The sequence below is a fragment of the Cibotium barometz genome, chromosome 44 (assembly GCF_041138505.1).
Source record: "Cibotium barometz isolate CiBa-2024 chromosome 44, ASM4113850v1, whole genome shotgun sequence".
Taxonomy (NCBI): Eukaryota; Viridiplantae; Streptophyta; class Polypodiopsida; order Cyatheales; family Cibotiaceae; genus Cibotium; species Cibotium barometz.
Genome location: NC_141089.1, coordinates 29,996,233 through 30,140,411, shown reverse-complemented (window position 1 = coordinate 30,140,411; position 144,179 = coordinate 29,996,233). Strand labels below are relative to the sequence as shown.

General features: G+C 42.2%; 1 protein-coding gene and 1 non-coding gene across 5 annotated transcripts; one reads left to right on the top strand and one right to left on the bottom strand.

Moving 5' to 3' along the window:
- Positions 1 to 35,299: 35,299 nt before the first annotated feature.
- Positions 35,300 to 97,384, bottom strand: LOC147613186 (enhancer of polycomb-like protein 1). Of its 4 annotated transcripts, none has more exons than XM_086782452.1 (13): positions 95,946 to 97,384; positions 95,534 to 95,663; positions 95,267 to 95,369; positions 83,384 to 83,510; positions 83,157 to 83,222; positions 82,951 to 82,989; positions 82,736 to 82,816; positions 82,575 to 82,622; positions 82,311 to 82,361; positions 36,987 to 37,055; positions 36,389 to 36,455; positions 36,222 to 36,307; positions 35,300 to 36,134 (listed from the first exon to the last, which is right to left on the bottom strand). In XM_086782452.1, exons 1-13 carry the CDS (start codon positions 96,093 to 96,095, stop codon positions 35,769 to 35,771), a joined length of 1,383 nt encoding a protein of 460 aa, XP_086638578.1. In that variant the 5' UTR covers positions 96,096 to 97,384; the 3' UTR covers positions 35,300 to 35,768. The 4 variants fall into 4 exon arrangements, with proteins under 4 accessions (XP_086638578.1, XP_086638579.1, XP_086638576.1 ...); XM_086782453.1 differs by having other exon boundaries at positions 83,384 to 83,507; positions 95,946 to 97,365; XM_086782450.1 differs by having other exon boundaries at positions 36,222 to 36,455.
- Positions 97,385 to 120,376: 22,992 nt separating this feature from the next.
- Positions 120,377 to 120,449, top strand: TRNAK-CUU (transfer RNA lysine (anticodon CUU)). The gene has a single exon. It is a non-coding gene; the product is annotated as a tRNA-Lys (tRNA).
- The last annotated feature ends 23,730 nt before the right edge of the window (positions 120,450 to 144,179 follow it).

Sequence of the window (144,179 nt, the reverse complement as noted above, 5' to 3'; positions counted from 1 at the left end):
GAGGTACAATATCACTTTGTTCGTGTGAGAAGATTTTGGCTGGTGACATCTTGCTTATTTATTGTTCATCGATGGGTGGAGGACAATGCGGCAGACCTCTTCACGAAGTCTCTACCTCAAGCGGTGCTTTGCACTCTAGCTCACTGGGGTTGGTTCCACATCCACAAGCTGAGAGGGGGTGTTAGTAGTCATCTCCTATCTGTACCATATTACTCAATGAGGGCCTCTGTTGTGGGTGTGCCTGCCCAGGAGTTCTCTCCATTTTTTGTGTTTTTTCCATGTCTTTTTCCTTGGTTTTTGTTCATGGGGGCTAGCCAACTCCTCCTGTCCTAGCCAACTTGTTTTTTGTCCTGGCCCCGCGACGACTGGCTATTTCTCAGTTGTGGACATGTAATCATGCTGTCGGCTATCTCCTCCTCTTCTATTCGAAGAGCCTCTATTTTAAACTACAGCATGTCGCTCTACTATAACCATTGTGGCTAGTTGATTTGGGAAGCCATAGCTTGTTTCCTATCTAGTCATGCAACACTTGGTATCAGAGTAGGAATCACCTAACGTGAGTAATAGTCCATTCCTAAGTAGCACAACTTGATCCAAGAACAAGTAGGACAGGAAGTTGGTTACAGTAGCAACACGCCCAATTATAGTAGCAACTTGGTCTAAGAATAAGTATGGCAAGAAGCTGAGTACAGTAGCGAGACGCCATTGTTTGAAGAAGAGGCTATTTGGATAAAATAGGAGGAAATCCTCTCAACAGAGGTGAGATGGTCGGTTCATCACATCAAGAATGTCAAGAGAGGCATGAAAAACAACAATTGGACCTTCCAGTGACAAACATGGAGGAAGGACAGGAGCTCTGGGATGAAAACCTTTACAATAGCAAATTGGTTGAAGAACAAGTATGGCAGGAAGTTTTTGGGCTAGCCAACCAGCATTGTAGGGTGAAATAAATACCAACCTTGCCCCCACACTCTTTTTTATAGAAGATCTTTGTGTATAGCAGATCTTTGTGTATATAGCAAAATTTATATAGCTTCTCTCTCTATACTTTTGCATTTTGTTTCTCATAGTAGTTGTCTCATTTTTCGCAAGGCATTCTGACAAAAGGGGCCCTATAAAGCCTTAAATATTTTTCCATATAACAATCTTTCTGTTCTCATTTCTAATGGCATCTTTATAGAGCAATATTTCATGATATACATAATAGAAATCATCAATATGTAATTTGTTGTTGGTTTATTAACGAGTAACATTACCACTTCTCATTAAAAAAAAGTGAGCCCCTTTGGCTCTTGCCTTAGCCATTGATACCTTCTAGGTTCTTTATTAATCTTTGAAGTGGCTTCATTTCACTATAATGATCTTTATAGTAGTCACAAACCTGTTACCCATAGGGGTTGAGGGAATCTCTTCTAGCTCTTTGCTTATGAGTTATACATGATATACTTTTTACATAATCCGAGTGCTCCATAGTCATGGGGGTTCATCCCATAAAAAATGACATTACCTTTCAAAGGGTTTATAGGTGTTGTGTTTAAGTCGATACCTTGCCTTATTGAAATATGTGTTGTTGGGAGCTTTTCCATAGAGCCACAAAATTTAACAAGGTCCTATCATCCATGTCACCCTCACTTAGTTTTCCATCAGAGTGCTCCATAGCCATGGGTGTAGAGGAATAGTTTTTCCACCTTTATGGTGGCCAGAAGAAGGTTCCTACACTATGGATCAATATCACAAGTGCTGGATATAATTTTGCTCATTTGGGAGGGAGATCTTACAAACATTCCTACTCAACAAGAATCTATCTTGCAAGCATGAATCTAATAGAACACATAAGCAAGAGAGAGTAGGAAGAAGAGGGAGAGATCACAAATATTCTATTGCAAGGAGAATGATTATGCAGTATTTCTTGGTCAACCATGACTTAAAAAATAGTTTATGGTCACTATGTCTAGCCTTAAGCAAATATATACAAGAAATCCATGGCCACTGTATCTAGCCTTAAGTAAGTATATACAAGAACTCTATGATTTTAGTGTTAAGTATATACAAGAATTGTATTCTTCTGGTGTTAAGTAAGGTAAGGCCACTTCATAATTTTTAGTGTGTCGTTTTACAAGTGATAAGCTTCCACTTCTTCAGAATGGTAAGATGGCAAAGCTCCTCTGGTATAGGAGGATGGGTAGGTAAAACCATGTTAACCAAAGTGGTTAACATGGTTAACATAGCCCCCTTCCTAATGGTGATGTGTACGTGTCCTTGTGTCACCAATCTCCTATTGGTGTAGTAATAGGCTTAGCAGCCTCTGTATGTACTTTGTTTGCAACATCACAATACCTTCATTATGCTGCATCAATTATATGCCTAAATATTAATGCAATGCCAAATCTATCATCTAACACATGTAATTTAGCCTTGAAGGATGAAATCCTCTCCTTTGTTAGGGCTTGTGAGCAACATGTCATCAACATATAAAATGATGCAAAAACCATTTGCAACCAAGTACATATTTATCTTCTCATACCATGCCCTAAGAACATGCTTAAGTCCATATAAAGATTTTCTTAACCTACATACTTTATATTCTTGCCCCTTCTCAATAAAACCATGAGGATAAGATACATAAACCTCTTTATGAGGCCTAAGATACCATGCTCTAAGAGCCTGCTAAAGGCCATAAAAAGCTTTTCTCAACCTACATACTTTAGATTCTTATCCCTTCTTAATAAAACCATGAGGTTCAGATATATAAACCTCCTCATGAGGCTAAGATACATAAACCTCCTCATGAGGCTTGAGATACCATGCCTTGAGAGCCTGCTTAAGGCCATATAAAGCTTTTCTTAACTTCCATACTTTAGATTCGTGCCCCTTCTCAATAAAAACCATGAGGTTAAGATACATAAATCTCCTCATACAAGTCACCATTTACGAAGGCAGTCCTGATATCCAATTGATGTACATTCCAACCATGATGCGCTACCAATGCAATAATACACCTGATCATAGTCATACAAGACCACCTTATCATCCACAACTTATTGCATTGTTTCTCAGGCAGCATAAGAGCATAAGGGGTAATTATATGCAAGGCTTGGTGGGGTATATGTTTAGCACATGAGTGGTACACATAAGGAAGACAATCAAAAACATGAAAATGAGCCACATAGGACTTCTTGCCATTCCAAGCTTCATAAGGGGTAATTGTCTACAAGGTCTGGTGGGGTATATGTTTAGCACATAAGTGGCACACATAACTAAAATGTGAGGCAAATACTACTCATGTGTAATGTGCCATCTCCATGAGAGATACGTTCTTCCTCTAGTTTTATGCCTCTTTCAGCCATATATACATGAAACTCCTTTGACATATACTCTCCCCCTTGATCTGTATAAAGGGTGCCAACTTTACATGTAGACACATTTTTAACCATGGAAACAAAGTGTCTAAAGAATGTAAAAACCTATGTGACTTTGCCTTTAACAGGATACACCCAAGTGTTCCTAGAGTAGTCATCAAGAAAGTTCATAGAGTGGAGATATCCCCTGATCAATTAGTGTTGTCCAAAAATTACAGGTTATACATAGTGATGTATGTGGTCCCATCCTCATGGGACCACATACATCACTATGTATAACCTGTAATTTTTGGACAACACTAATTGATCTATCTTTTGAGAATGATGCCCGTTACATCTTGCCCAAAATTCACCCCTCACATATATGTTTGATGGGGGACTCAAGTTTTGGTAACTTTGACACCATCTCTTGCCTTTCAAGAGGTGCAACAAACTACCCCAAAATTGAAGTGACCAAAGCGGGCATGCCATGGCCTACTGGTGTCACTCATAGCACATGTGGTAGTAATTGAATAAGAATTATGTTCTAATCTCTCATACCTATCCAACTTGTAAAGCCCATGGCTTAGAGTATTGGATACAACAGTGATGTCTCAATCACTTTGGTCTAAAAAGATTAGGGGAGGAGAGAGAGCTTGAGCTCTCTCTCCTCCCCTAAAAAGATTAGGGGGGAGAAGAGAGAGCTTGAGCTCTTGCAAGCACACACACTCAGACGACAATGGAGAAGACACACACAGAGATGGAAGGCTAAAATCTTCTACTACAAGTTTTTTGCTCTCAAAAGAGGTCTATAAAAGATAGGTGAAAACCATCATAAGTACTAGAGTACTATGTACAAGTGGTCCATAATGCGAAAATGCTAAGTATGTGAGCTGGTAAGATAAGTATGCCATAACTTAGTTAGACTACTTGCTTGTAAGAGCTTGAGCTTTTACAAGCACACACACACTCACACAACAATAGAGAACACACACACATAGATGGAAGACTAAAATCTTCTTCTACTTCTTGCTCTCAAAAGAGGTCTACAAAAGATAGGTAAAAATAAACATAAGTACTAGAGTACTATGTACAAGCAGTTCATAATGTGAACATGCTCAATAGGTGAGCTAGCAAGATAAGTATGCTACCATAAATTGGTTGGACTAAGTAGGTGTAATCTAGCTAAAGAATCACTTGAACATCTGTCGTCTCAGAGCTACCAAACACACTAGTGGTATAAAGGTGGAACGGTCACCCAGGTATGTCAAGAGTGTCAGCTCGTGATAAGCTTAACATCTCAACGCTCCCCCTCAAGCTCAAGTCTATCTCCAAGACTCCAAGCATAGTGCAAAATTCCCAAAGTTTCTCTACTCCCAAGGCCTTAGTAAAAATGTTTGCTACTTGATCCTTTATGCTGACATACACGAGATTAACATCTCTTGCGACCAAGACCCTCTCTGATGAAGTGACAGTGGACCTCTATGTGTTTGGTCCCTGCATAAAAAAATGGGCTCCTAGAGTGTGTGCCTACACTTAAGTGTGACTTTTGAGGAACCTGAATAACTCGCTCTCTAACCCAATTGTGTACTTCATGTTTGGCTTGGGGATTGTCATATAGATTAGCTGCCCACTATTGTTAAGGCTCACCCTAACCCTCCTTGAAACACATCCAAAAAGAGATTACTTGGTGAACTGCAACTATCGTGAGGATCTTTCCAATGGCCGAGCTCGTAACCCTTGAGGTCTCCAAGCTCTACAACTCCTCTTGAGAAGCAATTCCACCACGCCTCCGCGAGTGTTGTCACACTGCTGCGTTGCACTACAGGTCCTCGTCCCTTCTCTCATCTCACTTCACTCACACACACACACACACACACACACACACACACACTAGCATGCATTAGGGAGAGAGATTAGCAAGAACAAGACTCAATTGCACAATGGGAGAGTATGTTGTATTATGAGAGATATTCACTTATATACATGGCCATAAGTGTTCACACTCACTTAAACTATGGTCGACCGGGCACTTTAGGCTCATAAGAGGCCTAATGCTATTACAATGACTACTCTCATAATATATCCATGAAGTACATCACTTAGGACTTCATCCTAACTTGCTACCACATGCTCTTGAAGCAGGAATTCCATAATACTCCGTTACACCATTACGGGCGCATGTCCAAGTTGTAGCTTCTTTAGACACTATTGCTTCATATCTTGAATGTATGACCCTTTGGTGTATCTATCGTGACTTCTTAATGTAAGATAATGGCGGTAGATCTTGTTAACCCTAGAATTGGGTTAACATCCCCCCCTTCCTGATGGAGATCGCGTCCTCGTATCGCATTGAAGACCTTTGTGTGGGGAGAATGAACAAGCTTTGTCGATGGTTTTGATGTTGAGTGATGTTCAGTGGTCTTTGCTCCTCTCTAGAAGGAATAAGAAAAGCTAGTTAATTAATGAAGAGGTTAGTGGTTTATTGGGAATTCCTAACGGGGTGGGGGGTGGGGTTTTTTACGAATGATTGCATTTTTATATTTGTGTGAGCATGTTTTTTTTTGGCTGTTTGCTCACTTTGTTTTTGGCAATCATAAGCAATGTTACATGGGATTTGTGTTAGTGGGGATTCTAAGAGATGTTAATAATGGGAGAGACAAGAGGCAAGGATCTGGAGGAACGTAGACTTAATCATGAGAATGAGATGGTAATTCTCAGTTCCTCATTTGATTCATTGAAGTGACATTCATCATTTGAGAAAATTGGCCTTTGATGATGTACCTTTGTGTGGTAGGGTTCTTGTTAAATGTTGTTGAGTAGGACCTTTTCCTGTCTTCTTCTGCCCATGTGCTTTTTATGTTTTGATGTATATTTGAGTGCTCTTATGAAGCAAATTTACACAAAGAACAAGAATTGATTCATATAGACTCTTATTGAACACTGCTTTGTGTTGAATTAGCCATATGTTGGTGAGGATTGAAAGAATTATGTCAACTTGCGAGGCTAAAATAGATATTTTCACTAAGGATTGAAGATCATTGATTTGTGAAGATGGTTGCGTCATTTGGAGAGGTTTGTAATTTGAAGGAAAATTCTACGCGATCAGTTGTACCATTGATCAGGCTTTTGCCCACCATGGCCCCCCCATCCAAAGATGTACCTGGAAGTTGTCAATGGTCAGGCTTTGGTGCAAATTTTCTCCATTGCATGAGTATGGATATGTACTCATGGAGTAGCTGTTACATTAATTTAGCCAAAAGAATAGTAAGAAATAAGCTTAACAAATATATAATGGCTATTGAAGATCTTTGGGAAAGTGTTAATGCATGAGATGGCTTAATCCGTGATGAGGCTTAAATCATGAAAGTGCAAGTTCTTAAGCTGTGAGACTGTAGTTCGTGAAAAACCTGAACTTGTGAGATTGCATATTTTCTAGTCGTGAAGGGATATTCCATGAGATGGCCCATGAGATTGCAGGTTTTTTGGCCGTGAAGGGATATTCCATGAGATGGCCTAAACCCGTGAACACTAATCCCATGAAATGGTGTTTCCGTGAAAGTGCAGGCTATGAAACAGAATTCCGTGAGATGTAATTCCGTGAAAGTGCAGGCCGTGGACTGGAATTCTATGCGATGTAATTCCGTGAAAGTGCAGGCTGTGAACTGGAATTTCATGAGATGGAATTCTGTGAAATTGCACGTTTTGACCCCGTGAAGTTATAGGTTTTGACCTCAATGGTTTTTTTATTTTGAATGATTTTATGGGTTAGCTAGTTCATGGCTTGCGAGCAACAAGTTCTTGTGCACTTATTTCTCGCATCCCCAGAGGGGTGACAAGAGAATTGTTAGTTTGTCCTTGATGCACTCATAAGTCTCCGTTGTTGCAGAGGTGGGTATTGATTCTTGAATTTGTCGCTCAAATGTTGTCGAGGTAGTAGGGAAGACCGCTGATTGTTTGCTTGAACACACAAGCTCTTGTGTTGGTGCTTGAACACACAAGCTCTTGTGTTGGTGCTGAATGCATGAGAGTGGTTGAGTGATTTGCTTGTTGTTGCTTGGGCCTCCATTCTTGTCGGACCTTAGGTGAAGCTACTGATGTCGGTGGTGGTGAGGCTTTCTTCACATTGTTTGATTTTGGCAACCATATGATGGAATTACCATCATAGTATCCTTGTTGTTAAAGCATGTACATAGGCACCCATCTTTGATGAACATTATAAATTGGTGGCTGATGTGCTTGGTGCTGAGGCTTCCTTCTTTGTGCAAGCTTAATGGGACTTTGTGATGTGCTTGGGTACCCAAGCTTTGGTATTTCTTTGGTAGTACCCTTGTGCCTGTAGTAGTGTTTTTCGTACCCACACTTGTTGACTTGGTGGAGCTCTTTGAGGAGCTTACATAGGCTTTTGTGGATGGTGTTGTGGAGTACTTTTCTTCTTCCTTAGCCACTGAGTGCTGCGTGGAGAAATAGGCTATTACTGTCCAGGCACCCAAATTTGATTGGCACCTTCAGAGTAGCCTTGAGCTACAAGTAGCTGCTTCTCCACCCACATCTTGATACTATTAAGATACCTTGATTGTGGTTTTTGTGGCAAAGTTTTCTTTTGGGTTGAAGGGAAGGTTTGGGGCTCTCCTTGACTTTGGTGGCATTGAGGCTGCAGGTTTGAGTCTCATGGGCATTGTTGACAATGATGAGGCTAGAGTCTTTTTTGGAGTGGCTATCGATGACGAGGCCTTTGAGCATGTGGTTGTCTCCTTTGGTGAGGTTTCGATGAAGATGCATAGGCTCCGGGGCTTTCCCTTTGAGTACCTTGTTAGAGATAGATGGTTGGGCTATGGAAACTTTTTCAGGAATAGCTATTGATTGTTGCGAGGTTTTGGCATCAGACTTCGTAGGTGAGGATGGGGTTGAAGGAGTAGATGCTCTAATGGAGTCGGTTGTTGATGCAGATGTGGTAGGTCATTGTGTAGAGGGGATTTTGTGGAAGAGGCTTGTATCCTTTTGCGTTCAACATCATAGAAATCCAATAAAGTTGGATCCTCTTCCTTGCAGTATGGTATTGTCAACTTTTGTCACCACCATGATGACTCTATCGCTAGTAGCAAAGCACAGTGGTGCTTGGGCAACAATAGTCCATTTATGCCCCAAGACATACTCAACCACAAAAAACTTGAGGGGCACTACAAGACAATCACTGTTCTTCGACGCTTAGTTTCCATGCCTGGTCTCGTCTCGTCAATATATGCGTCGAAATATTTGTGGAAATAAGCGTGGAAATAACCATGGAAAAATATTTTTTAAAAATTTAAATTTATATATAATATTTGCTAGTTCTCACTTTGAGGTCTGTTTTAGCCTTCTCTTTCTACCTCTTTGTTGCAAGCATATGTGTCTGAGAGAGAGAGAGAGAGAGAGAGAGAGAGAGAGAGAGAGGGGGGGGGTGGGGGGGCTAGGGAGAGAGGAGGGTAGAACCTCCATCACGCTCTTTGAAGGAGGACAAATGCTAGCTCCTCCTCCTCATCACTAAGGTGCAATTAAGAAAGTGCTCTGTTTTACAATGAAATTAAAGTCCATCACATCAACTTGCTCGTCCTTAGCGAGATCCATGGCTCCAAATAAATCTATTTCTAGAAAGACTTCTTCATTATTGTCAATTGGTGGAACCGGTTGTCTTGTATTAGTAGAAGGTAATTCATCCATGTCGTCATCCTCTTCTAGCTCTAGCACCACATGAGAGCTATCGATGCATCATGATCATACTCAGCTTGAATCTCTTCTTCTTCTAGATTATCTCTAGTGTCTGTTTCTCATTCAAAATGTATTTGCTCAATGAGTACACCCTCATCCGATCCTAATCCAGTGTGAGCCTCACCTACTTCCTCAACTATTATGTCTTCTTGTTGTTCTTCTTGTTGTTCAATAGGTGCTAGTAGTGTATGCTCAACCATCACATGATCTGGGGGGAGTTCCTCAGCATCTGCTTGGCAATTCGTCAACTGCTATTTTCACCTCCTCAAATATTTGTTTACCACGTGGATCTGTCGGGTCTTCCACAAAGATGACTTACTCACAGTGCTTAGGTAGCACAAATGTGTCCCTTTGTCAATCCATATCTTTGAGCAGTCTACTTGAAGAAATCCACACTTGTCTTTGCATATAGTTACTTGTGCCCCTTGAGTTACCAACTTGAACCATTTCACATCAAAAACGAACATATCAAACTTTTTGAACCAACCTTGATAATATCTTGGATTGTTCCACAATAATCTAGCATGCCTACTTCAGTATTGCCACCCTTGTGGCTCTTTCCCAACTAGTCGATCATCTTCTTCTTGTGTCCATAATCTTGGCATATCGGGATTAGACATACTGAGTTGAACCTCTTGTAAATCATCTTGTTGTGCCTTGCTCTCCTTTTCTCTTGTGATGGTTTTCCAAAGCACCTCGGCTATATTCTTGAAAATGTGCATTGGGTCAAGAAGATGGTTCACTAGAAGGTTATTCTCCAGTATGGAAGTTGATGGAAAATGGATAGACGCTTCATTCCTGAAGGTGTGCAGGTTGGATCCAGCTCCCATAATGTCCTCCAATCACTAATCTTCCATATGCGAGGAGACCTCCCTAGAAATCCCTCACGCAAAGGATGGTTATTTAGGGGGAGATACTTCTTGTGGCCCTTGTATACTATCTTCTTCATAGACTTTTGAGTAGCGAGCCCTTAAGTTGCGGCCCATATAATGGACACTGAAAGCCCTATATAGAACATCAAAAAAGATTGTAGCAGGTAGGTTTGGATGACAATCATGACTTAACATAATATGTTAACAAGCTACAGTATTACCAAAGCACTCTCCATAGCCAGTCCACATAAGTATTCCTCTCAATGTTAGCGCACGTTGTCCAAACCTCTTGGAAATATCATGAACTTCAATGCCCTCCCATAGAACACAAAGCTCCTCAACTAAAGGGGCTAAATACACATCCATGTTCTTCACCTTGTACTTTCTAGGAACTACCAAAGACAATAAAAGATGCCCTTTTTTTATCACTAACCATGGTGAAAGATTATAGTTAACTAGACAAACAGGCCATGAACTCCATGATGAACTTCATAGACCAAATGGATTCACTCCATCCATCGCTAGTCCAAGTCGAATATCGCGAGCCTCCTCTTGAAAGGCTACCCACTTCTCTTCAATGGACTTCCATGTAGGGGAATCTGTGGGCACACGCATAGCACCATCCGTGGACCTAGTGTTACGATGCCAAGTCATTAATCTTGCAATGGATTTGCACTTGAACATTGTCTTAATCTGAGGGATGATGGGAAAGTGTCATAAAACTTTTACTGGTACCCTTTCTCCTTGCACATCTTGTCTATATCTGGATGTACCACAATGTGGACATTGTCTTGCATTGTTATATTCTTGTCGATAAAGAATACAATCATTCAGACAAGCATGGTGTGTGTTGTAGTCCATGCCAATCAAGTGCAACATTGTTTTTTCTCTCGACTATACGGTCCACTGACATCTCATTATCTTCTGGCAGTATTTGATGTTTCAATAAGCTATTACACAAAATAGACAAGCTAAGAAAATGCATAGAAAGGTACATAACTCACTAATTGCATCACTAATTGCATATGATATCATCATTTACGCAAAAAGTTTTGATACACTCATATCAGACCATCCTAAAATCGATTGCAAGTTCAATATGGATAGGCAAGCGCGTAGTAAAACAGACACATGTGCTCCACGATATAGTGGAAGACGAGCAGGCCTACGTAGCTCTTTCTCTTCTTGGGAAGTGTATTCCACACATTGTGTGATTTCTTCTACCCCCCCTCCATGTTCCAAACCACGATCTTCTGTTCCATCATGTAAGGCATTTATCATGTCATCCATGTCATGTTCTAGTATTTGCTTTTCAACTCCGCCTCAAGTTCCTCAGGTTGTTGGATCACCTCGTTTGTGGCTACTCTTGTTGGTCTCCATCGTTCAGGCCGGATATCCACAAGTTTGTCATTGTTGAAGCATGCATTGCCACTAATTAGACGTTCTAATCGCTCCAGTGTGAAAATATTCCCTATTTTTTTGTATGATCATTGCAAATTTATCGACGTCAAGCCACTTGGTATTTGCAGAGAGTACATGGGCAAAGTGTCTTCTCCTCTAAATCAACAAAATTTGAGGGTGTGAATTTGAGGGTGTGGCATCATCCACGGTTTCCATATTGATTTGTAATGGGAACGAATGCTTATTTTTAGAGGGGGATTCTCCCTTTAGTATTTGTGGAATGTGGAAGTTGGTGATTTTAAATTTGAAATATCGGGGCGCGCAAGATCTGGAAAGATTTTGAATTTGAATGAAAAGTAGCGACATCGAAATAAGCATCGAAAATATCACCTGAAATAATCGTCGAAATAAGCGTAGGAAATTGTTATTTTTTGACACTTATTTCCACGTTTTTAGTATGCACTCACTATTATTTTTCGATGCTTATTTCGACACTTATTTTGACGGTTTGGGTTTTTATATTTTAACAGAACCTCACTTTTTACACATTTTTTTGGTTGCATCTCTCTCTCCCTCAAGCAAACAAGGTATGTCTCTCTCCCTCAGCACATTTGCTCTCTTCTTTGCCCTCCCTCCCCTCTCCTCTTGGTTGCATGTACGTGTGTTGTGAGATGTGTGTGTGTGTGATTTGTGCTAATGTTTTTTTTTGCGTGGGATTTGCTATGTCACGATGTGCGTCTTGTCGTGTCAAAGCACAATGCGTTTTGTTGAGGTTGCCCTTGTGGGCTTTGTTATGTGTGTGTAGAGACATGTCCCACACTCCAGATGAGACACCGGCTTACTCTCCATGCCTCTCTCTATACGACATGTTGCCTGACCAATTTATGGGTTTTCTAGCACAAGCCATGCCTGAGCAAAGAGCAATGGCACAACAATTTTTTGGGGGAGGGGTGGTCACTTTGGCTGCACCATCGGGCACCACCACCGCTAGCCTTATAGTTCACCAATAGAAACCCCACAAAAAGGACTCCACGAAGAGCTATAAGAACCCCTCCCTCTCTTAGGTCGCTCGTCCAATGCTCGTAGAGGACAACGCTCCAGTGGTGGAGGTGGAGGCGGTTGTTGTGGTGGTAGTAGTGAAGGCGTGGATGTTTCTACGCCCCCACGTGAGCATCCTTCCATATCTAACACCAGAAGCACTCCATGCTCACGATCATTCTAACATTTTGACACACACCCCACACCCGATGGGAAAAAATATTATACAATTGTCAATGGCAATGGTTTTTTGGATGATGTCAGGCAAGAGATAAGAGCCGCATCTGCCCCGTGAGCTTTGCCACATTGTCTTTGCTAATGACTTTATGACTTTATGACCAAAGTTTGATAAAGCTAAGAAAGAAAGAATCATTAATCAAATCAAGGATGAGTACAAGCCGGCCATCGGTAGTGATGTCATCCCCACCATAAGGTGGATAAAGGACCACATGGTGGACGTCATGAACCATTGTCAAGGAGATGTGACCAGGAGAGTGAAGGCAGGGGGTGAGAAGCCTTGGTACATCAGTATCAAGGATTGGAATGAGGAGAAGCAAAAGTATGCAGCGAATCCCCAACGTTACAAGTAACAAGAGGATGCAGGGCGAACATGCGAATGGAGAGCGTAGGAAGCTCTCACCTTGGAAGCGGTGGTTGGGACACATTCCATGTCTACTTTGTAAGTATCAACGCTTATCTTCTTGTATGTTTCATTTGATGTTATGTTATGTTTATTATTTTTATGTTATGGTACTTTTAGAATCAAGTGGTTGGCCGACCGGCAACAACGGGAGAAGAGGAGGACATTGCTCGCTGCCATAACACGTACTTTCTTTTGGAGAAGCTTGAGCAAGAAGGCATCAACCTCAATTGGGAGAGTGTTGCAGATATGGTAAGTGCGGCAAGCCTTAACGTTATGATTTGTATACTTGCTTTGCCATTGCATGTTAGATCGTTGTTTTGTATACCAAAAAAAAGCATCTTGTATGGTTTTTGTAGGGGCCAATACCTGACCTTGAGTGAGGGCTCCACATAGAGTGGCCTTGCCCATGTCTTTCCTCTTGTACATACATATTTTGGTCAACTCACATATTTGTTTGAGCTTGTATGCAACTACTTTATGCAATTTTGGTCATCATCGAGTATAAAAACCATTTTGGCTTTCTATACCATACTATGGTCTTTTGTCGGCTCATCTCGTCAGAGCTTGTAATATGGTCTTTAATATGTAAATTTCACATCTTGCAATATAATTTGGCCATTGATTGCACTTGTGTATAATGTATATACTTTGTAATGTGTCAAAAACATTATGGCACTCCAACTTTTCCAACAAATTCGCTTCGTTCTCAGAGTAGTACAGTTGACTTTGGTACTCTATAAGTTTGGTATAATGGTGCATCCAGCTACAAGATTGTAGCTGGATGCACCATTATGCCAAAAAAAAATTAATACTTGCACACGTCAATATAAGCATTGAAATAAGCATCTAAATAAGTGTCGAAATAAGCATGGGAAACCAGGCTTGTTCCCATGCTTATTTCGACGCATATTTTGACAGTTCCATTTTGACACTTATTTCCACAACAAGTATATCGATGTTTTGGGATTTTTGAGCCTAGTTCTAAAGCATTGAAAAATGAATCGATAATGGCCCTACCTCTTATAGTGGGGGTTAGTTCCAATATACATTATATATTCAAAGTACCCCAAACATGGCATGTTCAAGTCTTGTGTAAAGGTAATCCCTTCATGATGTGCCATGAGTGTTGGTTGACCTAACAAATCCCATAGCTCGAGAGTCATGAGATTGTGTTCTTGTGTTGGATAAAGCTGTGCTTGAGCTGTGGTGATTTTATTTGAAATTTCCAATCCAACCAAAATCCTAGGCCCCTGATCTTTTCAGTAAGATATGTTGGAAGTTCCATTTCTTGCAAGGTCTCTTCCTCCCGTAATAGCAATTGTACATTGCTTGCAGGAGTGTTCAAGGTGACTGTTTGCATGGATTCATCTATTGAATACAACGATTCACCTATCCAAGTTCCACCAAGGACAACATCATACTCAAGGGAATCTAGGGTAACATGGAATGTAAATTCCATATCGCCTCCTGAGAAGTGTATGTGAAGTAACCTGGAACTTCAATGTTTTGTCCATTGGCTCCTCTTGCAAGACTATTGTCTGTAGGGATGAGTTTAGCTTGTCCCAATGACACCCAAGTGTCTATTGTCACGATGTTATGACTAGCTTGAGGGCTAATCAATGCGGATTTACGCTTAACATCATTGCCTGTAGGGAAATCCAACCATACCATGATAGAATCTTCCAAAGGAACCATGGATGTTTCAGTTTTTGTTTCGGCTTTAGATCCCGTTTCTGTTTCATACTCCCATTCACTTTTATCCTCATTTTGGCTTCAGCTTTTTTAAGAGTACCCATGTGTACACTAGCACACTTGCCCTCTGACAATTCTTAATGAGGTCTGTTTGGAAACTTGCGAATTCTCACACTCCTGTTCTGTGGAGTTCTTTATATCTTGGTATAACTTAGGTTAAGCCCTTAAAGTTGCAAGTGCTGATGTGATGCTAGCTTCATTGAGAGAATAGCATTCCTCCAAATGAGGTTTTGAGAGACTGTTTTAATCTTGTAAGGGAATTATCGAATTTCGCATGTGCTTTCTCAAGTGTATAGTTTGTGCAATCTGTCTCAAATGACTCTTTTGTAGAGAGTATGTCTTCCTCTTGAAAGGGGAAGCGGTACTCCTCTGGGCTTTGTATTTTTTGGGCTATTTTAGGATTGGCATTATAAGGCTCCATCACAACCGGTGACCCTGTAAGACATTCAACCAAGCTACTAGTCGCACCACTTACACACCCAATATGAAATTGCCTTTTTCACAGATTCAGCTGCCTTTAAAACAATCTTTTAATGAAACTATAGTATCACTAATCATAAACCTCCAAAATATCTAGTTGAATCCTAATTTCTAATTTTTCCTTCATCAATGTACTTATGGCATCATTGGCAAAAACCAGAACGCTCACCACCTGTCCACTCAGGGGCCTTTTCAATAGTTCCTAGCTCATAGAACCCGACAATATATTCACTTATAAAAATCAAAATGGAATCTCCGTTCGTCACCATTGTCATCATTCTCGAAGACACGGTTGGGGTGCTTGGAGTGGAAGAAAGCGTGGGCTTCTTCAACCTCTTTGGGGGAGATGTCAAGGGTGAATGCCACATGGAAATCATCAAATTGGATGATCCTAGTGGTGAGGATCATCTATAAGTGGAGGTAGCAATGGTAGAGGACTAGGAGCCCGTAGGGAGAGTAGGGTGGGAGCTCCCAAGCGTAGGGATTTGTAAGCCCAATAAACCGTCTCCCACCCCTGGCACTCAAGGAGATGGAAGGCTTCCACAGTTTCGGAGGAGGATTAAGGGTATGGACAAAGGCCATGGGGAATGACGAGGTTGATGGGGGGGTCATCGGTTGTGGGATGCCCATATCGGATAAGGTTAGCCCAGTTGAGGAGGTTGGTGCGGTAAGAGGGTGGATGGGGAGTGTGAAGAGTGATGCAAGTTTGGAGAAGGAGATTTGGGATTGGAAAAAGATGGTGATTGGAGGTAGATAGAGTTGGAGGGAAGTTTGGTGGACATAATAAAGGGTGTCAGGGGAGATGGGGTTATCACAAGAAGGAAGATGTCATGCTAGAGGAGATTGAGGTGGAGGGCTTGGTGTTGGAGGTCGAGGAGTTGGTTGGGGTTTTGCGGAGGGGTGGTGAGGCAAGGCAGATTTGTGGCAGAGTCCATCAAGTCATCGACCTTGCACACTCGACAGCGAAGGGTACCAGTCCGAAGGGTACCAATCCGAAGGGTGTGTGTTGAGGGTGAGTTGTGCAGGCTCATGGCTTGCAGTTGTGTGCCCTTCTGGCAAAGGGTGTATTCCACCACTTGCCGATACTTGTTGAAGGAGAGGTGCCTTTGCACTTGAAGCTCTCCATTTGCATTCTCGGGCTTCGTTTGTGGGCAAGGGAAAGGGCTTGGGTTGCTTTTGTTGTTCAGCCTCATGGTGGCTTGGAGTCTTTGTTGGAGCTCGCTGACAGTGGCAAGAGTGGTGGCAAAGGTGGCCTCGCAGTACTCCAAGGCCACATGGAACTGTTGGTTTGCGAGGGTAGCTTTGTGGAGGTTTTCTTTGGGTTTGCTGTTGATCAGACTTGGCGAGGAGCATCTATTTGCTGGGCTGCTATTGTGACATGTTCTTGCTATCTTTGCATGTAATCCGTCATGGATGAGACCAGCTCGCAGGCAAGGTTGGAGAACCCTTGGGCGAAATCTGGGACCACACCATGTGTTGAGCGGATGCCTTGGGAGTAGGTGGCCTGGGAATGAAAATGGCCCACATGGGGCCAACGTAGTGTATCCATGGTGTGCCTTTGAGAGGAGGATCAGGATGATGGGCCTTCAGAGTAGGCAGCCTGAGAATGGAAATGGCCCACATGGGCCCAACGTAGCGTATCCATGGTGTGCCTTTGAGAGGAGGATGGGGATGATGGGATTTCTTCAGCACAGGAAAGGTCGTGGTGGGGGGGGTGGAGAGGGGAAATAATGAGTGTGGGGCTGGGGGTTCTTGTCAAAAAATTAGGTGGTGCACTAGATATCCCCCTCTTCTTACACTTTTCTCTGGGCTTCTTCCTCCAGTTCTGCTTTAAGTTGAGCCGCCTCTGCCCCCCCCCACAACAGCAGCTTGGTGGTGACGGGCAGCCTCTTGTTCTTGTGTCTTGACGTGATGGTGTTTGGGGGGCGGGGAGGTTGGAGAGGGTCTAGGTTATGGGAGAGAAGTGGGAATGGGGGTTGTGCTTTGGAGGCAAATGGGCTATGTAGCTCTGGCCAGTCGGTGGCATGGTAGATGACCTTGGTGTGAGAGAAGGGAGGAGGTGGCAAGATTGCCCTGGGGGTTGCCGCAGATGGAATGGAGCTCCTTGGGGATGTATTCGGCCCAATTCACCTAGACCCCTTTGTGGACGCAGGCTAGGACAGGTTGCATCGGTCAAACTTATCTGTCCACCAGCGGTGGTGAGGAGGAAAGAGAGGGCACGGACCGGAATTACAAGCTCTGGGTGAGAGATTTTCTGCAACTCCACATTGTCCTTTGTTGTGGGACCCTGGTAAGTATCCCGTACATGGCACATGACATTTGCGAGCCGGACGTAGGGCTGTTCCATGCAGGGAGGTGCAGTGCCTCCCCAACGAGGTCTAGACTAAGGCGGAGAGTCTGGGGGTGGCCCTCATTTTGTCAATGACCTACCCTGTTGCTTGGTTGGCATCATACGTCTCATGAAGTAGAGGCAATTAAGGAGATCTGGGCCCCAGGGCTGAAGAGTGGGTAAACCGAAGAGCCCTATTTTCTCCAATCGGGCCACAATGGCAGGATCAGGGATGGCCCTATACAAGGTTCAATATAGTAGAGTAGCTTGTGCTCAACCTTGTGGTGGGTGTTCTTCATGAGACTGTAGTGTGGCCACGCTGATTTTCCTCATGAGGGGAGCACCTACGTGGGAGAGCTGAGAAGGGTTCTTCCTATACTCCTTTGAAAATGGTGATTGTTGACAGGTCTCGTTTTCTGTTGGGGAGTATGAGGTAAGACCCATGATGCTAAGGATAAAAAGCCGGCTTGAGAGTGTGAAGTCTCAGGAGAAACAATTACAAAAGTTTGGCTAGGGGGAAGGGAGAAAAGTGGGTGAAATGAGGGTGGTGGGCCCTTTTTATTATAGATTTCCGAGGAAGGTATGACCGTGGCTTTCTGAGTGAACAGTCATAGCTTAATCAGTGAACGGTCATGGCTTAATGAGTGAATGGCCGTGCCTAAGCTGATGAGGAGCGAATGGCCATAGCTTAGCATTTTGAAAGGGAACAACCATGGCTAAGAAAACGACCGTGGCTTAGAATTTTGAAAGAGAATGGTTGTCGCTAAGCAGATGAGGAGTGAACGACCATGGCTTAACGAGTGAATGATCGTGGCTTAGCTGAGTGAATGATCGTGGCTTCCTCGATGATTTCTTTTAAAGAGCACCCTATAAATAGATTTTGTACCCTAAGGGGGCTAGATAGCCAGCACCCCATTATGGGTTTTGTACTAACTTCTTACCTAATTTGCAAGAGTGATAAGGTGGCTCCAATGAGGTTTTGGCGAGGTTGGTAGCTCCATCTCGAGAGCTTGGAGGCTTCCTCGGAGGGAGAAGCTAGGTAAAGGGGGGTTAGAGAAGTGAAAGGTTGAGTGGGGGTGCACTCAGGGAGTCATATGATAAGGACTGATGGAGTATCCGAGGTTGAAGGTACATCACTATTGGAGACAGGTGGACAGGGTTTTATGGTTTCATGACTTCCTCTTGAATCTTTTCTTTCCTTTTGTCCTATGTGATAGTATTGGTGGTTGTGTCTTCCTCGTGAATCTTTGCTTTCCCTTTGTCCTGTGTAGTGCCCTCATAATAGCCTTGGGCTATAAGGATCTTCTTGGCACCCAGGAGTGAGGATTATTGGGTTGGGTACAATGGGGACGAATTTTTACCTACAGTTTGTTAGCTATGTTAGTGGGGTTAGTAGTGGTAGTAGCGTGGGATTGAGTTGCCTATAGAGCTTGGTGTAGATGAGGTTTGGTGAGGGAGTGGGAAAGGCCTCTTCTTGGGTGGCATAGTTTTATGTTGGTTAGGAAGTAGGATTATTGGGTTTAGTGGAAGAGAGTGGTCGACTTGGGGTAGGTGTTTGGATGACAAGGACTCTTCATCTCTCATTAGGACTGTAACTTGCCCTGAGGCTAGTTGTTGCAAGGTTACCATCTTTGTATCCCAATAAATTTGACATTGGTTGTGTCCCATCCATCCATGCCCTAGAAGGATCTCTTCTTGCATTGTTCCTACTCGCATACCATAAAACTTTCCTTCCAAGGGGTTATTGCCAATGTGGAACAGAATTGTAATTGTTCCTAAACATTAGATCGAATGTGAAGGAACAGTAGTGACCGTAGCCAAGGTGAATTAATGTTGGCCTCCTCCCAAGGGAGTGCCATGTGCCATAAGACATTAGATTATGATTAGCTCTTGTGTATCAACAAGCATTATGTTTTGTGTGAAACTCGTCAAGGTGGTCATGCCTAACCATAGTCGTGCACATTTCACTTCCCAGTACTCTTCTTTGAGGTACGATGTGTTTTCCCCTAAGTTTTGCTTACAGTTCTTTAGCTTCACATTGTGTAGATTTTTTTGCTATTTTTTGAGGTGAATGGTTTTAATGTATTGTGAGTGAGGGGCCGTAGTAGCATTTTAGTCTACTACCGTTGGAATAACCTGCCATCTCGACGTCGTCTAGGATTTCTATGTGCAAGCACTACGTCTTGCGGGGTTATTTTAGGGACTAGAAAGGGTCCCAATCTTCTATATTTGAGTTTTTGTGATTCTTTGTGCTGTAGAGGAGGAACATATCTCCCTCACCCATTTCCTTATCTTTAAGTTGGTTTTCAAACCATTGTTTACGCCTTAGCTTTTCTACGATCATGTCGTACACAACTATGAGGTGTGTTTCATCTTTCAAGTTCCAATGGTCATCAACTCAAGAGATTGCCCAATGAGTTTTTCCCGTACCGCTACTCTTAAATTGGGTACTAAGAATTCCATAGGCATGATACCATCACACATAGTGCCATAGGTTAAATTGAAGGGTATTGCATTTGTGGCTACTTTGTACACTGTGCGATACGCCCAGAGTGCTGATGTTGCAACTTTTGTTCCTAATCGTTTTTTATTGGCCTCTACTAACATAGGGTTTTATTCATGCATTCGACTTGGCCATTGGCTTGGGGGTGGTAGGGGGATGATTTCCTGTGAGTGACCAAGAATTATTATAGCAAGAATTGTATCACTTCATTTATAAAGTGTGTGCCATTGTCACTCACCAGCTCAAGAGGGCATCCAAAACAAGTGATTACACACTCGTAAAGGAATTTTGTAGTCAATTGTGCATCAGCTTTGTGGGTGGCTCTAGTTTCGACCCATTTCATGCAATAGTTTGTGGTGGCCCCGCTATGATGCATCATGCCTCAGTGTGTCGAGCCATTGTTGGAATAATGGGTCCTACAAAATCAATGCCCCACTTCTCAAATGGTTGTAAGGACATGGCTGGGTTCAGGGGCATTCTATCTTTACTCCAGGGAATTGCCGCTCGTTGCATTCATCGCATCGTTTGATATATTACCTAGCATCTCCAAATAAAGTGAGCCACCACAGTCTTGCTAGTAGGATCTTTTGAGCAGTGATGTTTGCTGTGAAGTGTCCACCTGCGCTTCCGGAGTGGGCCTGCTCTAGAAGAAAGACATGTCCGTTCTCTCAGACACATCTCATTATTCTATCAAAAATTTGTAATGAAAGGGGCTTGCATTTGTACATAAAGAGAGGCTCATGGGCATGGATATGGCTGGGCAAGTATGAGGCCCAACATTAATGAGTGTGAAAAGGTGGGCAAGTATATAAGTGAATATTGTAACTAGGGGCATTAATCACTTTTTGACTAATCAAATCATATTTTCTTGGAGCTCTATGCTTCTATGGCTATGGTGGTACTCCCTTGAGTGAATGTGGTACTCCATCATGAGTGCACTTTATTTCTTTCTTTCTCCATCATTATAGTGGTATCAGAGCCTTGTCTTTGATCCACACTTTTCTGAAATTTTTTAAAATTTCCGTGTTTTCTTGATTTTCTTAGAGTTTCTTGGAAATTTTCTTGATTTTGATTGATTTCTTAATCAAGAAATGGGGTATCGGGAGTGTGGAATGCTGGAATTATCCTTCATTTTTTAATTAATTGATGTTTTTGGGGCTATGGGTCACTATGGACCAAAAATTGGGGCAATCGTTCTAAAATTTTAGGGATAGGAACAAATTTGGGGGGAATTTAAACTAATCATGATTAAGACCTTAATCCAAAATGTTTATGATCTTCCCTTCATCTCCACATGCTTGATATTTTGAGGGAAAATAGGGTTTCATCTTCTTGCCATTGAGCAACATTGTTTTAGGGATTTGAGGGAGCATTTCATGAGCTTTCAATTGATCTTATCAATTCTGTGATTCACGTTTTCTTCCATGGAGGTTCGCAGTCCTGTTAGCACACAATTCTCAAGTCTTTAGCAGCCGATTTGCACTGTTTATGCTGTCGTGGAGCAAGCCTAAGCTTGCTTAATCTTGGAATAAGGTAGCCAAGCTTAAGCTTGGCAACAAACACATCCAACAAGTGCCGATTTCTTTTGTGCGTGGACGTGTGAAGAGGCCATGAAGGAAGGCGACTTTGAGATGCGATTCATGCCGACTTTGATCATCTACTCTAGTCTTCAACAATTAAAAAAACAATGCATGGAGTAAGACTTCTTCTAATGGGAATGCCATTGACAAGCATCTTTAAGGCTGCATTTTTTTTCTTTAAAAGATCTCTTAGGCTCTTGCATCATCATTACTCGTATCAATCACATGCTATATACAATGATGCTATGCCATGGTAGTTGGAAGCCTTTACTTGGTTAAATTGTTCACTCTTGAATGAATTGGGGACATATGCATAGGGTACAGCTGAGACAACAATTTCTTGGCTTCCTCATGAGCTTTTACTTAGCATTAAGCAAGCTTTTGCTTAAGCAATAAGAAAGCATCACACTTTTGGTGGTCATTGAGCCATTGGAGTTCTACTTGCCATTTGGTTGCTAGCTAGGGCTATGGAGTAAAGGTAAAGGGCTGAAGTTATCTACATGAAAACGATGAGGTGTGGTTCCATATTGTTGCCAAATACTAGCCTAATTCAAGCACATGCATGTGTCTACATGGGCCAATGATTGCATTGATCTTGGGAATTCTAACTTGAAGCTAATCCTTGCAATTCATTTGCCTTGTGATTCACATGATGTTAGATGCTATGTGGATGTTGTTTTTGTGGTGATTTGATGTATCGGAGCTACTTTGGATGATTGGGGAAAGCATGAGTACATGCTCTTTGAAATGGATGAAATGAAAATAGCATGAGTCATGCTAAACACACTGTAAGTACTCCTACCTTATCTTTTTGAAGCTACATCCACATACACCTCACTTGTACTCTCACTTCCATTCCTAGTATCTAGTATGCTTGTGAGGGTACCTCCGGCATTGGAGGAGAAAACAAGGGGGAGCATGGCATGAACTCTCCTTGTCGTGAGTGCTTTTGGTAAAGCCGCAAGGGAGGGGGATTAGGTACTTGGATGTGAAGACTTGGCCCCAACTTGTGCCTAGAATCGGACTAGGTACGAGGGTAGGAAGTCTTGGATGGGAGATCGGCAAGCATAAAGCGCTCCTTCGACACACCCTCGATTATATTGCAAGCATCCCGAGGCTATGGAAGCCAAATATCACTCGATTGGGCATGCCATGGATACTTGATAGTGGTCAAAGCATAAGAGTTGCATGAGCAAGTATATGCTTTTGATAGTGATTACTTGGGGCTTTATATCATGATTGGATATCGGGCAAGTGCTTATGGATTGTGATTGAGATTTGGGCCAAATTGCAGGGAGACTATGGTAAAAATTTTGTGATTTTCCTACACTCTAAAGTGTGTACAGAAGTGCAATTCATTCCCAATCCATTCAAGATCTCTCAAGGGTCTTTGGAAGCCTTAAAAGCGTGTCTTAAGGTAAACCTAACAAGCCATCAAGTGGTTGATTCGGACACCATCTTAGGGTACAAAGGGAATGGTTTTGTTAGACTAAAAATCCTAATTCAGTCAAAAATACTGCAGAATGAATGGAAGGTGTTTACATAGCCTAAGAGCACTACCTAAGAGCTTCCAAATGAGCCAACAAGTTCCCATGGTTACCATTTGAATGGTGAACATCAAATAGTTGACTTTTAGCTAAAAGTCAAAACAGAGAGGTAAAGGGGTGCTCAGAGTGGTGATCCAAGGTGATAGAAGTGTTCTCATCATCAAGGCGAACGCGGGAAACTAAAGAACTCCCAATTTGGCTGTTGTTTGCTATATTAACCACTTGGTAGCATCATGGGAAACTGGGGAAGGCCATCGAGATCTCAAGCACAAGTGCCCACGTGTGGAAGACAACCAAGCTCATGATGATGCCAATAAAGTGGTTCGTGATGACATGGTATATGGGGGTGATGCTCCATTGGGTGAGAATCCACATTTCATTGTTGAACATGGGCAAAGTTCAAGGGCTATGCAACAAGATAGAGTACCTCTTCAAGACATTAGTGGGAAAATAGTGAATGAAGGAATGCCGGTGCATACTAACGGACATGATCAAATCTCATTGGGTAACATTACTAATGGACATACTAACGGAGATGATCAAATCTCATTGGGTAACATTACTTTGGATATGTTAAGGATTGCTCTCACCGATGCAATCAAGGATGCTCAAAGGGATGCCCAAAAAGAGGTTCTCTAGTGAGAATGCCAAGTTGATGCATCAAATGGTGGATAAGTTGGATGAAATGTTTGCAACTCTTGAAGATCGGATTTTAGGTGTACAAAGGGGTGTGGACAGGTTTGATCATGCACCAAATCCACATGGGAATCTTGGTGGTATGCAAGGAAAGTCAAATATGCCTTCAAGAGACCATGAAAGTGGGCATGTTCTGGGTTTAGGTTTTGAAAGCAGCCCATAGTTTTGGATCCCATGGAAGGCTCTTCAAGAGGTGTTTACAATGTTAATGGGAGATGGGATATACCACATAATACCCATGGACATTCTACATTGGAATCACCAGGAGCCAAAGATGTGAAAGACAAGATTACACTTCCCAAGTTCAAAGGGGTGAACACAATCACTAAGGAATTGGAGGAATGGACTAGCAAGATGGAGATGTACTTTTCATTGTATCCCCATGAGGAAGAAGAAAAAGTACAATTTGCTGTGTTGCATTTGGAAGATTATGCCCATTCATGGTGGCGGTTTACTCAACATGAGGGTTTGCATTTTGACACTTGGGAGGCATTCAAAGATGCCATGTTTCAAAACTTCACACCTCCATTGGAACGGGCTCAATTGGTGGGACAATGGTATGACTTGGAGCAAAAGTGAAGTTCCGTCAAGGAATATAGCAACCAATTTAGGAAGCTTTCTATGTTTGTTGGAGAAATGAATGAGTATAACAAAATGGTAAAGTACATACATGGATTGCAATCCTCACTTGAGCTAATGTGAAGGCTCAAAGACCTCAAACTTTGCAAGATGCCATGTATTATGCAGAGGTCTTTGAATTTAAGTATAAGGGGAGTGTTGCAAATAGATGGAATGCGGGATCAACTAAGCCATCTACTTTCAGCCCAAATGTAGTAAAATGGCCAACTTCTACCTCTTCAACACCTTATGTACCTCGTGCAAGCTTTACTCCAACTTCTACTCCTATACAACGATATCTTAGTGTATGGACAGCCAAGGAATGTGAAATGGAGTGGTTCTATGGCCAAACCTCCTCTCAAGAGTGATGCCAAATCTTCTTCCCTTCAAGGTAAAGTGATTAAGAAATTGTCACAAGCGGAGATGGAGGAGAAGAGGAAGAAAGGGGTTTGCTTCCTAATGAGAAATGGAGTCAGGAGTATAAAAAGGTTTGCAAGGCAAAGGAGGTGAGAACTAACATGATCCTTGCTTTTAATTTTAGAATTTGACTTTACAACCACTGTGAGAAAAGGGTCATAGCATGTTGTAGTTAGTTGATCATATGTCATGAATTTCTAATGGTGAACCCGCCAATAAACAATAACCTCCCAAATATATAAGTTGGGTAAAGATGATGTTTGCAAAGGTGCATCAGAGAGGATAAATTTATACACGTGTTGGAGGATGCAAACTCAAGAATAAAAGGAGGACATTGTGCTAGAAAAATGATAGTATGAAAGGTTCTCCAAGCAGGACTATGGTAGCCAACATTGTTTGGCAATGCAATATAATTTATCAAGGGTTGCAATGAGTGTCAAAGATTTGTTATACAACAGCAAAGGGACATGTGCCCCTCACTCTAGTAATAGTTTAGTAACCTTTTAAGAAATGGGGAGTTACCTTTATAGGACTCATTTGTCCTATCGCACATAAAATCCAAGCCTACCAGATCATATTAGCGAGCTATTTTAGTCCAAACACTGCACATAAAACCCAAGCTTGCTACATCATAGTAGCCACGGACTGTTTTATACAAAAGCCAGTGCTACTCAAGAAAGTTGATGCTCGTACCACTACAAAATTCTTATACGAGTAGGTTGTTTTCAGGTTCAAATGTTGGTTGACAAAGTGTGACCAAGGGTCCCACTTTTTCAATTCGGTAATTAATGATAGTACACAAAAAGTTGTACTATCCACTATCCACAAGCCAATGGCCTAGTAAAAATCATAAAGAAAATCTTATGTGGCATCTTAACAAAGTCCGTTCAAGCTGATAAAATGGATTAGGAGCATAAGCTAGCATCTATGCTATGGTCATACCAAACATATTACAAAGTGGCACCTAGGAATACACCGTTTTAGTTGATCCTATAGAGTTGATATTGTAATTCCCATGCAGTATATAGTACCCAATTTGAGAATTACAAACAATGAGAGGTTGTCAAAAAATGCTATGAATGAGTGGCTGATTAACCTTGAAAATTTGGAAAGGACCAAACTTTTAGTCATACATGGGCTAATGGTAGAAAAGCTCCAACACGGAAGAAATGGTTTGACCGAAATGTTAAAGACAAAGAGCTTAAGAAGGGCAACCTACTGCTTCTATTTAGAACATGGAGTTGTTGCCATATATACAAGCAGTGATGTGTGTAAACACACTTAGGACCGCCGGGACACTTTTTCCCTCTTTAGGAGGTTTTTTCCCCCGGCTTGTATATACGCCCATCATTCTAGGGCTAACTTATCGTTGTACATTGACACAATCTAATACACTTTGTGTTGTGTGCATTCTTGCTTCTTCTTCTCCAAGCTTTGTGTGCTTTCCTGCAACCCTAATTCCAACAATTGGTATCAGAGCAGGCATCGGCTCCCAGGGCTACGCCGCCGGCACCCTCCGACTCACGTTCTCCGATTGAGGTGAGCTTTCACGAGCGCTTGCAGGTCCCTATACGCTGCAAATAGGTCCATAGGGCTTTGTGTTCTCTGAAATCGCATCTGAGGTCATTTCGGGCTCCGTTTTTGCATTGCAAGTTCTGCACAGGTGTTTTCATCATTTTCTGCAAAAATTTTGACAGTGCAGTTTTCTGCAAAACAGACATACGTATTCTATTGTGGACCGTGCTGCTACATAGCACGAGTTGTTCTCTGTTCATTCTTTGCTTCATTACAGGTAGCTTTTGCATCAGTTTCAGTCAGTGGCCATGGCTGATAACAGCAATGATGTATTTCGCATGTTGTCTGCTCTGATGACAAATTGGATGGAGACAGCAACTACCCACTTTGGGCATACATGATGCAGCATGTTTTGGTTGCAAAAGGAGTGTGGAACATTGTGCAGGGTATAGATGTACGTCCAGGTTCTGTGGATATAGGATCTGTTGAGGATGTTATAGGTTCTAGTAGCTCTACTGTTGCTACTATTTTACCCACTGCTGAACAAGCTCGTTGGGATGGTAAAGATGCGCAGGCTCATGCCTTGATTGCACTTTCTGTCAAACGTAATATCACCCCACATATTCGTTCAGCTAAAACAGCAAAACAGGCTTGGGATATTCTAGCTGGTTTGTACACAGGTCGTAACGAGACAAAAATCTCTTACCTGCATAAAGAGCTAGAATCGAAGATTATGCAGGAAGATGATGACATGAATGTTTTTCTTGCTGAAATTAAAGATCTCAAGGAACAGTTGATTTCTGCTCAGGTGAGATTATTCTTGATCATTCTCTTGTGCAGACTGTTCTTGATGCTTTACCTGAGTCATATCAGACTTTTGCTTCCACATGGAGACTTGTTATTACTGAGGAGGACAGACCTAATGTTGTCAAGTATGATACTTTAGTCAACAAGCTCTTGCAAGAAGCGCAGTCCAAACAGGGCTAGGTAGCGTGCAGTTGATCAGGCATTTGTTGCTGCCCAAGCAGAGAAGAAGTGGTAAGACAACGTGCAGTTGATCAGGCATTTGTTGCTGCCAACAGAGAAGAAGTGGTAAGGCAGCCCCTTCCACTGTTTCTTCTCCTATTAGTAGGTCTGCAATTTCTTCTCCTTCCACAGGTAGCAACAATAGGTCTGAGAAGGCTCTTGATAAAGGCAAGAAAAAAATGAGGTGTAGCTATTGTAAGGCAAGTGATCATGTCATTAAGAATTGCCCTAAGCTAAAGGCTAAAGATACAAAGAAGAAAGAGTCAAATGCAGCGACAATAGCAGATGCTTCTACAAATGCAGATTCTGCAAATGTTGTGCAGGATACAGAATGGGCGTTTAACGTGTATTGCCAGTATGACCCATCTGTACATGATGCATGTTTGGCAGTTTCTGTTGACTCTGATGTTTGGTATTTTGACAGTGGTGCTACAAAGCACATTACCTCGCATCATGATATGTTCACTTGTCTTTGAGGCTATCCCTAATGGGAATACTGTCACATGTGCCAATAATGCTTCTTACCCAATGAAGGGCATTGGTAAAATTATGCTTACTGTTGCAAATGGCAGCGCTTTCACACTTTCAGATGCTTTGTATGTGCCAGGGATAAAGAAGAATCTATTGTCTGTCTCTGCGCTTGCTAGACTTGGACTTGTAGTCAAATTTGTGGATGACAGATGTACTGTTCATGATTTGACTTCTGGTGATACGATTATTGTATCTAGCACACCTTGTTTCGTGGGCTGTATAGGCTCAATTCTTATGACAAGTGTGTGGAAGATTCAGCAAATGCAGTTTCTGATGAAAAGGCAGTTTTAGACGCAAAACTATGGCATGCTCGTTTTGGTCATCTGAACTTTGCTAGTTTGCTGCGTTTGCAGAAATTTGATATGGTTGCTTCATTGCCCCCTCTTGAGGCACCATTGAAACATGTTTGTGAAGGCTGTATTTTGGGCAAAATGCAGCGTCTGCGTTTCCAAAGGATGTTTCTGTGCGGGCCACTCGCAAATTCCAACTTGTACATAGTGATGTATGTGGGCCTATGCAAACTCCGTCATTTGGTAAACACTTGTACTTCGTGACTTTCATTGATGATTACTCAAGGCATGCATGGGTATATCCCTTGAAGGCAAAGTCCGAAGTGTTTTTGTGCTTCAAACAGTTTTTTCTTATGGTTGAAAATGTATCCAATTGTACTGTGGGCACCCTCCGTTCTGATCGAGGGGGGGAGTACATGTCTAAAGACTTTGATGCATTTCTGGCTAGTCGTGGGATAAAACACCAATGTACAATGCCGTATACCCCTCAGCAAAATGGTGTTGCTGAGAGGAAAAACAGGTCACTTATGGATATGGCACGATGTATGGTCAAGAGCCAAGCTTTGCCACATGCGTTTTGGCTTGAGGCTGTCATGTGTGCTGCATATGTACTCAACAGGTGTCCCACTGAGGCCTTGCAGTCTGTTACTCCATACGAAGCTTGGCATGGCAGGAAGCCTTCTATTGGTCACTAATGTGTCTTTGGTTGCTTGGCCTATGCTTTAGTGCCTGTGCACCAACATAGAAAATTGGATGATAAGGCTATCAAATGCATTTTTATTGGTTACAGTGCTGAGAGCATGGGTTACAGATTGTATCATCCGCAGTCAAAGCGTATCTTGATTAGTCGAGATGTTTTTTTTGTGGAAGATGCTGTGCAGCCTTTGTTATCATGTACCAAAGAGACAGGTGTGAGCTCACGGGATGTATTTGATACGTTGTTGCCTCTATTTACAGGTGGGAATTCAAATGTAAGTCCTAATGAGGCAAATACTCAGCCTATGCAGATTTCAAACGACACCATAGATCAGCCTATTTCTGATACAGATTTACAGGATGTAATTCATGAGGATAGGGCTGAAAATGAGCAGGCTAGAGGTATGCCTAAATGGCTGGTGCAAAGCTTGCGTGATAGTAAAATTGATGCACCTATATCTAGTCGTACATGTTAAGGTTTTCAACATGCCTCTTATGCATCAGATTATTATGCTTTGGCTGTGTCTAGTATGTGTGAAGAGGAAGAACCTCTTTCATTTGCTGAGGCACAAAAATCAAAAAATTGGTTGGCTGCAATGCAAAGTGAATATGATGCTATAATGAAGAACGGTACATTGTCTTTGTGTGATTTGCATATTGGTAAAAAGGCCATTGGATGTAAGTGGGTTTTTAAGTTGAAACGAAAGCCATATGGCAGTGTTGATTGCTATAAAGCGAGACTTGTTGCAAAGGGTTATGCTCAAGAAAAGGGCATTGATTTTGTTGAGACCTTTGCTCCCACTTGTCGTATGACTACCATTCGTAGCATTTGTGCATTGGCAGCTCATAATGGTTGGAATGTACATCAATTGGACATCAAGACTGCGTTCTTGAATGGAGATTTGCATGAGGAGGTGTATGTATCGCAGCCTCATGGTTTTGTTCAAAGAGGGTAGGAAAACAAAGTGTGCAGGTTGAAAAAGGCTTTATATGGTTTAAAGCAAGCTCCACGAGCTTGGTATGAAAAGATACATGTATATTTGATTGCACATGGTTTTCAGAATAGTCCAATAGAAAGCACCTTGTATGTTAAACGTGTGGATGATGTACATCTAATCATTGCTCTCTATGTAAATGGCATGCTGCTCACAGGACCAAATGAGAGTCATATTGCTGATTTTAAGGCTGATTTGAATGCCTCTTTTGAGATGTCACATTTGGGACATTTGTATCATTATTTGGGGATACAATTTAAGCAGTGTGATACAGGTATTGCTTTGTGTCAGACAAAGTATATTGAGACATTGTTGCGGAGATTTGGCCTTGAAGACTGCAAGCCTATTGCTACTCCAATGGAGACAGGTTTGAAGTTGAGTCTTCATGATGCTGGAGATCACTTTAATATCACACTCTATCAGACAGCTGTTGGTTGCCTCATTTATGTATGCATTACGAGGTCGGACATTCAGTTTGCAGTCTCACAGGTGAGCAGGTTTATGCATAGCCTAGGGTCTCAGCATTGGAAGGCAGTTAAACGCATCTTTCGCTACTTGAGTGGCACCATACATCTTCGGTTGTTTTACCCCAAGGGGGATTGTTGCCGCCAGATTTACATGCTTTTTCGGGCTGGTTGCTATGACACAAGAGTGTCCAGAAGTGGTTTTTGTTTCATGCTCGGTAGCTCATGCATATCTTGGTTGAGTAAGAAGCAACCTACTGTGGCCACTTCTAGTTGTGAAGCTGAGTACAGGAGGGTAGCTTTCACATCTACGGTTGAGTAAGTGTGGCTCAGACGGCTTATGGTGGCTGACTTGGGTGTTGGACAGGAGTCTGCCACCTCTATCTTCACTGACAGTCAGAGCGCATTGGCAGTTGCGAGAAACCCAGTTTTTCGTGCTCGCACAAAGCACATTGAGGTGCATTATCTCACTATGTCAGGGAGAGACTCTCAGCAGGAGAGATCAGCTTGGTCTATGTGCCAACACAGGACAACCTCGCCGATCTTTTCACAAAGGTGCTTCCTCGTGAGAAGTTCGAAGCTTTCCGCAAAGCTTTGGGCTTGCTCCCCTTTGTGGACTGATCTACTTCGGGCATGGCACTTCCATATACATGAGTGTCAGCTCTCGTTCACACCATCACTCCCAGGGGAGATTTGTTGCCATATATACAGGCAGTGATGTGTGTGAACACACTTAGGACCGCCGGGGTACTTTTTCCCTCTTTAGGAGGTTTTTCCCCCCGGCTTGTATATACGCCCATCATTCTAGGGCTAACTTATCTTTGTACATTGACACAATCTAATACACTTTGTGTTGTGTGCATTCTTGCTTCTTCTTCTCCAAGATTTGTGTGCTTTCCTGCAACCCTAATTCCAACAGGAGTAACAAAGAGAAAAAACCAAAACAAAAGGAAATGGTACCCTTATAATCACACAAATCACTCGATCAAAATTGAGACCCTTGATAGCATAGAGACCATTGGGTACATTAAGCTGAAATTTTATTTTGGAACCCCAACCCAAGATATGCTTGCTCAAATCCATAAGAAGAAAGTGAAGAAAAAATAACAAGACAGTGTGAAAAGACTTGCCCAAGAAGAGGTTACAAGGCAACTAGAATAAACAAGGCTAAACAATGGGTTCCAATGAAAAACTCTAAAGTGCAGCGTTCATGACTTTGCAACAACAGCGAGAGACCATATTCAACCACACAAGGAGATGAAACCAATACATAGAAAGGATAACAAAAGAGGGCGAAAAAGCAGCAAGCATCAAAAGCAAGATGGGATTAAAAACAAAAGACAACATAAAAGAAAGGACGAGAATAGCATAAATGAGCTTATTAAGGTTTGGGAGCTAACTCATCAACAAGGTGGGCAACGCATGTCAGCAGTTTATTGGTCAAGATAGGCATGTCAGAAACATTTGATGCTTTGTGGATTTGACCAGATGTATGCTTTCCTCACACCTTGTGGAGGCTTGTGGTCACTTGAGTTGATAGAATTGAAGCACTTTTCTGGGTGAAAAACTCAAGATACTCACAGCCATGAACTTCTACTAGTTTTTCACGTCAATTGAATTTCTAAATTTCATGTTTTTGAGCTTATTTTTTGAAGCCTCTGATTACTTTGAAGACGGCATGATTTATGCTAGCTTTGAAACACCTTTTTGGACATGAAAAACTCTACATACTCACGGTTATGAACTTCCATTGGTTTTTCACATTGATGGAACTTGTGACTTTCCTCCTTTGAGGTGATGTTGTAGTTCATGTAATTCCTTGAACAGGTTGGGTATGATTTTCATGCTTATTGAAACAAATTTTTTGGACATGAAAAACTCCAAGTAATCATGGTTGTGAACTTCTACTAGTTTAACTTTTGAGTATCATGCTTTTGAGTTGCTTTCATTAGAGTGGTACTCCCGCTTGCATTGTGTGTGCTTTACTAAGTGGCTTGTGGAATACTCGTCCTTAATAGTACTACAAAAGAAACATGTCCTAATTGGTCATAAGTTTGGTTGTTGAGCTGCTTTGGCTATGCCCCAGCTTGGGCCAAAGCATAACGGCTCTTATTTCCAAAGGTTTTGTTTTTCCTCATGTCACAATTGCATTTAATTAGTTTGTGTCGTCCCAAAGCTCCTTGCTTACAATAGATTCGAAGGAATCTTACCTTCTTAGCAAGGAAGCATTGTGTTGATGAGTGGCGGCCATTTGTTGAGAATGAAGATTCAGTGGGTTTGAGGAGATATTGGTTGATGCACTACACTCGACTGAATTGTTATTTTCAATAATTAGTTCAAAATGTGTTCGCATCAAAGGGTTTCTCTCTAGTGAATCGATCTCTAGTGCACAACTCTAAATGGATTCAAGCATATGTGTTCTACCTGAGTTGCAAAGAAAATAATTAGTTTAGATTTTTTGGTTTTTTAAATCTTGTTTTTCTATTATTGATATCTCATCTATATGCTCACATATGCCGACTCACGTATGAGGATTCATATATGTGGACTCGCGTCTATAGGCCCACAGAGCACGCTTTGTAGGATTGTGTCTAGTGGACTTATACCTTTTACTATATGAAATAGGGTCACGCACGTTTGGTGAGCTACTCACGTCACGTGTGGTAAGTTTACACCTATTGAATCACAGCTTATGGACTCGTGCCTTCTCAATTCATGGCTCACGTCTTGTAGGCTCATGTTGTCTCAATTCATGGCTCACGTCTTCTTGGGCTCATGGATTTTTTTATAAAATAGGTTCACGATTTATTATTTTTATGAAATAGACCTACTTGGGCACAAATTATTCCAAGTATTGTATTGGGCTTAAGACCTATGGTTCACTTGGGTAATAAATATACTTAATGCTCCAATAATTATAAGAGAATATTTTTTCTTGATTTTTATTACTAGTACACATTGTATAAAATATTTATTGGACATGAATAGGTGTGTCATTATTATAAGTCTTCAAGGCAATTTTAGTTGGCTAGTACAATATTGGGCTTTCCTATCTTCTCTAGAAGTTTGTAGCTTACGTCTATAGATTCATGCCTCTAGACTCACGGCCCATGTTTGCAAACTCTAGACTCACAGATCCATCTGTTAGACTCACGTCTTTTTTTCATGGGATTCTAGGTTTACATCTTCTAAACCAAAAGATAGTTTAGCTTGGTTTTTGGAGTTTTTTGAAATTTTTAGTCTTTATCAAGGTGATTAAAGTTCCTAATCCTAAATAATGGTGGTTGTACATGTGTTTTTTTAATTGTTTTGGGTTGATTCTAAGCTATAAATTCCAACAATGCAAGAAAATTTATGAAATGCACGAACAGAAAACAACTTTCAAACTCTAATCCACACCAAATGAAGCTCTTCGTTTTCGGAGTGGATTACACTCTACTCACATTGTTTTCAGAGTGGATTACACTCTACTCACAAATGCTAAGCTGTTTCTTGATAGAATACAAGAAGATCAAAACCTTGTGGGCTTCAAAATCATGCAAATCATCAAAAAAAATCAAGCTATTCCCCTTCCAAGTATGAAACCAGAATGAACTAATGCAAACAACAATCCCAAATGCAACTCCCCAATGTGGGTGTGCTAGCTTGCCTGTCACATCCTCACTCCGTTGTCAAACCAAAATGCACCACGGCTAAGGAAGAGCCCTCTTTGCCTACATTGGAGACAAGAAGAGAATGGTCTTCATGGTGGTTCTCTCGTATAAGAGGTGGATGGACAAGAAGCTAACAAGGAGAGATGCCTACAATCAAACCTATTCAAGCAAGCAAACGTGCAAGAATTAAATAGAGCACAAGCAAGCAAGAGTACAAAAGGAAAAACTTACGAGTATTCTATTGCAAGGAAAAAGAAATGTGTATAAATGTCAAAATTCACTTATATACAAATCACTAGCTTTCACACTAGGCTAGAGAAAAGTTAAAAATTGCCCACTCACACTAATTCTAGTTTTAAGCAACTATGTACATAAAGTTTTACTTTTCCATTTGGCATTCAGCTTTGGGTAAGGCAACAAGCGTATTTGCATTCTAGAAACTCTGGAGTCTACTTATCACACCTAGATCAAGAAAACAATTGCCAGCAATCTCCAAAAGCTTGTGTCAAGCACGCATTGATTTCCCCATCGCAATCACTTAATCATCATGGCAAAAACTGAGTTGAGAGAGAATGAAATGATTTCTCCTTGGTTCTAAGGAGTAATAAATATAGTCACATTCTATAAATTCATGCCTTGCATTGTACAATCAGGACGATTTTTGTGTGAGCATCAAGATCTATTTTCCGTAAGAGCAGCCATAAACATTATACCCTCAAAACAACATTCTCTCCAGAATCTAACCTATCGTGCACATATCTAGCAAACAATCACCATGAATCCCCAAAATTCCGATTAAAGCTTTTGTGTCAAGCACACTTTGATTTCCCCATCACAATCACTTCAGAGTGAGCCTATTATCCTTGTCGCTATGTCTATTGCTAAATAAGTTGCTTCTCACCTCAGTCAACCCATGATGACAGCTCGGAAAGGCCTTGGGTTGGCCTTCCCCTACAGGAGCCTGCTGGTCACCCTCCTTGTACATGGCATTGGCATTGGGTAGCATATATTTGCGCACACACAGACACACATGAACTGCACAATCTATCATTAATTTTTCATAAACTACATCTGCAACTTTTTATTGCAGGTGTTCACCCATATCAACATGATGCTCAAAAGCCCATATAAAAGGACTCAAACACCGAAGCAGCAGGCCTCACGAGATTGTCATCAACTGAAAATTACCTTTCCATTGAACAAGATGCAATAGAGAGAACACATGCAAGACTGTCATAAGGAGACAATGTGAACCTTATCATACATGCTGGCATGTGTGAAAAAATTGTTGCACTAATCAGCAAGTATACAGAGGGAACAAGGTTGGCTAGATGCCTCAAAACATCAATATCAGCAAGTTACCAGAGGTGAACGAAGGGTTTGGCATATGCTCATATACCACAAACATGATCTCTCAAAACCACCATAGGCCGCTACTTCGCCTCTTGACATAAAAGTGGGACCGGCCTCCTCTGCTGATATGCCTGGAGAGCATCAAAAGAAGTGAAATATACACAAGGCAAATTACTGATACAAAGAGCCTCGCTTAGGCTGAATGGTGAGAACCTCTTAATGGAAGATCAACAGAACCACTTTTGTCGTGAGTAGTAGGTGTGGTTTTCTTATCATTAGACGGTCATGGAGTCCTCAAATTGTCCAAGCTAGTGTCATCAGCAGTAACAAAATCAGAATCTACATTCTCTTTTTCTGTGTTTAACCTGGGCGGAGGGGGGTGAGACCTGGTTAATGTTGCTCTAGGAAATCCTGAAAATCTATTACTACAGCCTATGGGTGTCCGGGTGAGAGGATTCCAACGGTCGAAAATCAAGCGGCCACCTCTACCGATTCGACCCTGGAAATGATATGGTGGTGATGATGAATCACTCGTACCGTTTGAACCCAGGGGATCCAAAGGGGGCACAATCCCTGCAGCCGCTAGCTTTTCTGAGTCAAGCGGTTTCACGAAAAGCAACACTGGCTCCAAAGAGTCTACAGTTGTGACCTGAGTAACATCCCGAACCAGTAAGTCTCTTCCTAACAGAGGACTCTTCAGTTAACATGAACGCAAAAACTAGAGCTCTAGTCTCACCCTCTTTGAAGGCCGCCCACGCGCCTGATAAGGAACCCTCCTCTTCCTCCATGTGCTCTTTGAATTCTCCCCTTGGTCTAACATCACTGCACCATTATTGCAAGGAGGTGTGATCTCTCCAGAAGGATGCATAACCAGATGCCCATTCAAAAGATCAGCTGATTTACATGGAAATGGGGTCGATATTGTCGTGCTCTCATCCATAACCAGCTCATCATCCAGCTCAGTATCATGCTGCAATCAATATAAAGAGCTTCAGTTCAATGAGAAGACAAAGATAAAGAAAACACAAGCACACCCTATATATTCTAACCAGATATCATGGATAGACCGAGCCCATACAGGATGTTGCCCATTGCCACTCTATATCAGGCGGGACACCAAGGGTTACATCGAGGGTCCATCTACTGATAGCTTGTGTTTCAAACCCCCATTCACAGCAGGTTTTATAGTGCAGCTGCACACACACACACACCACCGACTTTCCCCTTCTTTCGCCTCCCTCAGTCTGTGTGTCTGTGCAGGCCTATAAAAAACCCATTTACCCATTGTTCGCATTCAAGTGCCCATTGTTTCCATACACTTTCACAAATCAAAGATTCTTACCTGTAATTAATTAGGAATCAATCCTACAACTTCAATTAGAAAATGACCCCTTTTCATGTCGAAGCTCCATAGTTGAAGCAAGAAATCATGAAGATAACATGTATAAATATGCAAAACATGTAAAAGGATTTCTATATGAGTCAAGTTGAACTTGCAAACCTTCAATATTATCCGTGTTCTTTGCAGATTTGCCACACAGTCCAGCAACTCCCGCTTCTTTTCCTCTCTCTGACAAACCCAAACAAGAGAGCACTATTATTATGAAATCAGCAGGATCCCCAACACATCTTAACCCAAAACCCCAACAATCAACAAACTTAAATGATTAAAACAAACGTTTAAAAAAGTCATGTCACACTTTTAAACATGACTAGCATAAGTGTGATGATTTTTTAAGCCCCCCATTCCTACTAGTTAAATGTTAAGTACTTGAGGCCAAATCCTAAGACGCCTTAAAAACAGCATCTAGACTTTAGATCCTGCAAGAAAGGCAATCATGTTGGTTACAGGTAAAAGTGCACCCACCAGCACAGGCCCATCAAGGAATCTTGTGCCTGAAAATGGCATTTTATCCAGCCCCTAAAAAGGGGATTTATCTGGATTATTCTGGATTTATTAGATTTTATCTATCTTTTTTGTGTCTTGCTGTCCTTTCACTGGCCAACCAGCAGCCCCCTTGACTATATACAGCATTGCCTCTTCATTCAGTCTTTTGTACCACTTTATAGACCATATCAGGTACCACGATTTGATCTGCTGCTGTTGCTGCTTTTCATATCAGTTCATGGGACAGCAGCCCTCTCTGCTACAGTAGAGCACACCATCGTTTTATCTTCAGCTCATGGGACAGCAGCCCTCTCTGCTACATAAATACATATCTTGGGACAGCAGCCCAATCTCTGCTACAATACTTCATCGTTTTTCTTCTATAGTTTACCTTGGGACAGCAGCCCACTCTATGCTACAGTTCATCATCGTTTTTCTTCTACAGTTTACCTTGGGACAGCAGCCCACTCTCTGCTCACCATCTCACACCACTCGGGACGGCAGCCCTCTCTGCTCCTCACCACCACTCAGGTATTGCAGCACCCTTACCAGAGCTTGCACCACCACCACTCGGGACGGCAGCCTTTTCTGCTCTTCATCACCCATCAGGTACAATAGCACCCTTATCACCACAGCCTGCATCACTTCATCATCACTTCAGCATCACTTTACCTTCCGCTACCCACTACCACCTTGGAATGCCTTTGCATCCACCGACGCGAGCCTTCGACACCGACCACCTCTCAGAGTGCCTTTGCCTTACATCAACACAAGCCTTCGTCATCGACCGTGCTTCAGCTCCAACATCCTCTTTGCTTCTGCACTAGTCTTCTTCATAGAGTCACCTCATATCAAAGGGCCTCTTGTACATGTTTTCACTCACCATTATATATACACTCACTCACCCATTTCATGCTATGTTGTTTTGCTCTAATCTCTCCTATATCTGGTCCTTTCATCCTTTTGCTCTCACATCTTGTGGGTGCTAAACAGGAAACCGTGCCCATCCTACTCTGACTGAAGATCCCGATAAATTCCAATCTTTATTAATGAATGACATTTTCCACCTCTCCGACTCACATTAAGCAAGCTTCTTTTAGCGATTTCTTCAACACTCTTCTCACCACCGGTGCCCCCATTTCCTCACAGGTGCTGGATGGGCATGACCGGGTGTGGCAGCACACGAGAGAGGTGGTCCCTCACGCTCTTATGACTTTCTTCTTGACCCCCTTCACATCTGAGGTGTTGGCAGAGGCTATGATGGCATTACCTAGGGGAAAATACCCAAGAGAAGACAGTCTTCCAACCTCTTTATTTCTGCAACATTGGGATCTCATGGAAGGTGGCCTTAGGCTACCTTCAAAACAAGATAATGGTTACAGGAGCCATGTTGGAGAGGTTGTCGGAGGGTTCGATCCACTTGATTCCCAAGGAGGGTGGTGACAAATTGGAGAACCGACAGTGGAGACCCATCACCCTCCTAGGGACAACCTACAAAATTCTAGCCAATGCCATCATCCGGAGATTGCAGCCATTCCTCCCCAACTTGATTCCTGGTACACAGACCGGTTTCGTTCAAGATCAGAGTATTCTCGACAATGTCTTCACCTTCTGGAAGGCAACCGCTTCAGCTAGGATGCGACAGCAGGATCTAATTGTGCTCCTCCTAGATTTCAAGAAAGCCAATGACAAAGTAGATTGGGGCTTTCTGGAGGGGACGATGTGCAGGATGGGTTTCCCAAAGGCTTCTCGGGACTCTACTCGGCTTCTCATAGCCAGGTTCTTATTCAAAGTGCTAAAGGTGATAGATTTCCGCTTTCACGCTCAATCCGGCAAGGGATCCCTCTAGCACCTTATCTCTTCATGTTCATCGCACTGAGGCCATGAGCACTTTTCTCTCCATCCGGGAGACCGAACTCCAAGGACTACGTCTCCCCATCCAAGTGGAGGAGGAGCTTCTTGATTCCGAGTTCGCCAACGACACAGCAGCATACCTGTCGGGGGCCAAGGGGAACCTCTAGAGATTCGCCAAGGCAATTGAGATTTTTTGTCGTGCATCTGGAGCACAGATAAACTAGCCCAAGTGTGGATTTTGAAATGGGGGAATTAGGGTTAGGTTAATTCATGTGGGAGACATACACAGAGAGAACAAGGGAGAGAGAGAGAGAGAGAGAGAGAGAGTTGTGGGGATAAGTCAACTCATGAAGATATGAGTGTGTGACTCCCCTATCACACATGTATATTGCACTAGTACACATAGTGCACTTAGTACATTAAAAGTACTAAGTGTACTATGTACTATAACTTATGGGCTTGTACACACTATAAGGGTGGGCATAATGCCTTTACCCCAACAACCTCCCACTTAAAGGCAAAGTGCCCTTCTGCATCCTGGATATCCATGACACAGCACCTCCTGTGAATGTAAACAGATAACCGGTAGTAGACTTCCGGTTATCTGGATGACCGGCATAATCCGAATCCGTGTAACCATGCACTAATGCATCCTGTTTGCCAAAGCAAATGCACATATCCTGTGTGCCCTTCAGGTATCTCATGACACCTTTCACTGCTTCCCAATGCTTCTTGCCAGGGTTGGCCATGTATCTAGAAACCACTCCCACTGCAAATGCAATGTCCGGCCTAGTAGCAACCATGGCATACATGAGACTGCCACAAGCTGAAGCATACGGAACCTTGGCCATATCAGCCCTGTCTCTATCCGACTGTGGGCTGTCCATAGCACTGAGTTTCACATATGGAGGCAAAGGAGTACTAGTCTTCTTCCCCCCGTCCATATTGAACCTCTGCAAGACTTTGCCAATGTATTCCTTCTGAGACAAATACAACACATGCTGATTTCTGTCCCGAAGTATCCGCATACCCAAGATGTGATTTGCATCACCCAAATCCTTCATATCAAAGGTTTGATGCAGCCTCTGCTTCAAGGCATCCATCTCTTTACGAGATTTCCCGGCAATCAACATATCATCAACATACAAGATGAGGATCAATAGACTGCCATCCAAAGCTTTCTTGGTGTACAAGCAGTGATCTATGTCACTTCTCCTGAATTTCTGAGATTTCATGAATGTATCAAATTTATGATACCATTCCCTTGGTGCCTGTTTGAGCCCATAAAGACTCTTTTTCAGCTTGCATACAAGCTTCTCCTTTCCACTCACTGCATAACCCTCTGGCTGCTGCATATATATCTCCTCATGGAGATCACCGTGAAGAAAAGCAGTCTTCACATCCATCTGAATCAAGTCCAGATCATCATGTGCAACCAAAGCTAACGCAGCTCTAAGTGTGGTCATTTTGACCACTGGAGAGAAGATCTCATCAAAGTCCACACCATATTCCTGCTTGAAGCCCTTAGCCACTAACCTGGCTTTGTATCTTGGCTTTGCATCTGGTGCAACTTTGAGCCTGTAAACCCACTTGCATGGCAAAACCTTCTTGCCTGCAGGCAAATGCACCAACTTCCAAGTTCCATTTTTATGGAGAGAATCCATCTCTGACTTCATGGCACGCTCCCAAAGAGCCTTGTCTGCCCTCTGTAAAGCCTCCTTGTAACATGAGGGCTCCCCACAGTCAGTGAGCATCAAGTAGTCAACCCCTGGAACAAACCTGTCAGGGGCTCTGGAGGGTCTAGTGGACCTCCGTACCCAATGACCATCATTTGCAAGTTGCTGTCCAGCCTGCATATCACCCATTGGTGGCTCTTGTTCCATGCCATAAGGCTGAAATATCATGCCCGGTATCTCCTCTAACTGTGGTATATCCATAGGGATATCTTCTGCCATCTCTGGCTGTCCATTTGGACCATTTTCAGCACCATTTAAGGGCTGGTTTTCCTGCTGTAATGGCTGATTTACAACCCTTTGTTGTTGTCCATGATGTCCATCATCATCAAAGATGACTCTGCCAAGCTCCTGTTGCCTTGCAGGCTCCTTATACATGCATGTTTCATCAAAAATGACATCATTGCTGCGTATAATCTTTATATTCACGGGATCCCAAAGTCTATACCCCATTTCACCTCTGTCACCATATCCTAGGAATATGCATTTGTGAGACTTAGGATCAAGTTTGGTGCGCATTTCCCTGCGTATGTGCACGTACGCAATGCAACCAAACACTCTCAAGTGCTTGTATGACGGAGGCTTCCCTGTCCATACTTCTTCTGGCACTTTCCCACCAAGCCTCGTGTTAGGTGACCTGTTTATAAGGTGAACGGCTGTCATAACAGCTTCAGCCCAAAAACCATGAGGTAACGCAGCATGTGACAACATAGAACGGACCTTCTCCTGCATGGTCCTGTTCATCCTCTTTGCTGTCCCGTTTTGTGGAGGATCATAAGGAGTAGAGAGCTCCCTCTTGATGCCTTTAGCATCACAAAAGTCCTGAAACTGTTTGGACATATACTCTCCACCATTGTCGGAACGCAAAGCCTTCAGTGTTTTGCCAGTTTGATTCTCAACATGAGCAACAAACTTCTGAAACACTGAGAATGTATCACTCTTCAAACGAAGAGGATAAACCCACACCTTGCGTGTGGCATCATCTATAAAAGATACAAAATATTTTGCCCCTCCCAAAGAAAGTTGAGGCATCTCACATACATCTGTATGCACAAGCTCTAACTGAGCATCTTTCTGTCCAAGAGCTTTCTTGTGGGGGCACTGTAGTTGCTTGCCATATATACAATGCTCACAAAACTGAAAACTTGAAAACTTTAGAGAAGGCAAGTAACCCAAACGAGACAATTGCTCCATTCCCTTGACACTCATGTGTCCCAACCGGCTATGCCACATAGAAATTTCCGGCAGCTGAGTTGCATTTACATTAGCATGGTGACAAACACCTGCATGCATGAAATAAAGAGTGTCCACCTTAGAGCCTCTGGCAACAACCAGTGAGCCCTTACTAATCTTCCACTTTCCGCGACCAAATGTGGTAACATAATCAGCATCATCAAGCTGTCCAGTAGAAAGCAGATTCTTCTTGATCTCAGGCACATGCCTGACATCATGGAGCATAAGCTATGAGCCATCTGAAAACACAAGCCTCACATCACCTCTGCCAAGAATCTTGCATGCATGGTTATCACCCAAATAAACCACTCCTGACAAACAAGTCTCTGCAACCTGTGACATGAAAGGAGGCACCTGAATCAATGATCCATGAGTGCATACCATGACCACCTGTAAGAAGTGAATGGGCATCAAGTGAAGACGTAAATAGGACCTCATCCTCACTGCCACCTGCATGTGACACATTAATTTCTTCAATCTTGACTCCACTTTTGCCCTTTGGCTTTACATCTTTGGCTTCATCTTTCTCTTTGTCTTTGCCTTTTCCCTTTTCCTTTTGATCATTTTTCCATTTGTAGCATTGCTTTTTAATGTGTCCCTTCTTGCCACAATAATGGCATTCCAAATCCTTTTTGGAGCGAGACTTGCTCCTTCCCCGTTCTTGGCTTTTTCCCCTTTGTTGGGATCTCCCACGTGCATTCATTGCATTGGGCTTTCCAACAGAGTTGTTTTTCCTGTTCATCTCTTCTTGAAGAAGAGCACCCTCAACATCTACATATGACAGCATAGCATGCGAATTGCTAGTGGCTGTCCTGAATGTGTCCCAACTCTCTGGCAAAGTGCATAACAGAAAAGTGGCTTTGAACTCATCGTCCATTGCCAACTTTTGATTAATGACCTGGCTGACAATACCATTAAACTCATTTAGATGGGCTGTCATAGACGCCCCTTCCTTCATCTGAAGACCTATGAGTTTCTTCAACCAATACACTTTGCTTGAGGCACTTTGTTGGGCATACAAGTCCTGCAATCTCTGCCACATTCCCCAAGCTGTCTTCTCTTCACGAATGCTGAAAAGTAAAGAGTCTGACACAGACAACATGATAGTAGATCTTGCCAGCTCATCCATATCTTCCCACTCTTCAGCACTAAGAGAAGCGGGCTTTACATCCCTTTCTTTGATAGGCTTGTGCTGCTTCTTCTAGAGCAACACATTATAGCACTGGGTTTGCCAAATATCATAGTTATGTGAGCCTTCAAGCTTCTTGATGTGAAGCAATGAAGAGCTCTCACCTGTGGTTGCCATAGCAATATGCAACCTGTCAATGCCTGACTCCCTGCAAAATGTGCAAACACTGCACCAAAAGCACACAAAGTGCTCACAGTTGTTCTCCCAAGCTTTATCTCCCACTGCGGAAGCACAAATGCAACTTTTCTCCCACTTTATGTGATGAAATCACCAAAATCTGGTTGCTGCAGATTTAGGACAGCACCTTAAATGTGCTCTGTTGCCCTTCCAAAGTACTGTACAGCAGTACTAAGTGCTCACTTGTGATGTACCAAACCTGTACCGGCAAGTACAGCAACTGAAATTGAACCTTTTCCTCACTCAAATCAGTGTACAGCCATGCCAAAACTTGCACAAAGCTGTGCCAAATCTGTACCAGCAGGTACAATAGCAATAAATGCTCTCTTGGCTGTCCAAATGAGTGAAAATCAGACTTTTACAGTCTCGAACACTGCATACAACAGTCCCGAACAGAAATTGGGCAAAAGCCCCTTGACTGCAAGCTGATTTTTGAGGATTCAAGGCATAAAAGTCTTGCCTGCTGCTTTGCCGAGCTCAACAAGCATAAAATCTTGAAAAGCCCCTTGATTTAAGATCAATTGCTGATCATACATGGTACATTGACGCACATGAAGGCATCCAGAGTCTTTGCGATGCTTCCCCCTGGCCACATATACATCCAATACATGAAAGCCCCTTGATTTACAGGCACATTGAGTGCTTGTAAGGCATCAACACATTATCCACAGCATCAAATGCGATTGCCTGCATGCAAATCAACCAAATCGGCACAAAAGCCCCTTGATTTGCACTGCAATTTGCTGCAATTTTGCCCAAATGTGCGATTTCTCACATCATACAGCATGTATGAGTGCTTAATTGCACAATTACATCAAAAGCCCCAAATTTCGACATCCAATTTCCTGCAAATTGATCCTGATTGTGACCAATTTCCTGCAAATTGATCCTGATTGTGACCAATGTCACCCAATTTTGCCAATTTTGCTCAAAATTGAGCAATTCGACACCTGTACCTGCTCAATTGTTGATTGTACTTGCTCAATTGCAAATCCCAAAAAAAAATTGAGGAAAATACCTTGTAATTTCTGAATTTTTGTTGAGACTTGCAGGCTGAGTGATGATTGCAGATGCTGTTGCAGGAGAGGGGGGCAATTCTAATGCTGGTGCTGCGTCGGATGCTGCTGCTGATTGTACGGAGCTTCTGGGAGCTGCTGCCGGGTGCTGTGCTGAAGGGAGATCATCGAGTGTAAAGAATGCGTACGAAGGCGGAGGGATACGCGTTCTTGCTTCGACGCCAAGAGGCAGGTGCAGGTCAGCGGTGACGTGGAGCGAAGCGCCTTGGAGAAAGTGACGTGGAGCTGAGCGCCGCCCGCCAGCGCTGTCCGCCCAACGCGTTGCTTCGCCTTTTTGGACCAACGCCTCAACGCCACGTGCTCGCCCAGCCTAGCTTCGAGCTGACACCTAGTCGACCCCTGCTGCGAGCGCTGCTGCGCGAGGAGAGTCTGCTTAAGAAACGCAAGGAGGGCATGCCGCCCCAGCAGCTGTCCAGCACCACTGCCGCCCAGTCCAGCTCAGTTCCGAAAGCTCTTGTCCATTGAGCGCAGTCCTCCAATTCAAGAAGTCATTACGGCAGGGGTTGTTCCTCGGTTTGTTGAGTTTCTTCTGCGTAGTGACTTTCCTCAGTTGCAGTTCGAGGCAGCCTGGGCTCTGATACCAGTTGAAATGGGAGAATTAGGGTTAGGTTAATTCATGTGGGAGACATACACAGAGAGAACAAGGGAGAGAGAGAGAGAGAGAGAGAGAGTTGTGGGGATAAGTCAACTCATGAAGATATGAGTGTGTGACTCCCCTATCACACATGCATATTGCACTAGTACACATAGTGCACTTAGTACATTAAAAGTACTAAGTGTACTATGTACTATAACTTATGGGCTCGTACACACTATAAGGGTGGGCATAATGCCTTTACCCCAACAGATTTTGGGTTGGCTCATCGCTTGCCGCAACTTGGCGTCCAGTTGAGGCTTTTCAGTGGGTCCCAAGGGGAACTCGAGTTCATTATCTTGGATGCCACGTTGGCATTGTCATCTCCCCTGAGCAGCAGCTCGCCCCCCTTCTTCTGAGCATTCAGAAGAACCTGTTATACTGGAGTTCAACCAAGCTTTCCCTAGCTGGCCAGGTGGTGGTGCCGAACTAGGTTCTTCTTGCCACCATGTGGTACATTACCTCTTGCTGGTCTTTCTCCCGGGCATGTATTTGTCAGGTTCAACGTTTGATCAAGAACTTTTTATGGGCTGGCAGTGATGGGAGACTAGCCAAAGCCAAGGTGGCCTGGAGAGTGATCATTCAGCTGCGACGCACAAGGGCCCTGGGTATCATGGACCCCTCCATTCAAAGTTCTGCCTTGTTGGGCAAGTTGATTGTTCGAGGTCTTCTTCCCAGTGGTGAGCCTTGGAAAAAATTCCTCCTAGCAAGGATCTCCACCTGCACTCCGATCCTGGGGGGCCCTTGGCTTCAGAGCATGAGATTGATCTTCACACATATGCGGGCACGTGGCTTTAGCCCAACATTTAAGGACAGATTTACAGCCGGTCTCTTGCGTGCTTGGAATCATCTCATGCCACCCCTACAGCAATCAGCTCCAATAAGTCTGTGAGGAGCGGCTCTGATAGCCTCTAATCTGAAATCCTATGGTTTGTCTGGCTAGTGGTGGTCACATGCTCGAGGCTATCCCACATGTATCATGGGGACCCTTGAGTATGGACCCTGCTAGGTCACTTGGAGATTGGCTTGCATTCATACAGCTACCCCCGGAGGCTCAAGAGAGAGGCCTTATTGGGATCCAAGGCAGAGACCGACTTAGCCTCGACATCGACTCTTCCATCCCCCCGGAGTGGCTGGTGAAACCGGCCTGTACTACTGACTGGGCGGTAGATCTTCTTCAATACACACGGCTTTCACCAGTTTATGTCGTCACTTAATACCTTAGCTTAAACACAGAGCAAAAACAACAAAATCCTGTGAACTAGAATGCCCCCAGGAGCTGACACCGACACCAGATAGGCCCCAAAGCTTGGCGCCCCTTTCGGTATTTATTTATTCTTCAGAAAAAGAGATTTTTACAAGGTATTGAGTTTGCTGAATTTTCTGCACATTCCTGAAAATTTCGCCAGCATAACTGTCCCAAAACTGACCCAAAATATGTCAGAATCATTCCAAACCACTTCTGACCTCTTCAGTACGTCGAAACCCTCTCAACAGAGCATAAAAACCAGTAATTCAGCTTGCTGTAATTTCTGCACAGCACTGAAATTTACTCTGTTTTGCACACATATGGCCCTCTGTTCACTCTGGAATCCATCTGGCTTGACCTTATTGCAATCCGGTACCTTCTCGGGCTCCGAAACAGCCCAAAAACAGTCATAAACAGCAACAATAAATTGCTGAATTTGACACCTGCTTTGTGGGGTTATGACCCCCACAGGTACCTGCTATGGTACGGTGGTTAACCGCGCCTGTTCCTATCAAAGGAGGCTCTTGCCTCAGCCAGGAAGCATGAATTCCTCACAGCTGCACATACACATAAGAAAGCCTCTTGCAAGCATAATCATTCTGAGAGAGTAGAGGAGTGGTTTACAGCCACGTATGGCTCACTGCATCAAGGCAAAGGGAGTAGGCAGCTCTCAATAGCCCTTAACCTGCTTCAATCCACCTGCAAACTCACCAAATGAGCTCCCACAGAGAGAAAACGAGTTCTCAGCCTCCCACGAGTGGAAAGTTTTTGTAAAATGTGACAAATGGCACATTAATAAGCAATTTCCTGCTTTGGACTTCCAGCCTAAAAATATCCTGGCCAGCTCATCAGCTCACTGCAGGTCTTTGGGGACTATTGTTCCCCATTTAATTGCCCTCCTTTTGACGCGAACACATTTCAATTCCGACATAGGCCAAAAATAGCAGGTTCCCCTAAAATTTAGGAGATGTCAGAATCGCGTCCCTCTGATCTTCTGGATGCTCTTCTATCTCTAGAGCACTGACAAATTCCAAGTGCACTGCCCTCTAGCAGAGATATTTATCTGTCTTCTTCTTCTTTCGACCCACCCTTCTCTTAGCCTTAATCTAATGTCAATATTCAGTGCCTGTAAACCTTAGGCCATCCAAACTTAGACTCTCTCACTGAACTTTAATGCTGTCCACTCCGACTGAGCAATGCAGACATTTTGGATTCCAAAAGGGGTTTCTAAACAGGAAACCAATCCGATAAAGAAAGCAAAAACAAAGTTAGTCATTGCCACAGGCTCGTGACATACCCCCCTCTTGAAATCGCAAATGTCCTCATTTGCATGCGTCGTATACATGTTTCCAGTTAACGAGATGAACCAACATCAAGTTAAGACATGTATACTACAAGCATGGTCATTGCTCTGTCGATGAACCCAACACTAACAGTGACATTCAGTCACACTGCAATATAGTTCACGTAGAGTCTAAATTCAGAAATACATGTTGACAAAACCAAAACCATAGTACTGAAACATATGCCAAAATTGGTGACTACATGTATCTATTAACTGAATAATCCACAAGACAAAAGATAGACTAGCTGTACATGATCGATGGAGCAATTGTATTATAATAATCTATACAGCTCCTCAATCAATGGGTCAAGGTAGGCTGCAGACTAAATGCCTCAAGGTAAAGTCCCAATACATTAGGTGACTCAGCGAGTTCACCCTCTTCCATCCACTTAGCATCTAAAGGTGGATAGTTTCTGAACTTCACCAAATAGCGTCTAGCAGCCTTGCCTTTTACTTTCCGTTCCTTATGTGCCAAGATCTGTTCTGGAACAAGAATTTCATCAAGTTCTTCAACTTCAGGTTGATCTTGAGGTGGCATATCCACTGGCACATCACCCACAAAGGGTCTAAGAAGACTCACATGGAACGCATTGTGAATCTTCCACTGCTCAGGCAATTTCAGCCGATAGCATACATCGCTGATCTTCTCTGTTACTTGAAAAGGCCCATAATACCGCATACTCAGCTTAGTAAACAGGCTTTCCTTGCCCTTACGTTTCTTAAGCCGTGCCTTTTCAAAGCGTAACAAGACCCAGTCATGCTCTTTAAACATGAGCTCTCGGCGATGCATATCTGCTGCTCTTTTCTGCTTAGCCTGAGTCTTCTCAAGGGCATGCTTAATCTTCTTGTATGTCTCATCCATATTCTGCACAAACTGATCTGCCTCAAAAATCTTATCTTTTGTATGCAAAATGGGGGGCACTTTCTTGCCACCTTCTACAATCTCAAAAGGTGCTTTGCCAGTTGAAGAGTGCACTGTATTATTATATGCATACTCAACCAATGGCAAATACTGCTCCCACTTTGCTTTCTGCTCTGATACATAACACTTTAGCAGATCAAGGACAGTAGAATTTGCCTCTTCAGACTGCCCATCAGTTTGCGGATGAAACGAAGAAGAAAACTTCAACGTGCTGCCCATGTTCTCAAATATGCCTCTCCAGAAAAGACTAGTCATTCGTGGATCACGGTCACTAATCACAGACTGTGGCATCCCATGGTACTTGAAAATGTTGCACATAAACAATCGTGCCATCTGCTCTGGCTTAATCTTCTTTCGAACAGGAATGAAATGAGCCTGCTTACTGAACCTACATATAATGGTCCATATTCCATCATTCCCTGTCTGTGTCCTAGGAAGATCAAACACAAAGTCCATTGCTATGCTTTCCCATGGCTTCTCTGGAATAGGCAATGGCTGTAACAGCCCTGGTGCTTTTTGCCTGTCAAACTTGACTTTCTGGCAAATCACACACTGCCGTACATAATCTTCAACATCTCTTCTCAAAGTAGGCCAGTAAAAGAAAGTCTCAACCGCCTTAACTGTAGCATCTATACCACGATGTCCAGCATACGGAGGAGAATGACTCTCTGTCATCACTTTCACTCTCAGTGGCCTAGTGACACACAGTCTCCCATGCATCAACATATAACCCTCTTTGAGAAGATAGTGGTCATGAGGTTGTCCATTCACAATGTGATCATAGACTCGGGCAAAATCCTCATCAACAGCATACTGCTCCTTCATGTCATCTAACTCATGATGATAAGGAATAGACACTGCTGAAATCTGTGGCTTCCTTGATAAAGCATCTGCCACAACATTCTTCTTGCCTTCCACATGCACAATCTGAAAGTGGAACATAGACAAAAAGTTTGCCCATCTCATATGCTTCTCCGACAATTTTGTCTGAGTCAGAAAATAGCGTAAAGTCTGATGATCTGTCTGAACAACAAAATCAGCACCTAAAAGGTAGTGTTTCCAACTTTCTAGAGCATGAACTACAGCCAGCAGTTCTTTCTCATAGACCTGCATAGTCTTCTCTGGCCCTTGTAATATTCTGCTCTCATATGCCACTACCCTTCCTTCTTGCATTAAGACAGCACCAACACTGCTGCCACATGCATCACACTGGACAACAAATGACTTCCTGAGGTCTGGCAATATAATCACTGGACTAGAAGTCATCTTTTCTTTCAGTAGCTCAAAAGCTGAAATCTCTTTCTGTGTCCATCTGAAAGAGACGTCTTTCTTTTGCAGAGCATGCAACGGTGAAGCAATCTCAGCAAAATTTCTGATAAATCTCCTGTAGTAAGAGCATAAACCAAGAAAACTTCTGACATCATGCACAGTCTTCAAGGCTGGCCATGTCTTGATTGCCTCAACCTTAGCAGGATCCATTCTGACCCCATCCTTAGACACAATGTGCCCCAAGAACTGAATCTGTTCCAAGAAGAACTTACTCTTCTTGCCATTCACAAGCAGTCTATGACTACGTAATTCATTGAACACCTCTGACAAGTGGTCTCTATGCTCCTCTTCCGACTTTGAAAAGACAATCATGTCATCAAAGAAGGTGCCAACAAACTGTCTAAACGGTCGGAATATCCGATCCATCATCCGATTAAATGTGGCAGGAGCATTCGTCAGACCAAATGGCATCACAAGGAATTCATACAGGCCAAAGGTCGTCCTGAACGCAGTCTTATGCACATCTTCAGTTCTAATCCTGATCTGATGGTAGCCACTTTTCAGATCTATCCTGCTAAACATAGACGCGCCTTCCAAGCGGTCTAGGATGTCATCAATCCTTGGAATAGGGAACCTGTTCTTTATGGTGGCCTTATTCAAAGCGCGGTAATCTATACACATGCGCCATGAGCCATCCTTCTTCTGCACTAAGAGCACAGGAGAGCAAAAGGGAGATGAACTTGGCTGTATCAACCCTTTTTCCAGCAGCTCATTCACCTGGCTCATAATCTCTTTCTGCTGCGCTGCACTAACCCTGTACGGAGGTCGATTCGGTGGACTACTGCCTGGAATCAGATCTATACCATGATCCTCTGACCTCTCTGGTGGTAACTCAGACGGTAATGAGTCAGAAAAGACATCACTAAATTGTGACAAAAATTCAGATCTGTCTTTCTCAAGTACTGACAAATTTGACTCACTTGCTTCATTCAAATCCCGGCAATGGAACCATGAAACCGGCCTGTACTACTGACTGGGCGGTAGATCTTCTTCAATACACACGGCTTTCACCAGTTTATGTCGTCACTTAATACCTTAGCTTAAACACAGAGCAAAAACAACAAAATCCTGTGAACTAGAATGCCCCCAGGAGCTGACACCGACACCAGATAGGCCCCAAAGCTTGGCGCCCCTTTCGGTATTTATTTATTCTTCAGAAAAAGAGATTTTTACAAGGTATTGAGTTTGCTGAATTTTCTGCACATTCCTGAAAATTTCGCCAGCATAACTGTCCCAAAACTGACCCAAAATATGTCAGAATCATTCCAAACCACTTCTGACCTCTTCAGTACGTCGAAACCCTCTCAACAGAGCATAAAAACCAGTAATTCAGCTTGCTGTAATTTCTGCACAGCACTGAAATTTACTCTGTTTTGCACACATATGGCCCTCTGTTCACTCTGGAATCCATCTGGCTTGACCTTATTGCAATCCGGTACCTTCTCGGGCTCCGAAACAGCCCAAAAACAGTCATAAACAGCAACAATAAATTGCTGAATTTGACACCTGCTTTGTGGGGTTATGACCCCCACAGGTACCTGCTATGGTACGGTGGTTAACCGCGCCTGTTCCTATCAAAGGAGGCTCTTGCCTCAGCCAGGAAGCATGAATTCCTCACAGCTGCACATACACATAAGAAAGCCTCTTGCAAGCATAATCATTCTGAGAGAGTAGAGGAGTGGTTTACAGCCACGTATGGCTCACTGCATCAAGGCAAAGGGAGTAGGCAGCTCTCAATAGCCCTTAACCTGCTTCAATCCACCTGCAAACTCACCAAATGAGCTCCCACAGAGAGAAAACGAGTTCTCAGCCTCCCACGAGTGGAAAGTTTTTGTAAAATGTGACAAATGGCACATTAATAAGCAATTTCCTGCTTTGGACTTCCAGCCTAAAAATATCCTGGCCAGCTCATCAGCTCACTGCAGGTCTTTGGGGACTATTGTTCCCCATTTAATTGCCCTCCTTTTGACGCGAACACATTTCAATTCCGACATAGGCCAAAAATAGCAGGTTCCCCTAAAATTTAGGAGATGTCAGAATCGCGTCCCTCTGATCTTCTGGATGCTCTTCTATCTCTAGAGCACTGACAAATTCCAAGTGCACTGCCCTCTAGCAGAGATATTTATCTGTCTTCTTCTTCTTTCGACCCACCCTTCTCTTAGCCTTAATCTAATGTCAATATTCAGTGCCTGTAAACCTTAGGCCATCCAAACTTAGACTCTCTCACTGAACTTTAATGCTGTCCACTCCGACTGAGCAATGCAGACATTTTGGATTCCAAAAGGGGTTTCTAAACAGGAAACCAATCCGATAAAGAAAGCAAAAACAAAGTTAGTCATTGCCACAGGCTCGTGACAGCTGGCCCCAATACCAGATCCTTCTCCTCCACAGTGGCTAGGAGTGTTCACCAACCATGGCATACCCCTGGCCATTCATGGCACCAATGTACTCCACTTTACTCACCTTCTCTATCGGGCTTCATGGCAGACTAGGGAAATCAGAGACCCCTTTAGAGGACCTCAAGGGATGCACCTTGCAACGGGTGAGGATGATTGGTTTTCATGCACATGAGTGGCACATCGACCCTCCACCGACCAAGGTGTCCAGAGAAAGACTAGCAGCTATGGACGTGGGAGGGCCGGCCTATTGCGAGTCTTCAGTGGAACCCGGGAGAGTGGACATGGCAAGATCCAGAGGAAAGACAAGAGTCGCTTGGTACCCCTTCTTTGCGTACACTGCATGGCTCGGTCGTAGGATTCAGATGTCAAAGGTGGAGGACACTCCAACAATAGCAACAACACATTGGCAGTCCCAGGGCCTCCCACCACATTTTCTTGCAGATTTCTGGACGCGGCTATGGGACACCTTTCGACCACGGAAGGTCAGCTTAGCAGTTGGCACCTGGTTGGTCACTGGGGACAGACCAGCATTATGTTAGAGGTGTGGCCGTCCCCAAGAGTCTTAGCATCACTATCTTTGGGATTGCCCAAAAGCCCAACCAGTCTGGACCCTGGCAGAGGATCCTACGCATTTTCACTCAGGATCGGGCTCACACCCATATTGTTACAAAGGCCACTGTTGCTTGGGCCACTAACACCGCCATCATCATGCCGTATGAGAAGGAAGGTGGGGGACTAGCCCTTCAAGTCTCTCATCTTTATATTTCCAATGTGCCAGTTGTCGAAATACGCAACGGATATGAGACAGAAAACTGAGAGCACACGCAGTAGGACTCCACGTTGAAGAAGAGCACACGAAGGAGAGACACCAGCCTGAGTCTCAACGCAGAACTGAGTGCAGAAGAGAAAACCTAGATGCACAGGACAGATGTGTGAGAACTCTGCTATATACATATGAAAATGATACAACCTGGAGTAAGGGACCAAGGGTGGTATTTATACCACGTATGCTGGTCGGCCAGGCAAAAACAGCCAACAACCAACAAATCATGTCCACGACTGGAGAAAGCCAGTCGGCCAGCTCATAAATAGTCGGCCAGCAAGAAGACATGCAATCGGCCAGATCAGAGGGATTCGGTCAGCACAGCACTGTCCCACGACTAGATAAAAGTAGGAAAAATATGGAAAAATGGGAAAAAAATGAGAAAAGTCTCTGAGCGAGCACACCCACAACAAAGGCCCTCACTGTTCAAACAAGAGATGACTGCTAACACCCCCTCTGAGCTCTTAGATGTGGAACCAACCCCAGTGAGCTGGAGTGCTGCCGGAGCATAGCCTGAGGTAGAGACCTCGTGAAGAGGCCCGCCACATTGTCCTCTATCGAACAATAAACAAGCAAGATGTCACCAACCAAAATCTTGTCACGAACGAAGTGATATTGTATCTCTATGTGCTTGGTCTGGGCATAGAAGACCGGGTTCCAAGCAATAGCTATGCAGCTCTGATTATTGCACTGGAGGATCATGGGTTCCTTTTGTGGAAACCCAATCTCGCCAAGCAACCTCTGCAACCACACAACCTCGCAACCAGCACCACAAGAAGCCCGATACTCTGCCTCTGTAGACGACAAGGAATTGGCTGCCTCTTGCTACTCTAGGAAATAGCTCCTAAGCCAACGGTAAATCCGTAGCTTGATGTAGATCTCCTCGTGCCTGGATCTCCTCCCCAATCTGAGTCACTCCAACCTTGGAGTCTAACTCCATCTGTCGTTCCCCCTCTAGCGGCATAGAAGAGTCCAAGGTCCTTCGTACCCTGCAGATACGGTCTGCCAAATCTCCAATCCCAAGAAAAAATGAAGTAAGCCTAAGTCGGTCCTCTCAAACTACTTTGACAAGGCCGCCTTCGTCACTACTACGTGCTCCACATGACTGCCAGTGAGAATCAAATCATCCATATAAAGGATAATCAATGTGACTGTAACGGGAGACGGACGCGTGTGTTGGAATCGTATAAATGTAAACAAGGTTCTGAGCACTTAACACTTGAGCATTACAACCACAAAGCTGAAAATGACAGTACACCACATAAAGGGGCCGATGATAGGCTGACCCCCCCCCTTTAGGTTATATTACCAAAAGAGTCTGCAAAGTACAAGATTACGGTGCCTGGGGATTCACCACCAGCCTGCACCTGATTCTTCCAAATACATCATGAATGAATACATTTCAAACAAGAGAATCTGTAGGTACATCCGCCCTACACACAGGTACATCCGCCCTGCACAAGCCTCTTCACAGGTACATCCGCCCTGCACAAGAGTATCACAATCCTCACAGGTACTCCGCCCTGCACAAGATGTAAATGGATCTTTAGGCCCTGTTTCCACGCGAGAAACTGATCCAGAAACCTGTGTTCTCCGCGAGCAAGTGTCCCCAATGCTTGCCCTAAGCACCTGTTATACCAGGAATCCTTGAGACACATCCATGGTCACATATTCCATTGCTGTCCGGCCTGTTTTGTGCAATAACCAGTCCAAAACAGCAACTTTCTATCGCGAGAAATCCACCTGTAAGGGGTCCTACAGCCCTGTGGAGGTCCCTAGAGCTGTCCTGTACTGTCCAAGTTGACTTTTGACACCTGTAACCAGCCCAAAACTCGCAATAACCAGAAATTGCAGGTCTGAAATTTACCAACCAGCCCTTTAGAAGAGTGTGGGGATCGTTGTCCAAGCTTGTGTGAGTCCGGGAAGCAAGCAACCAGCCCTGTAGCAACTCCCAAAGCTCCAACCAGCTCTCCAATGTGTTGAATAATGAATAAAACAGCCCAAAAGGCCTCTTGAGGGAGGCGCCTTTTTCCAGTGCCACCTAAGGGGCTTGGTGGGTACACATACTGGCTGACATGTGTCCCCATAAGGTGTCCAGGTAGGTGTCCAGCCCATAGTGCTCCATTTGTCCTGTTTGTATAAGTTTAGGTCCAACCAAATGCGAACGCATTATAAGTTGTCCGGCCACTTATTAATGAGTGTGGACCTGCAAACCAATAAACTTTAGTAGTAAATGAAATAAGCTGTAAATTGAGTGTGGAACCACTTACCACCTGCAAAACCCATAAGCCCACAGTTTTAGGCCCAAACAGGAGTGCACACACGTGTCCACAAGGTGCCCGGGCGTCCCTGGTCCCTCGGACTTCACAAGCCAAAATAACAAGCATTGTCCAGGCAGCAAGACAATGTCACACAAAGTAAAATAAAGTTATGGCATGCATCATTTATGCATTGTGCACATGTAAACTTGGAGAACCACCTATCATCATTCTTGTACTTGAAAATATTCCGCCTGCCATCATAACACACCATGTGTGCATGGCCGAATCCACACGGGCACCGCCCGAAAGTCCACAAATGTCCTGCCATGTCCTTGGACTCATATGCATCCACTCATATGATCCATACACATGCCCAGGTATAATACATACATGCATCCGCATGTTTCTAGGCTTGACACGCATCCGCATGTCCCTAGAATATAGGGGTTTGTGACATCCCCCCGGCTTCTAATCAGTTGACCGCAACTGAAAAGCCTTCTAATAGGCCTTCAAAAGATCTGGGTAATCCTCGAAGTAGGCCTCATCCATCCATTTCGCATCCAAAGCTGAATAATTCTTGAACTTCACAAGGTACCTGCGAACAAGTTTGCCTCCCGGAAGCTTTCGTTCCTTGTGAAAAACAATCTGTTCAGGTTGAAGAATCTCTTCCAGCTCATCCACCTCGGGTGGGTCTTCCAAAACCGGCTCAAACGGTGTCGGTCCCACATAAGGCCTCAATAGGCTGACATGAAAAGCATTATGCATGTTCCAATGATCTGGGAGTACAAGCCGAAATGCAACATCATTGATCTTCTCCAAGATCTGAAAAGGTCCATAGTACCTGTTGGAAAGTTTAGGGTACTTTCCCTCTTTTCCTGGCCTCTTCCGAAGGCGAGCCTTTTCAAATTTCAGCAAGACCCAATCACCTTGTTTGAATTGTACATCCCTTCTATGCTTATCAGCTGCCTTTTTAATCTTGGTTTGAGACCTCTCTATGGCTGTCCGTACCTGTGCAAATGCAGTATCCAAGTCTCTGACGTACTCATCTGCTGCAAAAATCTCATCCTTTGTACGAAGGATGGGTGGTAGTACCACCTTGCCAAAGATAATCTCAAAGGGCGCCTTGCCCGTAGAAGTATGTACCGTATTGTTGTAGGCCATTTTGCTATTTCACTTTGCCCATCTGTCTGTGGATGGTAAGCTGATGAGAAGTTCAGCTTTGTACCCATATTGTCAAACAATGCGCGCCAAAATAAGCTTGTGGTTCTAGGATCTTTATCCCCCACAATAGATTTAGGCATGCCATGGTGTTTGAATATCTGTGCCAAAAACATCCTAGCCATATGATTTGGCTTTATTGTCTTGCGCATGGGAATGAAATGTGCCTGCTTGCTAAACCTGTCAATGATGGTCCAAATAGCATCATTTCCCTGTGGCGTCCTTGGCAAATCCATAATGAAATCCATAGCAATGCTTTCCCATGGTTCATTTGGTATAGGCAAAGGCTGAAGCAATCCAAGTGCTTTATGTCAGTCAAACTTGACCTTTTGACATACCATACATTCACGTACATATGCTTCAATATCCTTGCGAATATGTGGCCAAAAGAAATACCTCTTCAAAGCTTGTGCTGTGGCCAAGATGCCTCTATGACCTGCATATGGAGGAGCATGGCACTCATCCATAACCTTATGGCGAAGGTTCTTTACCACACACATACGATTTTGCATCATGAGATATCCATCTCTTATGACATAAGATGGGACAGCAATACCCTCTTGCAAATCAGCCCATACATGTGCAAAATCCTCATCCATATGATAAGTATTACGCATATCCGATAAGTCCTCATGGTATGCAACTGTAATAGCATGAACCTGTGGTCGTCTAGATAAGGCATCTGCCACCACATTCTTTTTCCCTGGAGTGTGTAAAATCTGAAAATGAAACACTGAGAGAAAATTTGCCCATCTCATATGCTTCTCTGAGAGCTTACTTTGAGTCAAAAAATATCTCAAACTTTGATGATCAGTTTTGACCATAAAATTAGCCCCTAAAAGATAGTGTTTCCAAATAGTAAGGGCATGAATTACAGCCAACAACTCCTTCTCATAAACCTGTAAGTGAAGCTCTGCATGTTGCAAGAGTCTGCTCTCATAGGCAATGGCATGTCCTTCTTGGTTCAAAACAGCCCCTATGCAGTCCCCACATGCATCACATTCCACCACAAAAGGTTTGTGCAAATCCGGAATAATGAGTACCGGTCCCGAGATGATTGCACTCTTCAACTTTTGAAAGGCATCTCTCTCTTCTTGTGTCCATTTAAAGATTGCTTTCTTCTTCGTTAACTCATATAACGGAGCGGCAATGAAAGCAAAATGCTTGACGAACCTCCTGTAGTAAGCACATAAACCAAGGAAGCTCCTCACTTCATGGACTGATTTCAGCTCTGGCCATTCTTGCATGGCTTGTATCTTTGCGGGATCCATGCGCACACCATCCTTTGATACAATGTGACCAAGATAGTGAATCTCTGGGAGGAAGAATTCACTCTTTTTTGCATTTATGTAGAGCTGATTTTCCTTAAGCTCTTTAAACACAATAGCCAAGTGCTCACGATGTTGGGCTTCATTCTTTGAGAATACAATAATGTCATCAAAGAATATACCCGTGAACTTTCTATGCTTTCTAAATACCCTGTCCATCATCCTGTTGAAGGTAGCGGGTGCATTTGTAAGGCCAAAAGGCACCACCAAAAACTCATAAAGACCAAAGGCTGTCCTAAATGCAGTCTTGTGTACATCTTGAGGTGCCACTCTCACTTGATGATACCCACTCTTGAGGTCTATTCGGCTGAAACATGCCGAACCTTCAAGCTTGTCCAAGATGTCATCAATGCGCGGAATGGGAAACCGATTCTTGATGGTTATCTTATTGAGGGCACGATAATCAACACACATCCTGTAAGTACCATCCTTCTTTTGAACAAGAAGTACTGGCGAGCAATATGGCGAGGAACTAGGCCGAATCAAACCCTTTTCCAAAAGTTCATTCATCTGTGCCATAATCTCTTCTTGTTGACTAGCACTCACCCTGTATGGTGGCCTATTAGGTGGAGAGCTACCGGGAATTAGATCTATGCAATGATCTTCCGGCCTCTCTGGTGGCAACCTTGCTGGCAAAGCATTCGCAAAACAATCTTTGAACTCATTCAAAAAGTTAAGCTTGTCTTGATCTAATGTACTAACATCAACACTAGAATGTTCAATGGTATCACGTACAAAAACCAAGTAAGAACAAGCTGATTTCTTTATTGCCTTATTAATTTGTACATGGCTTACAAGAGATATGGTACTTCCAGTAGTACCAGCATCTATAGAGTGCTCACGGCCTCTATGTACAAAGCTGATTTTCTTCTCTTTGTAAGCCTTAATAGGCTCTAAACAGTGATGCCAGGGCATCTCCAACAAAATATCTGTGATATGCAGCGGAAGTCTTTGTATTGGTTGATCCTGTCACACAATATGCTCACACCGTCTTCTGTATCCTGAGTTTCGTGAGTTTAGCAATCCATTTCATTTACTTCAAACTTTAAAGAGTTGAGAGAGAGATATGAACACTGTACACCAGATTGGGTCCCGAATTACCCACTGAAGGGCCCCCTATCCCGATAACGAGATAGTATTTGCTTTATTACTTTAGAGAGAATGACTTTGGACTGTAGATAAGCCAAACGCAAGATCTCGGAGGATCGGAGAGCGGCTGATCTGTACACTGCTGTAGAAACACCTCAATGACTTGATCTTGAGCCTATGCACTCCTCCCAAGGGCATGAGGAAGGGCTGCACACCTGAGGCTCAAAGAAGAAGAAGGTGGACTGTTCTACACACTGTTAGAATGCTGAAAACACATATGAATGCTGAGTTACCTTCACCAGATGACTGCTGAATGTGTTGATGATGCACAGAATGCTGGACACTGATGCAAACAACTGTTTCAAGGCTGGAAACTGCTGTGGACTGTTGCTTCAGGGCTGGATTCTGCTGTGGACAGAAACGCAGGTGTGTAGGAGTGTTGATGGACTGAAACGCAGCAGCAACAGATGATTTCAGGGCTGGAAACTGTACGGCTGGAGCAAACGCAGATGGACTGCTGTACGGCTGCACCAAAACGCAGATATGCAGGCTGAATGCTGCTGGTTTTCAGGCGTGGAGCTGAGCTGAAGATGTATGCTGAATCTAGGGCATGAACTGATGCTGAATTCAGGGCTGAAAGAGGCTGAGGACAGGCACCTAGGGCTGGGCTGAAGCTATGGATCTCAAGGGGCTGGAGAAAAAAGCTTATGGGCACTAGGGCTGGATTAGTCTTGGGCTGAAAGCAAGAGAGAGGAGAGCTCTTAGCACAATGAAGACTGAATGAGCAAAAGAGGCTCTACGCAAGCCTATTTATACTAACTGGAGGCTGGTCATTTAATAAAGTTAATATTTATAAATGCCCAATAATGCAAATAATGATAAATAAATACTAATAAATATGGGAAAAATACCAGATAAATCCCAGTAAATTCCCTAAGGCTTTGGGGATGTTCTAAATGATGCACAGGCATATGTATGCATATTATGCAGGATGCAGAGTGCTTTCTGATGCAAACCCTAAGGCTTCTACTGACTCTACATGCATGAATGATTCTCTCCAAGTGGGTTAAGGGACTTGACTGACTGACTGACCCACTAAGGCTGAGGAATGACCTACGTAGCTCGTGCCTGACTTATCCTGGACTGAGGATGTACAATGGGGTCACGGCGTACGACAATTATCATCCTATTGGGTTCTAAAACTGTACAAATGCTGCACTTCTGATGATGAGCCATCTTGTCACCATGCACTTAGTGCAGAGTGCATGTGACATTCCCTCCTGATTAGCTTGGCGGCAGGTTCATGGCTTCCAAGTAGTCCGCCAATAACTGGGGGTACTCCTGGAAGAACTCCTCGTCGAGCCATACGGCTTCGTGGGTGCCTCGATCTCGGAACTTCGTATAGAACTGACGAATCCGTCGACCGGAACCATGCTTTCTGATGCAAACCCTAAGGCTTCTACTGACTCTACATGCATGAATGATTCTCTCCAAGTGGGTTAAGGGACTTGACTGACTGACTGACCCACTAAGGCTGAGGAATGACCTACGTAGCTCGTGCCTGACTTATCCTGGACTGAGGATGTACAATGGGGTCACGGCGTACGACAATTATCATCCTATTGGGTTCTAAAACTGTACAAATGCTGCACTTCTGATGATGAGCCATCTTGTCACCATGCACTTAGTGCAGAGTGCATGTGACATTCCCTCCTGATTAGCTTGGCGGCAGGTTCATGGCTTCCAAGTAGTCCGCCAATAACTGGGGGTACTCCTGGAAGAACTCCTCGTCGAGCCATACGGCTTCGTGGGTGCCTCGATCTCGGAACTTCGTATAGAACTGACGAATCCGTCGACCGGAACCATGCTTCCATCGATGAAGAAGGATCTGCTCAGGCTCAATAACTTCTGCCTCGTCTACCACGTCTGGCTGCTGTTCATCTGAAACATCAAACACTTCTGGACCAACATATGGTTTTAGCCAAGAAACATGAAAAACATCATGCATTGTCCAACTGGCAGGCAACTTTAACTTCATTGAGACATCACTTATCTTCTTAACTATTGGAAAAGGGCCAAAACTCCGGAATGAAAGCTTGGGACAACGTTTGCCCACTTGTTTCAATCTCTGCTTCATGATACGCAAATAGACCCAATCCCCTTCCTTGAAGTGGACATCTCGTCTAGATTTATTTGCCTGTCTGCTATATGCTTCCTGAGCTTTGGTCAAGCGGTCTTTAACTGACTCAATGATCTCGAAAAATGCTTCCGTGGTTTTATTAGCCTCTAAAGATGGAGACACCATTCTCGTCAAAAGAGAAGAAAAACGGCGACCAAAGGCTGCTTCATATGGAGTCCGTCCGACACTGGATGAATGCGTGTCGTTCAAGATAGCTTGGACCAACGGAAGATAGTGCTCCCATTTGGACTGCTGGTCATGACAATATGACTTGAGGACATCAAAGGCCAACTGACTATAAATTTCTGTCTGGCCATCTGTCTGGGGATGGAATGCACTAGACAACTGCAACTTAGTTCCAAAGTTTTCAAATAATGCCCTCCAGAAATGCGAGGTAAACTTGGAATCTCTGTCTGATGTTATGGTGCTAGGCAAACCACAAATTGGATACCAATGCTTGAGAAACAGACGGGCTACGTCCTCGGCTGTGGCCGTATGCTTGCATGGGATGAGCATGCAGAACTTACTAAAGCGATCCACAATGGTAAAACACTGAGTGTTACGGGATCCAGTGGATGCTGGTAGAGGCCCTACAAAGTCCATAGATATGTCGATGAAAGGTCCGTCGGGGATAGGCAAAGGTTGAAGTAAACCTGCCTTCTTTGTATGGGGAACCTTGACTTTTTGACAAATCTTACAGGCTTGTACATGTGCATAGATATCACGCCTCATCTTTGGCCAATAAAAGGACCGTTCTAATTTCTCGAGGGTACTGTTGATACCCCTATGTCCTCCAACTAAGGAGTCATGGGCATCGTGGAGAAGAGCGGAACGCTTTTCTCGAGTAACACAGAGATGGTTCTTGTAGAACAACCAACCGTTCTGTACTGAATAGTGGCCAGGCTCAGAAGTGAGGGCCAAACTATACTGAGTACCAAACTCAGGGGAGTCGACATATTGGTCTTTCATACTATCCAAGTCCTTCCCCGTGATTTCGAGAATGGTAGCTTCTTGGACTACCTGGATGCTGGACTTTCGACTGAGAGCATCTGCTACTGGGTTATGCTTACCAGGGATGTATTCAATCATACCTCCAAACTGTTGGAAGATTTGACTCCACCTGGCCTGTCGATCACTCCACTGGGCACTTGGCATAGTCTGAAGCCACTTAAGTGCTTGGTGGTCTGTTTTCACTGTGAAAGCCTGTCCATAAAGAAAAGGCTTCCAATGTTTGAGCACTGTGATCACACCCAAAAGCTCTTTGTCATATACCGAATAATTCTTTTCGGTGACATCCAACTTTCTGTTGTAATAAGCCACGGGTCTATTGTCCTGCTGGAGGACTGCACCTATGGCTACATTGCTGGCATCGGTGATGACCTCGAAAGGTTCGTCCCATGATGCTAACTTTAATACAGGTGCTTCCGAGGCAGCTTTCTGGAGTGCACGGAATGCATCAAGTGCCTTACCTGTAACTGAGACTTTCTGCTTGCGAGTCTTCACCCCCTTGAGCAAGTCTGTCAGAGGTGCTGCAAGGTTGGAAAACTGATGGACATGGGTACTATATGCCTGACAAAGACCTACAAATGAACGGATTTCTTGGGCGGTCTTAGGAATGTCCCAATCTAAGATCTCCTGAACCTTTGATGGGTCCAGTCTAATCCCATCGGAACCAATGATGTAACCCAAATACTGAACTTCTTTAACACCAAAGATAGACTTTTTGGCGTTTATGTAGAGCTGATTATCTCACAAAAGTTGCAAGACTTTCTCCACATCTTTCTCATGCTGCTCCGCAGTGGCTGAGAAGACTAGTATGTCATCAAGGAATATGAAAACACACTTCCCAATGTGGACTGCGAAAATCCTAGACATCATCTTATTGAACGTTGCGGGTGCATTTGTAAGCCCAAAAGGCATGACTACGAACTCGTAGTGACCATGCTCTGTCCTGAAAGCTGTTTTTGGAATGTCAGCTTCAAAAATGCGGACCTGATGGTAACCACTCTTGAGGTCGATTTTAGTGAAAAATTTAGCACCGTCTAAACGCTCCAAAATGTACTCTATCCTGGGCATAGGAAACTTGTTCTTGATAGTGAGTTTGTTTAATGCCCTGTAGTCTACACAAAGGCGTGCAGACTTGTCCTTCTTTTGGACAAATAGGATAGGTGCAGCAAATGGGGAGGAAGAAGGCCGAATGAATCCGACTCGGAGAAGCTCAGATAACTGCTTTTCCAACTCGCCCTCGAAAGTCTTGGAAAGATGATAGGGAAACCTGCTAGGAGGATCTGATCCAGAGACCAAATCAATGTGATGGTCCTCAAGGCGAGAGGGTGGGAGACTGGGTGGGAGATCGTCCCTAAGCATAATGTCCTGGTGTCTGGATAGGAGGTCTGCTAACTGAGGGACTGAAGATGTAATGGATGCTACTAATGAGGGAGGGGCTGTATGAGCACGAACATAAAGGAGTGCTCCTTCTGCTTCCTTGCGGATAGCTCGTCGGGCCTGGAGATGCGAAATCAATGGGATGCCAAGAATGCTTCTATCCCCACGAATCATGACAGGCTCAGGAAAACCTTTACAAATAGTAAAAGTGTCATGCCCCCAATCGGGAATAGGCTCATACTGACGGAACCACTGAATTCCTAAGATCATGTCACACCCTAACAGAGGGGAGACGATGAAATCTCGTTGAAATGAGGCCTTCTGAACTTCAAAGGCAAACTGCTGTGCCTTCTGGGAAATATGGGTGCGAAGACCAGGTGTAAACCCGTCCACATCCAGATGATATGGGACTAAAGTGCAGTTCAATTTATTAGCCAACTGGGGAGAGATGGCGTCTTCAAAACTACCCATATCGAAAAGGACTACAAACTGTCGGCCCTGGGCAGAGCCATAAGCTCGGATAAGGCTCTTCTGAGCAGCATCGCTCTCACCCTCCTGCTTAGCATCAAATACCACGGATGGTATAGGATGCATGGAAGGTAAAAGTTGAACTGCATTTGAGGTAGTAGGCGGGGCTGGAGGAGCTGGGGAAGCTGTGGCAACTGTGGCAGAAGGAGCTTTGGCAGCTTGTGCTGCTTGCCATTTGTGGCAATCCTTCTTACCATGCCCTATAATATGACAGAAAAAACATCTATTTTCTGACTGATACTTCTTTTGCTCCTCTGGAGGAAGATAACCTCCAGTAATGCCTGCTTTAGCCTTTTCATCAGGGGTTTTCTTAGGTTCTTTATCCTTCTTACCCCCTGAACTGGAGCTATTACTGCTGTCCTTCTTAGCATCTTTAGAAGATGCGTTACCTTTCCCTGACTGTGCAGCTGATTGCTGCTGCTGGGGTTTGGTACTGGACTGAGATGCCTGCTTGGGCTTGCCCCCGTTGAGCTTCATTTCTTCATTCTGAGCAAGAGTCAGAGCCCGGTCATATGTACTTGGTTCAAAGTTACGAACTGTGAACCGAATGTTGGAGTCCAATCCACGAATGAATTGCTCCATCTTGGCCTGCTCAGATAACCCTAACTGCTGTGCTAAAGTAATAACCTTACCGGAAAACTGAAGCACTGGGGAACCGTTCTGTCGGAGTCCATAGAACTCATCTTTCAGACCGGTCATGTACTGGGGCGGGAGAAATCTGGTCTTCAGGTCATGGACAAAGATGTCCCAGTCAAAGGCTGTGACACCTGTGGCCTGGTCAGTATGAATACTAGACCAATGCTGCCACCAAGTGACTGCCTCACCAGTGAGATGGGGAGCCGCTAAGTGGACTTTGTCTTGTGGGTCTGTGATCCTAGCTAATGGAAAATGAGCATTAAATTGATGAACAAATTGATTAACTGAAGAATGATCACACTTACCATCATACTTGCTGAAATTCGGTTGACTGCGAATGATGGTGGTTGAAGCTGCTGCAGGATGCTGGCTGGTGACACCTATGACTGGGGAGACTGAGGAGAGCTGCTGATACCTCAAGTGTATGGCCTCCTTTTCCCGTTGGTGTTCGAGTAACATACGTTCTCGATCAAGCTCACGTTGGTGTTCCCGAGCGGTGAGTTCAGCCTGACGCCGGTCTTCGTCGATCCTGCGTTGGGCTTCCTCATAGTCCCGTCTTTCTTCTTTTTCTCTTCTCCTTCGGGCCTCGTCCTCTCTCCTTTGTTGTTCCATCTGAAAGAAGAGGGAGATGTAGTCGGGTGCTGCTGGAGGTGTAGAAGGACGTGCTGCTGCTGCCTCCAAGAGTTGGAGACGCTCCATGAGTAGCTGGTTCTGAGCTCTTAGAAGAGCTATGGTGTCTGCTGTAGGCGGAAGAGCAAGGTCTCCTTCGGGGGAGACGTTTTCCGGCTGATGAGTACCTCTCTCGTGTAGACATGATGCTGAAGTCGGTGGTCGTGCCGGAACGCAATCTAACCATCCGAGGATGCCCCCACGCTAGGATACGATGTGTGTGGACTATCTGAATCTGATACCAATGTGATATGCAGCGGAAGTCTTTGTATTGGTTGATCCTGTCACACAATATGCTCACACCGTCTTCTGTATCCTGAGTTTCGTGAGTTTAGCAATCCATTTCATTTACTTCAAACTTTAAAGAGTTGAGAGAGAGATATGAACACTGTACACCAGATTGGGTCCCGAATTACCCACTGAAGGGCCCCCTATCCCGATAACGAGATAGTATTTGCTTTATTACTTTAGAGAGAATGACTTTGGACTGTAGATAAGCCAAACGCAAGATCTCGGAGGATCGGAGAGCGGCTGATCTGTACACTGCTGTAGAAACACCTCAATGACTTGATCTTGAGCCTATGCACTCCTCCCAAGGGCATGAGGAAGGGCTGCACACCTGAGGCTCAAAGAAGAAGAAGGTGGACTGTTCTACACACTGTTAGAATGCTGAAAACACATATGAATGCTGAGTTACCTTCACCAGATGACTGCTGAATGTGTTGATGATGCACAGAATGCTGGACACTGATGCAAACAACTGTTTCAAGGCTGGAAACTGCTGTGGACTGTTGCTTCAGGGCTGGATTCTGCTGTGGACAGAAACGCAGGTGTGTAGGAGTGTTGATGGACTGAAACGCAGCAGCAACAGATGATTTCAGGGCTGGAAACTGTACGGCTGGAGCAAACGCAGATGGACTGCTGTACGGCTGCACCAAAACGCAGATATGCAGGCTGAATGCTGCTGGTTTTCAGGCGTGGAACTGAGCTGAAGATGTATGCTGAATCTAGGGCATGAACTGATGCTGAATTCAGGGCTGAAAGAGGCTGAGGACAGGCACCTAGGGCTGGGCTGAAGCTATGGATCTCAAGGGGCTGGAGAAAAAAGCTTATGGGCACTAGGGCTGGATTAGTCTTGGGCTGAAAGCAAGAGAGAGGAGAGCTCTTAGCACAATGAAGACTGAATGAGCAAAAGAGGCTCTACGCAAGCCTATTTATACTAACTGGAGGTTGGTCATTTAATAAAGTTAATATTTATAAATGCCCAATAATGCAAATAATGATAAATAAATACTAATAAATATGGGAAAAATACCAAATAAATCCCAGTAAATTCCCTAAGGCTTTGGGGATGTTCTAAATGATGCACAGGCAGGCATATGTATGCATATTATGCAGGATGCAGAGTGCTTTCTGATGCAAACCCTAAGGCTTCTACTGACTCTACATGCATGAATGATTCTCTCCAAGTGGGTTAAGGGACTTGACTGACTGACTGACCCACTAAGGCTGAGGAATGACCTACGTAGCTCGTGCCTGACTTATCCTGGACTGAGGATGTACAATGGGGTCACGACGTACGACAATTATCATCCTATTGGATTCTAAAACTGTACAAATGCTGCACTTCTGATGATGAGCCATCTTGTCACCATGCACTTAGTGCAGAGTGCATGTGACAATATCACAACCTGTAAGAGGAGCCACTAAAAAGCTCTCATGGTCGAGGTAGTCCTGTATATGTACACCGAGCTTACCAATGACCGGAGTTACATCAACCTGTTTGCCCTCAAAGGCGGCATTTGCATTCATTTGCATTCCCATGTCTTCCACATTGAGACCTATGGCGGCAGCCATTTGTACGGATATAAAGTTATCTGTGGAAGCATCATCAAAAAGAAACAAAGCGGGCTGATCCTTCAATTTGCCCCAAGCCTTGCATATGACTCTACTCTTGGGCTCATGCCCTGTATTACCCTGCACATCGGGTACAACATTCACAAGAGGCTTTTCCACATTAGGCTCAGCATTCTTAGGATTCTGTGGGCATTTAGGATATATATGATCTTTACTGCCACACTTAAAGCATTTTCCAGCCTTCCTGTACTCTTCCAATTGCTGTTTTGAGAGTCCAAAATTGTGGCGTTTACCCCCCGGCTTCTTTTCGGAGTCATCCTTTGCCATCTTTGGGAGCATTCTTAGGTGGCTGTCCACCCTTTTTCTGGTCATAACCAGCCCTGAATTTGCTCTTGTTTTGACCTGCAAATGGCTTATTTGTGGGTGCTTTTATGTGCAAGTTATCTGCAATCATGGCTGAGTGTATAAGCTCTTGTATGGTCTTATTTGGGTACACTCCCAAGCTTTGTTGAATGATGTGATGGAGCCCCGATTCAAACTTTCTCTTCTTCTCATCCTCTCCAATATTCATGAAGGGAGTAACCTTGAGAAGGACTTTCCAAAACTTTGCTATGTATGAAGCAACGCACTCTCCCTCATCTTGGGACAGCCAATCCCACTCCTTGCGTACATCCTTTGCAAAGTTTGGTGGTAAGAATTGATCATAAAACTGAATTTTGAAAGAAGACCAAGTTGGGGCAGCACTTCCATCAAGTATTTTTGCAAGCCACCAATCACTTGCCGTATCCTTGAGATGCATTCCCACATGCCTGAGCATAGACTTTTCCGAAAAGTCTTCATTGCAAAAAGCTATCTCAAACTGTCTAATGAAAGCAAGTGCTTTGGTAGAGTCCATCCGTCCCTGAAAGTTTTCAAACTTTACATCCTTGTCACCGGACTTGAACTCTCGAGGCTTCTTCCTTCTATATGCATCTCTATGTACATCCTGTTCATCTGCATGATGATGATACCGCGATGAAGATTCACGATCCCTCTTCGTTCTCTCTTGAGCCACACTCTCCAAATGAGTGGAAAGCTCAACACGAGAACGGATATGTCTTCTTGGAGCAAAGCGGGAATGAGTAGAGGATCCCTCATCCTTACTCTTCTCTTGACCTGCATCAAGCCTAGCACCAGGGACTCTTGTCCTTTCAGCATTTAGCACTTGCTGTGCTCTTTCTGCTTGTTGTGCATCATGTGCATCACCACGGGCAGCCATGAGGGGTGGCTTCTTGAAAGCCAAACTACCATCTGCTTCAGTGTATACATCACCCTTAACCTGCAAGCTCTCAGGGTTTCTCAACATCCATTTCCTTTGCAATTGCTTCAAAAGTGACTTCATGGACCGAAGCCTTTCCCTTCGAAGCCAACACCCTTTGTACATCCGGGTCATTTTTCAATGACCTAAGCTCTTCGGTTTCAGCCCTATAGCGTCGCACTTGACGCCTCAAAGATTCCAAATCAGAATGCATAGTGTCATGAGTACCTGCATCTCCATAGACATCATTGCCTGCAACATCTCTTGCATCCCTTGTACCATGAAATTCACAGTCCTGTGTGTTCTCCACACTGTCAGAAATGTGGCTGTCCATGACACTCAAATCAGGTCACCACTTATGATTCCAAGCCTCAGACCGTTTTCCAATGAGGGGAAAAACTGAGCTCTGATACCAATGTAACGGGAGGCAGACGCGTGTATTGGAATCGTATAAATGTGAACAAGATTCTGAGCACTTAACACTTGAGCATTACAACCACAAAGCTGAAAATGACAGTACACCACATAAAGGGGCCAATGATAGGCTGACCCCCCCCCTTTAGGTTATATTACCAAAAGAGTCTGCAAAGTACAAGATTACGGGTGCCTGGGGATTCACCACCAGCCTGCACCTGATTCTTCCAAATACATCATGAATGAATACATTTCAAACAAGAGAATCTGTAGGTACATCCGCCCTACACACAGGTACATCCGCCCTGCACAAGCCTCTTCACAGGTACATCCGCCCTGCACAAGAGTATCACAATCCTCACAGATACTCCGCCCTGCACAAGATGTAAATGGATCTTTAGGCCCTGTTTCCACGCGAGAAACTCATCCAGAAACCTGTGTTCTCCGCGAGCAAGTGTCCCCAATGCTTGCCCTAAGCACCTGTTATACCAGGAATCCTTGAGACACATCCATGCTCACATATTCCATTGCTGTCCGGCCTGTTTTGTGCAATAACCAGTCCAAAACAGCAACTTTCTATCGCGAGAAATCCACCTGTAAGGGGTCCTACAGCCCTGTGGAGGTCCCTAGAGCTGTCCTGTACTGTCCAAGTTGACTTTTGACACCTGTAACCAGCCCAAAACTCGCAATAACCAGAAATTGCAGGTCTGAAATTTACCAACCAGCCCTTTAGAAGAGTGTGGGGATCGTTGTCCAAGCTTGTGTGAGTCCGGGAAGCAAGCAACCAGCCCTGTAGCAACTCCCAAAGCTCCAACCAGCTCTCCAATGTGTTGAATAATGAATAAAACAGCCCAAAAGGCCTCTTGAGGGAGGCGCCTTTTTCCAGTGCCACCTAAGGGGCTTGGTGGGTACACATACTGGCTGACATGTGTCCCCATAAGGTGTCCAGGTAGGTGTCCAGCCCATAGTGCTCCATTTGTCCTGTTTGTATAAGTTTAGGTCCAACCAAATGCGAACGCATTATAAGTTGTCCGGCCACTTATTAATGAGTGTGGACCTGCAAACCAATAAACTTTAGTAGTAAATGAAATAAGCTGTAAATTAAGTGTGGACGCACTTACCACCTGCAAAACCCATAAGCCCACAGTTTTAGGCCCAAACAGGAGTGCACACACGTGTCCACAAGGTGCCTGGGCGTCCCCGGTCCCTCGGACTTCACAAGCCAAAATAACAAGCATTGTCCAGGCAGCAAGACAATGTCACACAAAGTAAAATAAAGTTATGGCATACATCATTTATGCATTGTGCACATGTAAACTTGGAGAACCACCTATCATCATTCTTGTACTTGAAAATATTCCGCCTGCCATCATAACACACCATGTGTGCATGGCCGGAATCCACACGGGCACCGCCCGAAAGTCCACAAATGTCCTGCCATGTCCTTGGACTCATATGCATCCACTCATATGATCCATACACATGCCCAGGTACAATACATACATGCATCCGCGTGTTTCTAGGCCTGACACGCATCCGCATGTCCCTAGAATATAGGGGTTTGTGACAGTGACCAAACCACGTTCCCGAAAGTGATACAAGTTAGGATCTGCAACTCATCTCTGAAAATCTATCCGTAGAAAGAAGGAATCAATCTTTTGATTCCAAGCCTTGGAGCCGTCCTAAGACCATACAAGGCCTTCTGCAACCTATAAACCATCCCGGAACCTCAAAGCCTGGAGGCTGCTCAACATACACCTCCTCTTGCAAGTCACCATTAAGAAACGCAGATTTTACCTCCATCTGATATACGGGCCACCATTGAGAAGAGGCAAGGGTAAGAACTGTCCGAATCGTGGTCATCCTGTCACCATTTGGCCACCCAATTGGTCCACCCGTGCTTTCTCACCATGTATGTACATTGGATTGGTATCCATGGCAGTTGTATATGCCGAGGATTGATGCCACTCATGTGATACTGTCGACTTGGCTTTCCGTTGGGACTTGTGCCTCTGTGTATATGCCCGGATATGCCTGGTGGATTGGTCTTCCATTGGGTCTGGTACCTCGTGTACTTGCCTCGAGCATGTCTATTTTGGTATAGTCTCATGAACGGGGATTGTCCATATCAATGCTGCATTGCATAGCATCTTTATGTGCTTGCTTGCAATTGAAATTGCATGCGGTTTCCGTGCTTGCTTGACCAATGTGTAGTTCCGGATAAGGGGACGCCCGCCCACGAACAGTGCGTGTGAAACTATCTGCTGACATGGTTATGTGGCATGTGAGAGGTGGTAACTATTGGTCATAAACCTAGCCTTAGGAGTTAGCACTAATTAATAAGTGAGTGTATACACACTTCATTAAGTTTTGGGCCACTAAAACTCACTTCTAAATTATGACCAGCCCGGTGTTCACACACACTGATGTCCCGAGGTAGACAAAACCAAATGTCCACCGCCCAGACCTTATCCCCTTTCTACAAAGGGAGTAACCAACCATGTGTCCTCTCTAGCTTGCTAAACAAGGCACCTGCCTCCGCCAATACTGGACAACTCACCACCTCACTCCTTCTCTCTCTAGAGACAAGCACCTCCTTCATGAGGGCATTTCGGCTGTATTTTCTACACTTTCTTCTTCCCAACTCCATATCCAAGCTTGCTAAGGTGTTTCTCAAGCTTCCAAGAGTGTTTCCGACTACTAATCACTCTCCTACACACTCCCAAGGACTGAAATTCAACAAAATAGCTCTCTTTATTGCTGTAATTTCTGGTCTTTTCGCTGAAAACCCTAATTTCAGTCCTCCTTTCTCAAGTTGAACCATAGGGGAAGCTTTCCCAGGGTTCCCTTCATCCTCTTGAAAACTTTTGTCGTGAAGAAATTCGACAAATCGAAGATCTCATCACTCCAAGGACTTCCACCGCGAAGACTTCCGCTGTCATCGACTCTACTTGCAATTGGTAAGCTTTTATGCTTAAATATGGAAGCAAATAGCAGGAGGGAGGAACCGGATTACAAGATCATATACCCTATGTAGTGTTCTCTTGTCCTACGTGCTCTCTTGCAGATTGTTACTACCATGTGTTGGTGGAACAATAGAGAGCAGATGGTAGGGAACATGGGCACTTGAGAGGGTAGTGTGAGTTGCAAGTCTACATCGACAACCACTTGTCTGCAATACTGTACTCATATGCATTGGTATGGAAATCTGGTCAGAAATGCCCATGACACTATATACTTGATTCTCCCAAGATCAATATACTTTATTTGACGGAGGGGTCGGCTGTTCCGGCTTATTGTGTGTCTCTTGTCAATTCAACAAATTACTTCTTGTATTGAGCATGTGTCCATCAAATCTTAGTGTATTTAAGTGTATTGATTAGCATTGTGTTCAACCAAGTTACATTGGTATCAGAGCATACAATTCTCTTTCACTTCTATCGTGAGAGACGATCACTGTGAACACTAGCTATATCTACACTTAGAACATTATGGAAAGCCATTTAGTGAATGTTGGAGATGCTAACACAAGAGGCAGGGACAATGAAATGCATGCCTCCAATGCTTTACAGGATGAACAAACTCATATGGTGTACAATAGAGAACATGATTATGTGGAACAGCCGTCCCGTGGCAAAGAGAAGATGCAGGAAGAAGAGTCCATAGTCTTGGGGACTGAACTTACTTGTATGCAGGCTCTTCTCCATGCACAACAAGAAGAATTGAATCTTTACTGCCGCGAGAATCCATTGGTACATGACTGTTTGAAAGCCAAGAAAGCTGAATCTTATGTGGATTCAGCTTTCTTGCTCAAGAGTCGTACATGCAATTGAGGGATGCAACACGTGCATACTTGGCTTGTACGGAGGATGCCTATAAGCAAAGAGAGCGCTGTCCAAAATCTGCAAAATAATGGACAACCACCTAAAAAGGACCAAAACTAACATAAAAATGGTCCAAAGGCTGAAAATAACACTACCAAGAAACGTCCCTTCAAAGTGAGAGACTATGGACTCACTCCGGAGTCCGGAGCAGAAAAAGCAATATATAAGCGAGGGGAAATGCTTTACTTGTGGTAGCACCGAGCATATTACAAAGGCATGCCCAAACAAGAAGAAACGTGATATTGCAAATGCATCAAAGCCTAATGTGCATATGGTTCCTAATATGCAGGGCAACACTTCACATGATAGCAAAGACAAGGTTGTATGTAAAGCTTGGGAACAGCTTAAGGATCAGCCCGCTTTGTTCATGTTTGATGATTGTGCAACTGAGAAATTCATATCTACACAAATAGCAGCTGCTTTGGGTATTGAGGTGGAGGACATGGGTACTCAAATTGAAGCAGGGGCTGCCTTTGTTGGTAGAGAAGTGCAAGTCATGCCTATTATTGGCAAGTTGCGCATACACATTCAAGAATATGTAGATCATGAGGATTTTCTTGTGGCGCCTTTGAATGGCTATGATATATTGCTTGGAAAGCCTTGGCATACACATATTGATCCGTGCTCACCTTCATGCATAAAGGCCGAGAGTATGTAATTGATGCTGGTGAAGAGGGTGATACCATTCCCTTTGTATCTCATGTACAAATTAAGAAAGTAATGAAAAACAATGTTTTTGCGTACTTGATTTTTGTACGGGATCATGTTAAGGAAAATAATGTACATGTAAACACTCTTAGTAACGATAGGCTGGAATTCTTGCAAGAGTACAATGACTGTTTTGCTGATGACTTAACAAATGAGTTGCCACCCGTACGACCGAAAGATCATCGCATTGATCTTGTGCCGGGTAGCTTACCACCTAATAGGCCAACCTATCGTGTAAGTGCATCCCAAAAAGAGGAGATCATGATGCAGGTGAATGAGCTTCTTGAGAAGGGTTTGGTTCAACCAAGCTCTTCCCCATATTGTTCACCCATCCTCTTGGTTCAAAAGAAGGATGGATCCTTTCGTATGTGTGTGGATTATAGAGCTTTGAATAAGCTTACCATCAAGAATCGGTTTCCGATTCCATGCATAGACGACATCCTTGACAAGTTGGATGGATCGGCATGCTTTAGCCGAATTGATCTCAAGAGTGGGTATCATCAAGTGCGTGTAGTGCCTGAGGATGTACACAAAACTGCTTTCACGACAGCATTTGGGCTTTATGAGTATCTTGTTATGCCTTTTGGGTCTTACGAATGCCCGGCTACATTCAATAGAATGATGGATCGCATATTCCATGGGTACAGGAAATTTACAGGTGTCTTCTTTAGTGACATCCTAGTCTTCTCGAAGACCAAACAAGAGCATAGAGCTCATTTGGCCATTGTTTTTGAAGAACTCCATAAGCATAAACTCTTCATAAATGCAAAGAACAGTGAGTTCTTCTTATCACAGATACATTATCTTGGACATATTGTGTCCAAAGATGGAGTATGGATGGATCCTGCAAAGATTGATGCAATTCGGAATTGGCCCGAATTGAGTTTGGTGCATGAGATCCGTAGTTTGCTTGGATCATGCTCTTACTACCACAGGTTCATTCGGCACTTTGCATGGATTGCTTCTCCTTTGCATGATTTGACAAATAAGAAGGCCACATTCAAATGGACTAATGTAGAGAGGGATGCATTCCTCAAATTGAAAAATGCAATTACTCATGGTCCAGTGTTGATCATTCCCGATTTGCAAAAGCCTTTAAGTGTGGAATGTGATGCATCTGGAAATTGCATGGAAGTTGTCCTTAATCAAGAGGAACGTGCCGTGGCTTATGAGAGCCGTAGATTGCATGATGCAGAGCTATCTGTTGGCATTTATGAGAAAGAGCTCTTGGCTATAATTCATGCACTTACTATATATGCAAACATTACCTTCTTGGGACTAATTTCACTATGAAAACAGATCACCAGAGTTTGAGGTATTTTCTTACCCAAACTAAATTGTCAGAGAAGCAAATGAGGATGGACAATTTCCTCTCTATGTTTCATTTTCAGATCTTGCACACCCCAAGAAGGAAGAATGTAGTGACAGATGCATTGTCACGAAAGCCGTATGTGGCAGCTATCTCGGTTGCCTCTCATGCGGACTTGTCTGCCATGCGTGATTTGTATCATACGGTCCTACGGATACTGATTTTACCACTATTTGGGCTGATTTGATGGCTGGTCATGCACATGCCTCATACGTGATCAAAGAGGGTTATCTTATGAAAGATAATTACCTATGTGTGGTGTTTGACATGAGGCAAAAGGTTTTGGATGAGTGCCATGCTTCTCCATATGCTGGTCATAGAGGCATAATGCCTACTACGCACATAATTGAGCGGTATTTGTTTTGGCCACGTATGCGGAAGGACATAGAGGCACATGTACGTGCATGTATCACTTGTCAAAAGGTGAAATTCGATAGGCTGAAGGCACGAGGTTGCTTCAGCCATTACCTATTCCAACGCAGCCATGGGAAAGTATTACAATGGATTTCATTATGGACTTTCCACGGACCCAACAAGATAATGATGCAATTTGGACAATTCTGGACAAGTTTAGCAAGCAAGCTCACTTCTTGCAGTCAAAAAGACCATCAAAGCTAAGCGTAAATATATCTTGCACAAGTGTTCAAGCATCATGGAATGCCGAAGTCCATTGTGGGGGATAGAGATCCCAAGACTACAAGTCTCTTTTGACGGGCCGTATTTCATAACATGGGCACCAAATTGGACTTCTCATCAGCTTATCACCCTCAACCGGAAGAGCAAAGTGAGGCTGCAAATTCAGCCGTGTTGGATGTCTTGAAATGTTATGTGGCGGATCAAAAGTCTTCTTGGGAGAAGTACTTACCGCTTGTGGAATTTGCATACAACAACACGGTCCATGCATCTACGGGAAAGGCCCCGTTTGAGATTGTTTATGGTAAGATGGTTTTGCCACCTATCCTTCGCACAAAGGATGAGATATTTGCAACTGATAAGTATATAAGAGACTTGGAAATTACTTTTGCTCAAGTGCGGACAGCCATTGCAAGGTCTCAAGACAAGCATAAAAAGGCTGCCGACAAGCATAGAAGGCAATTGGATGTTAAAGAGAATGATTGGGTATTGCTGAAATTTGAGAAAGCAAGAATTGCAAAGAGACCTGACAAAGAGGGTGCATATCCTAAGCTTGCAACCAAGTACTATGGGCCTTTTTGAGTGATCGAGAAGATCGATGAAGTGGCTTTCAGATTGGCATTACCTAGTCATTGGCACATACACAACGCTTTTCATGTGAGTCCCCTTTGCAAGTATGTAGGGCCGGAGCCCAATGAAACGGTGATTGAGGACCCACCAGAAGTGGATGAGCTTGAGGAGATCTTGCACCCAGAGCAGATTGTATATCACAAGGAATGCAAGCTTGCTGCAGGCAAAGTTGTCAGGGGTTACCTTGTGAAGTTTAAGAACTATCTTCCCATTCATGCTAAATGGGTAGATGATGAGTTCTTCATAGTTTGGATGCTTTTTAGTTGCGGACAACTGTTTAGAAGCCGGGGAAGATGTCACCATTTGGCCACCCAATTGATCCACCCATGCTTTCTCATCATGGTTGTACATTGGATTGGTGTCCATGGCAGTTGTATATGCCGGGGATTGATGCCACTCATGTGATACCATGGACTTGGCTTTCCGTTGGGACTTGTGCCTGTGTGTACATGCCCGGAAATGCCTGGTGGATTGGTGTTCCATTGGGTCTGGTACCTAGTGTACTTGCCTGGAGCACGTCTATTTTGGTATAGTCTCATGAACGGGGATTGTCCATACCAATGCTACATTGCATAGCATCTTCATGTGCTTGCTTGCAATTGAAATTGCATGTTGCTTTCATGCTTGCTTGACCAATGTGTAGTTTCGGGTAAGGGTACGCCCGCCCGCGAACCGTGCGTGTGAAACTGTCTGCTGACATGATTATGTGGCATGTGACTAGGTGGTAAGTATTGGTCATAAACCTAGCCTTAGGAGTTATAAGTGAGTGTGTACACACTTCATTAAGTTTTGGGCGACCAAAACTCACTTATAAATTATGACCAGCCCGGTGTTCACACACACTGATGTCCCGAGGTGGACAAAACCCACTGTCCACCGCCCAGACCTTATCCCCTTTGTACAAAGGGAGTAACCAACCATGTGTCCTCTCTAGCTTGCTCCACAAGGCACCTGCCTGCCATCTATACTCGACAACTCACCACCTCACTCCTCCTCCTCTCTCTAGAGATAGGCGCCTCCTTCATGAGGGCATTTCGGCTGTATTTTCTGCAATTTCTCCTTCCGAACTCCATATCCAAGCTAAGGTGTTTCTCGAGCTTCCAAGAGTATTTCCGGTTGCTAATTACTCTCCTACACACTCCCAATGACTGAAATTCAGTAAAACAGCTCTCTTTATTGCTGTAATTTCTGGTCTTTTTGCTGAAAACCCTAATTTCAGCCCTCCTTTCTCAAGTTGAACCATAGGGGAAGCTTTCCTAGGGTTCCCTTCATCCTCTTGAAGACTTTTGTCGTGAAGAAATACGACAAATCAAAGATCTCATCACTCCAAGGACTTCCACCACGAAGACTTCCGCTGTCATCGACTCTACTTGAAATTGGTAAGCTTTTATGCTTAAATATGGAAGCAAATAGCAGGAGGGAGGAACCGGATTACAAGATCATATACCCTGTGTAGTGTTCTCTTGTCCTACGTGCTCTCTTGCAGATTGTTACTACCATATTGTTACTACCATGTGTTGGTGGAACAATAGAGAGCAGATGGTAGGGAACATGGGCACTTGAGAGGGTAGTGTGAGTTGCAAGTCTACATCGACAACCACTTGTTTGCAATACTGTACTCATATGCATTGGTATGGAAATCTGGTCAGAAATGCCCATGATACTATATACTTGATTCTCCCAAGATCAATATACTTTATTTGACGGAGGGGTTGGCTGTTCCGGCTTATTGTGTGTCTCTTGTCAATTCAACAAATTACTTCTTGTATTGAGCATATGTCCCATCAAATCTTAGTGTATTTAAGTGTATTGATTAGCATTGTGTTCAACCAAGTTACACATCCTTGTTGTCGCTGCAAAGGTATCCTCATAGTCGATGCCGTGCCGTTGAGCATAGCCCTTAGCCACAAGTCTGGCCTTATGCTTGTCCACCGACCCATCAGACGTATACTTGGTCTTGAAGACCCATTTGACACCAATGACTGACCGTTTTGATGGCCGCGTAACCAACTCCCAAGTTTTATTCTTCTCTATGGCATCCAATTCCACTTGCATGGCTTTCCTCCAAGTCTCCTAAGAAAGAGTTGCCTTCACGGAAGTGGGCTCTTTGTCCCAAATGATACGAGACATCAAAGCATAGTTCACCTATAGCAGCTACTCTGAATGACTTTTGTTTAGAACTATGTGCAATCTTCGAGGTCCATCCTCTGTGGTCCACTCGGAGGGAAGCTCCGTAACACTTGACTCCCAAATGGTGTCTAACAACCACTTTGATACTCGAACAGAACGCAGAGCCTCATGTTGTTGCTTGGGCTCATCTCCAACTTCAAGCTCAACCTCTACAATGACTGAGGCTGTCTAGCTGGAACAATAGACTACGAATCATCCTCATACTCATCTGGTTCTCCAAGAAGTGGCAGCTCATCAACAGTGGAAGCTAGAACATGCTCATCAAAGAGAACATCTCTGCTGACAACAACCTCATTCCACTCCGGGTCATACAACCTGTAGCCTTTGGAAAGAGAGTTATATCCCAGAAATACAAGCTTCTCGGACTTCGAGTCAAGCTTCGCCCTCTGCTTCTTTGGAATGTGAACATAGGCATCACTCCCAAATACACAAAAATGGAAGACATCTGGTTTCCTGCCAAAATAAGCCTCAAATGGAGTCATCTTTGGTACTGAAGTCATCGAAGATCGATTGAGGATATGAACAGCCGTAGCCACAGCCTCTCGCCAAAGTGGACGAGGAAGATCACGATGCTCCAGCATCGTCCTCGCCATCTCCACCACAGTCCGGTTCTTTCGCTCAACCACTCCATTCTCCGAAGGCGAACCTGTATTGGCCAGCTTGCCGCTTGATGCCATGTTCCGCACAAAACCGCACAAAAGCATTGGAAGAGAATTCTCCTCCTTCTCCAACTCCGGCCGTCGAACACCAACCACAATGTAATCAACCAAGTCATAAGACTCCAAGACAGACTCCATCATTGCCTTCCAGATGTCGTACTTGGTCCCGTCCAACTGTCGATCCACCAGGAATGTGGGGATAGTATGGATTTTCACGTGCTTCTTAGCCATCTCAAGCAAGTCTGCCATCTTAGGGGGGTTACTTTGGTCCTGTGAAGGGAGGGTGGGTGGAAAAAAAAAATTTGAAGAAGAGGCTGCACTTGCTTCTCCCCGCTTCTTCAGGTCCCGTATGCCCGATCAAGCTCCAATCAGCACCAACAATCAGCAGTCCCGCAAGCTCTTCAAATCTCCCGCAAGCTCTCCAAGGTCTTCAAGAAATCAACAGTCCCGCAAGCTCTCCAATATCTCCAAGGTCTTCAAGCCACTGGGACTCTGATACCATGTTGAAATACGCAGCGGATATGAGACATAAAACTGAGAGCACACGCAACAGGACTCTGCGCTAAAGAAGAACACAGGTAGGAGAGAAACACCAACCTCAAGCTGAACGCAGAACTGAGTGCAGAAGAGAAAACGCAAATGCACAGGAGAGATGTGTGAGAACTCTGCTATATACACATGAAAACCATACAACCTGGAGTGGGGGACCAAGGGTGGTATTTACCACCCTCCTATGCTGGTCGGCCAGGCAAACACAAGCGACAGCCAACAAATCATGTCCACGATTGGAGAAAGCCAGTCGCCCAGCTCATAAACAATCAGCCAACAAAAAGACATGGAGTTGGCAAGATCAGAGGGAGTTGGCCAGCACGAGACTGCCCCACGACCAGAGAAAAATAGAGAAAATATGGAGAAATGGGTAAAAATGAGAAAAGGCTCTGGGCGGGCACACCCACAACATGGGAGATTTGCAATAGTATATGTGTGTGGCATATATGGCAGCAAAGCCATCGAAGACACCCTTACCCCACCAGCACAATCTATCTGAAGCATCTGGCTCGATATCATTCATACCCTCCGAGGTCAGTCAGAGCGTCTCAGACCGCATGAGAAAGCGTCGGGAAGCCTTCCTCGGGATCTAGTGGCACGGTCCCTTTCTTACAGATAGTGGTGGCAAACCCACTAAGCATTGTAGACCACCTATATGGTTATTTCCCTCTCCCTCCATTGTATGAAATAGCCTTCTCCTCCTAGAGCGGCAAGCCAAAGGATGAGTGCATCCTCACCTTTGTTCATCTTGACTCGCATTTTCTCTTTGGGGACGGATTTGTACTTGGCCATTTTGGCTATTTTTTTCGGTAACTAATAGAATCTTTTTCCCCAAGAAAAAAATGGTTTTTGCAACTGTCCAACTAAGAGAACCCTCTATATGAAGAGGAGTAAAGATTGTTTTTTGGTCATCGTTTTATACGTTGATGACATGCTGCTCACAAGCCCTAATGAGGAGAAGATTTCAGCCTTCAAGGCTGATTTACATGTGTCATTTGAGATAACGGATTTGGACTCATTGCATTATTATTTGAGCATACAACTTATGCAACGTGATAATGGTATCATGATGTTGCAGTCAAAGTACATACAGAGGTTGCTTACATGGTTTGGCCTTGAAAACTGTAAGCATGTTGCTACACCAATAGAGACAAGTGCTAGGCTTAGTTTCCAAGAGGATGCAGGTGAACCATTTGATACATCAATTTATCAACAAGCTGTTGGGTGTCTCATATATCTATGTAAGTCAAGGCCAGACATTCAGTTTGGGGTCTCTCCCAATTGAGCAGGTTTATGTACAATCCCGGAAGTAGGCATTGGCAGGTTGCCAAGCGAGTATTCAAATACTTAGGACACTTAGTCCCTTGGCTTATTCTATGCTTAGGAGAGTGATGTTCAATTGCATGCTTTCAGTGATTCCAATTGGGATAGATGTTATGATACGCAAGTGTCGACTAGTGGCTTTTACTTTCACCTTAGTGATTCATGTATATCATGGCTCACCAAACAGCTGCCAACTATGGCCACTTCGAGTTGTGAAGCTGAGTATAGAGCAGCTTTTACATCGATTGTGGAGTGTGTATGGCGTAGATGCCTTTTGGCAGATCTTGGTGTTAGACAGCAGTCCCCCACCTCCTCCTTCACTGATAGCCACAGTGCATTAGCCGTTGAGAGGAACCAAGCGTTTCATGCTCGCACAAACCACATTGAGGTGCATTATCATTATGTCAAGGACAGGCTCATCGTAGGAGAGATGATCCTAGCTTATGTCTCTACACACGACAATGTGGAAAATATGTTCACTAACACTCTCTCAAGAGAGAAGCTTTTCGCAAAGCTTTGGGCTAATGCCATTTGGGAATTGATCAACCACATGATCCTTGTTCATGTTCACATTTATATGGTAGTGATGTATGGACGTAGGCTAATAATGCGCCGGGCCAAAATTTTCCCTCTTTAAGAGGTTTTTTTCCCCAAGCGTATGTACGCACTCTTATGAGTGTGTAAATGACCTTATCATGTCACTTCACTTGTACTTCACTCATTCTCATCAATCTACTTTGAGTGTTGTGCTTCCCCATCTCTCTCTCCTTGCTTGCTGCATCTATGTCTATGTTGCTACATTATCTCCACTCTGACACCACAAGGATAAGCAAAATTTATTTTATATCATTTGGAACTGGATCTTTCTCAAAATGAATGATTTTCTTAAATTGAGGAAACTTTCTATATTGGTGGGTATTGTAGGCCCCTGAGACTAAACCAGAGGGTCCAAAAACCTAGCACTTACAGTTTGAAATAATGCTCAATATCATGGACCTGCTACGTGTTTCAAATAATGTAATCTCTAGTACAGTTTGAAATAATGCACACTACCATGTAGCTGCTATGTGTTTCAGTATCGAAGGGGATGATTCTAGTATATCACAAAGATAATGATGCATGGCAAGTTCAGAGGTAAGAAGGCCTCACAACACAACTAGTTAAATACCTTCTGTAGCATTCCCAGTAGCGCCCTCGATTGCTCCAGGTTACAACGAACCTGGCAAGGTAATTATTCATATTAATATGTATAAATTTTGCATAGTAGTTACGAAGCAGAAAATAGCCACCACTATAATGAACCCCTGAAAGCACCACATAAATGGTGCATGACTGCACGTCGATGCTTCCCAGTGCCCACTTTAGCCTTCATACATTACAATCGGAGGCCTTGCCTGCAATATAACAAGAGAAAGGGCTTGCAATAAAGTACCTGACGCAATTTCTCAAACGATGGCACGTCATTCTCGCGTCTTTGCATCTGTTCATCACGGATAGAAGAAAGCACTGAGTATGCTGCATGTAATACACTTCAAGAAAAGTACAACATGAACACAGCCCGCGATCCTCACAGAATTTTGAATTCTAACTCACCCTTCGAGTATGAGGCCTGTGTATTTTTTCTCTGGGTCTGAAGACATTGAACGGGTTTGTGTCGTTCACCGGTGGAGGCGGCTAAGATTGATCAAGAGAAAATAAATTGAAATGTTTCAGTTCTCCAAATCAAGAAACCAGTCATAGGTTATATCACAAGCAAGTCTATCAATAAATTATAATCACAAGAGCCCACACATAAGAAAAACAATTACCTGTAAGCGTCGGAGAACCGGTTTTTGCCATTGCTCTCTCTGAGACAAAAAATATATATATATATACAGTAAAGCATTAGCTCAAAACCACTGTTTTAGAAGTGAGCAACAATTAAACGACGTTCTAATCCAGCTGCTGCTCAGACTTGAAGACCCATAAAGCTAATTGTTTAGCAGCACCATGCTGCCAAAATAAAGAGACTTACCTTCACCTTCCAGTAGTCAAAAACAGCTGAGAGTACTGCTGGTCTGGGTATCTGAGATCGCAACACCTAGTTTATACAGAGTTCCATGTCCAGAAGCTTTCGTCAGAAGAAGTGAATAAAGCAGCTTCACATGAAGCTTGTAAGGAACCACACTAACTATCTTACAGACTGCATATTGAAGCAAGGAGATGGTAGAACAAAAGCACTGCCTAAAGAGCAACCCTTACCTCAAAAGCTGCCTCTTGTTGGAGGAGGACCGGCACTGGCATGCCATACACTGCAGGTATTGCTCCAGCCCGTTCACGAGCTTTGTAATCAAGAAGCTCCAGCTTGTATAACAGCCACTCAAAACTGCTACCCAAATAGAAAACATAAATTAAATTGTAGAAAATGGCCACTAAAATGTTCTCCAATCCTATCGCACATGCACAACCTCTTTTATATTGTATGCACAACCTCTTTTATATTGTTTCCCTACCCACGGGGAGATTGTCATGTGCATACCCTAAATAAGCTGCACGTGGACATGATCCTCAGTAGTAGTCACCTAAAAGGTAAAGTCCAAGGGCATTATCGACTGATTAGGTAGTGTTTTGGGAATCTGGACAAGGTAGTACCAGGCGGCCGCGGTCAGAATCAGTGTGACAGCATATATAATACTTGATGGAGTCGTGAATCAGACCTATTGGCCACCCAGCAGTCCTACAGGCCAACCAGAATCCAGAAGCCTATTTAAAGGCAGCATCAAGTCAGATAGGGAGAGCAGAGTTTGCAGTGCTAGTTCCCCAGGCAGCAGACGATTTTCTTGATCATCAGCGTGCAGCTTCCATGAGTGTTTTTCCCTTGCTCTAGTGAAGGAAAGCAGGTCATTAGTTAGGTTATGCAGAGGAATAAAATTGGATGGCTAAAAGTATTAATCATTCAAAATATACACTAGAAGTAGGTTAGGTAAAGAGTGTAGAGCACTTGTGCCTATCTGCCAGGGTTTTCCAAAGATAGAAAGGAGAGGGCGGCAGAATCAATTCTCACATATACAGAGCACACACAAGTCCTAAACTCGTACTATGTATTATGTACATGTAAGAAGCAATACAACCAAAATTCAAGTACAAGATGTGCTGAGAATGAAGACGTCAAATCACAGCCCTATGACCTATTATACACTCCTGGCTAGCACTACGTGTTATGTACCTAGCACTAACCCTTGGGGTTAGGGACTAATTCAGTAAGGTTAGGGAAGCCCTGGGATTAGGCAAAGGAGGCAGATTCAGGTGACTAAGGTTTCAATTTAATAAATCCAAAGTTATTGGCTATTTTTGACTGGGCTGTTATTTATAGCAACAATAAGCACTATATAAGTGAGTCTTGAGTTATTACTGATTCATTGTGGTCTGGACCTGGACGGCTTACTCTTGCCATGGACATGGCAAATCAAGGGGAGTCTTCCCAAGGGCCCTTGTGGGCAGGCACTAGTTGTATAGGACGCCAAGGTTAACTCGCATTGTGGGGGTGGAACCTTAGCCCCTGGCTCGAGGATGGTTCATAGTTGTGAACCTATAGTTGGGTGGTGAGCTTGCTTGTACCCTTCTATTTGGTTTGTACTAATCTTGTTTTGGCATGTGTATTACGGTGGATCTATGGGAGGATTGGCATCAAAGCCATCCTAATCGCGGAGGTGGAAGTAAAACAAGGTTTGTGTGTCTTTGGCATTGTAAGAAATTGTGTCGTGAAGCCCATATATTCTTCTTGATGTTGTTTTTTATGGATTGAGCATTGGTGCATTTATGGTCTTCTGTCACATATGGTTCTGAGGGTAAGAGGGAGGTTGATAAACCCTAGTCTATGGAGGTTCAAAGGGAAACATGGCTATGGCTATGGCATTGCACAAAGAGAGAGAGAGAGAGAGAGAGAGAGAGAGAGAGAGAGAGAGAGAGACAATTATTTGTGTCTTTGGTATTGTAAGAAATTGTGTCGCGAAGCCCATATTTTCTTCTTGATGCCGTTTTTTATGGTTTGAGCATTGGTGCTTTTATGGTCTTCTGTCACATATGGTTTTGAGGGTAGGAGGGAAGGTTGATAAAACTTTAGTCTATGGAGGTTCAAAGGGAAACATGGCTATGGCTATGGCGTTGCACAAAGAGAGAGAGAGAGAGAGATAGAGAGAGTCAATACACAATAGAGTAGAGAGAGTGAAAGAACACGACTCATTGATGTGATTGTTGGTTGATTATTTCAATGAAAGTACAAGTACATTAAGGTTGCGTCTTGACATCACTACTTATGTCACACACACACACACAGAGATAAGACCTTGATTTTCAAAAATCCCTCCCTCAAGGGATTACCTCATACTGTGTCAAGGATAAATCTTAGGCTCATGGCCTAGTTACTCATGCCAGCAAGCGGCCTATTCCATGACCACATCCTCAGTGCTGCCGCTGTCCAACAAGACGACGACTCTCTGGCCACCTATGTAGCCAAAGGTCTTGAGCATTTCGTTGCACTCATAGTCCTCGCCTTGGGAGCCCTTCTACTTATCTTCAAGCTCCTGGCTAACGATTGCACCAACAGAAGAACTGGGATCTGAAGAACTAGAAATGGCCGTTGGGGTTTGTGTGGGAACTAGGCTCACCACGGAAGCCATGGAGGCTGGGGTGGTCATCTGTGGAGTGGTAAGGCTTCGTCGAACGATCCTTAGAAGTGCATCCTTTTGTGTGACAAAAGAAACACCTACCCTCATTCTTGTGTTGAGCTGTCTCCTCAACACTCAATTTTCCACTGGTCTTGCCTAGCTGAGCTTTTTGGTCTAGAGTAAGCTTAGGCGCATTGGTCGAGTTCTTTGAGCCAGAGGCTTCCGTGCTCTATCCTGGGAAAGACCCCGTCTGGTTCTGGCCCTTTCCCCCCGAGGCAAGTGCCTTGGGAGTGGAAGGCTTGAAAGTCTTGGGCTTTCCGCCATTATACTTCATTTCAGCACACTGTACAAGCGAGAGTGCATCCTCGAAGGTGGTTGGCCTAAGCATACGCACTTCCACTGGATTTGCGTGTCAAGGCCATAAAGGAACTATCCTTTCTTGTCCTTGTCAATTGCAAATACAAGTTCAAAAGCTTATTGGCAAACTGTAGGACTAGTTACACATTTTGATGTGCCCCCCTAAACTCGTCTTGGAGTCGCTCAAGGTAATGGGGCGGTAGCTGCTCAAAGATCGAGGACAAACCGTCCCAGACATAAGCCGCCATACCTAATCTAGTGTGGGCATGAGCCCACTGGATCTAGCAAGGAATGGCCTCACCTTCCAAATACCAACTAGCAAAGATCACTCTGTCAATATCATTCTTTCTAACTGCAACTAAATAAGCTTCAAATTGATGCAACTAGGAATAAAGAGTTGTGGGGTCGAGTTTACCATTATACTTACTAAAGTTCCTCCTCTCAAGAGGATGACTCGAGGAAGCCGTTGGTGTCGCTCTTGCATCTAAAGCCGCAAGAAATCTTTTGTGCTCCACGCGTTGCCTGGCATCGTCTTCTGCAACAGCACGGGATGTTGCCACATGGTCTTCTGTCAATCGAATCTCCATTGCTCGCATCTGCAACTCGAGGATCGAACTCGGCTACTATCATAGCTCTTCAAAAGAGTTATCCGGTAGAGGATCTGCTCTTGGGATGTGGGAAACAAAAGGAGACGGAGGAGAAGACTGAGAAAAAGGGGCTCGAAAACAGGTGCACTCATCTAGGGCCAAAATCTAGTGCGCTCTGTTCCATTGCTCGCATCTGCAACTCGAGGATCGAACTCGGCTACAGTAGTAAATCTTCAAAAGAGTTATCCGATAGAGAATCTGCTCTTGGGATCTGGGAAACAAAAGGAGACGGAGGAGAAGACTGAGAAAAAGGGGCTCAAAAACAGGTGCACTCATCTAGGGCCAAGATCTGCAACTTCTGCTCTTCCAATTTGGTGCTCTGGTCTACGATTGCTCTTATCATCTTCAGGAACATCTCAAGCACACTCATCATGTCTGCCGCTCTCGAAGGACTACCTAGTGCGCTCTGTTCCGAAGTTCGTCATTCTCTCTCTTCGTCAAAGCTCGCCATAGCGGGAAAATACACTTCCTTTCCGGAACGCAATCTGACCATCCACTATGCATGTGGGAGACTTTCCAGAGGCTTCTAGAGGCTAACAAGTGAGAAAAAAATTTCTTTCTTTTTTCTGGTTTTCTGGTTGAATCTTCACACTCGAAAAGGCTCTGATACCAATGTAACATGCAGAAGCTCGGTGGAAGAATCAGTAACTTCAGTGCTCAGAAATTCAACAATCGTTTGCGACGAAGTTGCCGCACAGCATAGAGAAAGATGTGCAAAAATAGAGAGAGAGAGAGAGAGAGAGAGAGAGAGAGAGGGGGGAAGGAGAAGAGGACACAGTATTGGATCCCAAATACCCTCTGTACCCACCACGAATGGTGTATTTGCTTTAGTAGAATGATGTACAATAACGCAAATCTGTAGATCCAAAGATCTGTTCTTGACCTACACTCTTCACCTTGGCTGGAGCACTCCCCTAGGCTGTCCTGGCCCTTGGAACGCAATAACCCTTTGTGAATTATGAGATGATCGGGACTGAATTCTGCCTTGGCTATTTATAGCACACTACTACTGGTCGGTTGAGTCAACAAGGATTGGGACTCGGCCAGCTGCTGGAAACCTCACGACCAGGTCTTCAAGCAATAAATGCTTTTTATCATGCGTTTCACAGTACAGTGCTGACTGGCCCTTCTTGCACTGTCTGTCCAGGCTGTTATGTGCTGTCTAGACCTGCACCTGGCTGCTGGACAGCCCCTAGGCACTGGCCGCCTGGCTGGGCAAGGCCCTAGGGCCTGTCAGCTGCCTCGCCAAGCCCCTTGGGCTGGCCGACAGCCTGCCCAGCCCTTCTACAGGCTGGTGGGCAAGGCCTAGGGCCTTCCTGGCCCTTCTTGGGTAGCCTAAGCCCTACCCAATGCCCACATCCAGAGTTTTGACCCTCTGTTCTGGGGTAGCCCTAAGGGCTGGACCCCTTTCTACATGCAATCCTACATGCATCTACAAACGCCTAGTGTTCAGTTGCAAACCCAACACTCAGATCATCTGGCATCATTCCAAAGGGAGACTCACAATACAAACTGGCACTGCTTCATGTGCAGGACAATGCACACCTGACCTTGGACGCTTAGAGTGGAACCCTCGCTCACTCATCCCAGACTGGGCTCACATGGGACCACTTTCCATTCCAAGTCCTTCTTGATCAGATATGTCCACGTGGCATCCAAGTGCAGGATGCACGTGACACCCCTCCTAGGGGGTTTATGTTGGAATATATCTCATCTCCAGAGGGCCTACATGTACCTTTTCATGCTTGTACTAGTCATTTTTATGTGGCCCTGCATTGGCATATTTAGCAGATATTATTTAGGTTTTTTCCACCATTTTTTAGGCTTTTTATAGCATATTTAAGCTACATGACAACTGTCGGCCTACTACAGCTGGCCGACCAACTCATATGAGGGATATATAAGGGAGCACACCCTTCCCCTCATTTTCCGTCTCATTCTTGCATATCTGCTGGAGGAGATTTGCTGTAGAAACAGTCTCTTATGCTTGTAAGCACCTACAGGCTTCCCTCGTGCTCATTTTCAGCAATAATCAAGTGTTCTCAGCCTACTACAGTTTGTGCTTTGGACCTACAACCTTTGTTTGCTCTTTCCTTCATGGTATCAGAGCCAAACGCTGATCCACAAGCAAAAGGTGTCACCGGAGTGAGATTTTTGGAATATTTTATTGTCCAATTTTTGTAAAAAGAAAGCTTGTAGAGCAAGCTTGGGCTAAAATAGCCATGTAATCTATTTTTGATGGAATAAAATACTATAAAAATACTCAAGCCGGGATGCTTTTGACACACGCTTGGGGGTCAGTTGGGATCCAATCTGGTGTTTCTCTTCAGTTTCCGTATTGTGGTTGCACATGCTTCTCGAGGATTGCGTTTTCTCGTTTCAGTGGTATCACTGTCACGGGAGTGAGATTTTTGAAATATTTTACTATCCAATTTTGTAAAAAGAAAGCTTGTAGAGCAAGCTTGGGCTAAAATAGCCATGTAATCTATTTTTTATGGAATAAAATACTATAAAAATACTCAAAGAAGGATGCCCTGACACACGCTTGGGAGGGAAATTGGGACCCAATCTGGTGTTTCTCTTCAGTTTTTGTATTTTGGTTGCACGCACTTCTCAAGGACTGCGTTATCGCCTTACAATGGTATCAGAGCCTTGGCGACACTACGTCACATTTTGAGACAAAAGGTTTTTAGTGTTGCAGCACTCAAACGACCAGTCCAACCACGGACACAAGTTTCCACGAAGAGACACCGGCACGACGCACGAGAAACCGCACAAAGCAGTCAGGCCAACCGCAGACACCAGTTTCCAACAAGACACACCGGCGCGTACACAAGAAACTACCAGCATAGGCACCGACCGCACACAGTTGGCCCGGTCAACACAACGCCAGTAACGATGCCCAGTACGACCGCCGGACCATTCATAAGCACCAGCCCACAACCACAAAGAGCAAAGAGAAACCTCTCTCTCTCTCTCTCCCACGATGAAGACTAATCTCACCCTTTTGTGCATCTTATATCTTCTCAGCCACGCGAACATGACGCCTTATGGGATTAAACCACAGCTGCGTGGCAGTGCCTAGTGAGCTGCGGGAGAAAAGAGAGAAGAAGAAGAAGAAAGAAGAGGAGAGAGAATAAAGAGAAAGAAGAGAGAGAAGAAGAAGAGGAGAGAGAATAAAGAGAAAGAAGAGAGAGAAGAAGAAGAAGAAAAGAGAAGAAGAAGAAGAAGAAGAAGAAAGAAGAGGAGAGAGAAAGAAAGAAAAGAAGAGAAGAAGAAGAGGAAGAGAGCACCTACGGGCTTCCCTCGTGCTCATCTTCAACAACTATCAACTGTTCTACGGCCTACTACAGTTTGTGCTTTGGGCCTACAACCTGTGTTTGCTCTTTCTTTCAGTTTGTACTAATCATTTGTGTTCTATGTTTAGGAGATCCGTGGGGTTGAAACAATGAGGTATACTTCGAGAAGTATATCCGCAACTCCTAGAAGCATACATGTAAGCTTTTCACTTGCGGCCGACTGCTTAGAAGCCATGGGGCATATCATCATTTGGGGATTCCCCGTGCTTTAAACCTATGAACAAGCTTTGGGTCTATGGACGAGCTCCATAAGTGTGGACATGAAACCTAGATGGCAGGGGACTTACGTCTACGCCAAGGATCTTGTGGAGTGGCACCAAGAGGTTGCAAGAGTTATATGTTATAACTTGGTTTTGTACGTACACACTCATAGTAGCCAAGCATTTCCAAAAATGCATTTCCTAAACATTGCCTACCTTTGCTAGACGTTTGCTTTGGGTGGGGGGGAGGGTACAAGGTCAAAAAAAATCATATGTATGCGGCCTATTTTATGCCAAAAAGCTGTACAAAGCATGTAAGGTATGAAAAACAGTCAGCTTCAAGACAAAAAACATTGAATATTTTCCTACAAATGCCAAAAGTTACTTGAATGTTTTCTACAAGAGGAGGGGTCATTTTTTCTTCCTCCTATTTTTTCTTTTTTTTCTTTGGGGGGGGGGGGGGGGTTGGTTTGTGATTAGGTAGGGGTACAAGGTCAAAAAAAACATATGTATGCGGCCTATTCTATGCCACAAAGCTGTACAAAGCATGAAAGCTATGAAAAACATTCCACTCCAAGACCAAAAAAACATTAAATAGTTTCCTACAAATGCCAAAAGTTTCGTGAACGTCTCCTACAAGAGGAGAGGGGAAAGGGGGAGGGAAGTGGTACCAAGTCAAAAAAATCATATGTATGCTGCCAATGTTATGCCAAAAAGCTGTACAAAGTATGGAACAATCTAACTTTAGGACAAAAAAACATTGTATAGATATGGTCCATCATCCACTATCCATGCCAAGGCATGCTACATACTCCATAAATTATAATATCGAATAGAGCATCACAAATGTAATAACATCTAGACTTTGGACTCTGGAATCTAGTCTCTAGAGGTGAAAGATCAAACCACCACAAAAAAAACAACCCATGTACCCCAAAAAAAGGCTCAAAAAATTATTTAGTACATATGAAACATTTTTAACACATTTCGCATAGTTTCATAAGGTAAGAAACGTGTTTCTATGCAACACTCAGTTAAATTTTCCGGTTCATTATTTGTTGATGTTACCCCTTTTCCACACTTGTGTAGTGTTAAGGCAGCCCCTCTCAGCTCAAATCAGGTTGGACAGCAATATAACCTTCGAAACATCCCTAAAGCAAGTCGGTCACAACATTGAAGCACCTCCCGGCGGTGGTAGAGCATGCATTTACAATGATTGGCAAAGATCCAAAATAGACCTTAGTCCTAAATAATGTACATGAACTAATGCTATGCATAAACTAATCCTTACTGTTCTCCTCCGTGAGTTAATGTAAAACTCTGATATGGAGGTGTACACTGTCAATCCCAATTCGTTGTTACATGCCCTTGTCTTCCTTGTCTTTAAATGCTCAAGAATGACCCAAAACTTACTATTTGTAGGCAAGTTACTCTCGACATTCCTTTGAAGTAACTTGCCTACATGGATACTGCCTCCCAAACCATTAGTTTCTTTACGACTAAACAAGTTGATGGATGAAGAGTTGGACAATCAGCTCAAAAACTTACTCTGTAGTGGTTTCGCTGAACCAAGTAATTTACCATTTATAGACCCCTGGTTTTCTTTGTCAAGAAGACTGATAGATCAACCAGATTGAGCCTATTTCACCATCCGCTTCCATGTCACATTGAAGAGTAACTTCTCAAGGCCTTACATTCACTATAATTTTCACAGGCTAGACAAACCTTAAATTATATCAAAAGGTCAACTTGACAAATAGCACACCCTTGTTTGCTATGATAATACGGCGCTTTATCAATGGCCTCAAGAGAACTCATGTTGAAGTTGCAACCACCTTCTCGTCCACAATGTAGTATTTAGGTGTGAAACCCTTTAATTTTGTGCTATCAAAGACAAATGTATATTCAGCACAACAGCATGCTTGTTGGTATCACAAATCACCTAAAAATGGTGGTCCTAATACAAACCGAGGGCCCGGAGAAATAGCCACTTCTAAACATGTTTGGGTCAACTTTTTTGATCACACCTTTGTTCCAAAAAATCATCTAAAAGGTATGAAGACACAACCTCAAAAGGTCTAGATCTCACATAAGGTGTGACACACCTCACTTGTGGTACACACAGGATAGCATGCACAAGTCCATGGTGTGACAATATGTGAATATGAAGCGGAAGCAAATAGAGATCACGCAAGAGGGATCCAAGACTTGAGCCAAGAACTAAAAAGTATTGAATTGTATTGAATGAATTATGAAGGCACAATGGCCATGCTTCTATGCATCTCATGTCGTGTAGTGGCCAGTAGCACTAGAGAACAAATGTCCACGACTGATAAAGATGCCTAAAATAGCCTTAAAAACATGGGACAATCTCTAAAAATATTAAATAAATATCTGGATAAAAAGGGGTAAAAATTGGAGTAAAAGAGAGCTAGATAGAGATGACATGTCCAACACCTCTCAGCTCCAACACGGGGAGGTCCGACTCCCGTACGAGTAAGGAGCTGATCAATAGTATCTCGAGGAAGAGGTTCCGTGAAGAGATCGGCAATGTTGTCCTGAGAAGAACAATACTCCAGGGTAGCGAAGTCGGCGCCCAACTCACGAAGAAAGTGAAAGTGGACTTAATATGTTTGGTCTTGCCATGGAAGGATGAAGTTTGAGCCAACACCAAGGCACTTTGGCTATCCGTAAGAATATGAATCGGATAATCCGAGAGTACATCAAGATGGTACAAGCCATCTCCTGAACAGTCCTGTTCTTGCGTTCAACCACACCATTCTATTGAGGAGTGTGAGGTGTGGAAAATTGACAGCTTATACCTTTCTGTGAGTAAAAATTATGGAAGGCTTTGGAGATGAATTCTCCTCCATTCTCGGAGCGGACTTGTCGAGCCTTCTGTGTGGTCGCAATTTCGACCAGAGTCACCCACTCTTGGAAGCGGGAGAAAGCTTGCGATTTCTTTACCGATAAACCCAAAATTTGCATGAGTAATCATCAATAATAAGCATAAAGTACCTCGCTCCTCCTTGGGTAGTGGCATAAAATGGAGTAAAAGTGAGCTGCAGATGACATGTCCAACACATGGCCAGACGCACATGCCACGCGGAAAGCAATGACATGGCAATAATGATGTGGCAGGTCATGGACCTCGCAGACAACAATAAAACAAATTGACTAACATATGGATGCATATGTATACCTGGGTAGCCATGTCATCATAATCATCTGCTTTCCTTAGCAGCGCGTTTCTTTGTAGGTGAAGTGCTAGCCAAAAGTGTTCAATAGGTCGTCATAATCATCTGATTTCCTCAGCGTTGGACTTCACTGAGTGCTTCTTTGTAGGCGAAGAGTGTACACAAGAGGTCACAATGCTACAGTTGATGTCCTCACTCAGCCATATCCCTTGTATAAGAGATTCAGTTGTATTACTTCTTTCTTGTACATAATACTGACAGTAGTTTAGGGCTCGTGTGTGTTGTGTGTGATTCTGCAGCACTCTTCTTTCTATCTCTAAAAACCCTAGCACATAGGCACAAGTGTTCTACTAAGCTACTAAGGCTTTGGAGGCTTTCCACATGCCTATTCAACCTTGTGCCTCACAAGCCCATAAGAAGCCTTATACTTAACAAATGTTGGCAATGTTTTTTGCAAGGTTGTTGGTGCACTTATCAAGGTAAAAGGTTACCTTGAGTCTTAAACACTCAACCTAGGCACAGAAAGTTATGTTTGGAGGATAGACCCATGTCCAAGTCTTTGTAGCCTCATGTTAACCCTTGATCACGACCCCTAGGAAACACTCATATATAAGCGAAGCTGTCTCCAGTCAATAACCCTTGTTGATCAAGAGTAATATTCTTTCGATCACCATGGATGGACCACATCAAACACTAGATTAGAGAATTAAAAAACAATATTAATCAACATGAAAAGTGCAAACCCCTCATAAGTGCTCCAACCTCCACACACCATAGTTGTCAAAAACATCGTGACGTAATTTAAACAATAACCCCCGAAATGTTTTGAAAACTACAACAAATGAAATCAAAAACAAGCATGTAACCATGCCACATCATAGGGCCAATTACACAATAGAGAGGCACGCAGGCTTGGGCCGAATCAAGGTGGTTGCAACGTGAGGAAGAGTTTGAGATTGGCAGATGCTGTAGCTGCACTTGATAATAGCACTCTCTGTCTCTAGATATGAGATTTATCTTTATAAGGCTACGCTAAACCTTAATGTGATTGAGCATTCTAAGTTATAACCAATGTACCAATTTGCCAACCAACGCTTTAAAACATTGTTGTTAAAAGCATTGGCAAGAGTCGGATGATGCAAATGTCTCATCCGCGTTGTGACCTTGCCAACACCAAGCTTTGACAACTATGCTGCCCAGAGCTATGATTGCTGAACTGTGCTATGCAGAGCTATGACTACTACAGCTACTACCCCACACTGTAGCAGAGAATGGCAACATCCAACATGCTGTAACTAAGTTCTACGTCATTGATCATTTCATCTCGGTCCATCATGAGGGTACAATTCTATGCCATCCCTATCCATAGTCACAAGAAACGGCCGTTTCAAACCCTAGAAGCGCATTTCTCCGTTTCAGGACCCCATCCATTTCCATGGCCGTTTCTCGTTTCCCAAGTGATGTTGTCATAGGAAACAGCCGTTTCCACCCCCAAAAACTCGTTTCCCCATTTCCATTCCTCCAACGTTTCCGTTCTCGTTCCTCGTTTCTAGTGACTATGTCCCTATCACACCATGAGCACAAATATGGCACCTTAATCTGCTAGCAATTAGTTTATTATAGTCCCATTATGCACTGCCAATTTCATTATTCACTCCACAGCAGCCCCCCACCCCCCCCTTTAGTAATATTCAATATTTTTGATCCACATATAATACCTCTCAGGTGACAAAATGGTTCTCTCCCTGTTGAACTGCTGCAACCAATCGTCATCCTCATTGTCAAGATCATATTCCACACATTCTGCAGCCTCACTCCTTGCTGCTCAAAAACACATGATCAATATTCTATCCATCTGAATTATAAAAGCAGATATATCTGCAGAAAATTCAGTCAATGCAAAGCAAGCAACCTAAAGTACTAAAAAATCACAAGACAAACATGTATACAAAGTTGTGACTTTAGGAAAGCCTCAGAGAGCATACATCCCCGACCACGCACATAGGAGGAAGGCTGTAAGAAAGTGCGAAGATAGTCCTTCTCATATGAGTCCACAACAACAAACTGTGGTGTGGGAATTTCTCCAGCTCTGCGCTTCGTTGGAGGTGCTGCCACCTGCACAAACTGACATTTGTCATGCACCACCCGCTAGGGAACAGAAAAAATCATGCGGTGGGTTTCTTTCTCACAGCAGGGGGGAGGAATCAACTTTTAAACAAAAGGTTAAGCAATGTCTCTTTATAAAACAGCTCCAATGCACGTAAGCACATATGTAGTCCATTAGCACTTACACTCACTAAGGCAATGGTGACCTCAGGCTCCCATTGAAACCACCACACATAAGTCATTGAATGAATGTGTACATCCATGATCCCCTGAGTAAGAGAAGAGCCTTACCGGTTCAATGTCAGTATACCCAACAGCATTGCCGTGCAAAGACGCCCGCGAAACAGCTGAGGCTTCATCATTGTCTAAATCCTTCACAGACTTTACAATGGGAAGCTTTCTGTGGATGTCCAGCGGCCGGGGCCTGAATGGCCTACTCATGTCCTCTCATTACCCTACGAAAACCCTTAGGAGCACGGCTCATCCCAGCGCACCTCTGCTTTTAAAATGAAACTTTTCGGATCAAAACAAGCCCACATTTGGAACTCAGCTGTTGAATATTTATAAGGTACCCCAATCGGCTGAGAACATGGAAACAAACTTTGAAGTCGAAATTTTGGTTCAATATTTCAGCTTTACTGCTTCATTATATGATACAGAGCCACCATTACTCCAAGACTCCATTGCCACTTACACTACACATGATGGCATCATGTCAGGGATGCATATACGCTGCATTTCCACATTCCATTCACAAACGTATGCTAGCCTTCGTCTTAAAAAATGCAAGCTCGAGATCCCAGTCGCCTGTCAAGTTAGGGTTTGAGATTTCTCTCAGCTGCGGCCCAAATGACATTCCAATCGACACCTGTAAACCCTAGAAGTGGGTACACACTAAGCCGAGGGCAGAAACCGCATGTAAAACTTTCAACTTCGGACGTGCATCACCACAACCCGCAAGAGCAGACTCGAGCATCGCCCTATAGCAAATGGCGACACGACGGCGCAGCTCGTGGATACCGTGACCTGCACAGAAACCCTAACCTTTGCAGAAACCCTAATCTGTATGTACAGCTCAAAAGTCTTGAAACCTAAGCGTTACTGAAATGGCTGTAGCACCCCTGTCGCTTCCCGCCCTCGCCGCGATGTTAACCTTAATCGCGGAGAAAACCCTAATTCTCAGAAATAAAACCCTAATCGCGGGCAGTCAAAAGGCTGAGTGAAAAAGTGGAAAAGGAAGTAGGGTTTTCTCCTGCGCGCGAGGGGAGGGCTGCTGCAGCACAGAGCAAGGGTATGAAAAACGAGGGCAAAAAACGCAAAAGGGCACCCAAAAAAACGAAAAGTACATAGCTGTGTAGGTAACGGCGAGGGGATCAAAGATCTGGGGCAAAAACACGGAAACCAGGAAAAGCTTGGGTCACGGTCGGCTATGGCGGGGGCCAAGGGATAGGGTTTGCAGAGATGAAGGGTTTTTGGGAGAAAAGCAGCAGCAGGAAAGCACAGTCAAACCTTGCATGCAAACATGAAGAGAGCGTATATACGAAAGCGTACATACGGTGCCCGTATTGGACCAAAGGGTAAAAAAGGGTGAACACGGCGAGCATACGAAGTTTGAAACTGAACGGTTATTTGGGCCGTGTCTACTTAGGGGGGTGTATTGACTACATAAAGGTATGTATTCGGTGGCCATGGGAATAGAGAAGTTCAATACGAAACCACAAGGTCCCCAACACTTCATTTCTTCACACTTAGTCTCTATTTTCAATCCCCCCATCACGTCGCGTGGCAGTATAGCCAGACTCGCTTAGGGAACGTCTGTAAGGACCTTCACAACAACAGTTCCTTGGACGCCGGTCAAGCAAAGCCAGACGTGAAATTGTTGAAAACCTTGGTGGGCCATTCTCCATAGAATGCTTGTGTATTGTAAAACCATGGAAAAACTTTTTTGCTCGAGGCACTTGTGACACGTCAATACATTCACAAGGTCCCCACCCCTGTGGTGTACCCAACCTTTGGGCATTTACATACCAAAATGTTCAATAGATTTCTCGTCCAGAAACTTCTCCCATTGTTCATTGCCAAAATTCATTGTGCAAGCATGTAAACACCCTCATCCAATATGGGAAGGGCTTTGGAGACTTCTTGTGTTGCCTTGGGCCTAAGTCCAATGTTATCTTTTAGGGTAAATTTAGATCAAACCATTGAGACACTACATATCAAAATCAAAGATTGAAATAGTGTAGTGGAAAGAGAGGATTTTGTTAAGGACAAATTTGCACCAATTGAAACAATTCTTGCACTTTTTCAAGTGTGACTCTACAAATTGAAAGGTTAGTTACTCTACAAATTGAAAGGTTAGTTAATCCACCATATTGCATACATGAGATATATTGCTATAAAGGTTTGGCTCCTATAGATAAACTATTAAGATTGCTAAAGAGTAAAAGTGGTGAATTAATTAGTTGAATAATAAGAATGGTCTCTAATAAGATAGAGGATGAGTTTCATAAATTCTACATGATTGGACATGAAGTGCTAAAAGAGCTAAGGGTTATAATAGAATAGCCCTGGAGTGCTAAAAGTCTCTAAGATTACCAATAGCTTGACAATAGCGGAGATCAAAACTATTCTAAGCAAGGATAAGAAAGGGGCGCTATAAGGACACGTATACATAATACATGGGCTATGATTAACTGAGATTGAAATGTGCCTATCCAAATTGCTTATCAATGCTGCACTCATCTCTCAAATAATTAGAAGTTAACACAAATCCTTGGGATAAAACATCAAACTATCCCACCACCATATTCCAACTATCATTTGCAAGCTTGATTTCATTTAAAGGTATATATTCCTTGCCTCTTTTTTACCATGCCTTGAAGAGTGGTCCACTATCTCATTACGGTTACTCAAATTAATCATCATCTTAATATGCTTGTGTAGTCAACAACTAGTTCCCTCATAGTATTCCCTTTTTGCTACAATAACTATTTTTGCCTCAATTATGTCCCATGTCAATAACATGCGTAGCTCACATTTAAGTTCTTTTCATTGTCCCCCCTCTTAGCAAGTTATTTCCATGCTTATGGCTTTGGTGGGAATGTTTCTAAGATAAGCTACTTCTCCTCACCTGCACTCTTTTATCCATTATAGACCTTGAGATTATGAACAAAAAAATTCGCCCCTTGTTAAGATAATTTGACTCATGAGACTGGTCTAAAATCCTCCAACCAAATTTCCTTCTTATTTTTTCCCAGCTGAGGCATGATTTTGAACTACATACCCCCGCTGAGTTTTTTTGCTAGTTTCCAAACCTTTAATCAAACTCGTGGGTAGGTATCATTAAGTGATTTTGATCAACAAGGTTGCTTCAATTGATAAACGTTTTCAATTAACACTTCCATCAAAAAGAACATCTTTAGTACATTATAGAATCTTTGCTATGTTGTAAGTGCTCTGGCACTTTTTGCATCAAAGCTTGTACCAAGTATGAATTAGGAAAGGGCACCCTCCTCCAGACACTTACTCTTGAATTGTTAAGGGAGAAAAGTATAAGTCACACTTACAACATTTACACGACCATTTGGATGATGGAGCTTACAACATTTACACTACCATTTGGATGATGGAGCTTAGTGTCTCTACTCTCTCTTACAACTATATGCTAGCATGTGTGAATGTGCAGGTTGCAAGCTCACATGCTTCTCTCTTCTCTTATCTTCTTTTTGTTCTCTTTGCTTCTCTCCTATTTCATGATTGTAAATTATTACATTAAGGTCCACACGTTCATCATTGTTTCACAACTTACACTCTATTTATTACGTGAGCAACCATGGTGGTGTGACAATATGTGGCAACAATAAATGCATGTCAAAGATAAGTTCTAATAACCCTTGCATTTAAGGCAAAAATAAATAAATTTTGTGCCATTGTCAAGGATGTGTCGTTATACTTAATTTAACTGTCATTCACAATTGTCATTAGAGTCTACTTCAATTTCTCAATGCTTGCAACCAAGTGATTCTACTCCAAGGAAAGCCCTTCCAAATATGATTATTTTGCTTCTTTTCTTTTCTTATTTCATTCGATCTTAATTGTTTAGTTAATATTGGATTTAATGGTATATCTTAGAATAGATAGCTTATACGGTAAGAAAATTAGGACTACACTTTAAAAGAACATGAAAAATAAAACCCTAATTTTTTGCTTCAAAGTGCAAAGTGCAAGTTTTGGGCTTGGTCTATAATAGACCACTCAAGAATTATCTTATTGTTAAGAGACAATTTCCTACAAACAAAAACAACCAAAACTAGTCCATGGGAAACATAAACAGATATAGATTCTTGAGTCTTGCAACCTCTTGGTTGGAAACAAAAACAGCCAAAAACTAGCCCATGGGAAACATAACAATTTTTTTCCTACAAACAAAATAGCCAAAACTGGCCCATGGGAAACATAAACAAATATAGATTCTCGAGTCTTGCAACCTCTTGGTTAGACACTAAGCTATCTCTTGCACCCAGCACCTCTTTTAGTCTACTAACATGATGCACCCGAACTCCATTCAGAAGATGTAATCTATAACTTGCCTTGTAAACTTTTCAAGGTCAAATAACGTCTAATAACTTATAGGCTCTCTAGTCTTCATTACTTGAAAACCTCAAGGAGTTCTCAAGTAAAGCTATTAGCCTTCTTCCAAGTCTCTATTGGTGAATTACACATGCTCTATCTTGTGCACACTATATGCTCTTTCTTGCCTTTTGATAATGTATCTCAAAGTAAAACTTTTGCACAACGTTTGTCCATCAACGACCTTTTCTCCTCAACATATTCGAGGAATTGAGAAGCTAAAAAATATAAAAGTAGATCCATATAAATATTTTCTTCACTTTATAATAACATAAAGCTCTTTCTCATGCGAAAAACATTTATACTATGTTAATTGGCTTTTCATCCTTAGACGCCACTTGCGTACCATCTTGAAATAAAGCCACTCCAACTTCATAATCTCTTAGATTTGTCTCATTGACCACAACTGGTCCACAAATTAAAGAATAAAATCCAGATTTTTCCAAATTTTACAATAATTATCTAGCTCCTCTGCCCTCCACAGGCTTATACTTATTATATTTACCTTCTCCACCTTGTATAAAGATTCAAAAGAGACAAAGTAATTCCAACTAAAATATTTAAAGTAGTTTTTGCATAATTCCAAATAAAGTATGAAAAATGTCAAATTTAATAAAGGATTAGACTTTTGTGATGATGGTCTTTAGGATTGGCCACTTGCACATGTTTCAACTTTCTCATAGTCAATGTGGACACGATTAATAGTAATGACATGTCCAAGATATAAATGCTTATATTCAAAGAAGTCTCGTTTACTTTCTTTAGCAACAAATAAGACTTCATTTTTTAGGAATGCTAAAACAATTCTCAAATGTCAAGCATGCTCCTCAATATAAACCATGCTTATATAAGGTCTTAGTATAACCAAGATGTCATCTAAAAAGAATACCATAAACCAGGTGGATAAAAAGGGGAGCAACAAGCAAGAGACAACATGCGTGGATCTTATAGTGACATGTCATGATTACAAAGGTGCCAGGGGAGTGAAGTCATCATGCACCCTCCATCATCTCACAATCCCCCCCCAAACCATATGTATGAAAACCATGACTATGACTCTATTGAGCTCTCATTCTTAGGAGCATGAGTTGGATGGTGTGATGTAGTGCTATGGGCATAGCCTAGTGAGCTCTCAATCCTAGGAACATGAGTTGGATGGTGTGATGTAGTGCTACAAAAGGATCTCGTGCCCTCACTAGTGTTGTAGTATCAACACGAGTATAAGAATTGCATGATGACCCTTATGAGTACAAGGCTATAAAAAAAATCTTACTGGTGTGCTTACTGGTCCTCTTTATTTTGAGGCAAGGAGGTTCTATGCTAACTACGAGAACAAGAAGCATTCAAGATGGAGGGGGAGTATGGCACGAGGTTGTCTAGATTCATAGCTATAGATATCTAATGGATGAAGTAATGCATAGCTCTATTACTCTTGTATAGAGAGGTGCATAGCTCTATTACTCTTGCATAGAGCAATGCATAGCTCTATTGCTTTTACATAGAGCGATGCATATCTCTTCCTTAGAGCTCTAATGCATAAAGTGATGCATAGCTCTTACATAGAGCTCTCAGATAGTGCCATGCACCTCTCTACTAATGCATAGAGGTTATGCATAAGCTCTATCCTCTTTCATGGGGCTTATGCATAAACTTGTAGAGAGCATGTATAGAGCTCTATCTCTTGCATGCATAGAGCTCTTACTTAGCCCGCCATGCATTGAAAAAAAATCCCAATGAAATGAGGGTGCCATGATACAAAGCTTATTCTTCTTTTACAATCCTAAAAGTTTGTGAGGGGAAAATATCAATTGTCACCTTATATTATTATACCTTTTAGATCTAGTAGTAGAGACCAAAAATTCCACATGCTCATTTTCTTTGACCACATTGCATTCCATATCCATATCTATAGCTTTGCCCATCCTTGTATGCATATCTATATGCAAGAAGGTGGATGCAGACCCTACAGGAATTTGATTTTGAAATCAAGTACCGCCCAGGCAAAGAAAATGTGGTAGCAGATGTCCTCAGCAGAAAAGCCTCCTTGCTTGCAATTACTGTAGTGTCAAATCCTTTGATTATTGAAGCAAGTGAGAAGATCATGCAAGATAGATTCTTTGGCCCTATTGCTACCCTACTTATGCAGGAAAGCAAAACTCCACAGGAGTTGAACCGAGTTCAAGGGTATAGCTTGGATGATGGAATTATGTATTATAATCGCTCGTTCCAGTAAAAGAAATCTACACTACAGTGGATGCGGCCAGAGTGTTCCTCAAAGAAGTCTTCAGATTGCATGGCCTACCCAAAAGAATAGTAAGTGATTGAGATACCAAATTCATGTCAAGATTCTGGACTGCATTTTTCGAAGCAGTAGGAACTTTCTTAGATCTCAGCACAACTTACCACCCTGAGACCGAGTCAAACAGAAAGGGTAAACCAAGTAATCAAAGATATACTTTGGTCATGTTGTGGCAGGGAACCCAAGAAGTGGCTAAGCTATCTGCACCTAGTCGAGCTCGCCTACAATGCTTCACAGAAGTATTGGGATGAGTCATTTCAAATAGGCAACTCGCAAAGATATAAAAGCTGCCCAGGATAGACAAAAGCTGTATGCAGATAAGAAGAGGACAGACAGAGAATTTGAAGAAGCAGATATGGTCTTCATTCAAGTACGTCCCAAAAGAAGTTCTCTATCTCTTGGGAAGTACAAGAAGTTATGCCCCAGATATTGTGGGCCATATCTGATTACAAAGAAAGTAGATGACTTAGCCTACGAGCTTCTTTTGCCTCCTCATCTCAAAGTACATAATGTATTTCATGTCAACCTTCTGAAAAAGTATGTACCAAGCTCGAATCATGTGCTTGATGAAATCTTAACTTCTTTAACCCAAAGGCAGATGGAACTCCAACCTGAAGAAATCCTTGATGTTCGAGAAAAGGTTCTCAGGAACAGAATTCTGAGAGAATTATTGGTCAAATGGAAGTTCTATCCTTTTGAAGATGCCACCTAGGAGAAAGAAGCCGAGTTGTTGTGGGATTACCCCCAGTTTGCGAGATGAGGACATCTCACATTTTTCAAGTGGGAGAGAATGTAAGATTCCTCCTCAGCCTCTCAAGATGTCCAGCATCTTCCCCTGTAATCAAATCCCTCTTCAGAAATATAAAAGATCTTGTTTCTACCTGTTTTGGCCTAGAGAGAGAAAATATTCTAGAGAGAGGTTATTTAGATTTTGAATATTTTTGGATGGAAAAATATCTCTTCTTATTAAAATAAGTTCCCCTAAAACAGAAGTTCAAAAAGATTTTTAGAAGGTGCATTAGACATCAATTATAATCTGTTCAGAAGGCCTTATCCTAGAGGTCCAGATTTTCTGAAAATTTTAAATTAAGGTTTTGAGAGGCCAATCAGATTCATCCAAATGTGTGGAGAAGATAAATAGAAGAAATAAATAAAATCTCCTCCCCCCCCAAAAAAATGAGTAAATACTCACATAAGATATGAAGAGTGGACTAAGGACCAAAGGAAATACTAAAAAAATGGATTTTTGACACCTCTCACAATGCGAATTCCCCCCTCATGAAGGAGATGCCTATTTCACATGTGTGGTGGAGTTTTAAATTATCAAAAATTGAGATATTTCATCTCTCCTCTCTCCTAATTCAAGTCTAGTTTCAAAAAGTAAGCTAAACTGACCTAAAAATGGTCAAAAATTGACCAAACTGATATGAAAAATTCTAGAATCAGTTTGCTTGATTAGGAGATCACTTTTTCCTATAAATAGAAGCCTCCCCCTTTGTTGAAGCTTAATAGTGTTTTATGCATTGTTACTCTACTCCTCCCAAGAGCCAAGAACTGTGAATTTCTTAATAATTCACTAGTTTTTGACCATTCCCTCTTCTCTAAAGATTTGGTGGCCACTCTTGTTGCAAACAAGAGTAGATCCCTCAAACCATCAAGCCAAAGGAAAGCTCCTAGAATTCATGTAAGTTAGGAATCTTATATTTTTCTTTATTATTTTAATGGTTTTCTAATTTTTGTTTTGTTTGAAATGATAAATGGATACTATGCCTTGTTGGAAAGGCTTTCCCCCTCTCTCATTCTTAAAATCAGCCCTTCTCTATCCTAGTTAACTAATCTAATTGTTGGATTTAAACTTTTCATATTGTTCTCTTTTAAAAGTGAAATTTGATTAGTCTAGAATGCTTTAAACCATTAATTTTTAAGTAAATTAAAGTAGGAAAATTTGAAAAATGATCAGCCATACAAAGGCAGTTATGGTGAAATTTTTTAATATTTTATGAAATAGGTTTCATCTTTTATTATTCTAAAAGAATAATCCCTATGGTTTGTGTATTCTAAAAGTGTCATTTTCATTCTATGCATAGAAAAATGCATAGTAGAAATATACTTATTCTAAAAGTGTTATTTCCATTAGATTTATTGGTAGCTAAAGGGCTATGGAGTGTTATGGTTGGTGCTAAGAAACGTCCTAGTTCCTCTAATGAACATTCCTCACATTCCTCACATTCCTCACATTCCAACATGCAAGATTACTAAACATGCTTGGGATGCACTTGTACCATTGTACCACGCACGTTTTGTTTATCTACGCAAGCAATTAGAGTCAGAGCATATGAATGAGGGAGACTCCATGGACAGTTTTCTTACAAAAATCAAGGATTTTAATGAGCAGTTGGCTAGTGTTGATGAAATATATCCTAAGAGTTCATTGGTGCCTGATGTATTAAATACGTGGAGTTGGTTTCTATTCTCTTGCAAGAAGAGCAATCTAGGCAAAATAGATATGTCATGCGTATAGGAGATTAGGCTTTTGCTGCTAGTAGTCACAACAAAGAGGCAAAGGGTCACAACAAAGAGGCAAAGGTAAACCCTTTTCTCAGGGTAGTTATAAGGGGAAATCAGAGATGCTAAATTGTGGCATGCATGCTTTGGTCAATTAAACTTTGTCAATTTGCCACGCTTGTATAAGCATGACATGGTGCCTCAGTTACTACATCTTGAAGCCCCTATCAAACATGTTTGTGAGGGATTTATTCTTGGAAAAATGCATCAGGCATCATTTCCCAAAGATGGTTCAGTTAGAGCTGTCCTAAAATTATAGCTTATACACAGTGATGTACATGTGGTCCTATGAGAACACCATATATTGGGGGCTACCTCTATTTTATCACATTCATTAATGATTATTCCAGACATACCTGGGTATATCCATTGAAATAGAAATCATAGGTTTTTATGTGCTTTAAGCACTTTGTTGCTATGGTTAAAATATTTCTACATGTAAGATTGGTACCCTTCGTACTATGTCTAAGGAGTTTCATGCATGTATGGGGCTGATCATGGGATAAAACACCAATGTAATGTGCCTTATACACCTTAGCAAACTGGTGTAGCTAAACATAAAAATAGGTCTCTCATGGAGATGGCACATTGTATGGTCAAAAGTTAGGAGTTACGTCATGGTTTCTGGCTAGAAGCAGTCACGTGTGCAACATATGTTTTGAACAGGTGTCCTATAAAGGCTTTGCATATCCAGTTTTTCATGCTTGCACAAAGCACATTGAGGTGAATTATCATTATGTCAAGGAGAGATGCTCCATAGGGGAAATCAACTTGGCTTATATGCCAAGACAGGACAACATGGTAGATTTATTCACGAAGACTCTGTCTCATGAGAGAAGTTTGAAGCTTTTTGCAAAGCTTTGAACTTACTTCCCTTCGGGGATTAGTTTGGGCTTCCTCTCACAGTCCAAAGAGCCTGGCACATCTCTATACTTTTAGTGCCAGCTCACCCCTTGTTCACATCATCACTCCCATGGAGGATTTATAGCCATATTTGGTAGTGATGTGTATGAACACATCACTATGTGTATGAACACACCACTATGTGTATGAACACACTAGGACCAAACCACGACACTTTTCCCTCTTTAGGAGGGTTTTTCCCCCGTTCTAGTATACACCCATCTTGGGGTATACTTATCATCTTTGTATGGAACACTTTCATTATCTATCTATCATCTAATTGTGTGCTCCCTTGAGCTTCTCTACTGTGTGCGTGTGTGTGTCTATGCATTCCTATAACCATGTTTCTAACAAGTGACAGTACAACAAATATTACTTTAATTATTAGTGAATAATTTACTAGTGTATTTTTAAATATGTACATGAAATTTGAGTTTTAATATATTTATTATTTAGATCAAATAATCAATGGCAAATAAAGGATTTGAGTTTTTTTCCAATTCCTTTGTGGGTAAACATGTAGGCAAGTGTGATGAGTGGAAAGATGTATTTAAAGTTATCAATTAAATCTTAAAGAACACCTAATTATTGAGTGGAAAGATACAAAAAACATTGTCAGTCAAATCTTGAAGGACACCAAACCTTCCAAGAAATTAATGAGAAAGATATTTCCTATAGTTATGATAATCATGTAAAAGTCAATAAATTTTTGCATGGCAAATTGAATTGTAAGCAAACAAGGAATGCACACCTAAATGCAATTCACATCCTTCAGGTAAAATTTTCCTCGTTTTTCTATACACTCTCAATCATAATTTTTATATTTATTGGAACTTTAGACAAAGACTTTATTTCATAACAATTCACATTTTCAAGCTTCTCTTCAGAACACGAGGCACAAGCAAAGCATAAGGTAAGACTCATCATTATTTTGTTTTGTTTAAATCTTTTCCACATGACATCCCTATTTTCCATCCTCTCTCTCTCTCTCTCTCTCTCTCTCTCTCTCTCTCTCTCTCTCTCTCTTACATGGTTCATATTAATATGGATGACTATAAAGATGAAAAGAGTCGTGGATTAAGACTAAACTTTAACTTGGAACCTTACTAAAAAATTAAAGTGAACTAGCTACATAGTGGAGCATAAAATCGAAATCCGTCAGGAGATAGCTTTTGATGGGTGCTCTATTCTCATCTCCTCCATTAACACTTCCTCTGAGCTAGTCTATTGTTTGCTCTACCTACTATAGGAGATGGCCTCCGCTATACAAACACTTTGAGATTTTTGGTTTGACGCCCAAGACACATAGATATTGGAGACTGAATAAAAAAAGAGATAGAACAGATATTGGAGCATGAAATTAAAATCTGCTAGGAGATAGCTTCTACATCCTGTCTTCTATGGGTGCTCTATTGTCATCTCCTCTATCTACACTTGCTCCAAGCTAGTCTATTGTTTGCTTTACCTACTGTAGGAGATGGCCTCCACTACAAACACTTTGCTTGAGATATTTGGTTTGATGCGCCCAAGACTCACATATATTAGAGACTTAAAAAGAAGAAGAGACACAACAGAGGTAGATTATGACTAATAGAGCACAAAGTATAAAAGTATTGTTTAATAATTTGTGATAGATTTCTCGCATAGAGAGCTGGTGATGATTAATGTTATTATTTCACTTTTAATAAAATTTATCCATCTAATTATTTTTAAAGAGCATGCTAGCATGCAACGTGGGCATGGCCCATAATACATGGCAACAAGTTTTGTATTGGCATGTCATAAATCCTTTTACATGTTCTACCTGGCATGTCAAAGGCCTCCTCCACACGGTTTCATCACTCGGGAGGGGATTGCAATTGTTGTTGTGGAGCATAAGGCCCCCTCCAGCAGATGGTGTATAGTGTACCATCTTTTGTTTACAGAAGATATACCCTTCCCAAATGGTTTTATTGGTAAAAGGGCAGTGGAGGGGTTACCTTCAAAATCCTTAGAACCACTAAGCCTATAGATTCAAATCATGGGGATGATCTTGAGGAAGATTTATTGGATAATACTCCAAAATAGACACCCCATCATTCTACTAGGATACTCTTCGTGTTAGATAAAGTCTTATCTTTAGAGGCTAGTCGTGGTTACCAATTTTCAGTACAGAACTTATTTTCATGTGTTCACAGTTGAAGGGAACCAGTGAAGGTACTCTACGAGCTCTAGTCATAATGTGGTTAGTTCTCAACTTGTCAAAGAAGCTAAAGGAAAAAACTCAACCATCACCATATCAGTACAATTGAGCTAGTAGATGGCAAAGGAACAGAGGTTTGGGATCAACATGCTGTAGGCCTTGGTCTCACCATCCAGTCCTACTTTGAAGAGCTCAACTTTGAAATTACTCGACTAGCACGTTTTGATGTTGTGCTAGGGAAAGAATGGCATGCATGAAAGAAGCCTCTCATCGACTTCACAATACATGTCTATCAATTCATACATGAGGGGAGGATGCATCACATTAACAGATATACCCAAGAAAGCATTAATTATTACTACATAAATGCTTAGAATATCTTATAAGTCTCTCTTTTTAGGTTGGGTTCAAAAAGTTCCAGTGTTATAGACATGTATGAAAGTGGAACTCCAACTTGTAATGCCACAAAATCTTTGCAAGAGAAAATTCTGATAGAATTTTTTGATGTTTTCAAATTTGACTAGCCCTCTTCTATACGTTTGTGCAAAAATGTGGAGCATCGAATAAACTTATTCCCAATGCAACTGTGGTCAATAGACCTCCATATCGGATGAGTTTACTTGAGGAGAACAAGGTGTCAAAGGTGTTTGAGGAGTACCTAGTGAAAGGACTCATTCGCCCCAATTTCTCATCGTTTGCTTCTTTGGTTTTGCTAGTTAAGAAGAAAGATGGTTCTCATCGAATGTGTATTAATTACAAAGCCTTAAATAAACTTACTGAAAAACATTGATATCTAATTCCAAAGATTGATAATTTGATAGATGCTCTAGGAGGAGCTAAGTTCTTCAGTAAGACATATTTAAAAAGTGGATATCATCAGATTTGTATTAAAGACAAAGATGTATATAAGATTGCTTTTCGTACTGGTTTTGGTCATTATGAGTACCTTGTTATGCCATTTTCGCTTACTAATGCACCATTCACATTTATGATAATGAATGATGTCTTTAGGCCATTCATTGTTAGTTTATCGTGGATTTTATTGATGACATTTTGGTTTATAGTAAATCTTTATTGCAACATGAACCACACTTGTTAAATAGTGTTTAGCATGCTCAGGGAAATGTGTTGTATGACAATAAACAACAGACTTTCCTATGTTAAGAGGAAGTTGAGTATTTGGGACACATTATATCGGTGCTCAGCGTAAAGATGGATTCGAAGAAAGTAGCAGTAATCTTGGCTTGGCCTGTTTCACAGGATATTACTGCGCTCAAATCTTTCTTAGGACTATCTGGTTTTTATAGAAAGTTTATTATTTTCTATTATAAAATAACAGTGCCATTGTTAGTAACTTAATACAAGTTATTGTTGTTTATATGTGTTTATATGTGGACTGACATTCAACAACAAAGTTTTGATAAATTAAAGCATGCGGTTGCACAACTGCAATTGTGTTTAAGATTGTGGATCCATCATTATCTTTTATTGTTTTGAGATAGATGCTAGTAGCATTGCCATAGGAGCTTTGTTGAGTCAAGAAGGCCGACCAGTAGTTTGAAACGCAAGTGGCCCACATAAGCTTGAATTGTATGCAGTTATACATGCAAAAGGGGTGGAGGTATTACTTGCATGGAGCTGCGTTCAAGGTGTGGAGGTATTACTTGCATGGAGCTGCAAGTAATACTTGCATGGAGCTGCAAGTAATACTTGCATGGAGCTGCGTTCAAGGTGTGGAGGTATTACTTGCATGCTGCGTTCAAGGTGTGGAGGTATTACTTACATGGAGCTGTGTTCAAGGTGTGGAGGTATTACTTACATGGAGCTGCGTTCAAGGTGTGGAGGTATTACTTACATGGAGCTGCGTTCAAGGTGTGGAGGTATTACTTGCATGCTGCGTTCAAGGTGTGGAGGTATTACTTGCATGGAGCTGCGTTCAAGGTGTGGAGGTATTACTTGCATGGAGCTGCGTTCAAGGTGTGGAGGTATTACTTGCATGCTGCGTTCAAGGTGTGGAGGTATTACTTGCATGGAGCTGCGTTCAAGGTGTGGAGGTATTACTTGCATGGAGCTGCGTTCAAGGTGTGGAGGTATTACTTGCATGCTGCGTTCAAGGTGTGGAGGTATTACTTGCATGGAGCTGCGTTCAAGGTGTGGAGGTATTACTTGCATGCTGCGTTCAAGGTGTGGAGGTATTACTTACATGGAGCTGCGTTCAAGGTGTGGAGGTATTACTTACATGGAGCTGCGTTCAAGGTGTGGAGGTATTACTTACATGGAGCTGCATGGAGGTATTACTTACATGGAGCTGTGTTCAAGGTGTGGAGGTATTACTTACATGGAGCTGTGTTCAAGGTGTGGAGGTATTACTTGCATGGAGCTGCATGGAGGTATTACTTGCATGGAGCTGCATGGAGGTATTACTTGCATGGAGCTGCATGGAGTTGCATGGAGGTATTACTTGCATGGAGCTGCATGGAGGTATTACTTGCCTGGAGCTGCGTTCAAGGTGTGGAGGTATTACTTGCATGGAGTTGCGTTCAAGGTGTGGAGGTATTACTTGCATAAGGTATTACTTTTCATGGAGCTGCGTTTAAGGTATTAGTTGCATGGAGCTGCGTTTAAGGTATTACTTGCATGGAGCTACGTTTAAGGTATTACTTTTCATGGAGCTGCGTTCAAGGTATTACTTGCATGGAGCTGCGTTCAAGATATTACTTGCATGGAGCTGCGTTTAAGGTATTACTTTTCATGGAGCTGCGTTCAAGGTATTACTTTTCATGGAGCTGCGTTCAAGGTATTACTTGCATGGAGCTGCGTTCAAGGTATTACTTGCAGCTCCATGCAAGTAATACCTTAAACGCAGCACTTAAATGCAGCATGTGCAAGTAATAAGGTATTACTTGCATGGAGCTGCGTTTAAGGTATTACTTGCAGCTCCATGCAAGTAATACCTTAAACGCATCTCCATGCAAGTAATCCCTTAAACGTTTAAGGTATTACTTGCATGGAGTTGTGTTTAAGGTTTAAGGTATACACGTATCATGGAGCTGCGTTTAAGGTATTACTTGCATGGACCTACGTTTAAGGTTTAAGGTATTACTTGCATGGAGCTACGTTTAAGGTTTAAGGTATTACTTGGATGGAGCTGCGTTTAAGGTTTAAGGGTATCACGTATCATGGAGCTGCGTTTAAGGTTTAAGGTATACACGTATCATGGAGCTGCGTTTAAGGTTTAAGGTATACACGTATCATGGAGCTGCGTTTAAGGTTTAAGGTATACACGTATCATGGAGCGACATTTAAGGTTTAAGGTATACACGTATCATGGAGCTGCATTTAAGGTTTAAGGTATACACGTATCATGGAGCTGCATTTAAGGTTTAAGGTATACACGTATCATGGAGCTACGTTTAAGGTTTAAGGTATACACGTATCATGGAGCTGCATTTAAGGTTTAAGGTATACACGTATCATCTGCGTTTAAGGTTTAAGGTATACACGTATCATGGAGCTACGTTTAAGGTTTAAGGTATACACGTATCATGGAGCTGCGTTTAAGGTTTAAGGCATACACGTATCATGGAGCTGCGTTTAAGGTTTAAGGTATACATGTATCATGGAGCTGCGTTTAAGGTTTAAGGTATACACGTATCATGGAGCTGCGTTTAAGGTATACACGTATCATGGAGCTGCGTTTAAGGTATACACGTATCATGGAGCTGCGTTTAAGGTATACACGTATCATGGAGCTGCGTTTAAGGTATACACGTATCATGGAGCCTGCGTTTAAGGTATACACGTATCATGGAGCTGCGTTTAAGGTATACACGTATCATGGAGCTGCGTTTAAGGTATACACGTAGATACATGGAGCTGCATTTAAGGTATATACGTATCATGATACACTTAAGCATTTTTGTAACCAGCCAAATTTAAGAGGCCATAGAGCAAGATAGACTGAATTGATGCAAGAGTTTCACATGAAAATGTTGTATAGACGAGGAAAAGAGAATGTTGTTGCTGATACATTATCTTGTATAATGTATCAGATGAGTTTCAATATCGTGAGAGAATGAGATCATTCATACAATATATGAAGCTTAAAAGATGGATTCGTATGTTCAATCGTTAATGGAATAAGGCTAGATAAGTAGATGAGGAATCAATTCCTATGTGGGATATCACTAATCAAGTGCACACTATCCTCTAGAATAAACCCACTCTCAGCTAGTGCATCCGTATGATCCATAGGAAGAAGGATAGGTGTAAAGGAATCAATGCATGGTAAGATAGGAAAAGAGGAATCAATGCTCGATGTAGAGGAATTGATGCTCAATGTCCTATCTGTCATCTCTGTCCTTAAGATCATGCCCACATGATCTAACTCACACACATCACTATCACATACATCATCATTATATGCATATGTGTCAATAACATCATGTGCATGTGTATCACTATGATCATATGCATGTGTATCGTCATGTGCATATGTATCAATATCATCATATGTGTGTGTGTGTGTGTGTGTGTGTGTGTGTGTGTGTGTGCAATTTCATGTGTATGAGATACATCATCATAGGTATGTGGGTGTAATACAACATCATCATAGGTATGTGGGTGTAATACAACATCATCACCATATGGATCTATGCTAGTACAATGTACACTCTCAGGGACATAGTCATAACGGCTCAAGTGTAGGGCACTCATACAAGTAACCAAGAATAGAATCATCCCATGCAATCAATGCTAAACCCTCCATGTCAAGGTAGGCAAGAAATGAATCGATAAAATCTCTGTGTGCGGACCCCCTAGTGCATACATTAGCCTTGACAAACAAATGCCTCAAATGACTTGGCAACAAACCCTTGAGCTCGAACATCCTTCCATGGCATGAGTGTGCCACCTCGTGATAGCAAGAGATTGGCAAATGAGGATCAAGAGGTCGAAGCCTCGTAGTGCCAAAAGTACATGTAAATGTGGAAAAAGATATGTGGTCCTCCGTGGCACAAGATGGCAACTCAAAAAATTGGTCATAAAGCCATGAAGATAGTGCATAAGCAGATCTAAAATCGGGATCAGATGTAAAATTGAATCAATGTCGATGATGAAGATGATGGGTAGTGTGGAGGTAGTGTGTCAGTTTAATGATGGATAACAGTAGTACCTCATGATGACTAAGTGTGAATAAGGTGTGAACGAAAACTAATGCAAATGAGTAATGCACAAGAACTCTCCATGCGTGTAAGCATGCCCCAATAATGCACTAATGCGCATGTGACCAATCACTCAAACGAACAAAGCGTATGAACAAGCTCCACAAGGTGCAAATAGTCAAGTGCCCAATTAGAAGTGGACAAAAGAGGATATGAGCAACGTGCAGTATGGAATGGATGGCTGAAAGGATATGGTGTGAATGGTGTAGTAAACCCTAAAACAAAACGTTCTACTCGCTTTTCCCTCTCACACGCTAGTGCCTCTCCTTTTGTACACTCTCACACACTAGTGCCTCTCTTTTTGTATACTCTCTTTTTGATAGATTCGTAATCTTTGTCCAACTTTTTTGCAAGAAAGTGACAAGATTAAAAAGAGATTAAGGCTCAAATCACTCTCTAATCACAACACCAAGATTAAAAGCAAAGAGATAATTCATAAAATGGTTTGAAACTCCTAAATTTGGCAAGAAAATATAGAATTTTAAAAAATTAGGGTTTTTCTAATCCATGATTAGGAAAACCTAAACTAGGATCAAAGATCGAGCTCTAATACGAATAGAATAAGAGAGGGAAGAGATAGAAGACTCGTTTAACGTGGAGTCGAGAACATTGGACATCGTTTATATGGAGTCCAATACATGGGTGAAGGTCACCATGGAAGCTCGGGCATAAGCTCTAAGAAGACATAGATGTCTATATGATAAAAGGGGTAAAAAGGTTACAATATCCATGAGCCCTATGTCTAATATAACCCAAGGTTCCCAAAAGTACACATGTAAATGACCCTAAGCCCAAGTGCATAGGCCCCATCCCCCATGTGCATGTACATACCAAATCTACTTCATTACAGAATCTCTATCCACAATGGATTCTGGCAAGCCATGTAATATAAACACATTGGCAATAAATAATTTTGCTCCTTGCAAAGCTTCAACTTTATTCGTAGTAGGAACAAAATGTGCCATCTTAGATAATCTGTCCACAATGACAAAGATAGCATTGTAACCTTTCCTGGTTCTGGGTAAACTCATAATGAAATCCATGGAAATACTCTGTCATTTCCTCTCTGGAAAAGGCAATGGATATAACAATTTGGGCAACTTCACACACTCGAGTTTAGTAACTTGAAACATTAAACAATGTGTCACATAATGATCAACATGTTTCTTTAATTGTGGCCACTAGTAGAAACGTTTAATGAGCTCAATTGTTTTCTTAATCCCCCGGGTGTCACTCTAATACCCTCAAATTATTTGAGTCTAAAATGCATATCTTGTTGTTCCTCTTGAGAAATCCATTCTCAATGGTAAATCTATGTTTACCAAATAAGGCTATTCTTTTAGGATTTCTACTTGTGGGGATATCTATGACTCTATCACTACTCCTAGCTCTCATAGCATACCTAATAGCGTTCATGTGAGTTTAGTGCATATATTTGAGAAGTCAGGAATTGCACATGGGGATGGTGATGACTTTACTGAGGTGAGACCTCATAGGAGAGGTAGGATTTTCCATATGGATCTAGATAATTTTTCATTTATCTTCGACATTTTCTTAGATCCGGTGTTGATGGAGATAGACCCTACCTATGAGGATCTCATGAGGATGACCTTAGAGACCTTGGAGATTTTGGGGATAGTGACCTTAAAGACCTTGGAGATTTTTGGGGGGATAGTGATTTTATAGTGATAGTCATGTGTAGGTACTTTGTCAATATTCAGTGGTGATCTTTACAGTGACCCTACTCTTATCTTTGGGTTTCACACACACCTAGAGTGTCTTTCTTATGAGGATATAGTTCATGGGTCAGATCACACTAATGCACATATAGATGCAATGGATCATGCCTTCAACTTTTTGAGTGGAGCTATGTGGGATGATGGCATGGGTTCCCATTTGATCCTACATAAGGCTGAGTTCATTTGGCTCCCATGGGTGTCTAGACACATGATCCTATGTTCTTCGGAGTTAGGATATTCATCTTTGGGTGCATTCTATGCCACTTGAGATGTATGGTGGATGATTATGTGGCACGGAACTTAGACGCACCTACTACGACACACCTTTGTCTTAGCCTACATGATGATTCTTTTACACTAGGACCATTCCACATTCCAACCATGAGTGATGCTTACATTTGGTGGACACCACGGATGTCAAATTTGCATTATGGTCATGAGGATGAACTTACAAGTTTTCCCTTTGACCCAGGAGCTACTACATCAATATTGGAGTTTCGTGATGTGCACCAGCCGCATCACTGACATTAACTCTCTAAATTTTCCATTCAATCTAGGTGGTTCAATGGCCATTGCTTTGGAGTATGCATGGCTTGGGTTTCTCTTTTATCCAATCAGATGTAGTTGTAAGGATTACCTAATCTTCGGCGGCATGATACTCATATCTTTTCCATTTGATCCTGGAGGGCACTTAGATAGCTTCGGCATCGACCGTGATCCCGTATCTTTTCCATTCAACCTTGGAGGATCCACGGTTAGCTTCACTATCGATGATGGTTCCTCATCCTTTCTATTCCATCCAGATCATACCGGAGCCATTGTCCTAGAGTTCATATGCCTCGGATTTCCATTTGATCTAGGCAAATACTTAATTAGCCTTATCATTGGATGGGAGTCTCTCATCCTTTCCATTTGACCTATTTCGGAAGTAACCATCGGGATCAGAGGTGAGATAGTGACAAGAGTCATTATGGACGGTGGGTCAGGGGTAAACATAATATCAGATAGCCTGGCTACAAATCCAAGGATCATTGATGTGCAACCCACTGCGTTCAAGATTCACATATGCCTATTATATTCATATTTGGGTCTTCCGCGATACCGATAATATGCCATGGGCATGACTTTTGGCTTTTGTATATATCTATTGTATTTGTTTTGTGCATGACCACCCTTTGATTTTGTGCATGACCACCCTTTGATTTCGAGGGCATGACTTTTGGATTTTGTATATAGCCATTGTATTTGTTTTGTGCGCATGACCACCCTTTGATTTTGAGGATGAAATCATTGTAGAAGGGGATGGTTTATAATGAAGTAGATTTGGTATATATATGCACATGGGGGATGTGGCCTAGGCACTTGGGCTTAGGGTCATTTACATGTGTACTTTTGGGGGCCTTGGGCCATATTAGGCATAAGGCTCATGGATATTGTAACCTTTTTACCCCTTTTATCATATAGACATCTATGTCTTCTCATGCCCAAGCTTCCATGGCAGCCATGTATTGGACTCCATGTTCCCGACTCCATGTTAACAAGTCTTCTCTCTCTTCCCTCCCTTCTTTTAGATCCATGGTTTACATGTAATTTTTGGTAGCATGTTTCATGAATAGGAGTGACCATTCCACAGACTAATGGTCAAACCAAGAGAGTTAACCAACTCTTGGAAGATATGTTGAGAGCTTATGTGGAAGAATGACAGAGTGATTAGGAAAATTATTTACCTTTACTAGAGTGGCGTATAATTAGCGTAAGCATTCCTCTACAAAATTTTCTCCGTTTGAATTGAATTATGGCTAGGTACAAATGGATTACCTTAGAAGATGCCCAATGCAACTGAATTTCTATCTCAGATGCAGTTCAATTTGGCTAGAGCTCAAGATTATATTTGTCGGACTACAAATCAAGCAGCTAAAGATGTTAATCCTAAGAGGATAGCTCAATTTTTTAAATAAGGGAAGAAAGTGTTTCTAGTTGTTCCTCAGAGAATTGTGCAGGTAAATCTACTAAGTTTTCACCTAGATATAGTGGGCCATGGACGATTTTGAAATGAGTCAAAGATGTGGCTTATAAATTAGACTTACCACAAGACTGTCATGTCCACCTAGTATTTCATGTGAGTCGATTGAAGTGTTATCTTCACGACATTGATAATTTATTTGATGGTATGATTGCTTTGCAAGAACCTGATGAAGAAGATCATGGATTAGAACAGATCTTGGAACGAAGAGAAAGACGATCGCGAAATCGTACTCTTCTAAAATGGAAAGGGAATCCCTTGACAAATGTAACTCGGGAAACAGAGTTTCAATTTCATAAGCTAATATTATCCTTAGTTTGTCATTAAGGGACGATGATTCCTAAAAGGGGGAAAGAATGTTACGACCCTTACACGTGGCAACATGTGGGACGCATACACACTGATACGTGAGATTTATAAGTCAGTAATACGTGGGGGGACATGCAAGCGTTGCATGGGAAAACTAATGGTGGCGGCATACTATTGCACATCACTGCTTTTAATAAGAAGTGTGAACGGGTAACGTTTGTGGGTGATGGTGGTTGTAGGCCAAAGACCCAGTGATATGTAGCATGGGGGTACTAAGGTGGGAACACAGGGGGCACGTGAATATGGTGTGTGGCCAATAAGGTACACACTGGACGCCTCAGGTCACTGGTATATATAATGGTTGGGTGGTTAAATATGGTATGCCAAGCTAGGTTTATTTTTGCTGTTCTTGAGTTCTTCTTCTTCTCTCTCACATTTTTTTCATGAGGCTTGAATCAAAGGTCTAGGTTGCCTTGCATCATGGAGGCTTGACAGTGTGTGTGTGTGTGTGCCACACCATACCCGAGAAGCAGGGAACACCATAAGGTGGGGGTAGTATGCTACACCAAGTGGTAGCACACGAAGTAGTGTTACAAATATCACATAGAAATCAAATATTTATGGCTGGGGGTAGTATGCCACCACCAAATGGCAACACACGAAGCAATCTTACAAATATCACATAGAATCAAATATTTATGGGAGGAAATTTTTTTTTTCTGACATTTCAAGTCTAGGTTGGTGAGATAATTATATGGTCTCAAATTATATTTTCCATAATAATGCTTTCATTATAGTGGAAGTGGTACTACCCATAATGGATGTACATACCATACCATAGTTTGTTAATGATTGGATCCCTCCAATTAGGTTGTTGTCTTCATTAGCTCTCGTTGAGACAAGTTCAATAGCACATGCTATTGATCAGTTGAGGACACCAAGGCAATCTTAGAATTTTGAAACAACTGTTGGGGAGATAAGTCTTATTAAGGGTTAATTCTTTGTTTTTGTTGCTACTTCAAAGTTCCTAGAATCACGCAAGATGCCCAATGTGGACTAGTGGCACATGTGGGTTAAGAGTTTTTGTGTGTTGTTTGATATTTTTGGTCATAAAGGTGGTTGAAAGGAAAACTATTTGTACATGCTTTAAGAGGTTGGAAAAACATAAATAAACACCATTGAAATGAGATTCGAGTCTCTTGTGCCTCTAGTGCCTCCACAACGGTGATGTAATGAAGTTAATGCAAGTTTCTTTCTATTGGTATAACATTATTTATGGTGATCTTCTTTTACTTACATTTTGGGGGAGGGAGAGAGAGAGAGAGAGAGAGAGAGAGAGAGAGAGAGAGAGAGAGAGAGAGAGAGAGAGAGAGAGAGAGAGAGAGAGAGAGAGAGAGCTTCATAACCTCCAGGCAAACTATTGGACTAAAAAGAAAATATGTATATGTTTCCAACTAAATGTATGTCCATTTGGCTGCCACAAGTTACAACTAAGCCCGAAGTGGGGCTAAGATCTTAAACCTTTTCCATATTTGAAGTTAGGCCAAGGTCTTAAACCTTTTCCATACAACTTAGTATTTCCCAAGTGTATACTCATTTTATTTCACTAAACCTACACATCCTCGTTGCCACATCATCAAGCTTTCACACATTACTCCACTGCCACATCAATGTTTCACACATTACTCCACTCCCATATCAACAAATCACCTGAGAGATAATAGATTAGCAAATCAAATGAAAATAGTGTGAGTGTAAGTAAGAAATTACAACTTGTTTTTTCACACAAATAATAAAAACTTGCACAAGACAAGAACTTAATGCAAGAGAGATGGAGAATAATATTGAATTACTATTTGCAAACCATATAAATTGATGGCACCTGTCCATTCATGCACTTTGACAAGGAGTTTGATGGCGATCTAGGTAGAGCACGAGACCAAGGATGGCATGTACTAGCAAGGACACATAATAATGCAGTGTAAATAGATCTAAACTCTATGATCTCAATATGATAGAGAAGTTGGCAAATCGGCCATCACCCTATGACTTGTGGAGATGGACTGCACTCACCACATTACCTGATTGGGATAATAATAGTCTAAACATAAGAGTGTAGGTTTTAGTACTGTTTCTAGGCCCATTTGAGGTCATCATGGGTACCCATGCCCTACAACCCAAGGATAAGGTATCCCGAGAGAAGATACTCAAGAGAGTGTGGTTTTATCGACACCCACACTTACATGCATCCTACTTGGCATAGTGCCAAATCTACATAAGTAGTCTCACAACCATCCACGAGCGCCTGAGCATGCTCAAGACACAACCGCTCTACTTCTCATAAAGGAGGCCTTATAAATACGACAACCCATCACTCGCACAACCACAATACTGAGGGTGATGGATGAAACTGTTTTTAAGTTTTGAAAGAAGAATGAATTTATTCATATTTTGGAGTTCTCATATATATTTTTAACCTTGATCTCCAAATAGCATATGCACTTGAAGATCAAAATCCTCAATTGTGTGTGTGTGTGTGTGTATTCAGATCCCTCGTACATCACAGGTCTCAAGTGCACTCGTTGTGAGCATGCACAAACTGAGAAACCCCCGATTTCCAAGGATCTGCGAGAGGATTGACCAACGAGACAGACTTTGAAGCAAAAGGGCGAGCATCATATCATGATTGCAAACTACATATATCCTGAAAAATAAGTGAGATAGCAAGACTATAATTGCTTAGGAGTTAGCGTATGGATAGATTCCTGTAACACGCGACAATCAGCCGCGAGCAGGCAAACTATTTTGTTAAAATATATAGAATTTATTTGGCACCTTTCTGCACGTATCAGCCGGCCTAGCTCAGTTGGTAGAGCGCAAGGCTCTTAATCTTGTGGTCATGGGTTCGAGCCCCATGGCCGGCGGTTATAAAATGTAGCTTTTTTAATGTCACCCCACTAACTACTTTATAGTTGAATTTCAAATTGTATACGTGCTTTTATATTTCTCACGATAATAAATAAGACACGCCAAAACGTTTCTTTTGAATTGATTAATTAGTTTTTGTAAACATATTGTATGTATTTATAAGCTTTAATCTGATTTTCGATTTTTTTAAAAGATTTTCTCCAAAAAAATATTCTCATATCCCGGAAAATCTCTCCTCCAACAACACATGCATTGTGCTTTCTCTATTCAGTGGAATGGAGCTTCCTCTCTCACTTGCGAGGAAATCATCCATCGCCTTCCTCGCTCAGTCCCTCCCTCTCTTCATACCTCTAGAGAGGCATGGTATTCATCTCCCTCCCTTTCTCTAAGGCAGAGGCAGAGAGAGGCATGGTATTCATCTCCCTCCCTTTCTTTGAGGCGGAGGTACAAGGGCATGGTGACTACTTCTGTCACTTGGGAGAGAGAGACGGGTGCACTCTAGTCATGAGAGGACGGTTGGACCTAGTGCGCCTAGGTAAGTAGGAACGAAGGGGGAGGGAGGTGCACGGCGTGCACTCAGAACGTTAGGAATGCTGCGTCAGCAGAGTATTAATAAATGCGAGATAGAAGTTTGTGTGAATGAATATATGAGATATGAACAATACCTCTTTGAGATTTGAGATAAGATTGGGATGTTATAATGCCATAGTGTCCATGGGATTGGATTGCCTGTCGGATCTGGGCTCTCCTCTCTCTTGATTGGAGTAACTGCTCAGTGCTCTCTGTGTCGGTATATCTCTAGTAAGAAGCGCCGTACTTGTTGGTCTGATATCTGCAGGATGGACTGAAAAGATGTGTCTGCTCCCCTGAAGAGAGTAGGGTAGGTGGCTCTGATCCCATCATAATATGGACATCTGCATACAAAGTGTGACTCGCTCTCCACATCCTCTCTGCATAATCTGCATAATCTCTCCTCCCGCATGATGCGGGCTGCTCGTCCAGCCTCAACCTCAAGGGGCTGTACTTGATGTTGTTGACGAAACTGGGCTCCTCTCCTCTTCTCTATCCTCCCTCATGCTTGTGTGTAACTATTTTTACCTTCACCCCTCCACTACTATGTCACCTCTATCTGTATCCGTGCAAATGACAAGCTTACCAACAACTCACATACATAGTGGACTTCGCTCCTCTATTCTCTCTCATGCTTGTGTGTAATGGTTTTTACCTTCACCCCTCCACTATGTCACCTCTATCTATATGCGTGTGAGCAAATGACAAGCTTACCAATCAATATACATACTTTATTTTTCTATCCTCAACAAATGTCATAATTCTATTGGGAAAAAATAAAGCATTAGGATGGGATGGACTAACTATGGAATTTTTCATTGCCTTCTAGTCCCCCACTGAAGGACATAATATGGAAGCTGTGTAAACGGAGCTTTCTTAACAAGATGCTGGATAGTGACCTAAAGGGGGGCATAATCAAACAGGTCCCAAAATAGGTAGCATGTGGTACATTCTCAGATTGGAGACCCATACTGTTGTTTATTTTGGCTAAAGTCATTGCAGTAAGAATGGTTCCATTGCTCAGGTGGTTGTGTCCAAAAGACAATATGGATTTATCAAAGGTAGAAGAATTTACGATAATATCCACTCAACTCTCATTGGGAAGGAACTTGCAGTTACCACAAAGCAAAAATGTATTATGGTGTAGCTTGACCTAGAGAAGGCATATGACAAAATCCACCAGTCCTTTATTGCTAGAGTTATGGATAAACTGGGCTATGGGAAAACAATATCAACTATTAGTTTCCCACTAAGTGCTAGGGCCCATTCTTAACATTTACTAGACTGGTGGGTGGATTTAGAATCAACAGGTCAGTAAGGTAGGGATGCCCCTAGTGCCCTGGCACCCTTATTGTTTTCCATTGCCACCTACCCTTTAATCCTGATATTGGAGAATGCCACTGACAAGGGTTAGCTTTTTGGTTTAAAACTCAAAGGAGGGGACCAACTAATTGTTCTTATGCTTTGCTAATAACTCCCTTATGCTTTGCTAATAACTCCCTTTTGTTCTTACAACTCAAAGGAGAGGACCAAATAGCTGGTCCATTGATGACTCCCTTCTATTCTTATAGTCCAATAATGAAAATGTGAGAAAGGCCTTGGGAATAGTACAAATGTTTCCTAAAGCATCAGGTTCTAAATGTAATATGCACAAGTCCAAGATCATAAACTTGATAGAAAAGAAGGATTTTGATATCAACAAGTGGGGGTGCTAGGTTATCAACACAAGGGTAATATAGTCAAACATTTAACAGGGCACCTTTGGGAGTAGGGGTAACAAACAAAGAGCTAGCAAAGAGTTAGTAGACAGTTAGTAGACACTACGAACTCTATTCAAAATTAAAAAAATGGGAAGGAGGGGAAGTTCCATTTGAAGCTAGAGTGGCTATTATAAATACTATTCTAAATGCATATATTATATTATGGAGCATCCCATTGATTGATTTTAGGAAAAGCCATAGGAACAAATTGGTATCCCCGCTTAGGGGTTTTTTGAGGGGAAACCATAAAGGAAGGAGGAGGTATTCTACCCGGTTGGCATGGGAGAATGTGTGCTTGCCAAGAGGATGGGGTGGCCTTGGAATTTTGTCATTTCCTATTCATGTTAAAGCCAGGGTGGTAACTATACTACCTAATTTTTTAAAGTAGGAGAAGAGTTGGAATAGAATACTGAGCTAAATAGTGGAAGAATCTGACATAATATGCAAGGGAAAGTGGACTAGACTGAACTGGGTAGATAACGTTTTTTCACATGCCCCTTTGAGAATTTAGGGAGCTTCATTCTCTTTTTTTTTTTCATATTGGAAGGAAATTATAGGAATGATTAAATGGGAAGGTCGTACAACATCTACTTGTAATTCTTTCTTCTACCAGAGACTATGGTGAACACATGTATTTACTCCACCTTTGGCTTGACAACTGCAAAGAGAGTGAATGATAAAGGGTTGAGGTACTTGAGGGACCTTTGGGATGGACCCATCTTGGGATGGATGGATGATGAACAAGTTGGATGCATGTATTATTAAGAAAAAGGGCCTCTAGATTGTCAAGAGGGTTTTAGAGTGTCTAGATGAAGGAATTGCATCCACTGCTAGTAATAAGGAGAGCTAGTTAAAGGATTGGAAGTGGCTCAATGGAACCCTTTAATCATTGTAATTGCAAAGCAAGTGTAAATAGAACAGAGAAACAATTGCTACATAGATAAATATATCATATTACAATAAAATTGGAAGGTTCAATGGGGCTCAAACACCTGGAGAAGCACGTGGGAGCTTCTCCACGTGGGAGCTTCTTGGAAACAAAAGGTCCCTTGAGAATGAAGATGTTTCTCTGTAAGGTGATCATGTGGGTTTTACCATTAGGCAATAAACTAGTAAGGAGAAACTTTACTTATGGAGTTTAATAGAGATGTGGATTTGATATGGAGGATGGTAGACATGCCTTTTGGAGTTGTCCTATAATTAGGGGTTTTTGGGCAAAAATGAATAGATGGGCATATCAAGCTTTAAGGGTGAGACTAACTTGGTCCAACTAGTTGAATGGTAAAAGGAGCTGGAACAAGGGGATGAATGTACAAACTGATTGTGACCATTATTGGATGTGTGAGACTTTGGGAAATGTGGAACTCCTGAAATGCTAGAATCTTTCAAAAAGATACAAGGGGTGGATTTTGAAGGGGTAAAGCGAAAATCCATTTCTAATTGTTGGATACTGTACTTTACTAACAAAATAAATAATGATAATTTTTTTGAGTTATTACATCAGTTACATGTATAATCAAGGCTTAAGATGCAAGATTATAAGTGAGGCCACATACTTGGTATTATAGGTGGCAAGGGGATACTTGGGCACACTAGGGTCTAACCTCACTTTTATTGATGGTGGCTGGATTGTGATAAGATGGATCACTCTAATGAATAATACAAAGCCTTCAACTTCCATGGTTGCACAATGACGTGGAAGTCAACCCAAGGATGTAGATCCTACTGAATGCAAGCGAAGGGGAGAAGTAGTGGTTAAATTTATTTCCACTGAGAAATATTACTATAGGAATGCTCTGTACTATGGGATCAGGGTGTTAGGGTTTAAGGTGAAGTAAGATTCTATGCTATCATGGTCTGTATTTTAATGATGGATTATTGGGTACTTTCTACAAGTGTGTTGATTTGTTGAGTGAGTCAAAATCTAAGTGATCACTATCTGTCAAGTTGTAATCTGATGTCGGTGTAGTTTGTTTTCAATCATATATATATTCTAAGAAAAAAAAATTTGAACAAATTTTTTTAATGATTGCTTATTTGGGAGGTTTATATCTATAATTGTTTTTTTAATCTTTTTGCTAAGTCGACATGTAAAATATATCTCTCTCTCTCTCTCTCTCTCTCTCTCTCTCTCTCTCTCTCTCTCTCTTGCATCACCTATCTAGTCTATTAGGGGTGGTGAATGGCTTGAGCCTTGACATTTCAAGCTTCTTCCTTTGTTTTTACACCATACTAATAGCCAAATTCAATAACATTTCTTAAACTACACTACATTCAACAACCTTTCTTTGCTTATATATATATCTATATATATATATATATATATATATATATATATATATATATATATATATAGAGAGAGAGAGAGAGAGAGAGAGAGAGAGAGAGAGAGAGAGAGAGAGAGAGAGAGAGAGAGAGAGAGAAGCATGTTAGTGTGATCATTCATGGACCATTTACCACCAAAGGTTCACCATCAAATCAACGACTATTTTATCTCTCATAAGTCCACACATGCATGCATACATGTGTGTGCATACATATATAGTGCTCATCTTCCTTTTAAAAATCCCAGCTCTTGAGTTGTTTAGATTAATTCAATGAGTCTGCCAATTTTGTGATTTAAAAAAATACAGATAAAATTTTGACAGAGAGATGTTTGTCCACTTTTCCTGTACATTTTCCTTTTATAAAAATGTGTGTGTGTGTGTGTGTGTGTGAGAGAGAGAGAGAGAGAGAGAGAGAGAGAGAGAGAGAGAGAGAGAGAGAGATTAAAAGCCATGCTGTTTCTTAAACCTGATTGCCCTTGAAAAAATGCTATACACAAGAAGCCCCTTGTCACCCTTTAGTCTAAATCCATTGTGGTATGACAAGTAGCCCATACCTCCTATGTGATTGGAAATATTCTATATTTATTATTTAGAGCGGACATTTGAAACCCCTATGATTGGAAATATTCTCTGTTTATTATCTAGATTGGACATTTTTTTCAAATGGTGCCACCTACTAAATATATATAGATCTTCCCCCTACTTCGTATCTCTTGCCCTCCAATTTTATATAGTAGGTAACCAATGTCTGAATCTACCCTTGATCATTTTTGTGGAAAAGAGATCAAATAGAGGGAAAATAGCCACTCACTTGCAAGATCTCTTTGTGAGCATAAATGTTGTCATAGTCACTTGTCATAGGCACCTTGGCGGGCAGAGAGATCAAATAGAGGGAAAATAGCCACTCACTTGCAAGATCTCTTTGTGAGTAGCATCAATGTTGTCATAGTCACTTTTCATAGGCATCTTTTCATAGTCACTTTTCATATTCACCTTTATGTGCTACATGGATCAACACTTGTAGATGGCATATCATTGTGCTTTCTATGATGTCTTATCCTTAGCTAAGCAATATTGTTTAATATGTTTTGGTTTAGCTAGCGTTATTTTTTAATATATTTTCAATCTTAAAAGGGGTCCTATAATCTCAAGACCTTTATTCCAATGTTAGAGAGAAGGATTAATGAAGTGAGTGGGAATTGTCTATTCATAGCTATGCATTCTATGGGAGTCAATGAATGAAAGCTAGAATAAACTGTTGGACATGAAGAGCCAAAAACTCAACTAAAGAAATGGACTAGTTGTACACCATGTACATGACGTGATGTGTTTAACTATTAAGGCAAAGTTTAATTTTGGGTTGTATATTAAATGGTGTAACTATTAAGCCAACCTCAAGATAAGCTAAAGAATTATACCCACCCACAAAGAAGCATATCAACCAAAACTAGTGAGAATACTTACTTGTTTGTTGTGGTGGGGATGAGAGTGCCTACTCATTTAGAGCTTCCCAAGGGAAGCTCTCTCCAACCACTTATTAAGGTTTCTAGCTTGTGTTGTAGCTTCCATATTGTCACCCATGGTGTTTGTTGTAGCTCTCCAAGGACAAATCCCTCTCACCACAAGAAGATACAGTGGTATGAGACATTAATCTACAAGCTCTCACACTCCCACACTCTCTCTCACTACACACACTCAAGAGATAAGGAAGAGTAGAAAAGCTAGTGCTCTTAATCTCGTGCAAGGGAGGCGTCCATTCTCATAAGAGAAGCCAGTGCTCTTAGTCTCATACAAGGGAAGTTTCTATTCTCATTAGAGAAGTTATCTTTTATACAACTTACTAAGTGCCCGAGCACCCAGACTTAGGCGACCTACTTTAGTCTAAACTATGCATATGTGTATCCTAGGCTATCAATATATATCCCTTTGATGCTAACATTACACTTAGCTCAGTCATCTCTTGTTTACATCATTATGAATACATTAAAGAAAAATTAATAGATTTACACAAAGTGCTTAAAAATCGCTCGGGCGAGAAACATTTACAAAGTGACCCAAAGAAATAGATTTATCGATGCTCCGACCACTTGTAATGACTCCAGCTTTGTAAAAAATACCGTTGAAGCTATCTACCTCATTAACCACCATTAAGTGGCTAGTGTCCGCCTTGGTCGGACATTATTATAGAGTACCAAAATTAGGAATTTGTGATGGGGCCCACTAGAGTTGTCTGCCTAGTTAATCATCCCAAATGGGGTCTCTCCATGCCTGATGTAGGTTCATGCTATGACCTATGCAATGGAGAGTAAGTTCGAATGATTGGTTCATGCGTTGATGTAGAAGAAGCTGGGGTTAGAAGACTTAGACCACCATTGTCGATGTAGAAGAAGCTAGGGTCTAAAGATTTAGTCCACTAGTGCCGATGGAGCACTTCATAAACTGTTAATACATCCATATATGCTACATAATCATAGTTAGCTACTATGAGGGTGTTGCTATTATGAGAGTTGGCTTTGCTGATGAGGTTGCAAATGTCAAGTGAAATGCATGCGAATGGGTATACAAACAAGAAAAGAGTGCCTAATACCTGCGCTTAGAAGGTGTGTTCGATCTAAATTTGGTCCTTGATTTAGATAAAATAGAAGGTCCATGTCCCCCCACTTTGTGCCTCTTTGTGGTACATCTATTAGTGTCATGATCAACTATAGGAAGCATGCAATGGCTATAAAAGTTGGATCTAGTATTTGATGCCATGCATAGTAACAAACTTTCAATTGTTGATGCATTTCCTAGATCGTTGTGAAGATAAAAGGCTTGAACTCAAGATAATTGAAGATACAATGTGGATTCTTTTCCCTCTTTTCTATAAATAATTTATGGGTCCATCTCCTACGGTGTGGCATGTAGCATGGGTTCACCCTTAAGCTTGTCGGAGAATAGAAGTAAGCATAAGCATATTGTTCTACCTTTAGATAGGAGGGAATCACCTTGCCATACTTTGCGAGCCTATCCCTATAGCTTTGTGGCAAAGTTTATCCCTCTGATGATTCTTCTTCCACCTTTCAAAGCAATATTCTATCAAGAAGGCTACCACTTGAACATCCAATAAATCATCTACAAGGTGGGGGTTTTTTAATTGATTATTTTGAGCTAGAGGTAGCCACAAGTTCCTTCCTTTCCACCTATACTTCTCCACATAATCTTTCATATTACCCACTGGGTGGATAGGCTAAGAATGGACTCTTTTCAATGAATTTAGTGATTAGATCAAAAGCGGATATGTGCATAGGGCTCTAAAAAGTAACTACCTCTACAACCATGGGTTCCCTTCCTTAATCACTTCCAAATACTCACTATCTAGAGTTTGCTCCATTATATTATCTTCTCTTACGAATAACATTTCAACACTATCTGGTGCACTTGATTGATCCTTGTAATTGGGTTCCTCCTCTAGGACCATAAGGACAAGTTAGATTAAAACTGGATACATGCATAAGGCTATGAAAAGTAACTACCTCTACAACCATGGGTTCCCTTCCTTAATCACTTTCAAGTAATCACTATTTAGAATTTGCTCCATTATATTATCTTCTCTTACAAACAATATTTTAACACTATGTGGTGCATTTGGCTGATCCTTGTAAACCTTGTGACTAAGTTCCTCCTCTGGCATTTATTGGTTGCATTTTGACCAATGGTTGTTTCATTTGCTACTACAATGGTTGTTTCATCTGCTACTACAAATGTCTCATCTTCCCACCATTCTTCCTACACAAGGCAAGTATTATCATCAGTTGGGTTTCCTCTTAGCACATATGCTACAATTTTAAGACCTCCAATGTAACTTAAGGAAATAGGAGCGTCTAGGTTTTTGTGTTCATATTAATAGGAGCATGGTAGGTTTTCAAGCCTTTTTGCATTCTGTAATTTTTGAACTTCTGAGTCCTCCACCAAAGGGTAGTTGACCAGTGGTTTTTATTCACTTCCTCTTAACCACTCCTGAGGGGATGTTCTTCAAAATGTTTAGATTTTCATGGAGTATAATTTCACAAAATCCAAAACATGGTAGAAACAACTTCCTTTGCCTAGCCAGTGCTTGCAAACATCTTTGACTTCTTAAACTCCATAAGTTTACCAAATGCTATATTGTGTCCACTTTGAGTTCAAACCATAGAAATGTCACCATGATCCACTAGTTCTAAGTCATTATAGAAAATGGCCATCAATAGTGTTAGTGTGTTATGCCTAGACATTTTCCAAATCAGCCACTCTATGTTTTATGCGCCAGAGATGATTCAAAATCTATTTTTTTTCTGTCTCATTGTTGCGAGGATAAAATGGAAGTAAAAAATAATTGAGTTTGAGGGGGGGGGTTCTAGAGGCTATACCTAATGTGGATAACTGATTAGCATAGTTAGAAATCAATTAGCATGCTAGGTTTTCAAGTCTTTTTGCTTTCCTCTGTAATCCCAATTGATCTCGTAGAGTGTGGTAGTTATCTTGAAATTTATGAATTTTTGAGTCCTCCACTAGAGAGTAGTTGACCATGGATCTTTATTCACTTCCTCTTAGCCACTCCTAAGAGCATGTTCTTCAAAATGCTCACACACTCCTCTCCTCACTTTTTTATAACTTGTGTGGTAGTTGTTGTAGTGTAGTATCTAGTAACATTTCCACTTCATTTGATTGCTTTGAACCAATACACGACTAAAAAAGAGTGCAGTGTATGGTACCATTTCCACTTCATCATCTTGATTACTCTAAACCACTACATGACTAAAGAAGAGTGCCAAGTCTACGTTCACGTCAAATCTCAATTGAGAAGTGGTATCACTCTCCTCATCATGTATGACATCATATGAACTGAGTGGTGTGCAAGAGAATACAATGTGCAATGTATACAAGAGAACACTCATAAGAAGTAGGATCTTTCATAGTGCAAAAATTTAAAATTCAAATTGCACAATGATGAGGGAATATTGTATTATTAAAGTGATATAATAGATGATAAATCCCCACACCTGTGTGCTCCTGTGAGAGAGCTTCGATGGCTAATCTAAAACTATCAAGATAAAGATTGTATGCTAGTAGAATCTAGGGAGTAAGCTCACAATGATGATTGATGAACTATGTGGAGAAGGGGAGGCCTGTGTATCTATATAGGCTTGCATATGCGGGGTGACCATGACATGATCGTGTATGTCCGCTGTTATAGTTAGTGTCACCATCCACAGTAAAGACCAATAAAGATGTATTAGCTATTACATAGTAGATACCCCACCTCCCACGACCATCCGAGCTCAACTTGGGCCCCGTTTGGGCCCCATAATTTTAGGATAGGGTGCACCCAAGAATAAAGTCTACCTGCTCCATGTGTGGACCGTTATGAGATAACAGTCCAATGTAGCATGTAGCCTATTTAGTAGTGTGCCAAATCTAATCCAAGTTGTCTCTAAACCATCTAGCCTTATAGGCCATCTTCCTGTGAACACGAGGATGCTACACACCTAGGTTGCTCAACCATGGCTACTCCTCATAATGGGGGCCATACAAACATGAGATAGTTGGTGCTTGGAAAATATAATATGAGGGAGGAGCATTGATATCCAACACCCCCCCTAATGTTCATATGAAGGTGAACCATCTCTGTGGTCTGATGTTGAGTTGATAAACATGTCGCCCCCTACTACTAAGAACCTTTATGAAGATGTTTGCACAATTCTTTGTCATTGGTTAGTAGACCATCTCGACCGCCCTGAACATGATGAGCTTGCATACTAAGTGATAATGAATCTCAATGTGTTTCATTTGAGTAGGAAACATAGGATTCTAAGTAATGGGCATGCAACTTTGGATATCACATTATAATGTTGTTCTACACCACTCCCATATCCTGTAGAGTCCTCCTCAACCAATACCTCACATGATACAAAGTTTGCAGCTTTGTACTAAGCCTCTATCACCAAACAAGAGTGCAACATTGAACTGTTTCTTACTGATCCAAGAAATGCATCCCGAACCAAGAGGAAAAAAATACCCAGATATTGAGCACATGGTGTCAAAATCACTCACCCAATCTGAGTTACAAATCCACTTAGGGTCTTGCCCACAACATAGGTGATGTTGTACTCCTAAGGACCTTGGATGTATCGTACACTCGCATACCTGCTTTCCAATGATTCTCTTGGTGCTTGTTGGAGAACTTACTCAAACACCAATAGTAAAACTAATGTTTGGTCTAGTATTACACAAGAAGACTACCGACTAGTTTCCAATATAAGGTCTCATCCACAACGTTTGAGGTGTCTTCTTTTGAAAACTTTAAAACTCCAAGTTTCAGCCTTGTTAATAATTATGATTAACATCTAATCACTATCATTAACCATCAATTAGCAAAAAAAAAGCTTCATTAAAGTTAAAATTAGAGTATTATTCCATTGTGGAAACCCCTCTCTTCCATGAAAATCCATCTCATCCACTTGCATTGCTCAATTTAAGTGATTTGTCACCGTATTTAGTTTATTTTTAGCATATAGTTTACATTTTAATCATTTGCATTAACTTGAAATCATCATTACATGAAAATCGAGAGCATATTGCTAATCTTGTATGAGATTAGACTCTGCCAGTGAAGTAAAACACAAGCTCATTGGTAAGACCTTCTCAAATAGCAAACATTTTGCATTTTAGAGCATCATACATACATACATATATACATATATACATACAAGCTCATTGATATACACATACATACATACATGTCTATATACACATACATATATACACGTGTGTGTGTGTGTGCATACGCGCTTGCTAGTAGAAGCTAGTAGGGATTAGACTCACAGTGATGATTACCAATGAACTATGTGGAGAAAGGGTTGGTCATGTATCTATATAGGCATGTATATACATGTGTGTGTGTGTGTGTGTGTGGGTGTGCATGTACGTGCACGTGCATATACTAGTAGAAGCTAATAGGGATTAGACTCACAGTGAGATGATTACTGATGAACTATGTGGAGAAAGGGTTGGTCATGTATCTATATAGGCATGTATATATACGGCCATGACATGACCACATTATTAGGTCCATGTATCTATATAGGCATGTATATACGGCCATGACATGACCACATTATTAGGTCCATGTTCATAGTCAGTGCCACAATCGGTGCAGTGTAGAATCGGCCCACTAAGATGAACTAGATGAATAAAAACCGCTTACAACATAAGAAATCCCCAGCTTATCCAAACTCTACAGAGTTCATAGTAAAAAGGGACCAGTACAGCCAAGATCAATCCAAGAATCACTAGTCTACTATACTTGAACTCATTAAACAAGGATAGAAACTCCATAAAAGGAAATGAGAAAAAACAAAAAGATAAAATATCAAATGCTGAGTATCAAGAGGCTCACATATCAAAAATCATCATCTCCAAGGCTTACCATTGAGTAGACTAGGTGGATATTTGATCAGCAATACTCGACTATCTTCATTTCATTATACTAAGTGGATATTTGATCATCGGTACTCCACCAGCTTCATTTCATCATACTATCATTCCCACCCCATCTCTTTCGGAGGGACACCAATCACACAACATCTTTTGACCCCCATCTCTTTTCGAACAAACACCACGCCAATCACACAACATCATTTGACCACTATAGTCTCTACTTGAATTACAACAACCTCCCCAGTTCCCTCAACAAACTTCTTCAACCAATGTGGAGGATGTGATTGACCAAGAAGGGAATACCTTAACCACTTTTAGTTACCATGGGTCTCAACTAACAACACACAACAAAAGTCTTCAATATTTAATTTTGTCATTTGTTACTAGGTTACAATAGACTACATATAGAAAACTTTAATGAACAAGCATATGCCAATGATGCACATCAAGAATCAATGAAAATACTACAAAATCTATCACAAATGCGAAAGAGAAACCCATCAAAGTAAAACAAGTCAATGTAGATTAGCATGTGCATGCCCACAATGAAACCCCTTGCCGACTCATTGTAAGGCTTTTCACATGTGAATGGGAACTAAAATTTGAGCATGACGGTTTCTAGTGGAAATGAACTTTTAGGAACCTTAGGGTTTCAAACCTTATCCCAAAGATTGGTGGTAAATTAGCGCTTTGTTTTAAAGATCACCATCAATTTCTTCTTTGACCTCTTGGATGTACTAATCATTGGTCGCAGATAGCCATCACCACCATTATTACTAGAAAGAGATCTTGCCATGAGAAGAGCTCTATGGTGCATCTTGATCTTCTTAGTTGCCCATGTGACAAGTGACTATTTTGCCCTTGGCCTTGCACTTCCTGGAAGATTGTGGCCACATTAAAGTGATTCTCATAACTCTTCCATGTGGTCGTTATACCCTAATGACCTGTCATTTACATTAAGACTTGGCGCTCTCGATTTTCTTCTTTGCTTAGTTCAGCTTGCTTAGCCATCTCACATATCTGAAAGCTGAGATGCAAGCGTAGTTCCCAAACAGGATAATGCTAGATTTCTCCCTCTCTCTTTCTTTTATAGGGGATTCCGTGCTCTCTTTCTTTTATAGGGAATTCCCTGCTCTCTTTGTGAGCTGCACAAGTACTGTTCACTTGATGGGATTTCTAATGTTGAGGCACCCTGTGGTTGAAAAAGGTCATGCTTATTGTAGAAGACACGTGGCAGAAAAAGATCTCACATTTGGTTGGTGATGAAAGATTTGAGCCATATGAAAGCTTGAGTAGTTACTTCGTATCTTCAACCTGAGAGGGCCCTTATGAGGATGGTTACTAGGAGGCATCCTATGACGCACGCAATCCCCCTGCTCACGCATGCACCTATGCCTATGTGAAGACTTTTACATGGTATCAGAGCTAGGCATTCTTGTCAACCTTCTAAAGAAGGGGAAAAGTTGAGGCATGTTGTATGTAGCAACCTGCCGTGTGGTTGAAAAAGGTCTTGCGCATTGTAGAAGACATGTGGCACGAGGGACAAAAGATCCCACATTGGTTGGCAATGAAAGAATTAAGCCATGTAAAAACTTGAGTTACTTTCATATGGTCATCTTGAGGATGGCTAGGCAACACCTTGTGATGTGGTTGCACATGCCCCCTCCCATGCTCGTGCATGCCTTGTGCCTACGTGAAGACTTTCAAAGAGCTAAAGTTGAGCTTCCTTCTCTAATCACAAGCCAAAATTCAAACTGCTCCTACTACTGGAACAAGGCAACAAGCTAAACTTCTTCCCATGAGTAATCCCTAGAGGCTCTAATATTATATTGAAAGCTCACATATGGCTATGGCTATCCATAGTAGATGATTAACTCTATGAATAAAATATTATCTTAATTAAGATAGGGTCAACCAATGGTATATTAATCAAGGCAATAATCTCATAATCGTTCTCATTAGCAATCAAGCTCAAGTATGATGGTTTTATAGCTCCAACAAGCTCATAGACACCACACAATGGTACCACATCACTTGCACATGACCTAAAACATTGACCTAAAACATATACACATCATGACAAACTCTACATTCACAACTTTTGAATCTTTTAACTTTCTTTTTACAACTATCTGTTTACACATAACCTTTGAATTCATGAACTATACCCAAAAACAATAGTAATCGAAGGTTCACACTCCTCCTCGATTTCATATGAATAGATAATTATTTTTATTTTCTTTTTATTTGAGATATTTTCATCATGACAATGTCCTATCTAGCATCCATCATTATAATTTCCAAGTCTTGAAGCCTCTCAATGAACCCATGTGATCTCATAAAGTTATATCATCGATGACATCATCTAGGCTTATATATGGCAAGCCCATGGTTTTATTAATGAATCGTTTGAGCATGTCTTGCTATCTGAGGAAGTGCGGAAGGATACGAACACCATTTGCTTACTTTGTGCCTACACCTCAGAGAGTACAAACGAGGCCCATAGTAGTAAAGCTGATGGTTTTCACATTTCTATATTTGGAAGTTGTACGTGAATGAACTTGGTTTTATTTTCAATTTGAAACCAATAACCTCAATGTAGAGGATGTGATGTTGACATGCTTTTCTATTTTCACTCCCTCTGGCTCACTATCGCCCTCTCCCTCTCTCCAACTTGCTTTGCCCCTCTCTCTCTTCATTGAGGGGGGTATCTTTTTGGAATCTGCTCACCCAATTTCTAAAAAGCACTTGCTCAAAAATTCTTACCAAAAAAACCAAGCCCCTTGTTATGAATGCGGCAAGATAGTGTCATCTAAAGCTTGCTGATATTCTTGTGCAGTTTGAGTTAGTGGGATGCTCTATTACACTTCGGCCATTGTCTCTAGGTAGAGTGAGAAGGTAAAGATAGAAATTACTGGGGGATTTTTTTTGCGAGCAATTACAAGCGAGCATAAACCCAAATATGGCGAGCAAGGGGTGTATAATGGGGGGCTTTCAGTCTTTTATCTCTCTTTCTCTGTCTCTGTCTCTCTATCTCTATTGCGCACTTATCTCCTTCTCTCTTTATCACTAAGGCTGGTCGTCTCACTAAGGATTGATCCATGGAAAGATGTATGATTTTTAAGACAGATTATGCACCAAACCATATTTGTGAGAATAGATGTGGGTGTGTAGCTTAAGGTATTGGCTAGGGCTTGTTACCCATGGGGCAATCCCTGTCTCACTGCTGGCCTAGATGGTTTAACAGATTCTCTGGTAACTCTTTCATGCTCAACTAGGACTCTAGTTGTGTGCCTCTCTCTCTCTCTCTCTCTCTCTCTCTCTCTCTCTCTCTCTCTCTCTCTCTCTCTCTCTTTCTCTCCCTTTTTTATCTCTATGTCTTTGTCTATCTCTCTCTCTTTCTCTTTCTCTCTCTTTTATCTCTCTGTCTCTCTCTTTCTCTTTTTGCCTCTCTCTCTCTATTTTTGTGAATAGCAAAATAAATTTACTCCAATAAAATGATACATCCTTATAAAATGAGAGAAACTCAAATAAGCATTACTCCATTGAAATTATTCCAATAAAATGAAACCCCAAAACATTTTTGCACATCCCATACATCTCTGAAGTTAAATTAGGAACATGAGTTGTCCGCTAAACTAATTTAGGGTAGGTTCATTCTCATAGACATTCGGATACCTCCCTTTTTGTCAAAATTGGTTGGTGAATAAACATATTTTCATTTTGGCTCAATCCCATGACTCTCATGTACACAAAGTACAAGTGCTTGCATGCTAAAGTACGGTTTTTGTTGGTTGACCCTTCCTAAAAAATTTGGACATGAGCATGATGGATGCATTTTGATATGCACATCATAACTTCCCACATGAGACCCTTCTCCAAAAGTCTCAATGGTGAAAGCCTCATGTTTGGAAGATTGAAACACCTGCACTTGTGTAAGCTGTGCATTTATGTCTAGTGCTTTCTTGATCCTTTTTGCAGCTTCTTCTAAAAAGCCTGTTTTGTATCTTGTGTGACAACCATCTCGTGACATATCATTTTTTAATGTGTTTATCTCTCCTCTAGGCATTTCTGGTTTACTTGAGCTTAATGGAGTTTGTTGCTCCCTTCCTAATGGCTTACTCTGTAAGTTATACCCTGTAAGCGCACCAATGCATTTACCTCCTCAACTGTCAGATTTATGCCTTCAGCTAACCACTAGCCATATAATAGGCACATTGTGTGGGGGATGGTCAATGTTCTTGTCCACAGCCCATGTATGCATGATGTCATTATTGTAAAACCACATCATTTGACTAGTTTTCCCAGTAGCATGGGACCTTGTTGAAAAAAAAGATGGTGCAGGTACTTTTGCACATCCTACAATCATATGACCACACTTACTACTACCTATATAACCCAAACACTTTACTCTGCTGCCCTTTGGAGTTTTCCTAATTGCCCAAAATGTCTTGTGTATGGGTGCTTCCTTTATGATTTTGTCACTCGATTCATTTGTTGTGTCCACATTTTCATCCATGAAAGCTATTTTCCTATGATGTTCTACAGACTTCCTATCTCTCACGTGCATGTTGTACTCAAGTCTATGACTAGCATCATCATCCACATCAATTACATTACATTGTTGTCTCTTGTGTCGGGCTGATTCCCGATCACCTACCAAAGGTGTTGGGGCCTTGTACATAGGTGTGCCTATAGTGCTACTCTTTATTGTCCTTACAACTTGTGCTGGGCTTGGAGTATGCGCATTTGCCCTCTCAATGAGCTTCTTAAGACTTGCATACAAATGCATTGTAGAGTGTTATTTTTTGTTTGAAACCCTCCCCAACTAACCAACTTCCATGTTTAGACTCTGACAAGTTTGTTCGTGGTGTACATGACTGATCACCACTCTTTTCCACCTATGCAATAGTTAGAAACATTAATAGTTAGAGACATATTAGAAACTTCAATAAAGACACTAGTTTTAAAGACCATGGTTCTACATACTGAAATCATTACATTGCCCCAATGTGCAATGCGCACTTCCCACCAGCTCAACCAAAGATCCATGGGTGGCAGGTATATCTGAATCTTTTAAATTTCTACTACGCCACCATTGTTGGATAAGTCGCCCTTGAGCTAGTGCAGCCTTTTTTGTTGACTCAGTCTGCCACTTCTCGCACATGCTCTTATGCACGCCTTGGAAGGCCTTGGAAGGCCTTTATAACATACTTTGTGGTATGTATATTTAGGCTTTGTGCCCAATGAAATCTCCTAGAATATGGTAGGAAGTCCTCTTTTAGCATTATGCATAAAAATAAGATATGTATTATTTTTTAAAAATTTTACCATAGCTTCTGCTATTACTGATAATTCTAAATTTTTTCTAAAGAATAAAAGCTTGTAATGAAAATATGATAGTAGTTCCTCTTTTATGCTTAAAATCAAACTATGAATTTAAATCATAATTTTAACCATAATCATAAACTTAATTATGATTTTTCCACTAGATTAAGCTAATTCCATTATTTCTCTTTTTCCAAATTGATAGGATAATCTATTTCTCATTTAGAATCAATCAAAGTAGTTTTTAACTAATAAATAATCTAAAAGAATTAACCATTATTTTGCTAACACAAAATCATAAAAATACCATTTTCTTAATCTCTAGCTTATCAAGCCTAGATTTTAGCTTTGAATTAAGAGATTATCATTAAGAAGCATCCTTTTTCAAGGGATTTAGCCATAAAGATGGCTATTCTTTTAGAGAGAGAGATTTACTTAAAGAAAGCATTACAAATAAGCATAAAGATTAACTTAATGCTAATTAAACATTAAGAAACTTAGGGAAAGCTTGATTTGAATTAAAACAATCATTTTGAAAGCTTCTCAAACTTGAGAGGGATTGAGAAGAAGAAAGTTATTAGAAAATTAGAAAAAAGACCATAAAATTTGATTTTACCTCTAAGTTTGGCTTGATTCTCTAATTGCAGTGAAGCCCCCAACCAATCAATTGGTCCACCAAGAGGAGAAGAGCAACTCCAAGAGTTTTTGTAGAGAGAGATGTTGGAATTAGGGTTGTAGGAAAGCACACAAAGCGTGGAGAAGAAGAAGCAAGAATGCACACAACACACAATGTATTAGATTGTGTCAATGTACAAAAGATAAGTTAGCCCTAGAAGGATGGGCGTATATACAAGCCGGGGGAAAAAACCTCCTAAAGAGGGAAAAAGTGTCCCGGCGGTCCTAAGTGTGTTCACACACATCAATGCCTATATATATATGGCAACAAATCCCCCCTGGGAGTGATGGTGTGAACGAGAGAGAGCTGGCACTCATGTATAGGGGAGTGCCATGCCCGAAGTAGATCAGTCTACAAAGGGGAGCAAGCCCAAAGCTTTGCGGAAAGCTTCAAACTTCTCACGAGGAAGCGCCTTTGTGAAAAGATCGGCGAGGTTGTCCTATGTTGGCACATAGGCCAAGCTGATCTCTCCTGCTGAGAGTCTCTCCCTGACATAGTGATAATGCACCTCAATGTGCTTTGTGCGAGCATGAAAAACTGGGTTTCTCACAACTACCAATGTGCTCTGACTGTCAGTGAAGATAGAGGTGGCAGACTCCTGTCCAACACCCAAGTCAGCCACATAAGCCGTCTGAGCCACACACACTCAACTGTAGATGTGAAAGCTGCCCTATACTTAGCTTCACAACTAGAAGTGGCCACAGTAGGTTGCTTCTTGCTCAACCAAGATATGCATGAGCTACCGAGCATGAAACAAAAACCACTTGTGGACACTCTTGTGTCATAGCAACCAGCCCAATCTGAGTCCGAAAAAAGCATGTAAATCTGGCGGCAACGATCCCCCCTTGGGATAAAACAACCCAAGATGTATGGTGCCACTCAAGTAGTGAAAGATGCGTTTAACTGCCTTCCAATGCTGAGACCCTGGGCTATGCATAAACCTACTGACCTGTGAGACTGCAAACTGAATGTCCGGCCTCGTAATGCATACATAAATGAGGCACCCAATAGCTGTCTGATAGAGTGTGACATCAAAGTGATCTCCAGCATCATGAAGACTCAACTTCAAACCTGTCTCCATTGGAGTAGCAATAGGCTTGCAGTCTTCAAGGCCAAATCTCCGCAACAATGTCTCAATATACTTTGTCTGACACAAAGCAATACCTCCATCACACTGCTTAAATTGTATCCCCAAATAATGATGCAAATGCCCCAAATCTGACATCTCAAAAGAGGCATTCAAATCAGCCTTAAAATCAGCAATATGACTCTCATTTGGTCCTGTGAGCAGCATGTCATTGACATAGAGAGAAATGATTAGATGTACATCATCCACACGTTTAACATATAAGGTGCTTTCTGTTGGACTATTCTGAAAACCATGTGTAGTCAAATATACATGTATCTTTTCATACCAAGCTCGTGGAGCTTGCTTTAAACCATATAAAGCCTTTTTCAACCTACACACTTTGTTTTCCTACCCTCTTTGAACAAAACCACGAGGTTGCAATACATACACCTCCTCATGCAAATCTCCATTCAAGAACGCAGTCTTGATGTCCAACTAATGTACATTCCAACCATTATGAGCTGCCAATGCACAAATGCTACGAATGGTAGTCATACGACAAGTGGGAGCAAAGGGCTCATCAAAATCAATGCCCTTTTCTTGAGCATAACCCTTTGCAACAAGTCTAGCTTTATATTAGCGATCAACACTGCCATCTGGCTTTCGTTTCAACTTAAAAACCCACTTACATCCAATGGCCTTTTTACCAATAGGCAAATCACACACCATTCTTTATTATAGCATCATATTCACTTTGCAATGCAGCCAACCAATTTTCTGATTTTTGTGCCTCATCAAATGAAAGAGGTTCTTCCTCTTCACACATACTAGACACAGCCAAAGCATAACAATCTGATGCATAAGAGGCATGCTGAAAACTTGAACGAGTACGACTAGATATAGGTGCGTCAATTTTACTATCACACAAGGTTTGCACCAGCCATTTAGGCATACCTCTAGCTTGCTCATTTTCAACCCTATCCTCATGAATTACATCCTATAAATCTGCATCAGAAATAGGCTGATCTATGATGTCGTTTGAAATCTGCATAGGCTGAGTATTTGCCTCATTAGAACTTACATTTGAATTCCCACCTGTAAATAGAGACAACAACATATCAAATACATCCTGTGAGCTCACACCTGTCTCTTTGGTACATGATAACAAAGGCTGCACAGCATCTTCCACAAAAAAAACATCTCGACTAATCAAGATATGCTTTGACTGTGCGGATGATACAATCTGTAACCCTTGCTCTCAGCACTGACTAACAAAAATGCATTTGACAGCCTTATCATCCAATTTTCTGCGTTGTTGCATAGGCACTAAAGCATAGGCCAAGCAACCAAAGACACGCAAGTGACCAATAGAAGGCTTCCTGCCATGCCAAGCTTCGTATGGAGTAATAGACTGCAAGGCCTTAGTGGGACACCTTTTGAGTACATATGCAGTACACATGATAGCCTCAAGCCAAAACGCATGTGGCAAGGCTTGGCTCTTGACTATACATCGTGCCATCTCCATAAGTGACCTGTTTTTCCTCTCAGCAACACCATTTTGCTGAGGGGTATACGGCACTGTACATTGGTGTTTTATCCCACGACTAGCCAGAAATGTATCAAACTCTTTAGACATGTACTCCCCCCCTCGATCAGAACGGAGGGTGCCCATAGTATAATTGGATACATTTTCAACCCCATAAGCAGAAACTGTTTGAAGCACAAAAACACTTCGAACTTTGCCTTCAGTGGATATACCCATGCATGCCTTGAGTAATCATCAATGAAAGTCATGAAGTACAAGTGTTTACCAAATGATGGAGTTTGCATAGGCCCACATACATCACTATGTACAAGTTGCAATTTGCGAGCGGCCCGCACAGAACCATCCTTTGGAAACGCAGAACGCTGGATTTTGCCCAAAATACAGCCTTCACAAACATGTTTTAATGGTGCCTCAAGAGGGGGCAATGAAGCAACCATATCAAATTTCTGCAAACGCAGCAAACTAGCAAAGTTCAAATGACCAAAACGAGCATGCCATAGTTTTGCATGTGAAACTGCCTTTTCATCAGAAACTGCATTTGTTGAATCTTCCACACACTTGTCATAAGAATTGAGCCTATACAGCCCACGAAATAAGGTACCAGATACAACAATCATATCACCAGAAGTCAAATCATGAACAGTACATCTGTCATCCACAAATTTGACTACAAGTCCAAGTCTAGCAAGCGTAGAGATAAACAATAGATTCTTCTTTATCCCTGGCAGATACAAAGCATCTGAAAGTGTGAAAGCGCTGCCATTTGTAGCAGTAAGCATAATTTTACCAATGCCCTTCACTGGGTAAGAAGCATTATTGGCACATGTAACAGTATTCCCATTAGGGACAGCCTCAAGAGAAGTGAACATATCACGATGTGAGGTAATGTGCTTTGTAGCACCACTGTCAAAATACCATACATGAGAGTCAACAGAAACTGCCAAACATGCATCATGTACAGATGGGTCATACTGGCAATACGCGCTAAACGCCCATTCTGTATCCTGCACAACATTTGCAGAATCTGCATTTGTAGAAGCATCCGCTATTGTGGCTGCATTTGACTCTTTCTTCTTTGCCTCTTTAGCCTTTAGCTTAGGTAATTCTTAATGACGTGATCAGTTGCCTTATAATAGTTTCACCTGATCTTTTTCTTGCCTTTATCAAGAGCCTTCTTAGACTTGTTGTTGCTACTTGTGGAAGGAGAAGAAGTTGCAGACTAACTAATAGGAGAAGAAACAGTGGAAGGGGCTACCTTACCACTTCTTCTCTACTACTGGGCAGCAAAAACAATAAATGCCTGATCAATTACACGCTGCCTAGCCCTGTTTTTCCTGGATTGCGCTTCTTGCAAGAGCTTGTTGACTAAAGTATCATACTTGACAATATCAGGTCTGTCCTCAGTAACAAGTCTCCACGTGGAAGCAAAAGTCTGATATGACTCAGGTAAAGCATCAAGAACACTCTGCACAAGAGAATGATCAGGAATAATCTCACCTGCAGAAATCAACTGTTCCTTGAGATCTTTAATCTCAGCAAGAAAAACATTCATGTCATCATCTTCCTGCATAATCTTCGATTCTAGCTCTTTACGCAGGTAAGAGATTTTTGCCTCGTTACGACCTGCATACAAACCAGCTAGAATATCCCAAGCCTGTTTTGCTGTTTTAGCTGAATGAATATGTGGGGTGATGTTACGTTTGACAGAAAGTGCAATCAAGGCATGAGCCTGCGCATCTTTACCATCCCAACGAGCTTGTTCAGCAGTGGGTAAATTTACAGCAACAGTAGAGCTGCTAGAATCTGCAACATCCTCAACAGATCCTACATCCACCACCACAGAACCTGGATGTACATCCATACCCTGCACAATGTTCCACACTCCTTTTGCAACCAAAACATGCTGCATCATGTATGCCCAAAGTGGGTAGTTGCTGTCTCCATCCAGTTTGTCATCTCAGCAGACAACATGCGAAATACATCATTACTGTTATCAGCCATGGCCACTGACTGAAACTGATGCAAAAGCTACCTGTAATGAAGCAAAGACTGAACGAAAAACAACTTGTGCTATTAGCATGGTCCACAATAGAATATGTATGCCTGTTTTGTAAAAACCTACAGTCAAAATTTCTGTAGAAACGAAAACACCTGTGCAGAACTTGCAATGTAAAAACGGAGCCCGAAATGACCTCAGATGCGATTTTTGAGAACGCAAAGCCCTACGGTTGAATTTGCAGAGTATAGGGACTTACAAGCGCTCGTGAAAGCTCACCTCAATCGGAGAACGTGAGTCGGAGGGTGCCGGCGACATAGCCCTGGGAGCCGATGCCTGCTCTGATACCGATTGTTGGAATTAGGGTTGCAGGAAAGCACACAAAGCTTGGAGAAGAAGAAGCAAGAATGCACACAACACACAATGTATTAGATTGTGTCAATGTACAAAAGATAAGTTAGCCCTAGAAGGATGGGCGTATATACAAGCCGGGGGAAAAAACCTCCTAAAGAGAGAAAAAGTGCCCCGGCGGTCCTAAGTGTGTTCACACACATCACTGCCTATATATATATGGCAACAAGAGAGAGAGCTCCAAGTTCCCAAGAGAGAGGAAAATTTAAGGGATAATATAAAATATGATTATTTTAATATAATACTGGCATAGTATAGCTCCAATATTCAATTACAAATGACTGTGGGTCTATTTATAGGTGAGGGAGGCCACTAACCAAGTCCAACTCGGTTCTAGAATTTTCCAGGTTCGGTTTGACTCAATTTGGACAAGATTTGAACCAGTTTGGCTCCCTTTTTTTTATCAAGTTTGATCCAGGAGAGAGGAGAGATAAAAATATCATAAATTTTTTGAATTAAAAACCCTGCCACACATGTGAAAGAGGCGCCTACCTCAAGAATCCCCCTTTCCTTACCAATGTGTCAGAAATGCATCATTTTCAAAATATCTCATTTTTTTAGTAATATCTCATAATTTTTAACTAA

What these genes read in the sequence shown, in the direction of transcription:
- LOC147613186 (XM_086782450.1), bottom strand. Translation starts at nt 96,095, where the DNA reads ATGAGTAGGCCATTCAGGCCCCGGCCGCTGGACATCCACAGAAAGCTT. An exon ending in AACAAGAGGCAGCTTTTGAG is followed by an intron (nt 83,223 to 83,383) that starts GTAAGGGTTGCT and finishes TGTATAAACTAG; the next exon opens with GTGTTGCGATCTCAGATACC. An exon ending in TACTGGGAATGCTACAGAAG is followed by an intron (nt 37,056 to 82,310) that starts GTATTTAACTAG and finishes TGGGTTTGTCAG; the next exon opens with AGAGAGGAAAAGAAGCGGGA.